Below are 101,229 nucleotides of genomic sequence, written 5' to 3'. Positions count from 1 at the left end.
AATAGTAGTAGTAGTAGTAGTAGTAGTAGTAGTAGTAGTAGGGTCTAAAAAGGGCGCGTCAGCTACTTGGCTATGTGCGCCCTTATCTAAAATTCTTAATATAACAAAGAAATAAAGAATATAATAATCAGAGTGCTAAAGAACTAAAAAGCGTTGTCACGGTAAAACGAGGCACACAAAAGCAGTATACATAAGGTGATTTCTACAGCATCATAAAAGGGAGCAATTCTACCACCCTTGGTGGTATTCAGAACGAACTAATAAAACAATAACACTAACGCCACCAGAGATAAATTCTGTATCATATTAAAAAAAATCAAATTTAATAAAAGATTCGGATGTATAAAGTCCGAAATGCCAACAATGTAAAATCAAATATAATACAACAAATATATCCTCCAGATGTAAAGAGTCCGGAGGATAAGTAAAACGGATGAATAAAAAACTAAATCACCTTATCCAAACCTGTATTCGATAAAAATCACAGAACTGCATTTGTACAATTAAAATCATTTCCAGGAGCGTCACGTAGTGTTGGCCGAATTCCATATTACCGGCGGACACAGTCATATTATCTACAACGCAATAAAAAATGTTCCACCGTAAGTGGAACATGGTATATATCACACTCCGGCTGAGGTTCGCCACGTAGGAGATATCCATGTGTCAGACGGCAATGACCAATCCTCAACCGGGTGAGTAAAACATCCTCGTGTCGTGACGCTCTTGTGGACGAATCCCAAACTCGAACAGTATTCTTTATATTACGTAATTTGTTTCCCTCTTGTGCAGACCATTCTCCTTCCCATTGCCACCATATTTTATATTTCAAGTAGTTTCGAATGTCCTGCCACCTCTCCCGCCAATATACCAGAGAGCCATTCAGTGCACCAGCTCTGGCTGCAGCATCCACGGCCTCATTTCCTGGAATCCCTACATTACAAGGAATCCACACTACTCCAGTCTCATAATCAGAGCTAAGGAGAGTGTAGAACAGCTCCTGAGTACTTAAGACTAGCGGATCATCAAAATTAAAAGACTGCAAGGTCTGGATGGCACTTAAGGAGTCGGAACAGATAAGGAATCTGCCCCGAGGTTGCCTAATTAAAAACAATAAACCTCTGTAGAAAGCAAAGAATGCAGCAGTAAAAACACTGCTATATTGGCTTAGTGTGTATTTAAATATCTCTCCATTTGTAACGAAGGAACAACCAACACAATCATTTATCCGGGATCCGTCAGTAAATACTAATGAATAATTTGGGTATCATGATAAAAGTTCACTAAAACGAAGTCTATAAAAAAAAAAGATGGTGTAAAATTCTTAAAACATCGGCTCAGACTTACATCTAACCTGGGACGTCGCATAATCCACGGTGGAGTTGTGGTATACTCCAGTGTGCGAACTGATGCTAGATCAATATCGAGCTCAGAGAGGAGTTCACGGAATCGGACACCTGCTGGACGAAGTCTCCGTGGATTTTCACTGTATCGGCGGTAGAGAGACGAATGATGGAAAGAGTCGTAAGAATTGTGCTCAGGCTGCGAGCGGAGCTTAACCGCGTATGAGCACAACAGGACATTACGACGCCGATACAGTGATGGTTCCCCCGCTTCACAATATAGGCTCTCTATCCGGCTCGTTCGGAAGGCCCGTGTAGCGAGTCGTATCCCATGATGATGGATAGCGTCGAAGAGACGTAGCTTCGAATTATTTGCTGAGCCATAAATAAAACACCCATAATCCAGCTTTGAACGGATATGGGCACGATAAAGACGTAAAAGCACTTTGCGGTCTGCACCCCAGCGAACCCCTGACAAAAGGCGTAAAATATTTAGGGACTTTTCACAACGCCTTCTTAAATGGCGTATATGTGCTTCCCACGTTAATTTTTATTCAAAGATAAGGCCCAAAAATCTTGCAGTGCCTGTATATTGCAACTCCACTCCATTAAGGCGCAGTTCAGGATGTAGATGTAGTCCACGTTGGTTGTAAAAGTGGACACACTGCGTCTTCTGAATGGAGAATTTAAAGCCATTGCGAAGAGCCCATTCTGATAGTACGTTGATGACCAGTTGCAACTGTCAACCGATGGATGGAAGATATCGGGAGCTGTAAAATAGACTGAAGTCATCAACCTACAAGAGAGAAGATACTCGGCCACCCACACAGTGGGCAATACCATTGATTGCAATGCAGAAAAGAAGAACGCTTAATACAGACCCCTGTGGAACGCCATTTTCTTGGAGATGTTCGTTAGAAAGTGTGGTGCCTACTCGAAATCAGAAAGACCACTCTGCCATGAGCTTCGCAATTTATGTTGGTAGACTGCTACGAAGTCTCCAATCACGCAGAGTTTGCAGAATTCCGTAAAGTCATGTGGTATCGTAAGCCTTTTCTAGATCAAAGAAGACCGCTACAAGATGTTCCTTCTTGAGGAAAGCATCTCTAATGGCGGTCTCTACCCGAACAAGATGATCTGCAGCTGATCGATGCTTACGAAAACCACATTAGGTATTAGATAATCGATTTTCTGATTGGAGTACATACATCAGGCGTTTGCTTATCATTCTTTCCATAACCTTACAAACACAGCTGGTAAGAGGAATTGGTCTGTAGCTTCCAGACAAAGAAGGATCCTTTCGTTATTTCTGGACGGGGATAACTATTGCGGAACGCCAAGAAGATGGAAATATTCCCTCAGTCCAGATTCTTGTGTACATAGTCAACAGGAAGGATTTACCAGCTGGTGGTAGATGTCGAAGCATGCGGTTATGGATATTATCAGAGTCAGTGGAGGTGTCAGGGGATATGTCTAGTACCGCCTCCAGGTCCTCGGATGTGAACGGTGTATTGTAATGTTCTGTGTTATCAGATATGAATTTCAGGTTTCGCATTTCTGCAGCACCTTTGATTTTTGAAAATTCCGGGTCATCATTTCTGGAGCTGCTTATCTGTGCAAATGTGTTCGCAAATATTTCAACAATTTCTACAGGACTGGTGATCATGACGCATTGTTCAGAAGGCCCGGAATTACAGAACTACGTTTCCCCATTATTCGACGGCATTTGTCCCATACGATGTTAGCTGGGACGTTCTTTTTCAATTAATTGGCGTAGTTTGTCAAGGACGTCTTCTTAGCATCGCACACAGTGCGACGAGCCTTGGCTCGAAGACGTTTAAACTGGAAAAAATATTCTTGGGTCGGATGGCGCTCAAATTGACATAAGGCACGTTTGCGGTCTCGGATTATGTCTCTGCAGACATCTGTCCACCAAGGGACAGAGAAGCGTTTTGGCCAGCAGGACGACCGGGGGATCGATAACTCTGCTGATTGAATTACCACATTTGTAAAGTGATCTACTATGGAGTCCACACTTTCATGCCCTACATCTTCGAACGATATGGACTGTAAGAAATGGACCCAGTCCACCTTTTAATAAATCAGTTTGGAGAGCGAGATTCCGCAGGACGTAGAGCGGAAAGACGCAATCGGATAGGGTAGTGATCACTACCATGTAGGTCATGTACGACAGACCATTCCAAATGCGTGGACAAAACTGGGCTACAAATGGAGATATCTATCACAGAGAAAGTACCGTACGTCAAAGATAGATGGGTTGCTTCCCCAGAATTCAGAGTATCAGGATTAAAACGGGTACATACCTCTGCTATTTTATTTCCTCTGTCATCATCAGAATTGGAGCTCCAAGATTGGTGGGATGCATTCAAATCCCCTACTAACAGATATGGAGCAGGTACCTGCATCAGAATATCTTCTATTTCATTTACTGTGAAAGGTGTATTAGGGGTTATATACACACAAATTATAGAAAACTCAATGTTTGTTAAATTTATTGTGGCAGCTATGCACTGGTGAAGAATGGTAACATTGATGACAGAGGAAAAGTTACTTTGGTTGAGTAGAAGAGCACAACCTCCGTTGGTATGGATACCGGCAAGATGGTCATACCAGTGAACATAGTATCCCGAGATATTCAGGGAGTTTTCAGGCCGGAAGTGTGTCTCCTGAAGACATAAAATAGCAGGGTTCTCTTAATAGATTAACAGTTGTAGTTCTGCGTATCTGCTGCGTACACCGTTCACGTTGCATTGTATAATATCTATCATCTTGAGGAGATATTTCATAATGGTGGCTTTACTGTAGATTTTCTTTTCTGCTCTTTCCTATGGCTTTGTGCCTTAGACTGCGACAGCTTAATTTTCGATTGTGGTGTCTCGCTTTCAGCACGTCGCCCTCCAGATCCAGATCTCGATCGAGTACGAGATCGAGAGCGGGTTCTAGATTTCACATCCCGACGAGGATTGCGACGTCGTGACGTTATCACAGGCGCGGAATATGTCTGGGATGTCACAGCGACTATCTTTTTTGGCTAATAGGGCCTGATTTCAAAACCACAGCTGTCGTCGGTCCGAGTAGTCAGTCTGAGTGCCCGCGTCAGCAAATGTCTGGGTTGCGGTCTCTGTTCGCTTCCCAAGTAAATCTTCAAGAGGTTGCGTTTGATTTCCCATATTTATACAATCCGTTGCCATTGCAATACTGAAGAATACGATATTTCTCGGCGTTTCTTTTCGTCTTCAAGTTTACGTTTACGTGCCTCGAAGAAGGTAATATTGTATTTTACCCGGAGTTCTTGAATTGCCTTCTGTGTGATATATTTCGGGCAGTCTTTGGAATTTGAGCCATGGTCCCCATCACAGTTCACACAGTGTACGGAGTTGGGACATGGGGAATCCCAATGGTCGCCACTGCCGCACTTCGCACATATGATGTTGTTCGCGCACCGTTTGCTGCGTATGTCCGAACCTTTGGCACCCAAAGCACCGCATTCGGTTCGGCACATACGCTCGGACAGGGACACGCTCATACCCAACAAATACATACTCCGGTAGGACAGATGTTTCAAAGGTCAAGAACACAGTGCTGAGGGGATACGTCCGTCCGTCCCGCTTACGTAACAAACGATAAGCTTTGGACACGGACTGTTCCGCGAGCTCTTGTTGTAACTCGTCGTTAGACAAGCCGTCCAGAGCATCTGTGTGTACCACTCCCCGCGTGGTATTCAGCGAGGAGTGTCTTTCTACCTTAATAGGGTAAGACCCCAGCAATTTCGCTTTCAGCAGCGTTTCACAATGCTTCGGACACAATGTCCCAACGAGTAAGCTGCCGTTACGAAGTCTAGTTGCGTTCTTGACTTTCCACAAGACTGTCGAGTGCGCGTCTCACATAGAAGGGGCTAATATTCTTCATTGTCGTTTCTTTTCCCACTAGTGTGATACTAACGAATTTCGGAGGTGGCATTTTTACGTTTATCTTTGCATTGTCTGTATCCATAGCAGTATTTGTTTCTTGACAACAATTCGTATTATCCCTCTGATCTTGTTTTCTTTGCTTCGGAGAGGATGAGCGCGTAGAAGCCATTTTGAAACTGGCTTCCCCTACGGAACCGTCGGCGTCAACCTGCCACCGGGGGGGGGGGCGGAAGAAAAAGACACCAAAAAAGTCTTCTCGGTCTGTGCCGGCCGTGGGGACCCTCACATAGCCCGATCCCAAGCAACCCACTTCACGCAAGTTACCCTTCAAACTGGTCATTACACAAATAATGGCAAGTCTTACACCAGAGGGGTGTCGCAGTTTTATGTCCCTACCACGGGAATAACCGCCCGTGGCTCCCCACTCTACACCGAACACAACCGCCAGACTACTTCGGCTAACTCCGACTGACCCTCCCAAAGCCAGAGCAATCCGAGATTGCACGCTACTTCAGGGGACTTGTGGTTGATTACACTGCGACACCCATACGTCAGCGGTAACAAGTCGGAGCGATATAACCGCCCCGGGGAGCAGAGTCGGTCACCGGGACGTTTAAGTCGCTCCGGGCCCACATTGGGGCTCTACGTGAGTGTAAATGACTACTGGTCCGCGCTCCGCACCTAGACTTGCATATAGGGGCAGTATGAAATGTCCACTATTGCTACGATGCTGGGCACCCTGTCGGATCACACCATTCGGAAGTCGCGCTCGAAACCGTGGGACTGGACCACGGAGATAGGAAAGATCCCCGCTGGTGAGACGGGAGTTGTAAACCTAAGAAGCTTAACCTAATAATAGATATAAGAATTAGAAGAGGATGAAGAATGAAGCCTCATCAAGGAATTTTAACAAATCCCGTCATGGTAACGGACGCGGCAAAAACTTACAGCGGGGATGGAGAGGTGAAAATGGCTGTGATGATGTGGTGGGCGTTCCGCATGCAATGGTGCCTGGCAAGGAGGAATACAGCGATGAAAAAGATGACAGAATGAAAAGGGCTGCGTGGTGATAAGGCGATTAATGTCCGAAAAGAAAAGCACGAGAGCCACCATTGCATCAACCGGTCACCAACTTAGCGGTACCCACCTCGACCGGGCTTATAATCAAAGATGAGTCCCAAAAATTTCGCAGTGTCTCTATATCGTAAATCCACTCCGTCAAGACGTAGATCTGCGTGGGGATGTAATCCACGTTGATTAGAGAAATGAATGCACTGCGTCTTCAGAGTGGAGAAATTGAAACCATTGGGACGGGGCCAATCTGATAATACGTTGATGGCAAGTTGTATTTCTCGTCCGATAGATGGCAGATATCTCGAACTATAATACAAACTAAAATCATCCACGTATAGAAAAGCCGATACTTGGTGGCCTATGCTGTCGGCTATTCTATTAATCGCAATGGAAAATAGAAGCACACTCTATACAGACTCCTGCGGAACGCCATTTTCTTGGAGATGAGCAGTAGAAAGAGAGGTACCTATGCGTACTCGGAAATAACGCTCCGCCATAAAGTTGGCAATAAAAGATGGCAGACTTCCAGGAAGACCCCAGTTGTGGAGAGTTCGAAGGATTCCATACCGCCAAGTGGTTCGTAGGCCTTCTCCGGGTCAAAGAAGACAGCAACTAGATGTTCCTCCTTCAGGAAAGCATCCCTAATGGCACCTTCCAGCCGGGCTAGATGGTCTATAGCTGATCTGTGCATACGAAAACCACATTGAATCATGGATAATCGGTTTTCCGATTCGAGTACCCACAGAAGGCGTTTACTGATCATTTTCTCCATAACCTTACACACGCAACTCGTTAGACAAATAGGTCGGTAATAAATAGGAAACGATGGGTCCTTCCCCGTCATATTATTAGAGGTAAGACACATATTTTGTTCTTGTGCAACCCTTTTGTATGTTAAACATACTGGGTCATAATGTGCTGAGCTACTGACAGGGGCAAAAGATGTAGCTAGTAGCTCAACTATTTCTTCGGGATCTGTAGTTATATCTCCGTTATTAAGAACGCCCGGAATAGCAGAACTACATTTCCTCATTACGCGACGGGTTTTGTCCCAGACTACCTTAGCTGGGACATTCTTCGTTAAAGATGATACATATTTTTTTCAGGACGCCTTTTTCGCGTCAGAAATAATACGTGCTCGAACACGAAGATGATTATACTAGACAAAATTATCTTGGGTTGGATGACGATCGAAGAGGCGAAGGGTACGTTTCCGTTCGCGGATAGCTTCCTTGCACGCTTCTGTCCACCAAGGCACAGGAATGCGTCTTGTTCTCCAGGATGACCGGGGGATGTTCAATTCGGCAGCCTCAATCACCATCTTTGAGAATTAATCAACCATAGAATCCACAGTGTCATATTCACGTTCAGTGAATCTCAAAGATTTCGAAAATTTAACCCAGTCCGCCTTTTTTTATAACCCAGTTAGAAGAACGAGACTCCGCAAGACGTATTGCGGAAAGACGCACTCGAAGAGGGAAGTGGTCGTACCATGAAGATCATGGATGACCGACCATTCCAATTGCGGACAAAAATGGGCTACAAATGGAGAGGTATATCATGGAGTATGTACCGTAAGCCATTGATAGATGGGTGGCCTCGCCTGTGTTAAGGACAATAAGATTCAGGCGGGAACAGACTTCTACTATTTTTCGTCCTCTGTTATCATCTGTATTCGAGCCCCAGTTATGGTGAGAAGCATTGAAATCTCCGAGAAGAAGAAATGGGGCGGGCAGTTGTGCGGCAATAATCTGCAAATCTTGTTCTGTGAATGGTAAATCGGGAGGAAAGTATAGAGAAGACACTGTAAAGGAGATAGATGGTAAGGTTACTCTGACAGCTGTAAATTGGTGGTGGCTACGAATATCAATTGCAGAGGAATGTATATTGTCTCTAGTCAGGATAGCACACCCACCATTAGCTCGTACACCGGCTAAATGATCATACCGGTAGACTTTGTAGTGCCGAAGACTCGGAGAATGTTCGGGCAGGTGTTTCCTGTAGACAGACAACTGAAGGTTGTTCATGATAGACCAGTTGCTGTAGTTGTGCATAACGGCTGCGAACACCGTTCACGTTCCATTGTATTATATCTTTGGACATAACAGATTCATGGAGATTTCACAGGGGCTCGGTTCTTCTTTCTTCTTTTACGCCACTCGGTTTTTCAGATTGTTTACTGATTGGTTGTGGCGATTCGCTCTCCGTACGGCGGTCTCCGGATCGAGATTAGTCCTCCGATCGGGTTGTGCGACGTCGAGGCCTCCTCTCATGTTTCCAGTCGCTTGTACTCGCCGTCTCCGTAAGAGGCTGATGGAAATACGGCCGGATGGTAAGGCCACAGCTATCATGTCTCTGTCAGGGTGGCGCAATCGACAAATGTTTGTGTCGAGGATTCGACTTATCCAGAAACTGTAGCGGCTGTGAGAGGTGGCGTTTGTGTCGATGCATCAGTACCCTGGATTGATTTATTAGCGACTGACGCAAACGTTGGTTTGTTATTGTTCGTTTTGTCATACTAATATTTCTTCCACGCCTCGAAAAACGTAAGATTTTGTTCCACACGAAGTTCCTGTTATGTCTTTCTCCTCAGTGTATCTCGGGCAGATTTTCGAGTTTGATGCTTGGTCCTCGTCACAATTGACACAATGTTCGGCGTGAGAACATGGGGAATCACCATGATCAGACTCGCCACACTTTGGACAAACGGTGGTATTTGACAACACTTTTGCGTATGTCCGAAACGCTAGCAGCGGAACGACCGCATAGGGTTCAGCACATACGCACGGACAGAAACACGTTCATACCCGAAGTAGATAAACTCTGTGAGAGAGGGTATTTCGAAGGTCAAGAAAATTGTACGCAGAGGAAACGTCTATCCATCCTTCTTACCAGTTAGTCGGTAAGCTTTGGAATCAGACTGTTCCGCTAAATCTAGTTGAGTTTCTTCATCAGATAAACCGTCTAGAGCTTCCGTACCAATGACTCCTCGTGTGCTGTTGAGTGAAGAATGACGTTCAACATTAATAGGGTACGATCCTAACAAGTTCGCCTCTAATAGAGTTTCACTCTGTTTCGGATTTAATGTTTCTATGCGCAGAGTTCCATTTCTGAGGCGAGTTGCATTCTTGACCTTTCCTACCAACTGATCGAGGGCGCGCTTGATGTACAGCGGGCAGATGTTTTCCATCGTCTCTTGGGAGCTGTCAACAATCTTGTTGATATATCTCGTAGGCGGCACAATCTTTACTGAGGCGGGATTAATCATAATGGCATCGGCCGCTCTCCATTTCTTTGTATTATTAGTTTGTTGAGTTGAAGGAAGGTTGGAGGCCAGGACATTTTGAACTGGCTCCCCCTACGGAACTATCGGCGTCAGCGAAAGAAAAAGACACCTAAATATTCTTCGCGGTCTGTGCCGGCCGTGGGGACCCGCGCACAGCCCGATCCCAAGCAACCCACTTCACGCAAGTTACCCTTCAAACTGAACATTACATACCTAACGGCAAGTTCTGCACCAGAGATGTGTCACAGTTTTATGCCCCTACCACGGGAATAACCGCCCGTGGCTCCCCACTCTACACTGAAAACAATCGCCAGACTACTCGGCTAACTCCGACCCGCCTCCCAAAGCCAGAGCAATCCGCGATCGCACACAGCTTCAGGGAACTTGTGGTTGATTACACTGCGACACCCATCAGTCAGCGGTAACTCGTCGGAGCGATATATTCGTCCCTGCGAGCAGAGTCGGTCACCGGGACGATTAAATCGCCCCGGACCCCCATGGGGGCTCTACGTGATTGTACTTGACCTCTGGTCCAGGTTCGGAACCTAAACTTGCATATAGGGGCAGTATGAATGTCCACCATTTATTCGTTGCTGGGTGCTCTGCCGGGCCATACAAGTTGGAAGTCGCGCTCGAAACCGTGGGAGAGGACCACGGAGATAGGAAAGATCCCCGCTGGTGAGACGGAGTTATAAGCCTAAGAACTTTAACTAGTAATGAATATAATGAACTAGAAGAGGAAGAACAATGTAGCCTCATCAGGCATTAACAATTCCCGTCTTGGAGGCGGACGTGGCGAAAACAAACAGCGGGGATGGAGAGGTGAGAATGGCTGTGATGATGTGGTGGGCGTTCCGCATGCAATGGTGACCGGCGGAGAGAAATAGTGATGAAAAAGAGGAGAGAACGAAAAGGGGATGGTTGGTGATAAGACGAAAAATGGCCGAAAAGAAGAGCACGAGAGCCACCATTGCACCCCTCGGTCACCGACTTGGAGGAACCCACCTCGAACTTTTGTGTGTTTTTGTTTTGTTTTTTATCACCCAAAATGTTCCATTACGCAGAGTAATACTACATGCCTTGATTTTCTTGTTAGGTATTTGTAAATATTTCTTTTAATAATATGCTATGTGATAATAATAGTCGAACAGCTGGATAATACGCACGGTAGAGCAATGATGGTCACTATTAACCGGGCCGTACCGAGCCGTGTGAAACAAAAGACAATCGAAAATGTTGTAGTAAAATTCGCGGCTATATTCTTAAATAAATTACTCCATTAGTCAAATGCAAGGTTTATATACTACAACAGCGGTATTTTGAATGCTTTAAAAGAAAATGCAAATGTGGTAAGATCTTCAAGTAGGTTATCACAAGGAAATGAAGAGGAAAAAGTGTGTGCTTCACGGAATATTCAAATGACGGGAAAATGGACACTTAACAAGACATAATGAAAAATTTCCAGAAGGAAATCACAGAAAGGTACAATTCTTGCGTCGGATCTTACAACAGTTTAACAAAAGGCAATGATGGTAAGCCCAACAGAAAATTTTTCATAATATTATTCACTGATACTCAAATGAGTGAAAAATTTATTCAGGAAGTGTGTCTTCTTAAAAGTTGTGCCAAATGCAAACAATGTGGAAACCAAATGAAACTCAACACGAAGTGTGATAAGTGTCGATGTCACAAAAAGAATTGGAATACGCAGTTTAGTTCAAGATACGACTCATTGTTGAACAACAGCAACTTAACATATGAAGAAATCATATTCTTATATGAAATTCTCAATAATACGTCCAGGAATAACATAAAACAAGAGTACAATTTTGATTACTAAACTCCTAGTAATTTGAGATCGCTTATAAGATCGTCTTAATTTTCTAGTAGAAATGTCTTCCGCACAAATTGGTGATCCAGAGAAAGTCATTGAAGTAGGAGAGAGTAAATTTGGTAAACAGATTATGAGTAACACTTTCCACACACTTAGCTTTTGAATGGCTTTCGCGTGTGTGAAAACGCATGTTGATTTCAATCTCCCAATTGTGAGAAAGACTTTCAGCATACCTGGCATTTCAATGGTTTTTCGTGTGAATGCGTACATGTTTATTTAAATATCCCGAATCCGAGAAACTCTTTCCACACACCAGGCATTTGAATGGCGTTTTGCCAGTGTGAATGCGAAGATGTTTATTTAAATATCCAGATTCTGAGAAACTCTTCTCACACACCTGGCATTTGAATGGTCTTTCGCCTGTGTGAATGCGTACATGTTTATGCAAGTCTCCCAATTGTGAGAAACACTTTCCACACACCTCGCATTTGAATGGTCTTTCGCCGTTGTGAAATCGTATATGAATCTTTACTTCACCAAGTCGTGAAAAACACTTGCCACATATCTCGCATTTGAATGGCCTTTCGCCTGTGTGAATGCGACAATGCTCGTTTAAATGCGAGGTTGATGAGAAACACTTTCCACACACCTCGCATTTGAATGGTCTTTCGCCCGTGTGAATGCGTACATGTCTCTTCAGGTCTGCCGAATTAGAGAAAGACTTTCCACACAAATCGCATTTAAATGGCCTAAATGTGTCCGTGTGAATCTGTGCATGTCTGTTTATGTTATACGCTGTAGAGAAACATTTTCCACACACCTGGCATTTGTATGGCCTTTCGCCTGTGTGAATGCGAGCATGTCTCTTTAAATTCGAAGATGCTGAGAAACACTTTCCACAGACATCGCATTTTTCGACTGTGTGAATTTGAAAATCCTGTTTCAAAGAATGCGGGGTTACAAAAACCTCGATGCATTTATTACTCGTGATAGCATTACGGCTTACACCGCTAATGTTTGAACAGTCTGGTCTGTCGCTACATCTCTGTGTCAAATTCTCTTCTTCACGATCAATGCTGGTGCGCTCTCGTAACACAGTCTCCTCAACATGATCCACAATACTGAAATGAATATAAAAACTAATAAGTCTGCACTATAATCAATGTAGTGAGATGGAAATATATTAATCATTACATTCAGACATATATCAGATAATAATAATAATAATAATCATAATATTATTATTATTATTACAGGCGAACACGTTTATTGTTGCGTCTCTGTTTTTAGACCCCTTTTGGGGTATTTTGTGGCGATGATTAAGAAAGTGACTCTGGATAGACTATACCGCACAAGTTTCTTTAAATTCTGATTTGGTAGATGATCCACAATTATCAACTTTTAATCATGGATTTAGCAAGCTACATAATTTTGGATATCACAATTGCTTTTCGGAGTTTGTTTTTCTGTTTCCTAGTTTGTGTTTTGTGTGCGTACAAGTTATAGTTATGATCGTATAGGTGGTTTCTATAATTTTAGTCTAACTTGTATCTTTTAATTTTTGGAGGTCGAGCATCATAAAGGAATGGGCAAATCACAAGGTCGAGTTTGAATGATACTGACGTGTTTACTATATTACATTTTTGGGAGTACACACTACAAGTTAGCAGAAAACTTATTTCCGAGTTTGTGAAAGGAATACATGTGTCTAGATTGGAGATCGAGATCAGACTGGGCTCCTGATATGATAAGGAAATATTCTACGCAGAGTTTGCGCCAGTGGACAAATAGAAAATGGAAAGAGGATTACCAAGGGTTATTTCCTTATTATTAATATCATAGGCGTCTATTGAAGTAATCGTGATAAGATGTCACATCCTGATCTAGCTTCAGCTATGAGATCTCTGCCGCACTTGGATCTGTAGGCTTACCTATTCCACTCTTGCATGAGCTATCAGAGATCGCACTAGATGAATCTTTTATGTCTCTATGTGTGAAATACCACAAGGAAAAGAAAGTGGGAACAGTGACAATGGTTTTCAAACTTCACATTTTCAATTCTTTGACCAGAAGCAGTTTAGCAATTGTAACATAATCTTTTCAAGATAATTTATTAATATATCAAAAGACAACTTCTCAAAGTTTGGTGAACAATGTAAGTTCAATTTACTAAAGAAGATGAAATAGATAATAAATAAAACAAATTACTGTTAACTGCCACAGTAAAAATAAAACGGTATAGCAGAATTGGGAATGAAATGGAAGCATTATATGATTAATAGAAATAAATTTCACACTTCGGGCTCAATAGAATAAAGGACCATAAAAAATAAAAAAATAAATTTTGCTGAGAATCTAAAGTAGTCTCTACGAAATAAATGTTGTAGCTTCCAAACAGTTTCCAAAAGCAATTGGAACTTCGCACTATTCTGTGTTTCCATTCAGTTCAAGACGAAGTCCCAATCTTCTTTTTCATTTAAGACATTGTTCTCCGTTTCATAATAAAAAAAGCTATACAAGATAAATTTGCCTGAATTTCATAATATGAAAATCTGAAAAGGAACACAACTCAATAATGGAGTGCTTCAGCTAGCTGTTGCTGCAAAAGTAACGCAATCTGTAATTACAGAAGTACAGATCTGCAAAACTTGTCACAACTTTCGCAGCAGTTGAATTGCACAGCACGAAAAACAGCCAACTAGCACAATGCAGAGGGATTGCAGCCGCAGTATAAATGTTGCCAATCTAAAAAGTTTGAATTATGGTTTATTTAACGACGCTCGTGATTGCAGAGGTTGTATCGGCATCGCCTGTGTGCCGGAATTCTGCCCAGCAGGAGTTCTTTCACATGGCAGTAAGTCTATTGACGTCAGCCTCTCCCATTTAAGCACGCTTAAATGTCATCGACCTGGGGCGAGACCGAATCCGCAACCTCGAGCATTGAAGATCAACGCTATTCCGACTACGTTACCCAGTCTGACTGTTGCCAATCTAAGTAGTGGCATGTTCGTATCCTAAAGGAGATCACGGTTCTCAAAGGACAGCAGAATACTAAACCAGCAGGAATATGTAGTAGGAGCTGTAGTGTTAACTTGTCATGGTAATGATAATTTTAGTGAATCTTATGTCATTTCAGTACCAAGATAAACTGAGGAGTTAAAAAGAATAACCACACAAATAGAGTACGTAGAAAGAAGACTCATACATTACAACATTTATTTCATACGTCATCTTTGCATGAAGTTCTGAAAGAATAGAAGAAGCAAAACCAACACAATAATCTGTACTTACCTCTCAATCAACATTCCATTCTCTTCTGAAGATATTTCTTCTATCTGTGCCTGCTGAACTCCGTCCACATCCAACAAATCTTCCTGAAAAGTGAGTAAGTAATGAAGGGAGCTTTAACTGACCATATTGGTCATTGGTTTCCTATATCACACCTCACTATTCAAACCCAGTGATTCCAATCTAATTTTTCGATAGGGCTAAAGTACAAAGACTTTCACAAAAAAGTATTTATGTAGTACATACATCCTTCCTTCAAATAAGGCTATTTGCTTTTAGTGTTATGCGTGGGAATCAAGTTTCAACCTCGACAATATGTCATGTCATGTATAAATGATCTGCAAAAAAAGGTAACAAGAAATTGCAACATTTGATGTAAAGAAGCAGTAAAATGGTTATATATTGGAATATTAATATATTTCGCTGTTAAAAGTTTTATTGACTCGACATGCAGACTTCCTAACAGAACATAAGAGCAGAAAATAAAGGTTTTGTTACCACACTTCCTAATTAATTTGCAATTCAGATTGTTGCTGCGGTTTCAGAAGATTTATAACGTCAAATGAATAGAGCCATGGAACGTGGAATTTGTAATTGTGTAAGTTTGTAAAACAATTGACGAGACTGGTTTCGTGAAAGACAGGGAAGACTACTGAAATCGAATTCTGTAAGCATCAGTATAAATGTCGATTTTGTAACTGTAAGTAGAGAACATTATAAAAATGTGGATATGGTAGACGCAATGTCAAACAAGATGCAACATCACATTAACATTATTATTATTATTATTATTATCATCAACATCGTCATTCGGTCTTGAGCCATCATGCTGTTCGGTTGTGTGTGCGTTTAGTTCCCAGAACTTACAGCATACAGCAGTTGTATCGAAGTATAAGTGGATATGGCGCCTAGTAAAGACGTCTGTCTTTTGTGCAACTTGCCTTTCTTTGGAAGGTAAACATTTCTGAAATGTGTTTGACAGTGCAGTCTTCATTATCATTCACAATGCTTGGATATTGGAGAAGCTGAGTATGACATCTTCATGCAAAGTGGCAGTTCAACCTGTAAGTGCCAGAAGTGTGTAAGTACTCGGAAATCAACGCAGGGGGACAACACGTCAGTGCGTCCTATTACTCCAGGAAAGAAGAAGGTGATCTCACCTACACGTGAGCTTGTTTACAGTAATTTTACTCCTTTTTCTAAAGATGGTCTTGCAGTTCAGATTGAAACAGTCAGACTAAATAGTGTTTTTTTATTGGGCATGGTTAGTGACATTTTGATCTATGTCAAGAATTTACAGAAAGACTTTAATGAAATGAAAAATGAAATTTTTGCCCTAAAAGAACAAATGGCAGAATTGTTATCAAAGGGCTGCTGCCCCCCTAAATCCTTTCATAATATTTCTTCTGAGGGTCAACAATCTGCACAAGCTAATGACCTCAAGAAGTCTTACAGCAAGATTGTTTCGGAAAACTTAGCTGCTGACAATTCAAATACTTTACATTCTGCAGTCTCAGTGACAGGTAAACCAGTACATGTGAGTCCTATTACAGTGAAACATAATGCAAATCAGGAAATGAATGAGCCCAATGCTATTAATGTTCACACAACGAAGTCTTTCAATTAATATCTAGAAAGAAATTAAAAAAAAAAAAGAGAACACAAAGTTGGAACCTCTTCTACTAGCAACATTGAAATGGGCCCTGAGCGAATCTGAACTAAATCTCTCTTTGTTTCGAGATTCAGTTCCAAAGTTAGCACTAACAATATTGTCGACTCTCTTAAAAAACAATTAGAACTTAGGTCACTCTTGGTAACTAAACTTAAAACCAAATTTCAAAAGTATTCTTCATTCCATGTAGCTGTGGATGAAAGGGATTTTGATTTGATAAATAATCCTGAAATTCGGCCTGCTGGTTGCACTTTTTTTTTTTTTTTGGGAAACTCAAACCTGAACAGCATTTCTCGCATTCTACGAATTCAGATTCAGTTGATTCTCAGGGAAATGCCTCTTAGTCTTATCTGCTATCACTCAACTATTAATGTGCAATTCCATTAATCATCTTGAGATTTTTCATCAAAATGTTCGTGGACTTAATACGAAATGTGATGAAATTTTCCAAAATATAGCGAGTAAGAATGATATCATTATCTGTCTCACTGAAACATGGTTATCCCAATATGTTGTTAATACAAATTTGTTTCCTAATAATTATACTGTTTCGTGCTGACAGGTTGTTTGAAGATACCAACAAAGTAAAAGGTGGGGGTGTCTTAACTGCTATTAGCAACATTTTACACGTCGGAGATATGATTTAGAATTCATTAATGAATGCCTTAGGATCGAAATTAAAATGTCAGATGGTTGTAATCTGCTAACTGGTAATCATTACTTTCCTTCTGATACAGATCACAAACATTTAAGGTCTTATCTAAATTTTATTGAAAAAAATCTTGATACCCACAACATTAGAATCGTTTTTCTCGGGGATTTCAATTCTCCTGGCGCCAATTGGTCATCTGATTGCACACTTAATGATATTCATTACTACGCAAAAATTAAGTCTCAGGATTTATTTTCCTCATCTTGTCTTCTAGGACTAAACCAAATTAATGTAACGAGAAATAGTAAAACCCTTATTGATCTTGTTTTTACAAATGTCCATAACTGTTCAGTTAATCTTGCTAATCATTCACTAGTTTCGGAAGATGTTCATCACCCATCTATTTGTATTGATATGGGAGTTAACTCACCATCACCATTACAGAAACAAAATCAGTCTTATTTAAATTATTCTCAAGGTGATTATCACTGTCTTTATTCCATTCTACACAATTATGATTGGAATTGTATATTTTACTACTGATGTCAATGTTGCTACTAACTCTCTGTCAAAAATCGTTAATGATGCTATATCTAAAGCTGTCCCTGTCACCTTTGTGAAAAAGTCGCACTACTCTAAATGGTTTTCAAACAGCCTACCAGCCTATGTCTACTCATTAAGAAAACGAATAAAGCACATAGAAATTAAAAAAATATATATATCCGATCACCACTATCAAATTTTCTCTTACTATAGAAAACAAGTCAAGGCTTTGATTAAGTCTGATAAATTTAAATGATTAAAATCCATTGATGATTGTTTAAAAAAAAAAGAGCCTAATAAATTTTGGAAATATGTAGAATCTTTTCGGACATCGAAAAACATACCTAATGAATTTATTATTAATGGGGTTCACATTGCTGATCAAAAAATCATTGCAAATCCATTTGCTAGTCCATTTAAATCAATTCAGATCAACCATAACTCTAATTTTCTCACTTTTTATTCTAACTTTAATAACTTTTACCCCTTCCTATAATCACTTGTGATGATGTCAGGAAGGCCATAAGAAATGTTAAGCCGAATAAATCTATGGGTACGGAAGGCATCTCTAATTTTATTATTAAAGGATGCTCTGAAATTTTCGTACCTGTTTTAACCTACATTTTCAATTTGAGTTTAAAAAAATATAGCCTATATCCTTCTCTTTGGAAGGAAGCATCTATTATTCCCATATTTAAGAGTAGTAATAAAGCTCTTTTACGTAATTATAGACCTATTTCCATAATTGATAGCTTCTCAAAAATTTTTGAAAAATAATTCAGAAACATATTTCTTTTCACGTGAAAAACAAAATCAATTCGTCCGAACATGGTTTTACAAAAGGAAAATCTACGACTACTAATTAAGTATCTTATCTCAATTATATTATGCCTATAGTTGAAACTCAGGGTCAAATTGATTCCATTTATTTTGACTTCAGCAAAGCATTTGAGTTGTTCCCCATAATATGTTACTGAGTAAATTAAATTCTTTTGGTCTTACCACTAATTACCTGGGCTGGTTTGAAAATTATTTAAAAAATAGACAATCCTGTGTTAGACTTAGAAATTCTAATTCTGATCCTTATACTACTTTATGCGGAGTTCCACAGGGTTCCACTTTGGGGCCTCTACTATTTTTATTATTTATAGATGATAACTGTAAAAGAATAAGTTCTAACTGCCTTTTATTTGCCGATGACCTTAAAATATTTCACAAAATTAATAGTCTGGCAGACTGTATAACTTTGCAAAATGATATAAATGCTATTGAGCTATGGTCTGCTTATAATGGAATGAAAATTAATGAACTGTAAACTTCTGTCATTTCCTTCTCTAGAAAAACCACTTCTCTTAAATTTAATTACACTTTTAATAATATCAACATAATAAAGAAAGACTGTATTAGAGCCTGGGAGTTCTACTCGATACCAAATTACATTTTCATAATCAAGTCCAATATATTTATAATCATTCCATTAGAATGCTCGGACTTATAGGTCTATAACTTATTCTTTTTCTACTCTAGCTACTCTAGTAATTCTATACTATACATTAATCAGATCTAAACTAGAATATGCATCTGTCGCCTGGAATTCTATTACTTCTACTGATTCGGTTAAATTAGAAATCATCCAACGAAAATTTATGTCCCTATGTGCTTTTAGGTTTTTACCAAATTCATCTGTTTTCAATTATGAGCGTGCTTGTAAATATTTTAACTTTTCTAGCCTTTATGCTAGACGTCTTGAACTTGACTACTTATTATTTTGTAAGGCCTTAAAGGGTGATATTGATTGTGAATCCTTCATAAGCAATATCTATCTTCGGGCTCCTTCGAATGGTTTAAGATTTCAAAAAGTTTTTTTTATACCTATAAGCCTAAATCTCTCTCTCCAGTTGTCAGATCGTGAAAGCTGCTAATTTACATTATATTTATTCAGATCCGTTTAATGTATAATTTGTTGTTTGGCTATTCTTATATTAAGCATATTCATTTCAACTTAATTTGTTTGTGTTGTTTTTAGCTTTTCTGTATCATGTATTTTTGTATAGTTATCTATTCATTTTGTCATTATTGTTTGTCTCTAATTTTAATAATTATTTGAATGCACTATTTTTGTTATCTATTCATTTTGCCATTATTGTTTATTTGTATTTCTCTCAACTTGTAACAATTTTGTATGCACTGTTTTTGTTATTCCTTGTACACTGTAAATCTTGTGCCAACTTTTATCTTATCCTGAACTGTTATTGGCCCCAGGCTGTTGTACAGCACAAATATTGGTAAATAACTTAAATTATTATTATTATTATTATTATTATTATTATTATTATTATTATTATGCATCTTAATATTTTGTTATTTTTTTTTATAAACTTACTTCTTAACAAACTTAGAGGACTCCCAAATCTTTCGTGGGTTTTGTATAAGCCTTTACATTTGTTTGAACGCATCATTCAATGTCTAGCATACTAATTGCTAGATCAAAAACAACAAAATAACAAATTTCGTAAATTTAAAAAGAAATCTGTTCCTAGGTGCAGTTCTTTCCATGCTTTTGAAATAATTCTCTGTTCCATGCCAGAAATATAATTGCGAATTATTATTTTATTCCAAATCTAAAATGAAAACTGACCAATTTGCGAACGTAATGGATAATGAGAAAGCAGTTAAACAATTCGACACTACTAAAAAGTTTGATATACTTAAAAAATGCACTACTGGCATAATACTGCCAGTGAACCACTTACATTAACTTCAGATTTCAGAGTGGAGTCTTCAATCTTTCTCTCAACTTCAGATTTCACCATAGGAAAGCTATTAGGCACTGGTGTGGTGTCTTCAACATTTATCTCTGATTTGATAAAATAACTCTGGTCCACGCATTCTGGCTTCATGCTGGACATTTCCAGATACGATAAATTCTCCTCCTACAGAACAAAAATATGACTTCATGTGAAATAGTCGCCAATCTGGTTCTGCGTGGCAGTCATAATATGCACGTCAATAACTGACGCAGATTTCGAATGAATGTACAGTAGAACCCCAATTAACCGTCACCCTATTAACCGATCGTCGGATTATCCAACTGTCCTCTCGAATTTTTTTTATTGTAGGCAGAAAAATGTGTGAAGTACAATACATTACATTAGTACGTACTTTTACTAGAAAGAGTTTTTTCCAGCTTTACCGTTACACAGTATGTAGCAGGAATGCTGCCACTATCCGCAATAGACACAGTTACTAGTGGAAGGGGATGTTTTTCCCAGCTTGTACAATAACCACTACCGGCTTTCAGAGGAATGACCCACAGAACTTCCACACAATTACAGCCAATGCACCATTCAGTCATTGTTCTACTGTCGTGTGGCCGAACTGTTTACCTACTATGCAAAATATCTTCTACGGGCGTAAAAAGAAAACGTATTGCGTTAAGTATCGAAAAAAAGTTCAAATAATCGAGCGGTTCAGGATAGAGAAACTGTGGCTCGTCTCGTATCAGAATACGAGATTGGCGTAACAACTGTGTGCGATCTAACAAAAACAAGGATAAAGTGCTACAATTTGCGTCTTCTTCAGGCAGTATTACTGGATTAAAAATTCGAAAACTATGAAAGATTCCATGTTCAAAACCTTAGATGAAGTTCTGTCTAGCTGGTTCCAACAAAAGAGAGCTGAAAGTGTTCCAATTAATGGGACAATTTTAATGAAGCAGGCGCAAATTTTCATGAGGAATTGGGTCTAAGTCAACCATTCGTGGCATCGAATGGATGGTTGCCAAGATTTAAATCTCGCCATGGAATACATGAACTTTCTCTAGTGGGAGAAAAACTTAGTGCCGATACAGATGCTACAGAACAGTTTAAGAATGAGTTCAAATGTGTATTGATAGGTACAAATTTGTGCCCGACCAAATTCATAACGCAGATGAGACTGCACTGTACTGGAAATGTCTTCCAAGCAAAACACTTGAAGCTTCATTAGAAAAGACTGCTTCCAGATATAAGTCAAGTAAGGAACGAGTGACGCTAATGTGTTGCGCAAATGCAAGTGGAGAACATAAAATTATAGGCAAGGCAAAACATCCACGATCATTCAAAGGTATGGATATTAAACATTTTATTATCACAGTAAATCGGCATAGATGACACGTGACATTTTAGTTCGTGGTTTCATTCCAAGTTTGTGCTCGAGGTTAGTGCCTTTCTGAAATCTGTAGGATTGCCCATAAAAGCGGTTCTTCTCATTAATAATGTTCCCTCCCATCCCAATGAGACACAACTCAAATCTCGTGATGGGAACATTTTTGCTTTCTTTCTGCCACCTAATATCAGGTCACTTCTCCAGCCTATGGATTAGGGGGTAATTGTTACAATGAAGCGACATTATAGAAGGGAGTTGTTGAGTATACTGCTTGCAGAAAAACAGACAATGACAGATTTCTGGAAGAAAGTCTTCAATATAAAGGAGGGAATATATCTAGCAGCTAAGGCGTGGGGCATGATATCAAATCAGAACATAATTTGGTCATGGAGAAAATTGAATAACAATGCTGAAGAGTTGGTAGGTGAAAATCTCGCATCCAACGATGAAGAAACCGACATTCAGATAAGTTCGCAATCCCTTTGTGAGATGATCGGACACATTAACGAATTTCGTGATGTGGATGAATTTCTTTTATTGGGTTATTTTACGACGCTGTATCAACATCTAGGTTATTTAGCGTCTGAATGAAATGAAGGTGATAATGCCGGTGAAATGAGTCAGGGGTCCAGCACCGAAATTTACCCAGCATTTGCTCGTATTGGGTTGAGGGAAAACCCCGGAAAAAACCTCAACCAGGTAAATTGCCCCAACCGGGATTCGAACCCGGGCCACCTGGTTTCGCGGCCAGATGCGCTGACCGTTACTCCACAGGTGTGGGGTATGTGGATGAAGAAAACATGCAGCAGTGGCTCAATGTTGGAACTGCGTTGCCAGGATATGAACTAAAAAGTGACGACGACATCGTTTCCAGTGATGGTAACCAGTGCGACAACGTGGAAAATAACTCCGATTCTGATCAGGAAGAAGAGCTAGCAGAGGAAGGTGACAGAACAAGACGTGTGCCACTACAAGTAGAGCTTCAATCAACAAAAACTTTACTGGAATTTTTGGAGCATGAAGATGATACTCAATTTCCTGATATTCTTGCCATCAGAAAATTAAGAATGGACATAAGGACAAAGTTAAATAAATCTAAATTCAAAAGAAAAGTAACTAACTTCTTCTCAGCACAGAGGTTATGAGAATCTGTAGATTGTGTAAATAAATCCAATTTTCTTGCGTTTTTAGTTGCATATTACTGTACTTCTTTGTGTTTATTAGCTATAAACAGCATGATATTGTATAGTGTAGTGTGTTGTATGAAGATGCCAGTGGTTGCAGTACAGCAGAGGCTTCAAATGACAAAATTATAAATATTTTACACTTGATTTATGAACATTTTTTATAGTACGGATTATACAATTTTTTCGATTAACCATTCAGTCCATTCCCTTCATTACCACGGATAATCGAGGTTCTACTTTGCTTTAAGCTTTTCCATATTTAATTAAAGTCACAGTTTTACTCGTCAATAAGTGGTAGTACAGTCTAATATCATACAGTCACGAAGCTTGATGTGAATTTTTGCATTTCTCGCGAAACAAGCAGTTAGCAACTGAGAGTACTAGGAACAATAGATTGTGCGATAGTAGCGATTCTAATGGCTAGCAACCAAAGTTCAACTGTCATTGGATGCATATGCCCTACATAAGTATCTAAATTATCTCATTATAATATTATTATTATTATTATTATTATTATTATTATTATAACTATTTCTTACCAATGTTTATTATTGTCACACTAACATTACTTATATAATTTTCATTATTTACTTTCATGTTGTTTTATGGTCTAGATGTAATAACTATGTAAGCAATTGTATTCAATTAGAATTAGTCTGGCTGAATGGGAGAGAAGGCCTACTGGCCTTAGCTCTGCCAGATTAAATAAATAAATAATAATAATAATAATTATTATTATTATTATTACATATTGAACTTCGTTTTCTTAGTAGGTTATTTTACGACGCTTTATCAACATCTTAGGTTATTCAGCGTCTGAATGAGATGAAGGTGATAATGGCGGTGAAATGAGTCTGGGGTCCAGCACCGATAGTTACCCAGCATTTGCTCATATTGGATTGAGGGAAAACCTCGGAAAAAATCTCAACCTGGTAATTTGCCCCAAGCGGGCCACTGGGCCACCTGGTTTCGCGGCCAGGTGTGCTAACCGTTACTCCACAGGTGTGGACTAGAGCTTCGTGACTGAATGTACTAGACTGTGGTGGTAGTATGTATTCCATAAATACTAATCCAGTGAGAAAATGTTACTGTTGTAGGACATCAGAAAGCTCCTGGCTTGAATAATATTGTCTTAGAAATTATAATTCAGAACAAAATATTATGGGACACAGAGGAAAACGTCTCTCACATGATATCAAAGGTTCATCTAAGTTTTATATAAAGGTACCAAACAGAACCACAGTGGAGCTGTTCAGTACGGTTTTGGAACCAGACTGCATCAATAAGTGTGGCTCTGCATTATTCAATCATGATGCAGGGCGAACAGCAACCACACAGACTAGCTGATCATGTGAAAATTTCTTTCCATAGGGAGAGTAGAACCAAAACACATTTAATAATGACAGACCAATTCATGACGCAATATATCACAAAGCAATAGCAAAGGACATTAATTTATTCTACTGAATGCAAAGTGTGAAGTGAATGCTTTTGTCCACTGTTCGACAAGCACACAAAGCAAATATATAGTAAGTATTTTATGTTTACCACCGATAAAGCCTTATTGTCTTCCATTCTGTGTGTGTTATCATGCGGTACTAATAGCAAAGGATCATCCTCAGTCTCCATCTTGATCAAATCCATCACGACTGAAAGAGAAGGTTATGTTATTGTCAATGATTACAGAAACCGAATTGCTGAGAAACAATTACTACAAGTTACAACGATCAAATTCGAATCCCACTTCCTCGTACACATTTTCACACAAGAACTGCTCTATAAATAAATAATATAACTCGTAGATGTCAGCTTTAGTCCCACCATCAAACAGATATTATTTTAATCTCATATCGACATTGAAACAATGTTCGACTTTTCTTGCAAGAATAAACGACGATACATAACTTATATATTAGGTGTAACTCTTCCGTAAGGCATGATTTCAACGTCAGTGGAAAGAATTATGTAGTTATATTCTGGATGAAACTTGCGCAGAGGAAGTTATGGTGATTTCGGAAATGAATATCGTCGAATTTATAACGAATATTTTTTTAGACGCTCTTGATATTATATGCAAGGCACAACAAAAGACTAAAACTAATCACATATGTCACAGATTCGTATTATATGCAGTGTGTATAAGCGGAGTACGAAAGGAACTATCTCAGTGCTAGTGTAACCAAAACTATAATTTCTATAAAAATAGAAATTTTCAAGAAGACTGTAGTCGAAACAGACTCTTACATAAATATGCGCATTTAATCTTATTACAGGTATTATAAAATTGAGGATTATATTAACCAACAAAAGATAACAGTAAGATTCACACTGCAAGCCTCCTTTCTCAATCATCAGGGATGTCGATAGTTATTTATCGATTTGTGCATAATTAACTATAAAAGTCGTTGCCTTACATTTGCCGCTTTTGTATTCACAATAGGAAATACGTGAAAATGTGGGGTTTACACTTTCATAAGAAATTACAATATAATTTTGTATAGCTTCTTCCTTTTACCTTCTTTTCCCTAATTCACTCTTTTTTCGCTCCAGTTTCAAAATCTGTTACATATATTTCATGTTCTGTTACATGTATTTCATGTTAATTTGCCTATGTGCAGCTGCGGGGATTCGGCCCAAGAACTTTTCAATTTATAGTCAGACGCTTTACCACTACGCCATGAAGCACTTTGGAAAACTCTTCTGAAAATAATTCACTTAATACTACTTGCTGTTTATAAATGACGCCAGTCATATGTATGTCTATTATCAGGCAGTACATCTCACTTGTCGATATGTGTCAGAGGAAGAACAAATATTTCTATGGATCTAAAGTCTGATTAGTGTAATATGTAGCTAATCGGAGATGTACGCAATGGAAGAAGAAGGGAACTGGCCACTCATTATCTCCTGACCTAGTTGCCTCACAAGTGATGCCTTGTTGATTGTTTCACCCAGCCTTCATCACTTGTGAGGTTCAGACCTGACTTCAGACAGTTGACAACAAAGAATTTTGTATAATAAAAAAAACAGCATTAAAACAAATGAAATAGATGGGTCATTCTCTGAATAAAGTATTATTTATTGTCACTGTCTGGTAAATATGACAGGAAAAATATAATGTTGACGTTTTAAATTAATGATTAAATTAAGTCACTAAGAAGCGAGGGATTATGGAAAATGTTAATTAATATATCTTCATTTACAGTATATTTAGGCTATCCAAATAGTAATAATGTCCCCTCTGTGGACTGTAGCTACACCCGATTTGTAACAATCTGGGCATTGCTGACTGTAAAATCTTATTTAAAAATGCAGTTTCAGCAAATAATAATAATAATAATAATAATAATAATAATAATAATAATAATAATAATAATAATAATAATAATAATACAAAGTATCAGAAATCCATATCCAAGAAAGACTTCGGCCTTTCAAAAATTGAACAGTGTTAATGAATTTCAAAATTTGTCCCTAGGAAACTGAATCTCCCTATATGACAACTATAAAAGTGCGATAAAATGTTCATAGAGTGCAGCAGCTCTCAGTGTGTGTGTCTGGAATTAATGAGAAAGGAAGAAATAATGTGTAACAGCCAAAGCTTGTCTTCACCAGTGTATCTTGTGTTGTGGATGTTACATATCAATTATCATTTTGAGTTTCGCAAATTTCTTCCTGTTATTATCACAATAATTAAAATAGGAATTACTCATTATGGGCCGTATTCATAGACATTCTTAGCGGGGGGTTCCAGTGGATGATCAGCGAACTAACATTTTTCGTATTCATAAAGCAGTGTTATCGATAAGATATGATATGAATCCTGTACAAGTAACCATCCGATAGCCCGGGCTAGTTTAGCATGCTCTTAGTGCAGGTTAGCGAAATGTCTATGAATAGCAAATGTTTTAATCGAATTCTGCGTGTAATTCAAATGTATGAGAGCTACCAATGTTGTAACCTCAAAACTGAAACAATGAAAAAATGAAATGCCTAATTTTGTCTGGTATGTGGACATCCCCTAAGCTGGTCCACGGAGGATAATACTGTACACGGAGGGTAAACAAGTTTGAAATTAATTTAAATTTGTGCTTAGAATTATGTAATAGCCTAAATATTTTATCTATCCTTTTTATTTTTTCTTGCTTTGTACAGAACAACTTCACTAAGAAAAAAGAAAAAGCCTACACAGTCGGATGCTCAAATTCAGAAGAAAAGAGAACAGAAAACACTTAGTATGAGATGCTCTAGACAGAGGATACGTGAAAATCCTATCCTTTATGAAGAGGCTAAAAGAAACGAGAGAATGCTATAATCAAAGAAAGATTTCTGGAAAGATAAAGACTACTCACAAAATGAACGACCGTGAAAAGAAAGCAGTAAGGAAAGTTTGGAAAGAGAAGGCAAAAAGATATGGTAAGAAGAAAAGAGAACAGGAGAATGTGGAATAATATGTAGACGAAAATACACCACCAGGTTCGCCTTCCTTAGTAAGGACTAACAGTAAAGAGGCACCACGAAAAAGTGGGACTGAGAGAGGGAAGAGAAAGGTCAGAACAAATAGAATCAAGCTACAGTAAAAGATAAAGGAATTTGAGGAGATACATAGAAGAACTAACGCAACACTAGAAAATTATAAAAAGAGATTAAGTCGGTTAAAGAAAAGTAAGCAAGTCCTACAGGAAAGCCCAAGGAGGAAAGTCCGCCGACTGCTCCACAGTCAAGAAATAAACAGTGAACATCTACCATACAGACAATTGTTGTTTGCAGAAGTTATTGTCAAGCAAATACAGAAGAATTTTAATAAACATAAATCACGCAAAGTTAAGACGACTATAGTTAAACTCTTGAGTTGAAAAAGAGTTAAAAATTACCGTTACTGCAATAATTCTACTTTGCTTTATGTACTATTGACTACCATTTCTCTTTCCATAATTCATATGATGTCAGTAATTTTGTCGAATTTACTACTTCTTCACTACTTCTGGGTTTCTTCCTCCATCTCACAGAAACATTTCCCCTTAACAATATTAAACAGATCTCCACGACTGTACAACTTCAACAGCAGTGAAGACAGATATCCTCCGTTGACACACATGTTCACTCCGTGGACAACTAAAAAGATAAAATGCCTAATATTTAAGTAAGAAATTTAAAAAAATCTTGGTCAGTTATCTGGAGGGCTTAAGTTACATTAATAAAGACGTCTGACCAGTCAGCTTAACATTTTTGTACATTTATCATAAATCTCATTTTGTTCTTCAATTCTGTACCTTTTTCAGAGAATGACCCAGATAGGAGTAACAAGTGATATTTTCAGCGAAGTTACCTAAGGTAGTGGAAAAGTAAAATTTAAATATATAATTCAAAGTAATTTATCCATTTCCAAAATAAGAGTCTGTCGTAAAGTAATAAAATAGTTACTATCACATTTTACATTACTTCATCCACAGATGAAAGCTATCATTTAAACAGTGCCTATAACAGCAATTCATGATCATTACAACACTAGGTGAAACAAAAGTACTCCAGAAAACTCAGACAGCAATATGTATAACATGAGTACAAAACGGGGATATGACTGAACGGCGTATTATTGTTAACTGCCCACTTGTATGGTATTTAGCTGGAAGGGAAAATTGAACGGCTCAGTGCCAGAGTTGCCTAACCCATAATTACACCCAAAAAAGTTATTGAAGTCTAAACTTAGACATCGTTTTTTTAAGATTATATGCTATCAATTGGAAATTATTTCTCATTTACTATAATGTAATGTTTATCTAGTACACCTACTTTGGCGAACATGCAAATGATAATTTACAGTCATTTTATGCAGAAATCTGCGGCTAAAAAATTTGTGGTTTAGACAACTCTATCACTGAGCCACTCAATTGTGTTTTCACAATACATGCTATTATAATTCTACCACTGTCCACTTCTCGTGACATTTCACTGCAATGTCGACGAAAAATATGCAGCAGTGTACAGTACTTGGCCACATTAATAGAATCACTCCTGAATTTTAAAACAATTTATTTATGTCGCACACCGTGCAAGACATGATTTTTTCCCTTAAATATGTTACTTGCAATCACTGATTATGCCAGCAGCATATGTTGACAATATGAAAACAATGTTTTTCATTTCTAGGGAATTACTTAACTGTATTAGACTGTTTGTATTAGATTACATTATCTTTCACAAATTAACTGACTTAGTCAGATATTATCTTTCACAAATTAACAGACTTAATGAGATATTGTACTAGTTTGAAGTAATAAAGTATCTTACTGATTTAGTTTATTACGTATTCCACACTAGCCTTTTTGGAGTTATTTTGTCAGTGCTTGTAATGGGAAAAATAAGCATCTCACGACTTGGAAGAAGTCTGGGGTTGCAGCTTCAATACAGAAAACAGAATTTCTCACAAAGGGAAATTACGAGGATACTTAGCATTTCTCAGAACTCTTGTCTATCGCATTAAGAACAAAATGAAAATGGCAGAAGATTTATCTTCTCGCCACATAGAAAATGCTATTCTAAAAGAAAAACATCACCAAGAGGTAAAAGGAAAATTCTCAATATCTGCGGGAAGTAAATGAGTATACACATCTGTTGACAGCTAAGATAGAATGTGAAGAACTGGTCATTTCTGAAACAGAGCAAAGATTGTGTGAGCAAGTCTACAAGTTGAGCCGTCTATGCTCAGCTAGTAGAACATCTTGCTACAGTACCGGACTTTTCGCCGTTCGCTATCTTAATATCAGCGCCACCTATTCTTTGTGCATTTTCCTTACAGTCCTTCCTATTCATCAGCAGGAATTCTGGATACTACGGAAAGGTGGAACAGAACTTTCTTGCGAAGTGCCATGAGGTATGCTGATCACTCAGAAAACTTGGGCCGTATAGGCGACATCGACTGCTTGGAGCACTCAGAAAACTCGGGCATTATAGGAAACGTTAAATTGTCTGATACATTCAGAAGACTCGGTTGGTATAGGTAACAACGTTGACTGTTTGGATAGACTTAGAAAGCGTCATCGATAGAAGTATTGTTATTAGTTGAATACACTTAGAGAGTTCCAGCCTGATATCTGTGGCCGGGAGGAAAAAGGTCTTAAGTTAATTTTTTGTGAAAATGGGATTTTTATATATTCTGAAAGCGGAAACAATTCTCTACAATCTGGTAAAACGGCTAAAGTCAAATAAGACTCGTGACTGGATTTACAGAGAGTTACCAAATGTCCCAAGTACTTTTTGAATCGGGCAAACACAGAATAAAGGACTTATGAATATTTAATACTTTATTCCTTACAAACCATCACATGTTTTCTTTCCATGCTTCCCTATTAAAAAGGCCTAACTTGTATTTTAGCAATTTTATCACATACTAATGCCCTTTCCTTTTAAAACTTTTAAGCACCAGGTAAAGAGTCCTATATTGTTTAAGACCCATTTTGCATTCCTAATAATTTTCATTTCTCATTTTTTTGACATGAAAAAGGTCTTATGTTTAATAGTCCCTTCTACTCAGTTTGGCGTCTAGTCTCAAAAGGGCTTAAGTGCGGCTATTTTTGGAAATAATTAAGAAAATTAATTCAGCAACATTACCTATTTTAGAAGAATTATAAACAAATAATATCCAGGAAAAACCTCTTAATTAAAAATACTCTATAATTGACACCAATTTCAATCTTCCTACTGCTCTCCTGAAAAATATAAAATTTTTACTTAAGATCTTTCTCCTCCCAGCCACAGATATATAAGCTTTGCTAATTAAGAGATTCAGTGGATTTGAAAGTCAGGTTTGCTTATGATAAGGTTATTATTGATGTTTGAAATAGTGTAGATATATTGTGTGTTAAGACTGACTTTCAATCATTACTAGGTTCCCGAGACGTATTAATGTGAGCAACTACAGTTACATTACTTGTCGTGGAATTATGTGTATAGTATACTAAGAACCATGGCGTCGGTATATTTGTATTATGGAATAGTTTGAGATTGTTTTCACTGCTCACAGGGATTTACGTCGCGAGCGACGATATGCGAACTGTTGGGTAGAATTGGATATAGTTGGAACGTCCGAGACATTAACTATCGGGATATGAGAGATTCTACATCGTAATAGAAGCATGCTTAGCTTTGCAATAGTTAAATGGGGTTACATTGCTTAGTGTATTCGTATACAAGTATTACTTTCCCTCTCTCTGTATCGAATATTGATTTTGTGAAGTTTGTACAGGTGTGTGCGCATTATATGAATGGCTATATTGAATGTGTAAGATTCTCTGCCGTGATAATAACGAAGTGTGTGTGTGTATATATATATATATATATATACAGAGCGATCGCCTACGGGTGAGGCCAGGAAAGTGGCATGTACTGATACGCCGCTTTGTACGCGCAGTTGTTGAGACACGCTCGACAATCAAGGACATCAAGGTCGACAAGTTATCAGTTGTGAGCCAGATGTTGCAGTACTTAACACGTACAGTGCAGTTTCTTGACACAGTTGCATAAATATTCAGCATGTGTGTAAAATTTGTTAACAATGCAAAACGCAAAATGCACGATTGAACAAAGAGTTTTTATGTATGATGCATATGTGAAAACAGAGTCATGTAGAGAGGTGCGTAGGCAATTTGAAGTAAAAATTTTCGTGTGCTCAATTCAGGGTAGAGAAACTGTTGTTAACAAATGAAGGACAACAGGGTCGATAAATGCTACAATTCCTAAGCGAAAACGAAGAGTATTGATGGGAGAAAAAAAATTGATGAAATCAGTGCATCATTTACACGCTCTCCTAATAAATCTCTAATACGTGTTTCACAGGAAGTTAGTGTTTCAAAAACATCAGTCTTTACTGCTGCTAAACTTTTAAAATTAAAACCCTATAGAGTATAGTATAGAAAGCGGAAGCTTACGGATAGACGATTCCCGCAAGCGACACCGCAGACAGGCCGTTTCCTGGCCCCACCCATAGGCGAACGTTCTGTGTATATATATGTCATTGTATGGATTAGGGTTGGTTCTCTGCAAATATGTATTGTGGTACGATACTATACGATAACTCAATGATTAAGACTGTATGGACGTTTATAAACGCCATGGAAATAAAATCGATGAGATATAGTAAAAGCTATATGTAGGACTGTAAGGTATACACTTTAGTTTAAAGACTGTTTTGTATGATCCTATTACGGTATATGTTATTCTATCGGAAGAGAATGTTATGATAGAATCAGATTGTATGAACACCATTGGTAGGAGAGGTAGCCATTATGTACAGATTTGAATTCTTATTAATGTACTTTCATATTTTCATTGCATCACACGTATCTCGTTAATGACACATCAATTCATTTGTACATTGTTATGTTGTTTATTGTTCAATTATACTGTTACGTTATTATACATTTGGTATTTGTCATTACTGCTTCCACTGCATTAACCAACCACTCAGTGCGCCTTCGATATATGATTCAGTGGGAATAACACATAACCCATTTCAAAGTGCTGCATGCATACTAAAAATTATTTCTGATGAATGCAATGATGAAAATGGACAAAGCAGCACAGACATTTCACGTACTAAACATTGTGAATATTCTGATATCGTATGTCTAAATTCCATCTAACTGTAAACATTGCTAAATTTCAAGTTTGTACAACTCATACTGTATGTTTATATCTTCCTCACGTATGTTCGTACGAGTCAATCTTCAAGTGCATGATTTATAAAGAAACATTTCCCCATCAAAAACAAGAGACACTGGATTCTGAATGCATGGTGAAGCAACCAACAGCGGTCATGAGATGGTCAGTAATATCAGAAAAAGTGTAGATCGCATGTACGTTGTTCAGGAAACAATAAAACAGTGACCAGTATGTCACTGTGTTGGAGACAACACTAACTCCACAATGAAAAGAGTGGCTCAGAAATGGAGAGGAATATGTATTTATGTATGCACGATGTAACACTTTGTCACAGTGATTAAAAAGTGAAAAGCTTTTTGTCAGAAAACCATACCTCGTGTGTTTGTCTCGGAAATTCTCTGGACTTAAACCTCATCGAGAATTTGGAGTTGCTGAAAAGGGAAGTGGCTATACATACAGATTATAACAACCAAAGTACTACTAACTGAAAGCCTACTTCAGGTTTGGAATAACAATAACAGAATCCAGCAGGTTCTATAATCCAGCATTGAGATTATCTATACCATGCAAAGTTGAGGATGTTATTAGAGTAAGAAGAGGGCTCATAAATTATTATAAGTCTTCTGCAGGGGTGGGTCAAGCAATGGGCTGGGGTAGACAGGGGAGGAGCAATGACACTAAACAAAAGTATGATCAGTTGCTTAGTAGAAATTGACCTTACGTGAGATGCCACCGATACTTTTTAAACTTAAATATAGCAGAGGATGGATGAACAAGAGAGATCATTCTCAATTTATAATTGAAATTAGATCAAAAATAGCGAATGAGTCAGTACCCACTAGCATATGCTTCCACCTATCGGAATAAAATAACAGTAGTATGCCTAACTTTCAATCTACGATTGTTTTACGCTCATTTTTTGTAAGTTTTTCCACGTTAGGAATAATAATCAGAAGGTTTTAAAGTTCATTAAGTAAACCAAAAGCAGTACTTTTAACCTACCACAACGTATACACTTCCAGGTAATTTCGTACTTCAGCTCCCAAATTATTTTAGATTTAGATATAGAGACGCGTTCGCATGTTCTCTACGATCTAATGAGCAGTGGCACTATCAAGGAAGCAGTGGATAGATATACATTGTCCGCAAAAGAGAATAAATTAAGTTTCACATCAACGGACGTGAAAACGTCACCAAACATCGTAAGATGGAGATTAAATTAAGTTTCATTCATAATGAATGCTATTACAATGACACTTTGACAGTAATGCTTGTACTTGCGAATTATAGTCGCGATGTTCCAAACTGACATTTCAACTTGCGTTTTACATGCATCCATAGATTTTAAATATTTTGAGTGTGGATTTGTGGATCGTTTGGCTTCACAAAATTATGTTCATGTTTGATACGTACATCAATGAGTGTACATTGTTTTGTAAATCCTGTCCACATTTACCCACCAGAAACTATGTGAGTTCCAGGCAAATTGTACCGCATTATGAGGGCTTGCAATGAGAGCCTATCGATCTGAAACGTCTACCAAAAAATACTTTCCCTCTCCTGGTCTCCAAACATGACCTAGTGCCTTTCCCTCCATTCACCCCACCCCCCCGCTTAACGCTGGTGGCCATAGTTTTATTATTCTATTTGTTCGTCTTGAATACCACCTAGGGTCGTAGAATTGCTCACTTTTTATGATTCTGTACAAATCACCTCGTTTTACCGTGACAACGCTTTTTAGTTCTTTTAGCACTTTGATTATTATATAACTTATGTCTTTGTTTTATTAAAAATTTTAGATAACGGCGCAAATAGCCATAGTAGCTGACGCGCCCTTCTTAAACCCTATTACTACCACTCCATTCACCCCTGTGATATTTCCTATGCAAGTAGGCCTACCTGCTCTCCAAAATTTCCACTACAACTTGATCACCATTTTCGTCAAACCACCAATCTCACTGCGATTTCTCTTCTAGCAGATGAGCATCATGCAATACAGATGGGAAAAAATAGCTGGAACAGTTTTTTTTTTAACTGTTTCACAATTGAAACTGTTTCGTGAAATAACCTGTTCCAACTGTTCCAAAGAGTGTTACACTAGTCCAGTGATCACTTCAACGTTCAACATGGTTCCAAGAGATAAAGAGTTAAATTTCTAAACAGTTTCCTTCCTCTTTGCTATCTGCAAATGCCACGTGTAACATGTTTCTCGCGTCAGGATCATCAAGTACTCTGAGATTACCAAGAGCAGGTTGTGAGATTGTAAACTGCGCATCCTCCGCATGCGCGGCCCTCTCATGCACTGCCAGTGATATGCTTACCGGTATTTACTTCATGCGAGTAAACGGAAGCTTGTTATTCGAATATTTACATGTGAATATACAAATTGGATTGGTTTACATTTGTTTAGCTTGCTTTGTCTTTCGAAACTCCATATGTGCAACGTAAATATTGCGTACCTACCTCTAAAGACAATTAAACGGAAGCTTATTATTCGAATATTTACGTATGAATATACAAATGTGCCACGTAAATATTGCGGATCCTTACCGGGATTCACTTTGTGCGAGAAAACGGAATTTTGCCATTCGAATTCTGTTTATGTACTTTTTGTATCTTTACATGTGAATATACAAATTAATGGGCCACGTAAATGTTGCGTACCTGCCTGTAAAGGCAATTATTTAACTGGTTCGAAAGTGAGTGTATTTTTATTCCCCAAGGATGAAGATTTACGCCGGAAATACATCAGGGTGATGCATCGGGATAATTTTGTCAGTCAATGTATTTTTATTCCCTAAGGATGAAGATTTACGCTGGAAATATATCAGGAAGATGCATCGGGATAATTTTAGTCTCACATGTGAGGTAAGTATTTTGTAGAATTTGAATAAGAGGTTATGTAACATCATCTCATATGTAGCCTATGTTGTAAAACTTAACTTGGGAAACAAAAACTAATGAGTATTAATTTGTTTCGCAGGTATGCGAGCTACATTTTGAAACCCAGAATATTGAAAGAGAAGCATCAGCGTGTGATTCGAAGACTGGGGGATTATGAACAACAAATGTAACGTCCCCGTCTTAAGAAAGTTAAGTTGCAATTTGTAAAGGAAAATTAGTTAGGCTACATAAGCTGTAATAGCTTCCTATACACTACTGTAATTTGTTAATACAGTACTCCGACTTGTTCACATCCTGAAAGACTCAGAATTATTATTTTGCTCCAGGTTTGAGGTTATGACCCCAACACCAATAAGACACATTGTTTTCTTTTATTGTTTATTTTGCTTCCATTCTATAAAATATAATTAAATAAGAATTGCATAAAATCTTCACCATAATCTGAAATAGTTTTCATATGTAAAATTTATTTCAGATACGTGCCTTCAAAACTTCCTGACTGTCCTTCATATCTTTGTGAAGCATCATCATCCACGGAGAATCCTATTGATCGTAGGGAACGTCTACACTACAATCGCCTTAAAGGTTCAATGGAAGAGAGTTTATCTGTGTATAATAAACAAATGGAAATGATATTTAATTCTTTAGATGAACTTACTTCTAAATCGAAATTGGACAGTGATTGGGTACTAATGACGAAAGATACCTCTGTGTGTTTGTTGTTAATTTGTGAAGTTCCTTACCCAGAATACTGTAGCCTATTATGTAGTTATTCGTAGTGATTAGTGATAGTGCATGTGAAAGATACAAGTAAGAATGATAGACAACGCAACTAACACTATACAGAATGAAATTAGTGTTAGATTTAAAAATTGAGAACATGCAGTACTGACAAACTGGAATTGATTCAACACTTGCTCAACAGCGTGTGTAAAGATCTGCCAGGAAAAGAGATAATTAGTTTGCTAGATCAACAAGTTTCTCTGTTAATTTTGTAAGAAATCCAGCATGAGGTATTCAAGGAAGTTAATAGTTGTCTGGTTGCTGGTACAATCTGTGTCCATAGGCTACATTGTTACAGATAGATAAGAAGCAATATTTGCCTTTTGAAATTACTTTAAGTAGGATCTGGAATAATTTTTCCACAGATACAGTAATAGATCAATAGTCTTCAACTTTCTTAAAATACTTGTCCAAGAAAGTATCATTTCTAAAAGAGGAAGATAAAAATGTCTTGCTGCTCGTGGATGAAATCCATTTAATAGCTCAGTTTGATTACAAGAGTGGGAATATAATAGTTGTCAGGCAGAAGGAAATTCACAGTTTTTATGATACGAAGTTTGGACGCAAGTTATTTAGATGTAGCAAATAATAATCTTGCATGTTGCAACCATAAAAGCCGAACATTTGTATTTGTTTGGAAGCAGTATTATTTTAAAGCTGGAGAAGATAGATTTCCAGGTTTTTGACATTGTCTCAGTTAACAATGTTATAAACAGAGATACTGTTTCATTATTTAGTAATGCCCCAATAGCAATCGCACAAAGCGACGACCCCTGTACTCTATTTTTGGCAGCGTAGGCCTACTTATTTTAAAGTGAGTTATGTCAGAAATAACTGGCTGAACCAAACAGATCAGGTTATTAGATTTAAATGTTTCTGTGATGATATAGCTGCAGAGAAGGAGAGGCTTCGTTTGCTGCTCTTAAAGTCCTTCATGCTCCTGAAGACAATTTATTGAAATATGGTAAAACTCTGATGTGTTGAATTGTTAGTCGTTATTCAGCAGTGTTTTCCATTAAATCATTGAAATGTGCATAATACTAAAATGTTACAGTGGCTATTAAAACACTTAAAAAGTTAAAAGTTTCAGGGCTTTAAGTACTGTCCTATCCTCAGTAGCTATTGAGTCAGCCAGCTAAAAACACGTACCAGGAACCAATACACTAAATTCTCAGAATGTTACAGAATTTAAGACTCGCTTTTCTGTGTGGTTGAGCAAAGGAATGACAGGTTTCAGTATGCAGGCAGTCGTCATTCTATCACACAACAGTTGTCTTGCTGGACTTATTTTCATTGGATCAATATAATGCATAGGAACTATATTTTAACTTGTTGGGTGCAAACAGATGACCTTGAAGACAGATGTGGTAACTACCATCAAATGAGTGCTGGGAATTACCACATATCTGTCAGACAGGTTTATGAAACAGAAGCAAAATTAAGAGTACAAATTTATTTGCAGTTAATTATGAGATCGAACAAAGTAGGAAATATCTTAATTTCACAAAATGAAATCTATGTAGCTAAATGATTCAATGTGGAAGGTGGTAAATGATGTACCTCATGAATTTAATGTTGCAGTAATGTAGGGTGACATAAATGATTTAGATGAGAGTACTTTTCCTGTATTGAGTCATTCCATGCCAAATCACTCAGCCCACAACCTTACATCCTCTGATCTTCATCAAATTCGACATATTTGCAGACCTTGTTAAAGTAAATATTCATATAAAATTTTAGGTTCATATCTTATATACTTTAAGGAATACAGGACTTCAAAGAATTTGAAAAGTAAAGGATTTTCTAGCATATGACTCTATTTATTGGCATAACTCAAATAATAGGCCTAATTAATTTACAGACATGGGAAAGGCCATAATCGAAAGCTAATGAAAAAACCTTTAAAATGATATATATATATATATATATATATATATATATATATATAATTATGTTTGTAATCTTTTAGTTTGCAAGGTACAGAATTATGGCTTCATTCATCAGGCGTACTAGGAGCAAGTCCTGATAGACATAATGATATTGAGGGGAAAAACATGTACCGGTACACGTGAAATAAAATGCCCCTATAAATACAGAAACACAACATTCACTCAGGCATTGAAAGGGGTAAATGATTATATATTGTTTGTGGATGATGATGCTTTTTTTTTTAATATGGACCATGATTACTATCATAAAATCCAAGGTCAGTTTTATATGACAGGTTGTGATCTAGGATATTTGGCAGTATGTACTCCACAGCAGCCTGTTGTGTATTCTGTTGAGAAGGACTCTTCATGGGGAAAAAAAAAAAAAAAACATGCAAATATTGCAGTCATTCTTCATTCATAAATTCGTGCCATGGTTGCACGAACATAAGAAGTAATAATGTAAATAGGCTTACATTAATACGCTTAGCAAAAAATTGTGAACAAGTTTTCAAGTCATTGTAGATTTCCGGATCTGTGAAAGTAAAACCAAATTAGGAAAGAAGCTACACATTTCATTTCACCGGAAACAACACATCCAGGTGTAGACAAATCTCTGGCGTCAGGTTGCCATATCACCTAAAAATCTTTATATTGTGCCTGAAATTTTTTTATCGAATTCTAGCTTTTTTAAGATTTCAGTTTCATTTATATTGTTTCGACCAATATATAATGTTCACAAAAGCAGTCGTAGGAAGAAGTTTAAGTGTGTAATATGTTTTATTAATTAATTATAATATTGTTGAATGTATTTGTAGTAAATATAGGGGCTTTTTATTTCAAGTGTACATGATTTTCCCTCAACATCAGTAAGTCCATCAGGACTTGCTCCTAGTATGCCTGATGAATGAAGCCATAAACCTGTTTCTTGAATAAATGAGTAAAATGTAAAGCCTTAAAATGTTGAAGTTTTGTGTATCTCTGTAATGTCAAACATAATTCTTAACAACACAGGTGAACTACCAAAATCAAATTGAAAATTGCTGTCAAGGCATTAACAACATGCTTACCTCCACTGTTCTATAGTGGTGCTCTTATCTAATGTGCTGTTTGACCACTCTATTTTGACAGCTTCACACCTATATGGCACTCCAAAAAATCCTTAACATCATAAAAGAAGGTTTCTAATACCAAATGTTGCAAGATGATTTTAAATGTGTTAAAATGTACAATATAATATGTATCTGTTGCGGCAATTTATTGAAAGTAGCAACTGCTATGGAGCTAAAACAGTTGTTTGATTTGCTCAGTCTAACATTTGGTTCAGAAAGATAATAATTTTATTTCGTGCTGTAACTGTGAAATTTAGATCCATTAATATAATTGTTGAGGTTTTTGTTAACGCCTAATAAGCAGGGTAGTATCCACAGATATACAACAGTTAAACTTTTTTCCCCTGATGAACAAAGGTCTACAATGTTTATTATAAGGAAAGCCTGTATACTTTTTTTTTTTTTTTTTTTTGAAAATGAGAAATTTGGATACATAGCACTGCTATTCTCCCATATTCAAATACATAATATATTATACAATAGAGAAGTGGATAATATGACTTTTGGAGATATGTTTGGGGTAACTTATAAGAGTTTTTAAATGTCTTAATAAATAAATGAATCTTGGGAGTTTAACATACTGTATGTGGAATTTATATGGTATTACCATGTCAATTTGGTGTCCAGTATAATCCCTAATGATGTTACTAGTGTGTTAGTGTCCTATAGTAATATTCTCTTAATGAGAACAATATATTCTGTGATTGGTTTAAACTTAGACAGAAACCACTTCGCTCCTTCACTATAAGTATGCATCTTCCATTGCTCCAATTAACATATATGATTTGATGAATAAAGAATCATACCATCTGCAAGTAACATTGAATTAGTACTTACATTATCATGGTCAAGAACAAGAAAGGATCTAAATTGACTCCTGAGGCACACCACTTGTAATGCTTACAGTTTTAGAATATGCATCATTGTAGAAAACTCTTTCAAGTCGTCCTGATAGGTAAGAGCTTATTAATGTATATTCTAATCCGATGATACCATATAAATGAGTTTTAAAATAATCCCAACAGATATGCTATCAAAAGCTTGAGATAAGTCGCACAGAATGGCATAGAAGTTTTCATGAGCCTCAAAACCAAAAGAAACAAGTGTGTCTCATGTACGGTACATACGCAATGTGTAAAATAATAAAAAAATAATTATTGAAATTTCGATAATAAATAGCTGCTTTGAGAATAATAGGTTAATTGAATTTTCATTATACTTTCGATTATTTTTTAAAATGTTGGAATTATGGAAATTGGATTCTAGTGATTACCAATATAATTCCTGTGTTTATCATAGTTTATTTCATCAATACATACAAAGTCTTAGAAACAAGTCGAACTATTAATATTTTTAGAAATGGAACTGTTAAAACTATATATATATATATTAATATGCATCACTGAACATCATGTGAAAAGTCAGGAATTAATGGCACACTCATTGGAAGAATACAAACTAGGAGATAGCTATCGTAGACAAAATCTGCAGAAGGGATATGTGTATACATATGTTAGAAATGATATAAATTTTAATAATATCAGCCTTTCAAAATTTTGTAGAGAAAAAGATTTTTAACTCTGTGCTGGAGAATTAGAATTAAAATCTGGTAACCTCACAGTCATTGGTTTATACAGGTCATCCTTTGGAGGTTCGAAACATTTTCACTACATATGCACTACAACACATACACGAAAAAAAAACCATAAATACATGTTTTATGAGATTTAAATATTGACTATCTCACTGAGAAGACTAGAATTTAATACACTGCCAGCAACCTTCACTTTGGTATATATGGTAAACATTTCAACTAGAATACAAAGGAAATCCATTAGAGCAATTTATAATACAATAATTACAGGAAAGGATAAATTAGAGAGTTACCGGAGAGTTCCCATTATAAAATGGTATTTCACACCATGATGCCCAATTAATAATAACCTAGTTGCATCAAAATACTAGCCTAAAGTTATGTTAAGAGTCATGAGTGAAGAATTTTTAAACACATTGAATATAAGTTAAAAAATGAAACCTGGCAATCAGATGGTATGAACAGTAAATTCAGCGTGTTCCAGTGTACATTCCTATATATCTTTGAGTCCAGTTTTTCTCTTAATTATACAAATATTCTAAAATACAGATATAAAAACAAAAGATCACACAGGGCATAAAAAGCCTCATGTAAATTAAATAGACTCTATAAGATTGTATTTAAAGTTGAAAAAGTAATGTCCCCAAATTAATAGCTAACTCTAAAAATTATTCTATAATATTACACAAAGTAATTTTAAGAGCCAAAGAGCTACATGTTAACAAAATTATTTAAAACTCTGATAATTAAATTAAAACAACTTGAAATTTAATAAAAAATAAACCTGAAAGTTCAGAAGTAAGAAAACAAGGCACATTCTTGTAACAAATAATACAAAAACACTAGATATAACAGAAATCGAAAACATATTCAATAAATACTTTCTTTCAGCAAACAACACAATGAAGCAATTGATTTTTAAAAGTGTCTCTTCATGCATCTTTCCCAAATAGGGCCTATTCATATTTTTCCATCAAATCCACGAGAAATAATTACACTTATAAAGCAATTGAAATATATATCAGTTTCATTCCATTTTGTTTTATGGAATAATGTTTTGGGGAAATTCTGCAGATAGTAAAAATAATATTGTTACTAAAAAAAAAAGAGCAATTAGAATAACAGTTGGAGCAAAGTCTTGACAATCGTGTAAACCAAATTTTTTTAATTACAAATTCTGACTTTAAGAAATCAGTACATGTCTTGGGATCCTGTACTTTTGGCAACTCTCTTCGAAACCATAGACACCACACCATCCGATAAAAATGTGCTAAAGCACTACAGAGTAATGGATACACAACATATAAAGAAGTCCACGGATTAGCTGAAAACAGCAGTGTATGTCGAATCAACATTATTGCTTTTAACCTGGTAATACCAAAGGCTATATAACAGACCCAACTATCAGGTTTGAGTCTCACAGGAGCCAACCTGATGAGGATGACACAGGAAAAAAGAACCATCTATGAGCCGACAATATGTACTATAAAAATCCCGTCCACACCTGTGGAGTAACGGTCAGCGCGTCTGGTGGCCCGGGTTCGAATCCCGGTCAGGGCAAGTTATCAGGTTGAGGTTTTTTCCGGGGTTTTCTCTCAACCCAATACGAGCAAATGCTTGGTAACTTTCGGTGCTGGATCCCGGACTCATTTCACCAGCACTATCACCTTCATTTCATTCAGACACTAAATAATCTAGATGTTTATACAGCTTCGTAAAATAACCCAATAAAATAAATATAAAAATGCTTATCATTTTAGCAGTATTTATTGGTGCAAGAGGAACCATCACCACTTGTCTCCTTTCTTGCTCCAAACAGTTTGAAATACTAACTACCATCATTAAAGATATAGCTCTTTAGTCATTGATATACAGCCTACGCCATTAACATTATTCTATGTCCTGAGCTATCTTTCTAGTATCACTTTCTTACTCTTTTACCAAGTTACATCTTAAATTTATCACTATATTACAAAATTTCAGATTTCTTATCACCAGGTCCCGGGTAATTATGTAATTACATGTTTCTTCTATTAACATTAAGATACAAAATTTGTGATATATTGGAGTTTCATGCCAATTAGAGCCTAGTAACGTAAACTTGAAAGTACATATATTTACATATTTTGCTTTTAAGTACATATTTATTAATATTTCCATGCTTAGTTGCAATTTTATTCATTTTATAACATGCCTGTATATCCTAGAACTGTATGACCTTGCACGACACAGCCAAAAAAGTTTTGTCTTGAATCTCACTGCCTGTCTGTCGGTCACGTGATGTGCACCTTGTCACTGCGTGTCCAAGCCATGCCATGTCATCAAGTGAATGTTTATAAATTGTGAAAATGAAAAACGAAAACCATTTTGTTCATCTCCAATGATTGGTACCTTCATAATGCTCATATAACTTGTTCTTGAGAGTATATATATAGTCCACACCTGTGGAGTAACGGTCAGCGCGTCTGGCCGCGAAACCAGGTGGCCCGGGTTCGAATCCCAGTCGGGGCAAGTTACATGGTTGAGGTTTTTTCCGGGGTTTCCCTCAACCCAATACCAGCAAATGCTGGGTAACTTTCGGTGCTGGACCTCGGACTCATTTCACTGGCATTATCACTTTCATATCATTCAGACGCTAAATAACCTAGATGTTGATACAGCGTCGTAAAATAACACAATAAAATAAATAAATAAAATAAAAAAAAATATATATATATATTTTGTATCCGGATTTCAGAAGATATAATTTTCCAGTCCACACCTGTGGAGTAATGGTTAGCGCATCTGGCCGTGAAACCAGGTGGCCCGGGTTCTATTCCCAGTCAGGACAAATTACCTGGTTGAAGTTTTTTCTGGGGTTTCCCTCAACCCAATATGAGCAAATACTGGGTAACTTTCGGTGCTGGACCCTGGACTGATTTCACTGGCATTATCACCTTCATCTCAATCAGACGCTAAGTAACCTAAGATATTGATAAAGCGTCATAAAATAAGCTACTAAAATAAAAAAATATATATATAATTTCCGTTCAGTTCTGCAACCCCTTTTTGTGAATGGGAATTATCACAGATTTAGTCCAGTTTTCCGGAATGTCTTGTCCTTTCCAAAGCAGATTTAAGAATCTCAAAAATCTTATTAAAAATTCAGACTAGCATACTTGAATAATGCTAAATTTATTGAAGCTTCTCCTGGAGTTCTGTGAACCTTCAATTTATCTAGAGCGTATTCCAATTCATAAAAAGAAATATGTTCCTCTACTGCATTATCAGAAAAAGGGAGTTCAAGAGGTTGTTTTGTGTGAGACCATAACTGTTGAAAGTATTGTAACCAGTTTTCTTGGAGATGATATTTACTGCAAGGTTATCTTTGACTTAATTATTTAATTTTTTAAGAATTTTAAAAGTTTGTGGCTGTGGACGAGTAATATCATTTTCTAAAAATGCACAAACGCATCCCAATTCTGTCTGTTTCTCTTCCTAACCTCTCTTATTGCTATGGTTCGCTTTGTATGGTAATCAATTTTATCTTCTTCAGACTTAGTGGAAAGGTATTTATTATAAGCTTGTCTTTTATCCTGTGTTTAAAATTTAGTCATACATAAAGTATAAATACCAATAGAATTAATGATTTACAACCACAATAATCAAATTGATTATGCTATCAAAAGGGAGTATGTTACATGACAATGAAAACATTCAATAGTCTTCCAAAGGACATCAAAATTAAACAACTTGAAATGTAATAAGAAAGAAGACCTGAAAGTTTAGAAGTAACGTAGCAGCATCTAGCTTAGTTAGATTAACTATTGTCTTAACTTTCATACAGGTGTTCAACTTCCTTCAGAAGGAGAATTTCGAAAATTTGTAAGTGCAACACAAACTTGCCACACTGCTTGAATACTGGAACTGTGATTTAGGTATGAAATTGGTGATTTGATAACCTTTCACCCTTCATATTGCTTGCTTAACGTGAATCCAGTTCTAGCAATTTTTTTTTTCAACTTGCATGGGTGTAAACTGTGGTGTAGAAAGGAAAGGTGGTATGTTCACTTGTACTCCAGCAGGAACCAGGATACTGTTATGGGTAAAGCATGGAGGGCACTTCACTTTATTATGAGAATCTTGAGAAAGGCTAGCCCCAAATCGAGGGAAATAGCATATCTAAGTTAGAGCGACCGTTAATGGAATACGGAACTACATGTTGGGATCCCTATAGAATATATCAGGTAAATTCCTTAGAAAGAATCCAGTATAGGGCAGCTAAATTTGTTAAAGGTAAAAGAGAAGATGGAAACGATACGATAAAAGAACTTAAATGGGAAACTTTGGAAAACAGACGTAGGAAAACTAGAATAACATCATTGTATAGAGCATATCTAGGTCAGAGAGCATGGGTAGACATAATGGCTTGGTTAGAAAAGCCAATGTACTATGGTAGTCATTGTGCCACTACAGTGAGTGAGATGAGTAAAGTGAAAGACTATTGAAACTTATGTAGGGCCTATACATAATTATGTAGATTGTATTGTAAAATTAGGTATTTTATTTATGTTTTATTATTAATTGTAATAACTGTGTTAAATTGTATTGTGTATTCTTATTGTAGTGTGTATATAATTGTATTGTGTATACCGCTGCCACTGTGTGCTTGCCCACTTGCAGTGTAAATTAATACATCACTGATAAGGAACCCTTTATCTGCTGAAATAAGGTCTCCTAGTACAAGAGCATTGAGTATTCCACAGTTAACTACAATCTATTTATCTGATGTAAATCCAGGGTATAGGCTACTAGCATATATTACTACTCCATTGGGAGCAACATCAATCAATCCTTTCATGGCGTTGCGGTGCTTATAAGCACTATATGTTGCCCTCTGATGGCTCAACTTGTTTGGAACAGCATGATAAATTTTGGTGCAATCTAGAACAATTGTGCAGTTTTCTAGAATTTTGAAACACACTGGCAGACAATACTGATTTTTTTCTCTCGATGGAATTCTGTCTAATAAACCTTTGTACAGCAATTTGTGGAGAATGTTTACCCAAATTAATACTACATTGTCACTGTAGTTTGACTTACACCAAACCTATGACTTACATCTTTGTGGTGCAAGTTCAGCCGAAGCTTTATTAAGGTTAGCATTAGTTGATTTCGTGTATCTAGAGGCTGAACTGACTATCCTACATAATAATTTATATCTCACTCACTACACAAGCTTAAAATTGTGGTACATTAAAAATCTCCGTGTTAGGGAGATCTGTATACAAATTTACTAAGTCATTTCTATTTTCAATTAAACAAAATCTAAATGCCTGCTGTTTTGCAACATCCAAGTCGTCCCTCAAATCTGATACTTCATGCTTCAGAAGTTCTATCTCTAGACTGCAGCTATCATTTCCTGAAAGGAATCTGCATTTTCTGGAAGTTCCACATTTTCACCTTCAACAGGGCTACCAGTATAATCTAGGCCTACTTTCATCCTGACAAATAAACCAAAAGCAGTTATTATATTGCTATGAAAAATAAAGTAGTTACATAAATTTATTGTTTTTTTTTTTTTTTTTTTTTTTTCCCCAGAAAAGCTGCACCATAGGGGGCACAATTTCTTTTGCCGAATTGGGCTCTGAAGATGTACTGTCCGTTACTCAGGAGAAGACGAGCGGAAAGAATGTGACCTTCTTGACTATCGCTGTTGATTATTATAAACATCGCTCAGATAAGCATCCCAGTAGCCAGGTTATTACTCGTGCAAGAAACATGAGTAACAATGCGTATGGGAATTAAACCTAAGTTGAACAGAAGGAGACCTAATGTTTCCTCTTACTGCACTACAATTATTGCTCGTGTTGTCTTACGTTATCTGTTCACATCCCTTCCTCCTCAGTCTGCTCTCGTCTTCTCCTGAGTCACCGACAGTACTTAGATGGTTTTAATTTGAAGCCACAAATAGGTTTACTTTAAACATAAAAATCATGTGATATATGAGTGATAACATTAATATGTCAACTCGAGTGGTAAACATAGAAACTACAGTGGGAGTGTTAGTTATTTATTAAATGTGTTCTTAAATGTCTCAAGTGTATTATTCAATAAGAGAATTTGGAAAAGTACAATAGCGTGCAAATTAATCCGAACAACGTAATTACTTATGCAAAAATACTCAGTAATTTATGTGGCCTCCCTCGTTCCTAATAACAGCTCTGAGACGATTTGGCATGGATTCCACTAATTTCCCACAAATATTCTTTATTTCTTCATCGCGAAACCATACATCAATGAGGGCAGAAATCATCTTCTCCTTTGTAGAACAATCCATTTTTTGCATTCTTCTTTTGCAAATTGACCACAAGTTGTCAATGGCGTTGATGTCGGGTGAGTTGCCTGGCCAGGGGAGTACCTGAATATTATTCTTGTTGAAGAATTCTGTAGTTTTTCGAGACGTATGGCATGGTGCCAGGTCTTGTTGGAACACACCTCTGCCATCCAGAAATGATTTTTGCAGCTGGGGTACGATTCTAGTTTCCAATAAGTGAATATATTTGTCAGAATTCATCATTCCCTTGATGGGTATTAATGCTCCAGGCCCTTCATGTGTAAAACAACCCCAAAACATTACTTTAGGGGGGTATTTGGGTGGTTGTTGGAGATGAGCTGCTGTTACTTTTTCGGATCCTTTCCGTACGTAAGAAACACAGTGGCCGTGGACCTCGAAATGAGACTCATCGGAAAAAAGTACATTCTTCCAGTCATTCACTGTCCAGTGTTGATGTAATTTTGCCCACATTAACAGTTTTTTGCACATAACAGGGGTTAGCAGTTGCTTCTTAATAGGCTTACGAGCCCTTCGTCCAGCTTCCAAAAGCCTACCCTGCACTGTTGTGACGTGAATATTCGCCCCAGTGGTAGCCATTAACTCGCGGGTTAAGTCGACAGCAGTTAGTCTAGGATTTAATTTACTTTTCCTGACAATTAAACGGTCATCTGCAGGTGAAGTCTTCCTTTTCTGGCCACAGTTTCCTTTTTTCTGGGGTGTGATGGATCCAGTCTCCCTGTATCGTTTTATGATTGAATTAACAGTAGCCAAACCGATGTGACATTCTGCAGCAATTTGCCTCTGTGTCATAGAAGAATGCTCTGCTAATGTTATAATTTTAGACCGTTTTCGTGGAGTTGTATCCATTTGTGAAGACGACAGAATGTACAAGGATTGCAGTATTAAGTCTTCAACACAACTGAAATGCTTATAAGTACAAAACGACAGGCAAAATGTCACATATTAAAAAAAAAACAATAACAACAGACCTTCAACAATGGAATTACACGTACTAGAGATGTCAATTAAAGCGGTATGAGCAGCTGTGAGGCCAATAATGACAGAAAATGTAAAAATATGTAGTGTTCGGATTAATTTGCACGCTACTGTATGTCATGAACAAGCATATCATAAATCAAAAGTTGCGAAATTAAATATTGTATTGAAATCGTAGTGCAACTGGCATTTTACAAACAGAGATTTCACTGGGTAAATATTTCATTTTATACAATTAACTTTTGACTTTTATAATTGACTTTATTGTCAAACACCTGGCATTAGAAAACAACAACATAATTTCAAATCTATTATTTTCTGATATTAGATGTATAACATTAAATTTATAATTTACAATAATTAATTTCTGGGTTCCATTTCATGAATACCATATTGAACATATATTTTGTATTTTGTTAAAATATATTATACTAGGCATTTGCACTTAGCTGTTACTTTAGTTCTTCAGGAACACAGTAAAATAATAGGTCTAATAACCACCAGTATAAAATTCAGAGATATCAGTACATATCAAATAATACGTCAGTACATAACACACCACTTTTTTCACCATACTCATTTAATATTAAGTATAAAATGAGTTTAGTTTTTTGTATATGAAAGCTAAAACCTTCTCTGACTGGATTTTTTGAAAATCATTTTAGGGCTGAACTTTTAAAGAAATTGAGAAAAGAACATAGTCAACTGTAAAACGAGTTTATATTTATGTTAGTATGTAACGAAAAATACTACATTCAATACATGGTGCATTTAAGTCCACCGACAAACTTCTGGAAGTGATTCCTGGCTAAAAATGGAGCACAAAAGTTCATATCACCTTGTGTCCGCAAATGGATAGTTTCCACGATAGATGACACTGAAGAACGACATCAAACAAAGAGCCCTGGCACACAGTACATGATGCAATGCACGTGTACATACGTCCAAATGGCTCCAAATGTTGTGTGAAGTGGGTGGTGCTGTCTGTCAGGGTACATGGCTCGGTACATCCGTGCTGCCTCTCGACCCTTTCCACCTGCTTAGCCATACATGAACAGCATCTCGGCTTGTTTCTGGAATGAATACCGGACCATTGTGCTTCTACGTTGCTTAAATCACTATCTGCAACACAAGAAACGCATACTTCAAGTTATGAGAGAATGTCGTCAGTGCCAACTATCGTGGAAACTATGTATTTCCAGATCCTTTACAGATGTGCTCAAATTTAATTTATTAAATGTATCCTATATTTTAAACAAGATTTTTATAGAAAAAAATAGAAAAATGTTTTCTGAATGTCAGTATATAACGAATGGAATCCATAGTTTTTTTAGTAGGTTATTTTACAACGCTTTATCGACATCTTAGGTTATTTTTTAGCTTTTGGATGAGGTGAAGGTGATAATATCGGTGAAATGAGTCCGGGGTCCAGCACCGAAAGTTACTCAGCATTTGCTCATATTGGGTTGAGGGAAAAGTCCGGAAAAAATCTCACCCAGGTAACATGCCCCAACCAGGAATCGAACCTGGGCCACCTGGTTTCGCGGCCAGACGAGCTAACCGTTACTCCACAGGTGTGAACTGGAATCCCTAGTATATTCTAATGCACTGCTGTAGCCATTCCCTCCTCCCTATTTGTTACTAACTGCTAACATAACAGGCAATATGTTAAGGACGAATTACAAGGAAAATGGTCAGTTTGCCTAGTATTGCGTCCTAGACCTCTCAAATGTTTGTAACAAGCAAGAGGGAGAATGGAGCTGCAACAGTACATTAATATACAGGTAAATAGGCCTATCAAACGATTTTAATGTTGAAAGTATTTGTGACTGAAACTAAAAACCATGTGTTTCTCACTATATATATCTCACAGAAACTAGTGAAGCAAAGGGAATTTGTGTCTTCTTTGGTGTACTTTTTCTGGATAATTGCGTACCGGTATTTGGTTTGTTTAAATATAAAACTTACTTTAGTTTTTTCTCGGGAGATTGAAAAGTAAATTGCTTTTTCCCATTGCATGGGAAAACTGTAGGGCCATTTTCTCTTTTGTCATTTTGAAAATGACAATTACACATGAGAGAGCATTTGGAGGGCTCTCTATCCTTCCTCCTCTGAAAAGTAATACATATTAAGGAAATAACTTCAGAATTTAATTAATTTATACATTATTTTGTAAACGATGGCAGATCATCAAGGGTACATACCATATAGTTCACACACATAAGGTGTATCTATTTGATTATGTAATAAGTCAATTCCATACATTTGAAAATGGCACATAACTGCCGAAAACGTTAATGTTTAATCCAAATGTAAACTAGATAAGTATAGACGGTTAGCCCAATTTAATATTATTACATTACAACTTGCTTATCGGAGAATCATACAAAATGAAAATATTTCAGATTATGGTGAAGATTTTATGCAATTCTTATTTAATTATATTTTATAGAATGGAAGCAAAATAAACAATAAAAGAAAACAATGTGTCTTATTGGTGCTGGGATCATAACCTCAAACCTGGAGAAAAATAATTCTGAGTCTTTCAGGATGTGAACAAGTCGCAGTACTGTTTCAACAAATTACACTAGTGTATAGGAAGCTATTACAGCTTATGTAACCTAACTAATTTTCCTTTACAAATTGCAACTTACCTTTCTTATGACAGGGACGCTACATTTGGTGTTCATAATCTCCCATTCTTCTAATCACACACTGATGCTTCTCTTTCAATATTCTGGGTTTCAAAATGTCGCTCGCATACCTGCGAAACAAATTAATACTCATTAGTTTTCGTTTCCCAAGTTAAGTTTTACAACATAGGCTACATATGAGATGATGTTACATAACCTCTTATTCAAATTCTACAAAATACTTACCTCACATTTGAGACTAAAATTATCCCGATGCATCTCCCTGATATATTTCCAGCGTAAATCTTCAACCTTAGAGAATAAAAATACATTGACTGACAAAATTATCCCGATGCATCACCCTGATGTATTTCCGGCGTAAATCTTCATCCTTAGGGAATAAAAATACACTCACTTTCGAACCAGTTAAATAATTGCCTTTACAGGCAGATACGTAACATTTACGTGGCCCATTATTTTGTATATTCACATGTAAAGATACAAAAAGTACATAAACAGAATTCGAATGGCAAAATTCCGTTTCCTCGCACAAAGTGAATCCCGGTAAGGATCCGCAATATTTACGTGGCATATTTGTATATTCATACGTAAATATTCGAATAATAAGCTTCCGTTTAATTGTCTTTAGAGGTAGGTACGCAATATTTACGTTGTACATATGGAGTTCCGAAAGACAAAGCAAGCTAAACAAATGTAAACCAATCCAATTTGTATTTCACATGTAAATATTCGAATAACAAGCTTCCGTTTACTCCAACGAGTTAGAAAGAGAAGACTATCTTTCTCTTTCTAACTCGTTGGTTTAATCGCATAGAGTAATTACCGGTAACGATATCACTGGCAGTGCATGTGAGGGCGCGCATGCGCAGGATGCGCAGTTTACAATCTCACAACCTGCTCTTGGTAATCTCAGAGTACTTGATGATCCTGACGCGAGAAACCATAGACTTACTAAATAACCGCTAGACCGCTCACTGGCGCTAGTGTTATGCTCCCAAATTCAACAGCCGACGGGCGGCCATTTGTTAGGTTGAGCTGAATAAGTACAGGTTCGTTCGTGTGCTGTTTTTTTAATTGCAGCAATGAACACGGATGTGAAGATAAAGAAGGAAGGAATGTTACATTTCACTTATTAGTTAATCTTTAATTTCTACTACGATTTTTGCCCCTAATTATGTTACAGAAAACAAACTATTATACTTATATGACTGTTTGTGCTTCAGGTTTCCTCTGAGTAGAGATTCCCTTAACCGAAAGTGGATAGGTGCAATCCGAAGAGAAAATTTCTACCCTACAATGAGTCACTCAGTTTGTTCAACTCATTTGGAAGATAGTTGTTACCTTGAAACTACGTTATTACCATGTACATTGCTATTGTTCTTCATCCACTTCATATCCTTCATTTTCTTCAAACAGTTGATGTTTCAGTGCATACATGAATAATTATTCGCTGAATTTGAAGGTACAGAAACTGTATAAATTAGAAAACGTTAATTATTTAATTTGAGTGCTTGAAAGTGACTTAGTTACGGATTAATGAAGCAGTTTCTTATACAGCTGCTGCTCCTGCTACTACTACTACTGCCACTACTACCACCACCACTACCACTGCTACCACTACCACTACTACTGCTGCTGCTGCTTCTTTTAATTTCATACAGCAGTTTAACCTACGGCAAAAAGTAAACATTAATTCTTGTATTAACCGTGGTTATGAATATTCACATTCAGCGTTCCTACGAAAATGATGAAAGCCTGACAGCCTAATTGAATCCCCATAAAGCGAGTCGAGATTGATAAAAAAAATCCCGATTTGAGCGATAACAGCCTACAACGTTATTTAAACAAGTTAGTCTACATTTTCTATTATCCCATATTTTTATTTATTCAAATTTAGCATTGTAAGCATAGAGGTAACCCGCGGAAATTTAGTAAGTCTGTGAGGTAACCCAGCTGATTGCCGTAAGGCAACTCTACTCGCAAGATAATAGTTCCGCTAGTTCTACCTCTTTGTTGATTAATCCTTTTCGGTACTTATAGTTACATTTACTTACTGCTCTCGCAATTAATCACTATTGTATATTTTAGGTGCGTTGAGTGGCAAAAAAATAGCGTTTTGATATGGTATTTTAAACTAATAACAGACACATACAATTCCTGCGTTGTATAGTTTAGTGCACTATGTTTAAACATGGATTCATCGTTAGATATACTCTTGCAATACCGGTTCCGATAAAGAAAAGTTAATTTAGTAGCGAAAGGTTAAAACATACGCGTGGTTAATAAAAGAGAAAACGATTAGCCTGTAGTATTCACTCTATTGTGTCCTTCGTATTTTAGCGTTTCTCAAGGAGGCGAGTATTACATTATAAGCACGCGAACACTACTTTGCAGAAAACAACTATAAAGTGATGATCAGTCTAATGTCTTAAGTCAGCTTCTGATATCCCGATTTCTCTCGCAGAAAACGTAGCAACTCTGCTGATAGCAGAAACACGGTATTAAAGGTAAATCGGAAAGGAAGTTTTGTTCTTGTAAATAAAACCATTTAGCTTTCGGGTACGCAATACAACGCGTATTCAAATAGCGGTTTCGAAATCCCGCGCGTTTTCTACCAACAAATGGCGGCTTTCAGCTGCTTCAATTTGGGAACATGTTTCTCACTTCTCCGCTACGGCGTGGTAGGGGCTCGATAACCGCCGAGAAACATGTCGTATCTCTGGAGCAGTGAACTCTGCGAAGTCTCCACATTCACGGCATCATTGATCTCTATTGTTTGTTTGAGTCCAAGCTGAGGCAATAATGATTTCACATTAGGTGGCGGACAGTTCCATAATTGTTTCGTAGGATTGCAATAATATTGGTGCACAGGTAAGTTGTAATTTTTACCTCTAACGTGTATAAAAAAACATAAACTTCATACTGCAATATAATATTAGTATAATATTATTGAAGAAAATATTGGACATAATACTGCCGACATTAACACATATCGTCCCTCCTCTGGCAAACTAGCGAAAGTGACATATAAACGCTAATCACTTTCGCTAGTTTGCCAGAGGGGGGACGTATATGAGCGGCCGGGTAGCTCAGTTGGTAGAGCAGCTGGCAGGTGGTGGCAGGAATTTTTCTCGTCGCCAAAATTTCAGAACGGCCCCGTGGTTCACTCAGCCTCCTATAAAATTGAGTACCGGGTCTTTCCCGGGGGTAAAAGGCGGCCAGAGCGTGGTGCCGACCACACCACCTCATTCTAGTGCCGAGGTCAAGGAAAGCATGGGGCTCTACCTCCATGCCCCCCCAAGTGCCTTCATGGCATGTTACGGGGATACCGTTACCGTTTATTAACACATATATTCAACGGATCACTCATAACTTCTACCTACCCGAACCTCTAGAAGAAAGCCTTTATCCGTCCGATACCCAAAATTAAAACTCCATTATGTGCAAATGATTTCTGTCCAATTAGTATCCTACCTCCTCTATCAAAAGTTCTGGAACGTATTGTTCACAAACAATTAATGAACTATCTAACCGAACATGCCTTTCTGGACGAATACCAATCCGGGTTCAGTAATGGATATAGTACTACTACAGCACTACTAAAAGCGAATGAGAATATACGTGAAGCCACGGATGAACGTAAATTAACATTACGACATTACTTTACTTCAGTATGGCATTTGATATAGTTGACACGACCCTCTATTATGTAAATTAAGACTTCTGAATCTTTCTGAAAGTTCTGTTACTTGGTTTGAATCCTACCTTCGCGAACGTCAACAATACGTCATTTTATGCGATTATTCTTCAAAATGGTGTGTCGTGAAACCTGGAATTCAACAAGGATCAGTTCTCTGACCTTTACTCTTCATGATCTATATTAATGACGTGACTAATATGATAAAACACTGCAGATACCATTTGTATGCTGACGACTTGCAAATTTATTTGCATTTCCACCCTGACGAGACTAGTGACGCAGTAAACAAAATAAACGGAGACTTGAATTCGATTTCACTGTGGGCACACAAATTTGGATTAAGGTTAAATCCAGAGAAATCGCAAGCAATCGTAATGGGACATAATCGTCTACAAAGCACTCTTGATAGTAGTACTATACCACATATAATATTGAATGGGATTATTGTTAAATACAGTGAAACAGTTAAAAATCTTGGCATTTCTATGGATAGCGATCTAAATTGGAACACTCGAATAACACACCTTTGCAAAAAAATATTTCTCAACTTCACTCTTTGTTCCATATGAAAGAATTTCTACCACTTAGTCTAAAAAGGAATTTTATTCAGACGCTTGTAATGTCCCATTTTGATTATTGCGATTCCTTGCTGAGAGACTACAACGTGTTCATAATGAGTGCATACGATTCATCTGCAATACTCGTAAATTTGACCATATAACACCTTCCCTCCAGTTACTTTCATGGGTGCGTCTGAAGGAACGAATAACAATACATTCACTATCTCTTCTGTTTAGAATCATGCATACTTCTACTCCGAATTATCTGTTATCGCGCTTTCAATTTCTTACAACTCTTCGAAACCGACATCAAACACTTCTTTCTATCCCTCATCATAGAACGTCTTTATACTCATCTTCCTGTACTGTAGAAATACTTCGCCTCTGGAATTCGTTACCTAATGACGTCAGGGACTGCCGGACTTCATCACAATTCAAAATTAAATTGGAAAATTTTGTCTTAGTTAATGCCTTTAGGTATTGCTAGAAGTATTGATTTGTGTTTTTTTTTTTTTTTTATTTTTTAATCTAGATTAAAATTCCAAGTTTCTTGTTTATGTTAGTTAATTAGTTAGGATACAATTAATTATGATACATAATTACTCATTTAAAGTTTGTATGACTGCAACCTGTGTATATTTTTGTGTGGCTTTACTTTGCTTATTGTGTTTTTGTCTCTCTCCCTTTATTTCTTGTGTAGCTTTATTTTGTATATAGTGTATTTTTTTCTGTTTATTTCTATTATTGTATTTGTATTCCTGGTGTTGTGGAAGAGAAGGCCTGATGGCCTTGACTACACCAGAATAGATAAATAAATAACTGTCGTTTTGTTTCTGTTACATCTCTTTGCCATTACTGCTGTTTCGTGGTACGTTTTAGTTTGTGGAACTATAAATAAAAGAAAAGAAATTGGCCACCTATTCCGTTATCTCCATGCTTAGTTGCCTCATGAGTGATGAAATTCCAACCTGTCTTCGGACAGTTGACTATTTTGTGATCAAAACTACTTCCGACTAGACAGCTTACAGGGGGAGCAATGTTATCATGTTCTCCATTTTACTTGTAAGCAAGCGTGCTGGCAATAGAGTGCAGTAACGAACAGCTGATATGAACGACTACATTGCTAACCAATTTGTTGAATACTATGCATTAAAATTAGTGTATATTATTATTTTATTGGTATATTATTATTATTATTATTATAATTATTATTATTATATGTAGCAGCAGTAGTAGTAGTAGTAGTACTGGTGGTAATATTCTTTAATGTAAAGTAATATTGTTAGGAAATAATTAAAAGAACTATAAACTATAAAACAAGTTTAAATTTAATACCATACCATTACTTTTATGAGTGTCAGTAATATAGTTAGAAAAGCATCTTGCTGCAAAACATTTAAATTTGTTACATTTTTCTCCACTTTTCCCCGGAGATTCAAGTCTTGACTATCTTGCGTCATCTACATCTACACGGCCTTTTCTTTTCCAATGTCGATAACTGTGCTCATTTTAATTTTAACATAAGCAGCAATTCTCATTACGACTTGCGCCAAAGGTAATGGAGGCTCGCCATTATCTTTATCCCTCTCAAAATATTCTCTTACGATACACACCATCTCTCGCAATTGACTCTTCAAAGGGAGACCTTGTACAATATTCTTTGTTCCTCGCCTGCCTTTTCTTCCTTCCGACATCGCAAGTCACCTGTTTAGAACTCTCGCAGAAACTAGAAAATACACAGTAGTCACACACTCCATCAATGACAACACATGTAATATAATTTAAACACTATCATTATCGATACACTAAAACAATAATAAAACCAAAGAATATTTGTAATTCACACAACGCACGCGGTAACCAGCCAACTCAGTCATCCCGAGCAACTTGTAAACATAGACACGGTAACACCGTCCAGTTACCATGGTTACGCGTCTCTCGTCACTGGTTGATTTAAATGATTGCCATGGTAACTTGCTACAGTCACCATTTGTCAGAAAGTAGTTGTGGACATTTTACTGCGGAATCCCAGCCAAACAGTCACTCAGCTGAGTGCGTCCCTTGTATAATGGCAGTTTACTTGAACATAAACGTCAACATATATGCCTAACTTGGAGTCAAGCCACAAAGGGAAACATTGAATGACGAGGATTCGATCCGGTGCTGTGGATTGAATTCGGCGTAGCTCAGTGGTCAGAGCGCTTGTTACGTAGAATCAAGGACATGGGTTCGATCCCCAGCGCCGGAGCGAATTTTTCTCCTCAAATATTAATTGTCAACATTACAGATATTATTCTGTAGAACAAAAAAAAAAACTTTAATAAAACCTATTAACAAGAAGCCAAGTCTGAATGATTCTCAGTTACTGACCAAGTACTAGTAAATTTTCGTGTTAATTTAATTTTATGTCGACATTCCCTAATACTAGCAGGTATCGAATTCCAGGGTCTTGGCAGGGCTGCTGTGAAATAAGTTGAGTATGGGGAAGTGTCATTTGAATCAGATTGTAGAACTTGTAATGAAACTTTCTCAATAACTCAGTTTTTTATAAATTACTGTCAGTTACATAACCTCTTCTTTCAGTTGCGATGGATTTAATCAAGGTGGAACCTGAGCTTGATCCGTTGGACTTACAAGCACATGATAACACATACGAAACAGAAGAGAATAAGGCTTCATCAGAGGTAAAGTGAAAAGTCTCCATGTTTCAGTTGTTTTAACCACTCTACTGCCAATGTCCTTAAGGTCTTCTTCCCCTTATGCTTTCAGTTTTCTTATTCAATTTATTGCCATGCAGAACAAGATTGATGGCTATAACAAAAGAAATCAATTTTAAAACAGCTAAATAAAATCGTTCATTATGTCTTTATGTTCTGTAGCAAAGGAATTTATCGCATCTGAAAATAACGGGCATGAAGACAGAATGCGTGGACCACAGTTATGATGTAAAAACGGAGATAAAAGTTGAAGAAGAGACTCCACTGCCTACTCTCTTTTCAGTCGTGAAATCTGAAATTTATGTAAGTTGTTCACTATCAGTATAGAGATATACACATAGTACATTTTTAATTATGTCAAAACCATTAACAGTGTGCAGTATTCTTCTCTCCAATAATGTCTGAACTTCGACACCTTTCATTTTTAGTTCTTAAATGGAATAATAATTCGCAAATATGTATTTCTGGTAGTTAACAGAGAATTTTCTGGAATGTGTGGAGAAAGTTCTTGTACCTAGAAACAGGTTTTATTTTAACTTTACAACATTTTTCTTTTTTTGTATTGGTCTAGCTATTACTATTTGTATTTGTATAGAAGTCATTACAACCTTACTCAAAAACCAGATTGTAGTAGTCATTAGGTTTGAAAAGTTATATCTCTAACATAGCAAACTGATGACGCAGATGGTAATCTCTTCTTTATTTACTCACTTTTTCAGGATGATTCTTTCGATCTGGGCACTGTTCAGCAGGAACAGAAAGTGCAAGTATCTTCAGAGGAGGATGAAGTGTTTCGTGACTGGTGAGTGTAGTGTGCTGTGTATATTCAAATGTACCATCCAATGCTTTCTCCCATCGTACACACTTTTCTTTCTCCCATCTGAATCGCGTATTGTTAGGATAAATAATGTTTAGGTGAGGGGTTTGGACTTTTTCCATTGCTGGTTGTCACAGTAAAAAATTAAGAGACATCATTTCCAAAGGTGGTTCTCCCTTCGTCTTCAGGTGGAAGGAAGGAGAGAAAGAAAAAACCTAATGTTGGGTCCACACCTGTGGAGTAACGGTCAGCGCGTCTGGCCGCGAAACCAGGTGGCCCGGGTTCGATTCCCGGTCGGGGCAAGTTACCTGGTTGAGGTTTTTTCCGAGGTTTTCCCTCAACCCAATATGAGCAAATGCTGGGTAACTTTCGGTGCTGGACCCCAGACTCATTTCACCGGCATTATCACCTTCATCCCATTCAGACGCTAAATAACCAAAGATGTTGATAAAGCGTCGTAAAATAACCTACTGTTGGGATCGTTACATACAGCTATTCTGTATGACTGATCGTTGATTCTAATTATGAAACACCCGAAGTCATTAGCAGTATGTTGACACTAAACCAAACGGAATAAAGAAGACGGGCGTGAAGAGGCTAAAAAATTGATGAAAGACACAAAAGGAGGGGGTGGTGAACTAAATAATGAACAAGTGTTAAGATACCGTGATAGAAAATAAAAGAGATAATAAAGAGAAAAAACTGGTAACAAAGGACATGATAAAAAACTACTACTGCCACCTAGCGGTAGCAGACATTACTACTAACTACTAACTCCTTCCACCTGAAGACGAAACGTTGTGTCTTAATTTTTGATTGCGACAACCAGCAATGGAAAAAGTCCAAACCCCTCACCTAAACATTAATGATCCACCATTGCTTTCCAACCCCTCATTTAGATCAACACAGGATAAATAATATTTCCATCTTATTGTCCTAGACCTTATATGTACGTGCATGGATTCTTTTTCCTTAATTTCAATACCATATCTTCCCACTCAGTTATGACTACTGAGCAATATTTTGTCAAATTCATAGTGCAGGAAAGAGAACTTGAGACTACTAGAGTCCACACCTGTGGAGTAATGGTCAGCGCGTCTGGCCGCAAAACCAGGTGGCCCGGGTTCGAATCCCGGTCGGGGCAAGTTACCTGGTTGAGGTTTTTTCCGGGGTTTTCCCTCAACCCAATATGAGCAAATGCTGGGTAACTTTCGGTGTTGGACCCCGGACTCATTTCACCGGCATTATTACCTTCATTTCATTCAGACGCTAAATAACCTAGATGTTGATACAGCGTCGTAAAATAACCCAAAAAAATGAAAAAAATGAGACTACTAGAAAGGAGAAGTCTTTTATAACAATTAAAACATGTCAAACATGTACCTGGTCATCTTATAATTTCGAGGCACACATCGATTATTTTGTCGATTATTTTGTTGTAATAAAATCTTACAAACAGTACATACTCGAATGAATTTTTGCTAATAATACAGTATGAATCTAATGAAACTTCCTCACCTGTACACCATGTCCCTACACAGTATTCCTATACGGTTAGACACCTAAAAATACAATTTAACGCACCTAAAAATACTGATGTATGGACCTAATCTGTGTTTATATCCATTTAAACAGCTTCCAAACGTCTAGATTTAAAGTTCCTAATTATGTCAGGTGAAGAATACAATGCATGCAGTTCTGCATTGTGTAACTTTCACCGAGAGTAAAGAAATAATTAACAGATAGTTTACACATGTTTAACATAACATTTTCACATGAAGTCATTCACATGGGAGCTAACTCACATCCCTGGCTCCACCTGCGAAACCATTAAATACATATGTAAGTGGATTTGACATTGGTTGAAGTATTGTATATAAAAATAGATCTGTGATCTTTATTTGTAATTAAATAATATAACTGATTTGGAATAGTGCCGAATATGGGAATGTGTATGGCGGCTTATCACAAGTAAACTTCTAATTTATTATGGGAAAATATATCTGTTTTAATCCATATTCTGTTGTGATATATTCTCCAGACCTTCCTATTGCGTTAAGAATCTTTAGTCTATCTGCCAACCAAATCCTATACTAGGTAGATCTACCCTAATAGAGTGTAAGGAACATAAATCGATTGTCCATTTCCATCTCTTTGTAATAGTAATGCACCATTTTACGATCTCCTTGATACGTTATCCCCGTTCATTGGAAAAAGTTCATTATCGACCCCACCTCCAATTCAAGTTTTTCTTGTCATGCATAATAAATTTTTTAAGAGCTTCATATATATTATTTCCTTCTCACTCTTAGAAAAACACTAAATTCGCTACTAAGGCTTCTAATATATATAACAGATGTGCTTGCAGACTAGAATGGTCGCATTCTAGACTCCATTTAAAGTTCAATCTGGTATATAGTCACGAAGCTCAATACGTAGTAAATATGCATCCATAGATAGTTGCTAACCACTAGGATCGCTACTATCACCTCATTACAGACAATGCAAAATAGTACCAGCACAGTCTATTGTTCCTAGCACCCTCACAACTCAAGCTTCGTGACTGTATATACTAGATAGTGGTTTTATCCTGCACCAGATAAGAAGGGCTTCAGATGTGCATTTGTTTCCTGAATAGAATGATGTTTAGATTGTGTGAAATAACAGTTGGCAGTTACACTGTCTCCTGGCATGCCATATTTGAATATGTTTAATGTGGCTCAACTAGTGTTAAATTAACAGCATGTTTATTTCTAACGTTTTGTTAATGTATTTTCCATTTCTTCAACATCATTTTGTTTAAAACAACCAACACTTAACTACAACAATCGTTAACACTATTTTAACCACTCAATAGCAGTTGGTAATGATTTTGCACATGTAAGACAATTTTTTATTGGCTGATATTATTCTTTAAATTCTATATTGTAGAGTAAGTAATGAAAAATGTATAAAATCATAATCTGGTACAGTAGGTCATGGTCGATAAAGAAGAAGACAAATGAAAGTTGTAGGTGACTACTATTGAATAATAATATTATTACAAACTAAGTTTTAGTACTAATGCTAACATGACTTCTCAAACAATAAATTTTTGTTGAAACCTTTTTAATATAATACTCGCAGTGTATTTTGAAATCACTATTAACATTGACTATCTTTAGTTGTAAAGAATCAAGAGTAATTAGTAGATGCTGAATTGAAGTGGTCTATTTCTGTTCGTGGTATATTCAAGTCTGATTTAAATTTCTTGTTAAATTTTGAGGCCTATTTGTTTTGAAAATCTATATTGTCACGAACTGAGTATCATGCATAGTATATAAATCGCTATTCCTAATCACCTTAATGTTGAGATCCCACATTTTCCATATATTCAATAATACCTCAGTAACACAACAAGCAGCCAATATGATAATCAGTTCGCTTTTGAAGATTACCTTCTTTATATTAGCTTTCCAAAGTGTCTTTTAAATGTTATGTTATCAGTCATTCATGAAATATTCCTTAAAGAGAGACATAAAATAGGCTAATATTTTCACAACTTCTGTTTGAACAGCTGTGCTGTCATCTGCCATATTTAACTATCTGTCAAATGAATTAACTGCCTAAAATCCTACATTTAAATTTAACAAACATTTAACAGTCTGTTAAACCAAACTAGTGTTGAAGACATGAAAAAACTATATTTAACAAACTGTTTAGAGTTTAACATTCGTTAATTACTCTAACATTACTTGGAGTAACCGACCATAAGTGGTAGTAAGTAGTGGAGCTGAAGGTTTCTTAAATACACCATGCTTACTGGAATTCGTCTGTGAAGAGTTGCCCACTATTCTATACACACACATCAAATATTCTGCTTTTACACTGGCTGGGTTAATAATTTTGAATGATGTCAAGGTTGAATCCATCCAGTACAGTATTCAAGTTGTTCAAAGTACGGTAATCTTAAATAAAACAAGAGTGGTGTAAGATACAGTGCGTGTACTCGTGACGAAACAATGAAATATAACGAATGTAAACTACTCGAATTAACGTGGATGACGAAATTACGTATAAGCTGTAGTTTTCCGTTACTTATTCTTGGTAACACTGCCTGAGCTGCTGTGCTCGGAAATGAGAGATTTCATTTGCCAGTCTAATACAGTCCAGGATAGGGTTACCGCTTGTCCTCGTTTCTCGCGGACTGTCCACGAATTTTTCTTTGTGTCCCCAGCAAGCAATTCATTCTGAATATCCCAGGATTTATCACTTTTTTCCAGAATCACCGAATTTTCAGTATTAATTATTCATATGGTATATTGGTCCTTGCATATAGCTGTAATAGAGTTTGCTAATATAAATTTTAAATTTATTTATTTTATACACTAGGTTTAGACTTTATTAGGCATTGCGGCCCGAAAGAACAGATGCTCGTAGTCGGGCGCAGTTCAGTCTACTTATATAAAATTGAAGAGTGTTAATTCAGCACAATAATTTTAATATATAGTAAAATACAGACCATGTAATGTCATGTACAAATATAGAAAATACAAAGTACACGAGGTTTAGATTACAATTTAAGCCCAATTAGCTTAAAAGTAACAAAAACCAATTAAATAATTAATCTAATTTCTTTCCTAAATCTATGTGTGTTCAGTGTACTCAGTTCAGGGTAAGCTGTAGTTAACACATATATTCTGGGTCCACAATTTCTGCAGTGTTTTAATCCAGCAGTTGTAAATTTGTTCTAGATTTGATACACCAAATTCCTGAAAAATTAATTTCGCTGGGTAATCAAAAGATTTATATAGACAAATTTTGATAATTCCTTTTTGAAGCAAATTTAAAGGACGGAGAGTCGATTTTGCTGCATTTTCATAATGCCTTAATCTAAACTCAAATTGAGGACATAACTGCAGTAGAGGTTTCCTACAAGTTCTATATATGTTCATCTTCAAGTTTGACATCGAAATAAACACAGATATTCAGTATTGACAAACTGGGAATTAGGTTTCCTACTTGGTTTTAGTGTGTACTGGTCACAAATATAGCAAAATTCGTCACGATAATTCAGGCACGACTGGCGCGAAGTAGCCCTTCCTTTGGTATGCTTAATTTGCAAGCATGACACGATATGAGTGGGAATATAATTATACAGATCTCTTGTAAGTTTGTAACTATGATATAATTAAGAACTTACATTTCAGAATCCAATGTTTCGAATGTAAAATTATTGTTATACGTTGCAAGCACGTAAACACTCACAATACTTACAAACTTGTTCACACGCAAAAACAGAAACTAGGTAACAGGACAATACTTTTCAATGGGTAACTGCCTATAAAGATGAATCCAAGTTTTATTTGGTCTGCCGAACCGTGATAACCACCTATAAGGTATTACGTTAATGTAACAAATCAGAACTGTCAGATAGTGTATTATTTTATTATTTTATTAATTCACCATTCCAATGCCATTTTTTGATTCAGCACCCCAAGTAACTGCAACGGATCTAAAAAGAATGGCAACGTCAAGAAAATGTATGCACCTTTCAGAGAACATTTTGTAGCATTTTCAGGGTGACTTTAGCACAGGCTTCAATAATACGGTTCTTCAAATGTTCCACATTCTCAATTTTCTCTTCATTTACCAAGCTCTTTATCTAACGCCGAAAGAAAAAATCACGGGTGTTAAATTTGGAGACCTGGTCAGTTATATTACTGGCCCACGCCAACCAATCCAGTGTCCAAGAAACTGTTCGTCCAATCTGCTGCAACTTTTCTGTGGCTTAACCCACCAGAATGAAGGATTATACCAATTCTTGTCTCTTTCGATAATGCCATCACGAAAATCAGGAAATTTGTTGTAAGAAAGCTTCAATTAATCACAACACTGCATTGAAACTGTCACATGTTAACCAAACAGTAAATCAGGAAAATTTAATTACCAGAATTGCATAAAAAATACCTTTTCCAAAGCCTCCTTAGTACTATACCTTGTTACAAAATATCTGTAGATGCAGTAACTAATGTTTGTGTCATTATGATAGTTATCTTTAAATAACTTGAAAACGAATAGATTTACCTCAACACGGATTGCACCATTTTTTTTATTTTCAGAAAATTTCACATGATTTTGAATACCTACATGACCCCCTTTACATTTACAATTTCGAAGTTGCATCCAAAATGACGGCTTTTGAAATAGCTGAAGGCTAGAATCGAATGTGTTACTGGTAGAGCATTTGGTCTTACAAATACTGGTGACACCTATAGTAATCGAAAGCCAAGCATATGGAAGATATTTATATGGTTCCAGGCTTTTGATTCAGCCTGTGTATGAGTGAGTAAGTGAGTGAAAGAGAGAGAGAGAGTGAGTGAGTGAGTGAGAGTGTGTGTGTGTTTTTATTTATATCACCACATTGATAATTGTTGAGTGATGTATATATTCATTTCAGCATTGTGGATAATGTTGAGAAGAGAGTGTCACAAGAACGTGCCTGCATTGATCGTGAAGAAGGCAAATTGACACAGTGTGGCAGAAACAGACCAGACTGTTCAAACATTAGCAGCGTAAGCCATAATTCTATAATGTGTAATATATGCAATGAGGTTTTTTCAACACAGGAATCCCAGAAAGTTAATTTTCGTATACACGCAATGAAGAAATCGTTGACATGCGATATCTGTGGAAAGTGTTTCTCAGACTCGGAAAAGTTAACCAAACATGAACGCATTCACAGAGGCAAAAAGTCATTCATATGCGAGGTCTGCGGAAAGTGTTTCTCAGCAACGTCAAATTTAAACATTCATGCTCGCATACACACGGGCGAAAAGCCATTCAAATGCGAAGTGTGCGGAAAGTGTTTTACAGAATCTGGACACTTACGGGAACATTTGCGTATTCACACATTCGAAAAACCATTTAAATGCGAGGTGTGTGGAAAGTGTTTCTCTCAATTGGGACATTTAAAGCGGCATGCACGCATTCACACAGGTGAAAAACCCTTCAAATGCGATGTGTGTGGAAACTGCTTTGCAGACACTTCATTACTAAGCAGACATGTGCGCACACACACTGGGGAAAAGCCATTCAATTGCGAGGTGTGTGGAAAGTGTTTCGTTGCGTCGGGAGATTTAAACAAACATGCACGCATACACACTGGCGAAAGGCCATTCCTATGCAGTGAGTGTGGAAAGTGTTTCTCACAATTGCGATATTTAAAGAAACATATACTACTTCACTCAGGCGAAAGGCCATTCAAATGCGAGGTCTGTGGAAACTGTTTCTCAGATTTGGCAAATTTCAACAAACATGTTCGGCTTCACACAGGAGAAAGGCCATTTCATTGCTTGGTGTGTGGTAAGACTTTCTCAGCGTCGCGATATTTAAGTAGACATTCACGCATACACACAGGCAAAAGGCTATACAATTGCGAAGTGTGTGGAAAGTGTTTTTCAGCATCGGGAGCTTTAAGTAGACATGTACGCATTCACATGTGCTAAACACATTGAAATCCTATGTTTGTGGAAATTTTTTCTGAAGTGATATATCTCGACAATGAAGCGAGATATAATTTGAATGCGATGTGTGAGAATAGAGATCCGACATCTTTATTTGTAAAAAAAATCTCAGTTCCTTCACACGGGAGAAATGTCGTTCAAATGTGAAATTCTCAACAGACAACTCAATTTCAGAACACACACACTCTTTGACTCCTCATTACACTATACATAAACACAGCCCCACAGGAAACAAAACAAAAGACGCCAAGATCAGCAACAACCATTTCTGATGATGGCCAATAGCAGGCTGAAACATGTTAATAAGGTAACATAAAATTTAACACGTGAAAGACATATAATACGTTTTCCATAGTGATATAGTGTTAAAAGTTGTGTAATCAAGATGTATAATTATATTTCCTCGTTTCGAAAATGTAAGAATTCACAGTCTCATATGTACAGCTGCCATAAGATGAATAAATGTGTTTTTTTTTTTGTTCCTACTGAAAATTTTTGTATTTTGCACATAGGAGTTATTGCAGGAACAACGACGATATATAACGTTTTCAAAATTCGCGAATTATTCCAATCTATACTATAAAATACCATAGTTCTCCGCAGTAGCAGATTTTTTCTGTTTCCTGTACGAAAAATATCTTGCAATATTACTCGCAAGTTATAACTGTGTGGAAAGGTAGTACTAGGATAACGTAACATGCTCACACACTGAATGTCAATGTCAAAAACAAGGTAATGTCAACATTGGTGACTTTACAGGTACACGATTAACAACGAAAAATGTATTCATATGCTGAGCAATACATTTGAAAATCGACATTAAGCATCGCCTTCGAATAAAGTAACACTGTCTTCATCTATACGTAAGAACCTTATTCACTTACTAATGGCTTTTAAGGAACCTGCATTGCCGCCCTCACATAAGCCCGCCATCGATTCCTATCCTTTGTAAGATTAATCCAGTCTGTACCATCATATCCCATCTCCCTCAAAGTCATTTTAATATTATTCTCCCATCTACGTCTCGGCCTTTCCAAAGGTCTTTTTCCCTCCAGCCTCCCAACTAACACTATATGAATTTCTGGATTCATCCATATGTACTACATGCCCTGACCATGTGAAATGTGTCAATTTAATGTTCCTAATTAGATCAGTTGAAGAATACAATGCGTGCAGTTCTGCGCTGTGTAAATTTCTCCATTCTCCTGTAACTTCATCTCTCTTAGCCCCAAACATTTTCCTAAGCACCTTATTCTCAAACTCCCTTAACCTATGTTCCTCTCTCAAAGTGAGAGTCCAAGTTTCACAACCATACAGAACTACCGGTAATATAACTGTTTTATAAATTCTAATTTCCAAGTTGTTTGAGAGCAGACTGGATGATAAAAGCTTCTCAACCAAATAATAACACGCATTTCCCATATTTATTCTGCGTTTAATTTCCTCCTGGGTGTCATTTATATTTGTTACTGTTGCTCCGAGATATTTGAATTTTTCCACCTCTTCGAAGGATAAATCTCCAATTTTTCTATTTCCATTTCGTACACTAATCTGGTCACGAGACATAACCATATACTTTGTCTTTTCGGGATTTACTTTCAAACCTATCGCTTTACTTGCTTCAAGTAAACTTTCCGTGTTTTCCATAATCATTTGAGGATTTTCCCCAAACATATTTACGTCAATCGCATAGACAAAAAGCTGCTGTAACCAGTTCAATTCCAAACCCTCTCTGCTATCCTGAACTTTCCTAATGGCATATTCTAGAGCGAAGTTAAAAAGCAAAGGTGATAGTGCATCCCCTTGCTTCAGACCTCAGTGAATTGGAAAAGCATCAGATAGAAACTGGTCTATACATACTAAACGTGTAAATTATGTAATTCTGTAAACCTGATTTAGAATGGTGAGAACATAGCTATTTTTACAGAATAAAATGGTAATACATCTATAATCACTCGCAACCTTAGCTATATTCTTAAGATCTTTTGTATCCGGAACTGTTTAAGAAATGTAATTCTAAAATTATTATCTTTCTTCGTGGATAGAAACTATATATGTTTTAGAAGAGTCCTAGATCCATGTTAGGTACCACTTAGTAACCTTCGTCTGCCACATACTGTATAATGTTACAACAATATAGAAATAAATTGCGCACAATATGCATTGATTTATATGTCCTTTACAAGTTCACTGATGGAGCATGTTACAACAATATAGAAACACCATAATAAATAAACTAAAAGTTCAAACAGAAATACGTTCACATACCAAAAGGCATTACTTCTGGCATGTGGACGATTTGGTAATGGTTACGACAATAGTAAAGTATTCACAATATTAAAACAGATTTAAAGTGGGGAAAAAAATACATCTTTTAAACATAATATGATAGTAATGAAATGAGTATAGAAGAGAAAGTCTCCTTAGAGTATTTTAATAATTTATTATGAATTTAAATGTTTCTTTGTATAATATGAGTAAGTGTTGAACACTGTTTAGAGAACATAACGGAAATGGTATAAAATAACTGAGGCAGACATGTAAATGTAACATCACTCTTGAGGCACTGAAAATAAAAATGCTGCACAATATTGCTATAGAATAAAGACGAAATAATGAACTGAACAAATTACAGAGACAATCCCGAATGAGACAGCTGTCCTGAAAGATTAAGTCTACACGTAAATCCAAATGACTTTTCAACAAACAACAGATTAAAAAATATTTGAATAAATATCACAGCAACACAAGTAGAAAAAAACGCTGAAACGGTTCGGCAGTGTGATAACAATAGTCCATATGCGATTTGAAACAAGATAGCAGTCCAAGGCAAGTTGAAGGAAGATATTTAGAACACAAAAATCTTCAATATAATGAATAAAGCCACAGAAATGGAGGAAGATATCTGAGAAAATAGGAAATGACTGACAGTTCAACTTTTCTTTCAACTTTAACCATTCAAGCCGGAGTGCTGCATTGGAGTTAAATCGCTCGCTTGAACTCGATCGAGTGTCGCACCCTCAAATGAAATAAGATCGGTCGTGATATGCTCGTAATAAATAGAAGCATAGTACAAGGTCATCTCACCGACATGTCTTATCTTGTATGGAAGGCGACAGATAAGATACACATATGTTTTGCTCACACGGTAAAAATAAGGCTTTATTTTCTGCGTTTATGACAAATGTTTAATGGAACAGTCAATGGAACATACCAAAACAGTAACATGAAGTTATTAATAAAATAGTATGAAAAACTTCGATATACAGTTGTTATTGCTAATTAATAATTATTCACTGTTTGATTTACCACATATATAATATGTTAGGTTCATACATAGTGTTCTGCCTATATACTGCGACAATGTAGAAACGTTTTACAAAATATTATTGATATAGCAGTAGTCTAGATTAATAAATAACAATATTAGTACAGAGATAACGTCACAGAAAATACAATAAAATGAATAATCATGCTGCACAGCTATTACAGACGCAAAGACTGATTCACTAATTATTATTATTATTATTATTATTATTATTATTATTATTATTAGTCGACCTGGTTGGCTAGTTGGTACAGCACTGGCCTTCTATGCCCAAGGTTGCGGGTTCGATCCCGAGCCAGGTCGATGGCATTTAAGTGTGTTTAAATGCGACAGGCTCTTGTCAGTAGATTTACTGGCATGTAAAAGAACTCCTGTGGGACAAAATTCTGGCACATCCGGCGACGCTGATATAACCTCTGCAGTTGCGAGCGTCGTTAAATAAAACATAACATTTAACATTTTAACATTATTATTATTATTATTATTATTATTATTATTATTACTACTACTAGAAAACTTGATATGGTTCTTGTATTATCGTGATTGTGTTCTCTGTTTATAATTACATTTACATCCAATAACATCTATCAGATGTGGCAAAAATATAATCACTCGAGTGTGGAAAAAAAAAAAAAAAAAAAAAAAAAACATTTACCTACAATATTTATATTACATTTTAAAGCAAATTTTGTAGTTGTACTATGGAGAGGTTAGTTAAACACTGCCAAGTTTTGAAATGATAAACATCTATGATGTTACTACACAGTTCATCACTGTAACAAGAATGATTGTCTAACGCTCGGCTTATACCGTTCGAGGATTTATCGTTCGCGACAATTTTACCCATTATGCATATACGCTACTTATCGGATTATGCTATGAACTACTTGGCGCTTGAGCAAAAACGTCCGATGCAGACCTCTGATTCAAACAATGCATGCAAGAGTGAATGAAACGCATTCAATGGGGATATTCTGAACTAGCACCAACAGATAGCGCAAGTGTATTTTGAGGGATGGACTTTGTGTGTGAATTTATTTTACAATATACAAACATTGATTATAAATGTAGTGTATTAGTATAATAAATACTCTTAAAAACAACACAAAACGCAAAATTTTTGTTGTGTTCCTATATCTAAAAGCCAGGGAAAGCTTTTTGCCTTCAATTAGGTCCAGAAAGATTCTGCAGAGCCATAGTGGGCCAAACGCCATTTATTAAAAACGGAGAAAGCAAGGGTTAAAGTTAAGTGAATACCATAGTTTAATGAAGATTGACATATTTTGTTTTAATGTGTATACTTTATATGACTTACTATATGTTTCGATTGAATTATGGTAATAACTTCATTTTAACCGTTGTTTTCTACGGTTTTAGTAAATGGCGCTTGGACCACTATGGTTCTGAACCCTTCATATATGCTTCCAAACTTAAAAAAATATAACTAATTAAAGTGCGCCTAGTAAACAAAAAGAACTATTTCAAATATGGAATTGCTGGCTACAGTTTCATTTTGGAAGAGAGCAAAAAAACATTTTTTAATAAAAACATATGCAACCTCGACAGCAAGCTATGTTAGCTTAGACTGTATGCAGTACTTGTAGGAGTCCCCGAAGTTTACAATTGCATTTTACAATGGAACGATATTTGGCCTACAGTAAACTCTCGATGAAGTGGGCTGTTTATTATCTAGGTTGGACGATCCTTAGTGAAAAAAATATATATATAAGCCTATAAATAATATAGTCCATGTAAATTATTGAAACCATGTTTTAACTTCAAATTTTCAAAATCATAATACATAGTATTCAAAAGTGCATGTCCTTAACCTACAAAACGCATGAATAATCGTGATACTATTCCGGTCATATTATTATATCATGCTATTAAAAATTGCATTTGTTCTTTCTACAATTAGGGAAAAATATACGAGGAATTCAAGCCCAATAGTCACTTCCCTGTTATATATCCTGTTTATCGCGTATGGTACCTACTTACAATACTTATGGTTATAGAGGCAATATTCACCTTCGACAAAGATCCTTCTTTTTTTTTTATTCATGCACCTCGTTCTCAAAGTTCTCGTTTAGGTTCATAAACATTCAATTTACTCATATCTATATTCTGCATACCTCAGATTTCCCCATCCATGTCTTAAGGGGAATCGCTCAGTATTATACAAGTTTGTGGTATTATTTATTGTAAATTAAATTAGATTATGAGGCAACAAAATATTGTAATATATTAAATTATACTAGTTTATACAAAATAATTAAAAATATAATTTTGACACGCACAAAAATACCAACAAACTGGAGAACGTAATATGACATAATATAGTCCTACAACATGTTGTGCCGCATGGAACGCTCCTGCCATTTAACAGTAAAACTTCGCATAAGATATCCCTACTGTGCATGCTCTTTTTTTTCACTAGAAATGAAAGTGCATGCAGCAACTGAAAGTTACTTGTCGCTGATGGGGATCTTGTGCGTATTTCGTCCAAAAATAGCATGTAGCGAGCAGCTGAATGTTTTGGTGAACGAGAATAAACTGAAAATTCTTTTCTTTGGCGATAGTGAATTTTTAAGCTGAAAATGGCGGCAAACATGATTAGCTTTACTGAAGATTATAGCAAAAGTGTGTGCCTATGGAGAGTGTAACCACAATTTTGCGAATCAAGTAGGCCTACGTACTGGATTGATATTCACTATTTATTATGTAATATATATAGGCCTATGTAGTGAAGATGACGTTCAGCACAGCTCACCATCTAGACACTAAATCTACATGCATCTTAAGTGAACTTCGTTTTCAACTTGATTATTTCAATATTTTCCCCAGATTGAATGTGTAAATGCATGGAAAATTGAACTGTGTAGATGTACCTTAAAGGAATACTCACACGTTGACACGTTTGCAGTGCTGTAGTACTAAAAACTGTAACTTGCATACAGTGAAGTGTGAAAAATAGTGCAATTTGAAAACTGTCGGATACCAAACCAGCATTACTATCAACAGCATTATTTTAAATAGGAGAAGTGCCAAAGTACCTTAGGGAACTACTTCTATTGATTATTTTTCTGATGTTCTTATTAAACAAAATGCAAAATAAATTTCTATATTTCATAGGACAGAAAAATAAATAAATGGTCTATCTGAATCATGATAGTTCTGAAATTTGTAAGTAGTGATTGCCACAACAAAGAATATGATATGTATATTAAATTTTCAATAGAATTCACTACTGCAATGAAATGTTAGCCGACTCTGAAAAAAAAGAAAGATCAAACTGTTTGTGCTCAATATACTAGAGGGCTCTAAATCTAAGTGAATTTATCCAACACTAAAAAAAAGGTACATATAAAATTATTCTTCGCCTTTATTATTGTTGTCCAATGAGATCGTGGCATAACTCTGTTCTTAATTTTTAATTCAGTCTGTGACATACCACAGCAAAAGTATGACGTGTCCATACTTTAAGTGACACCAAGGTAGCTGAAGGAATTTAGAATGAATAATAATGAACAGACATAGCATCCGGGGAAAGGAGTTGGCCACCCTATCCCCAATATCTCCTGCCCTAGTTGCCTCATAAGTGGTGCCTTCTTGGTATCACTTTTGAGGTTCAAACCTGTCTTCGGACAGTTGAGTAAACAACAACATAGCATCTTTAGGACCGATTGCAACACGGAGTATATACTGAGGCTTCATTGCTAGTGGCAGAAGAAACATAAAAATTCAAGGAGTATTGTTTACTGCTGAATGTGTGTTGACCTTGTAGTTCAGAATCAGGCAGGAATCTTCGAGTTTTAATACTATACAATTATCTTGGTCGTCTAATGAACATAAACACTGCTTGCGAGGAATGATGGGTTACATAAGAACATTTACAGAAAATTAAATAAATAATATATTTCGGAATATGTATTATGTCTTTCTCGTGTTAGATTCTATCGTACCTGGTTAACAGTTCTCAAGAAGGTCCATAATAGGCCGAAACATGTTAACCAGGTACGATAGAATTTAACACGAGAAAGACATATAATACATAAGTATTCCGAAGTGATATAGTGTTAAAAGTTGTGTAATCAAGATGTATAAATAATATATTACAAAGTCCACGCCTGTGGAGTAACGGTTAGCACGTCTAGCCGCGAAATCAGGTGGCCTGGGTTCGATTCCCGGTCGGGACAAGTTACCTGGTTGAGGTTTTTTCCGGGGTTTTCTCTCAACCCAATATGAGCAAATGCTGGGTAACTTACGGTGTTGGACCCCGGACTCATTTCACCGGCATTATCACCTTCATCTCATTCAGACGCTAAATAACCAAAGCTGTTGATAAAGCGTCGTAAAATAACCTACTAAAAAATATATATTACAAATGAAAACAAACTAAATACCGTACATCTGTCTTATTTAATGCAATGTGCTATTGTAACATATTTTAAAATAATTTGCCTTAATGTTACATAGATTGGCAACTTTTTATTTGTGTATTTTTTAATAAAGACTTTAAGGTTGAGATTCTATAGTTTAAAGAACGGGATGCCAGTCTATACCATAATCTCACACAAATCCAGTTAGAATTGTGATTATTTGAAATGGAATTACCTGTTGGCAGATCTTCACTTTCGTCTTTCGATTCAAGTTTTCTATTTTCTGTGTTTCTTCTAGCATTACAATGTCTCTATCCTGCATGTTTACACTACACAGTTTACAAGCAGTACAGTATATTCCCCATTCACTTCAAAACACTCGCCTCCAAATTCTGTCACAAATTGATGCTTCTTAGATCCCTTTTTCTCCGTCATGATATACTACAGATGCACTATTTAGGCAGATAAGTAGCGTACTGATGGGTAGTTACAAACTATATGTGTGTCGTGGTGAAGAAACAGTTGTTTATTTCATAGTGTTCCTCCCTACATAGTCTGTTATGTATATGTGCCGCTCTTGCAGCTATACTCAAGCTTATGCTCCAGCATTCAGTTGACTTACATGCATAGTGTTCCCCTCAATTGGACCCCAAGATCCTATGTCTGATAATGAAGTAGCAGTTCTATAGTCCCGTCGTTCTTATTTCCAACAGCCAATCATGTTGCAGGTCGGCTACATTTAAACGTCTACGTCTTGTGATTCGCTGATGATGACGTTATACATTTCCTAAGGCTCGATAAATACTTAATATAATCGCCCGCCATTTTGACTCTTTCGTTGGCGTTCGCAGAAAGCACACGAGGACGTCATTTGCCGCTCAAATATTTTATATCATAGGAGCTACGACATGATAATGTCTAACGGTGTGGCAAATAGATTCCTCGTCTGGTAGCTCGGCAACGAAAGAACAAAAATGGCGAACGATACTACCTACCTAGACTTTATAGAGCCTTCACTTCCTAAGACGTAAGCAAACAGGAGGAGTCACGCCGGGAATAACAGCGTCGCGACTATAGTAGGTATATTATTATTATTATTATTATTATTATTATTATTATTATTATTATTATTATTATTATTATTATAGTCAAAGTGATCATAATATTAGTTAATCTTACGTCATTTCAAAATCTAAATATAAGTAAACTGTCCATTTGAATAACCATATATCAATATATTAGAGAGGAAATAATTATTATATATATTAAAAATTATGTCCTACATCATCAAACAAATGAAGTTATAAGGGGATGGAAGACAAAATAAGCAAATTACACTCACCTCTTAGTCAACACTTCATTCTCCTCTGAATTTACTTTCTGTTCCTGCTGAACTCTGTCCAGATCTAACGAATCTTCCTGAAAAGGGGAGTAAATAATAAAAGTAGCTTTAGTTGACCATATATTGCGTTGGTTTCCTAAGTCAGTTATTTCACTTTCAATTGTGAAATGTCCAATCGTAAGTTTAAGCAAGTTTTTAATGTCTTTTGTTCAATATCGAACTAGTTGCCCAAACCGCTTTCGATACATATCCTTTATATATCATTCTATAAATCCATGTTTCTGCCTGTAATAGAACGCATAGGAATCAAGACTCAGTATTAAAAATATGCACATGAGGCTTATAAAGGTATGTGAAATTATCTAACGAGAATTTTCTGAAATATTTGAGGTAAATGAACAGGAGAAGCAAATAGTTTAAAACAATAATACGTTCCATCCGTCCGTTGTTAAAAACATTATTTTCTCAAAATGCCAACTCTTCAATATGATATGTTACGTTTTTGTCTGATAAGATGTTTTAAAATTATCAGAATTGCAGTATTAGTACCTGTTCTTGTAATTTGCGAACTTTTTTATCTTCTCGAACACTGAAAAACTGGGGTGCGTGAAACACACGGATATTTTTCAAGGATTGATCTATGTTTTGTTCTGATGCTAACATAAAATACAGTACAGGTAAGTTTTCACAATTTTATTCCAATTCTGTAACAAAAAATGTTCATAATATTATCACATTTATTTTATAGATGCTGTACAACTATTACGTTTCCTTCCCATTTTCAAACTTCAAATTACAGCAAATTCACGCTACAAGTATTTAAAAGGAACCGGAACTGAACAAGCAACTACGATACTTATACCAGTATCCATTCATCTTAAAGGACAGGTAACAGCGTTAACCTGAACTGGGGATTTACTGTAAGCCTGGAACAATATAATGGGATGCGAGACTCGATCTTGACAAAAGAACCATTTACCATAAACCAGAAATAATATGATAGAATGTCAGACTCCGCCTTGACGAAAGGAAAATACCAGTACCAATTGCACAAAAAGTAAAAATAAATTAATGTGGTGAATGCACTCTTGAAAGCATAATCCTTACCGAATTACTCTTAAAGTTGATGCGAAAAATACGCGGAACAAATATATTTTTCAAAATAATTGTTAAAAAATGAGGGTGTGCAAAATATACGAGGAAATATTAGTAGTAGTAGGTTTGCAGTAGTACAGTATGGCCCTGAATAAAGTATACTGAAACTAAAGAACATGAAATTTAATTGAGAAACATAGAGTATCAACAAGCAATATACAGTATACATGTAAAAATTGTTGAATAATCATTTAACGATAATTTTCGGGTTTACAATTAAACGATTTCTGTGTTCATCTCCAACGAAATACGGCCCAATGAGAGCATGCCCTGACATTGCACATCAAAGTTAGACTTGGTCACTGTAATAAGAATGTGTAACACACTCGGTTGGCCTTGCGAACCCAAGAAATCGTGTAGTTTGCTTATTAATGTATCCATTCAACATAACATAACATTCATCTGATAACCAGATGCTGGAAAGAAAATCTTTTCTTTTTGATACACATTTTCAAGAACCTGAGAACAAAACAGACGCCTTTGATTTAAATCACATGCTTGCAGATGGTGACTAACATGTATGTGGTACGAAAATACATCATATTCACGGATCATTCGTTGAACTGACGTTCTCTTCAGATTTAATTCCTCTCCTTCTTAGGAGAATTCACAATTTTGTCAAACACCGTACCCATATGTTCATTGTTTGTAGCTGTTTTTCTCTTCCTATGCGCTGACTAAAAAATTGAGCGAGTCTGCCTGAATTTATGCACAGGAGTAATACTGCCTCTTTTGATGGTGAATTTTTATGAACTTGTCTGCATGAAGTTCACATACCCACATACCACTTTCACACTACCTCCACCACCTCGACCAACTGTGTATGAACGAAAATACTAAGACTTTTTTTTTTCTTGGATACTATCATTTTTATTGCGTTGCTTTCACAACCTTCTTTAGCAACAATTGATCTAACAATTAACAATGCTATCAATAATTTTTCTCACTGGGCAGCAAGTGCAACATAATCAAACTTTGGTATAGTTTATTCTGGGCCATATTATATTAATTAACAAAGACTTGTATTAGGAGTATCAGTAGCAGTCGTACTAACTTACTTACTTACAACTGGTTTTTAAGGAACCAGGAGATTCATTGCCACCCTCACTTAAATCCGCCATTGGTCCCTACGCTGAGCAAAATTAATCCAATCTCTATAATCATATCCCACCTCCCTCAAATACATTTTAATATTATCCTCCCATCTATGCCTCAGCTTCCCCAAAGGTTTTTTCCCTCCGGTCTCCCAACCAACACTCCACATGCATTTCTGGATTCGCCCATATGTGCTACATGCCCTGCCCATCTCAAACATCTGGATTTAATGTTCCTAATTATGTCAGGTGAAGAATACAATGCGTGCAGTTCTGCATTGTGTAACTTTCTCCATTCTCCTCTAACTTCATCCCTTTTAGCTCCATATATTTTCCTAAGCACCTTATTCTCAAGCCTCTGCTCTTCTCTCAAAGTGAGAGTCCAAGTTTCACAACCATACAGAACAACAGGAATATAACTGTTTTATAAATTCTAATTTTCAGCTTTTTTACAGCAGATTGGATGACAAAAACTTCCCTACCGAATAATAACAGACATTTCCCACATTATTCAGCATTTAATTTCATCCCGAGTGTCATTTATATTTGTTACTATTGCTTCGAGATATCTGAATTTTTCACCTCTTCAAAGAAGAAATTTCCACTTTACAAATATCCATTTCCTACTATGTTCCGGTCACGATACATAATCATGCACTTTGTCTTTTCGGGCTTTACTTCCAAAACTATCGCTTTACTTGCTTCAAGTAAAATTTTCGTGTGAATTTGTTTGTGCCTACTCCTTTGAGGATTTTCTTCTAACATATTCACGTCATCTGTGTAAACAAGCAGCTGATGTAACCCAATCAATTCCAAACCCTCTCTGCTATCCTGGACTTCCCTAATGGCATTTTGTAGAGCAAAGTTAAAAAGTAAAGGTGATAGTGCATCTCCTTGCTTTAGCCGCAGTGAACTGGAAAAGCATCAGACAGAAACTGGCCTATATGAACTCTACTGTAGGCTACGTTAAAGTGATAGTAGTTTTTGTATTTAGAAAATACTGAAATAGATTGTCAATATATCTGTATAGTGAAACACTCACCTCAACTTCACACTTCACAGTAGGAAAGCTAATAGGCACTGGACTCTCTTCAACTTTTATCTCTGATTTGAGATCATAGCTGTGGTCCACGCATTCCATCTTGATTCCAGTCACTTGCAGATCTAATAAATTCCGTTCCTACAGAACATAAAGATGTCATAAATGAATATGTTAGTTTAGCTATTTTGAAGTTCATTTCATGTGTAATAGCCATCACTCTGGCCCTGGATGACAGTCCATGGCTATTACTTTCAACACAGGCGACAAATTAGAAAAAAAATTGAGGGTACAGTCGAAACCAGACCTTAAAAGTAAAGGCAACGAATGCTAATAAAACAGGTGTGCCTTCTTAAATAATTCACATACTGCTATATGCGTAAAAGACACCAAATTATACGATACAAGACTAATATCTGTGCATTTCGAAGTGGTGGTTCAAGGTCAAGCAATGGATTGCATCTGCCACGTGTACTTACCCCAATCCTGGACCATTCTCCTCAACTAAAGTCAGCCGGAATTACCAGTGCTTCTATTCACAATTTTCAGTTCAATGACTCGTGCGTGTTTTGTATTTTTGTACGTTTGTACGTGACCTTAATCCGCCAGTTCGAAATGCACAGATATAGTGCAAATGTAGACAGGGAAAGGAGCAGGGGCATTCCACAGTAACCTTGTTCTCCTTGTGCCCACTTTGTTCTCCTTGTGCCCACCTTATTCTTATACCCACCTCGTTCTACTTGTACTCATATTTGTCTCCTAGTTTCCACCTTGTACTCTTTGTACTCACCTTATTCTTCTTGTATCCACTTTGTTCTCCTTATACCCACCTCATTCTACTTGTACTCATATTTGTCTCCTAGTTTCCACCTTGTACTCTTTATACCCACCTTATTCTTCTTGTATCCACGTTGTTCTCCTTATGCCCTCCTCGTTCTACTTGTACTCATATTTGTCTCCTAGTTTCCATCTTGTACTCTTTGTACCCACCTTATTCTTCTTGTATCCACTTTGTTCTCCTTATACCCACCTCGTTCTACTTGTACTCATATTTGTCTCCTAGTTTCCACCTTGTACTCTTTATACCCACCTTATTCTTCTTGTATCCACTTTGTTCTCCTTATACCCACCTCGTTCTACTTGTACTCATATTCGTCTGCTAGTTTCCACCTTGTACTCTTTGTACCCACCTTATTCTTCTTGTATCCACTTTGTTCTCCTTATACCCACCTCGTTCTACTTGTACTCATATTTGTCTCCTAGTTTCCACCTTGTACTCTTTATACCCACCTTATGCTTCTTGTATCCACTTTGTTCTCCTTATCCCCTCCTCGTTCTACTTGTACTCATATTTGTCTCCTAGTTTCCACCTTGTACTCTTTGTACCCACCTTATTCTTCTTGTATCCACTTTGTTCTCCTTATACCCACCTCGTTCTACTTGTACTCATATTCGTCTGCTGGTTTCCACCTTGTACTCTTTGTACCCACCTTATTCTTCTTGTATCCACTTTGTTCTCCTTATACCCACCTCGTTCTACTTGTACTCATATTCGTCTGCTGGTTTCCACCTTGTACTCTTTGTACCCACCTTATTCTTCTTGTATCCACTTTGTTCTCCTTATACCCACCTCGTTCTGCTTGTATCCATATTTGTCTCCTAGTATCCACCTTGTACCCACCTTATATTTTGACCATCCCTACAAATGTTTGTTTAATTTGTTCATTCATCGATATATGGTACCTATAAATTTTACACGGAGCACGATTAGTAATTGTTATCATAATCAGGAGGTCTAGGGTTCGAAGCTAGGGACCGACTATCCTGACTTGCGCCTTCAGTGGTTTCCCAATGCCTTAGGCGCACTAGTTTAAGGTCATAGCGCGACTCCCGCCGAAGCCTAATTAACCCCACACACTCACTCCCCAAATATCATGCTGTCATTACCCGCGATGGGCCTGCCACCTATCCATCGAAGTAACGCACTCAAAATAATTGTGGGAAAAGACGTTGAGTCGAGTACGTGCTTCTGACCTTGATATCCCTGTTGTAAGTTTATAACCCAAGAAGTATGCTATAGGCTAGCTTATAATATATACTAATACATCCTATAGACGTGCTGATATGCATTTCATTTAGGCTATGGAAGAACAAAAGGAAAGTTGCAAGGTTCAATGAGTTAAAATATAATTTACGATACCAACTAACTTATCTTATGTTTATGAAAAATCACCAACGTTTGCAAGAACAAGTTGTCTGCAAGAAACTTCAAAAGGATTGCCTTCAGTTTGATTCTAGCTGGTTACACAGAGTAACATTTCGTATCTAGGCTTATAACTAGCAAATGGCACGTTTCCGGACATAGGTTCCTATATGACAATTATCCATAATTGTCTCCTCTATCATCCCTAAAAGTATGTAACATAGTCACTGAATCACCCTGCATATATATTGAAACAAACAATTAGGCCTTGGCGTATTTATTTGTTTATTCTTTAATTTATTCCTTCATTCATCTAATCGTTTATTATTTTACAATTCCATTCATTCATTCATTCATTCATAAATTCATTCATTCATTTATCCATCAATTTAGCCTACTTACTCATTTGTTCCTTCATTCTATAATTATTTGGAATAATTTCAAGGAAAAAATTGTCCTGGGGCCGTGTATCGATCCCGATCCCGGGACCTTTGGCTGAGCGCGCCAACGCTCTACCGACTCAGGTACCCAGGAACTTCACCCGACACCGTCTCAATTTTTCCCATCATATCCACACACCTCGAGTGGGCTGACAAGACGCCAGAAACCAAACATCGAGTGCACACAAAATATGTGACTTGAAATTGTGGTTTTCTGTTAACGTACCTACAGTAACGTAGGGTAGCTCAGTCGGTAGAACGTTGATGCAATCAGCCAAAGGTTCCGGGATCGATACCCTGCCCCGGAACAATTCTTTCCTTGAAACTATTCAAGTCTACGTCACAGGGCGCTTTAGCTGAAAGCGAGATTTGCACTATAAATATTTTTTTCAATCGTCCACTCATAGGCTCACTATAGGACTGACACTTTCTTTCATTACATTAATGCAATTCTTAACTTTCTCATTCGTAGATTTATCGCAACATTCATTCAATTGTTCACTCATTTTCTCTTTAGTTCATTATTCCATACAATCACTGCTTTTGGTTTCTTCATTCTTTCAGTCCCTCTCTCGTTCGCTCTTTCATACGTTTATTCATTCATTTGTCATTGATACACTCATTCGTTCTTACTGATTGTTTTTATCACCACGGAAAAAAGCTGTTCCTCCCATGCTTCTGAAAATTTACGTTTTTCGTAGCCCTGTTTCTTTGCTGTTTTAAAAAAGACATCGAAGCACAGTATCCTATCTGTACACACTTACAGGAGCCTATTACAAGCGTAGGCCTACGTGCGCTGCTGGCAACTGTCTGCTTTCTTGTAATGAAGTGAAGGGGTAAGTAGAGGGTGAGTACCTATGATGCCAGATTAGACTTGAATAGATGCTAGGGGCAAGTAAATCACAGCGGCATACTTGTGTAGAATAGGCTTTTCGTACATTGCATTTCCATATGGCCAACAGACACTCAAATAGTGGAGGAAACTAACTGCTTCATTTGGTTAGTCATTTTCTGCAGAGGGGAACATGCAGCATGTGTTTATTTTTAAATAAATCACTCAGCCCTTACTTAGGGTAAGAAATTCCGTCTAGTAATAACCCCCTTTCTTTCTTTTGAAAATGAGGACCAGCCAGTACAGTATTGGCACACATCTCTGCTGACTATGTTAGCTAGACTTGCACATTGTGTGATCACTATAGGATGCCACTTTCAGGCAGTGCAGTCTATATTATATTCCCATGCTCGTTATGGACAGCAGCGAAGCACTGAGTGGTAAGAAAGCGGATCAACTTGGCAGTTATAACGCATTATTCACACAAACAGTCTGCAATGTTTACAATTGTTATTTATTCTTTCGAATATCAGGCCTAGCTTACAAGATATCACAGCTTACAGCTATAGGTCTATAGACATGAAGACAAACAGTTGGATGGACGAGAAAGGCAGACAGCTAATTAAGAAAAACAGATCTTTTATCACACAGTGAGTGGATTGTTGTGCAACCTCTCTGGACACGATAACAAGCTCTTGACTTGTGGTACTTGTGTACCAGTCACGTGATTTATCTTTACTGATATCTTATTAATATTTATTTTAAAATAAGTCATTACATTATCTTATCGTTAGGCTTATATTGCAACTTTATTTATTCATAACTCTTTCTCCTATTTGCTGTCTTCAAGCACCACTTATATGATCCACTCTTCCTTGCTTGTGTAAGCTGTCTCCAAAGAGTTTGTAATATATAACTAGAGACACCAACGGCGCTAGTTTCGCGTACAAAATTGAACCGCTGTTCGGCCGCCATTAAAGGGAGTTGATGCTTCGCCGGGAGTGCGAGCAGTTCGTGCTTATTGAGGAGTACGAATAAATATAAGTACACTTGAAGGGAAATAATAAGAAAATGGTGAAATACTGCGCCGCAAATAATTGTTCGAACATAGCTACTATTGTAGGATGCCCAGGAAAGCATGCATATCTTAATATTTGAAAGAATGTTCCAAATGCAGTTCCTCCTTTGAATATGTTTACAGAATGTCGGAATATTTCTTGGATAAAGTTTTTCCAGAAACAAATTAATCAGGTTTACAAGGTTGGTTTCAACAGTGTCTGTAACGGTTAGGTGCCATCATATTACAGTGGATTATAATAGCAGAGTGCATAAGAAAATCCTCAGACTATATCTGTCTAAAACTGTTCTGTTTCACAATAAATGAATTAATAATGTAATTTCCGTATTGTACAGTATGTGCTCCTAGTTTTTGGTTGTATTAAATGCAAAGAAATTAGTGAAAATATAGCTGATGGCCTAGTTAGGCCTATTATTACCACTACTACTAGGTTTACTATGACTACTACTACTAGGCCTACTATTACCACTACTACTAGGTCTATTATTACCACTACTACTAACTAGATCTCACTACTACTAGGCCTACTAATACCTATTATTCCACTACTACTAGGCCTACCATTACCACAAAAACTAGGCCTACTATTACCACTACTACTAGGTCTATTATTACCACTACTACTAACTAGATCTCACTACTACTAGGCCTACTAATACCACAAAAACTAGGCCTATTATTACCACTACTACTAGGCCTACCATTACCACAAAAACTAGGCATACTATTACCACTAATACTAGACCTACTATTACCACTAATACTAGGCCTACTATTACCACTACTACTAGGCCTATTATTACCACTACTACTAGGTCTACTATTACCACTACTAGGCCTACTATTGCCATTACTACTAGGCCTATTACCACAAAAGCTAGACCTACTACTACTGCACCTACTATTACCATTACTACTAGGCCTACTATTACCACTACTACTAGGACTACTATTATCACTACTCCTAGGCCTATTATTACCACTACTACTAGGCCTACTATTACCACTAGTACTAGGCCTACTATTACCACTACTACTAGACCTATTATTACCACTACTACTAGGCCTACCATTACCACAAAAACTAGGCCTACTATTACCACTAATACTAGGCCTACTATTACCACTACCGGTACTACTAGGTCTATTATTACCACTACTACTAGGCCTACTATTACCACTACTACTAGGCCTACTATTACCACTACTTCTAGGCCTACTATTACCGCTACTAATTGTATTAAAAAGTCTGTACTGACCTCTAACTTGGTGGTCATCAACTACACAATGAATAGATTGTTTTATGATAAAATTTATTCTCATTATATTTTAAATCTGTTTCCAGAATTTTTATGATCTCATATTTCACCACTAAATATTTTCTAAGCAACATGTACCTTCCTCTTCCTTTGCATGAAAGGACTGAAATAAAGATCACTTGAAATATTACAGTAAATATCCATTATTATGTCCTTAAAACAATACTAGTAATACTGAAAATTAATGCTGACATTGCCATTATTCACTATTTCACATACTTATCCCGAGTGTATACGGGTGATTTAATTTATTTTTTAGAATATCGCCAAAGATGAACCATTATAATACTTTAATAAATATAGCGCTCCTCTGCCATTCATATTTCATCACGACTCATCCTTTGTAAAAGATGTTTAATACAGTGTCTATCACCAGGCTACATCAATGTATTGTGGTACTGTTTTCGAATTTTGCGCCGCAAACACTCCCTTTAATGGTGGATGCTAGCCGATTCAATTTGTGACATTTTTCTTGCCTGCCACTCACGGGTATGTGTCTCTAGTAAGTATTACAAACTCTTTGGCTGTCTCACAGCTTTATCTGGCTATTTGTTATTCGGTAGATAAGGCACTACATAATTCCTCAAAAGCAGGGCTGTATCACTACTCATTCACGTTTTCAACCAAGGGTTTTTTGATTCGAACTTCTTCACTTTTCTCTCCGTGTACAAACTCTGTGGACGATTGTGTTCGGGATTGACAAGAATTGTGTCATTGTTGGTAACACCTTTCTTCGTTTCGCTGAGTGTTAACATAACTTCATTTTCAATTCACAAGGTAAGTTCCGGCTGTGTAACAACAGCTTCTTCTTCATAATCATATATTTTAACGACATAGAAATTGATCATATAGAGTGGCAGGTTGGAATTCTTACTATTCACATTATGTTGGTAGCACTGGTTATTGATAAATCCAACTTACACTCAGTAGCGGCTTCATCGTAAGGTCACATGGTCACGTGCCCTCCCAATTGTAAATGAAATTGTATAGGCCTAGATTTTATTTAGCTTTGCATTCTTTATTGCTGTCCATTCAGGACTGGCACTTGTAGCAATGTGGCAACAAGGACTGGCCACATTTTCACTGCAAACTTCTCTTGTCAAGCTGTTTTTTTCTTCAATGAATACCCGTACTTCTGTTGGTGTGGGAGGTGGGTAGCAAGGAGAGAAATTTCCTAGTCTTCGCCCAGAGAAGTTTTGTGACGCAAGACATGAGAAACTAAAGGTCCAAAAAATAACACCATTTTTCATTCACTGGCGCCACTGTATTAGGCTACACTGTATCAAAATGAATTGTTTCGAATACTGTCAACCTATTATGTAACCCCCACCCTCCGACAGACTGCGCAATTTCACAGAGGAGTATTTCAACAACATTTGTGATCGAATTTGCCCGTTCACACCTGGTCATAAACAAGGGCATTCAAGTCTTGCAAGATTTTTAAGTAAGATCTTATAAAGTAGTTTCGTTTACTGCGCTCCAAATTTTTCCCATAACGTAAACTGGGATAAACTTTGATCGCTGGGGTAAAGTTAACCATTAAAAATATAAGGATTTGAGGCACATCGGATGTAGAGAAGATGTCTTTACAATTTCTTTTTTCCCCTCATTTCCTACGTAATTTTTATTATTACGTTCAGGCTTATAGTGCTAATATCAGACGCGCTGACCGTTACTCCACAGGTGTGGACTGTATGTATGTATGTATGTATGTATGTATGTATGTATGTATGTATGTATGTATGTATGTATGTATGTATGTATGCACTCTTTATCAATATACACGCTTTGATCGATATTTGCCAAAGTATGCATATTTAACTTTCATAACAGCATATTTCATACGGCATGTATGATATTAAAATGGCCGTCAATTGCCTCTTATTGACGTCATCCAATCACCGCTTCTTCCGTTGTAGATGCGGCCATATTTTTACTGAAATATTAAAAAATAACATTAAACTAAAATTACGTAAATTAGGGGTTGATATTGGTACAGTAAGTTATATATCCTGCAACAATTGTATGCATTCTCCTATTGAAACAATAGTTCGAAGGTAAACTTTATTTCGGAGTATGTATGATATGAACTTTCTTGTGTTAAATTTTAACGTACCTTGTTAAAATGTTTCGACCTGTTTTGGGTCATCTTCGGAACTGGTCGTTGTTGGTCTTGGCGCCTCTTGTTTCCTGTGTGGATGCGTTCGTAGTGTAGAGTCAAAGAGTGTATGTATTTTAAAATTGAGTTGTGTGTTGAGAATATCGTTGGGGTGTGTTTTCGTGTGTCTGTATATTTCATATTGTTCTAGTGTGTTGAGTTTCTGGCTTTTTGGTTGGATGTGCAGTATTTCCATGTCTGTGTTGATGTCTCTGTAGGTGTGGTTGGCATCTGTGATGTGTTCTGCATTTGTGGAGGTGTTTTGTAATTTTGTTATGGCTGTGATGTGATCTTTGTAACGTGTTTACAAATTACAAAAAACCTCCACATATGCAGAACACATCACAAATGCCAACCACACCTACAGAGACATCAACACAGACATGGAAATACTGCACATCCAACCAAAAAGCCAGAAACTCAACACACTAGAACAATATGAAATATACACACACACGAAAACACACCCCAACGATATTCTCAACATATAACTCAATTTTAAAACACATAGGCCTACACTCTTTGACTCTACACTACGAACTAACCCACACAGGAAACAAGAGGCGCCAAGAACACCAACGACCAGTTCCGAAGATGACCCAAAATAGGTCGAAAACATGTTAACAAGGTACGTTAAAATGTAACACAAGAAAGTTCATATCATACATATTCCGAAGTGATACAGTGTTAAAAGTTGTGTAATCAAGATGTATAAGCATACTTTATTATCCTTCTTACTTACATTTTGTACAGTTACCGTATCTCTTTACCACAGTGACGTGTTACAAGCCAAGTCTGTTGTGTGCTCAGTCAAACGCCACAAATCTGCCTCTCATTTCCTCAGATTCACGATTAGGCCTAGACGTAATCATTCCAAATTTGGTAGTTTCCTCATTTCAGATAATATTTAAAGATTTTTGAGTTCATTAAAGATAGCATGGTTACTTTATTTTCCCCCGAGATTTATATTCTGTCAACCAATGCTATCAGTAATTTGTTGGAAGACCGTTGCACACTTTCAGTAACATAGAAGAGGAAACAGTCTGGATATGTACACGAAATAAGCTATACTGTATCTCTCAAAATGTAATTAGTAACATATTTCAGTTCACTTGTAAACTGTTCAGTTTGAGTATATGTGTGATATTACTCGTGTACAAGTTCCCATAAAAACTATTTGTGTAATGCTTTGAATTCTGATTCTAGTTTCCTGGATTCATCGGTTTCGTTGTCTTGGCAGCTTCAGAATTTCCCTGTGCACTTCCTTTCTAGTCTTGTAACTCTCCACGTTTCCTTGCAGAGTAAGTATAAATATTGGTGCGAAGTCTTATTTTAAGGTATTGTGAGGATTTTCTTTAATATACAGATACAATTATAAACGTAATTCATGCCCTAAGTGTGATCAAACAAAATTAGACGTAGTCTGTATATTCATTTGTCATAATAGTTACAGTTCCACTATATTAATTATTTTGTAGTTATTTTTCTAATTTGTAGATATATAATAGTGTTTGCATTTCAATAACGGATTTTAGTTTTCTTATATCATAATTCTTGCAATGAAAGACAAATCGATTGGATTTTGCTGATTTTGTCGCAGTTGTTGCCTGATTCTTCTTGAATTAAGGCATTTAATATATTAGACATAATATTTCGACGACTATTATTATTATTATTATTATTATTATTATTATTATTATTATTATTATTATTACACGGTAGCTCAGTTGGTAGAGCAGCTGGCTACGGACTGAAAGGTCCGGGGTTCGATCCCAGGTGGTGACAGGATTTTTTCTCGTTGCCAAACTTTCAGAACGGCCCCGAGGTTCACTCAGCCTCCTATAAAATTGAGTACCGGGGCTTTCCCGGGGGTAAAAGGCGGTCAGAGCGTGGTGCCGACAACACCACCTCATTCTAGTGCCGAGGTCATGGAAAGCATGGAGCTCTACCTCCATGCCCCCCAAGTGCCTTCATGGCATGTTACGGGGATACCTTTACCTTTTACATACATCAAATTGAAATTGTTGACTAATGATATGTAGACATTCCAACTATTTATTAATAAACGATTGTTGAAGTTTATTTATGCCCTTCCTAGTGATAGTTTGTAATAAATTAATTGAGGAGCATTTTTCCAAAACTCAACATCTTCAAAATCTAAAATTTTCAGGAAACACATTTTATTGTTTATATTCTTCCTTTAACATTTAAACAAAAATTAAAATATACGCATGATTTAAATCTTCCAAGTTGAATTATGATAATTACATCTTATATCAACTACTTACTTCAAGAGCTCGGAAAATAGCATTGAATTTGGTGAGTTTTTATCAAAACTAAACATCTTCAAATTGAAATATACAACTTTATGAAAAAATATACCTAACTTTTGTAATAAATAATTTTTCTTCTGTTTTATTGAGAACACAAGACATCCCATTAATACAAAGGTTCTTCTGGGTATTCTGCTTCATTTTTTCCTTGGTTCGATTTAAGGAAATCTTGTAATACTTGTGAGTAGAATGTTTTTGCTTCTTCGGTTGATGTATCGAAATATTTAATTAGTTTTTTCACATCATCCTTATTCTTCGTATTCACGTGATTTTTAGGCTTGACTGGAAGATATTTGTCCATTTCCTTCAAATTACTGATGACACTTTTTAGTAATTCAACCGTAGACGTTCTTTACTTTACAGTCGACCCCCCTATCTCCCATTCTTCTGATATGTGATTTGCTTCACTTCTGTCATCTTAAATGGCAGCTTCCGTTTAAGAATTTTATTTGCACTTGATTTCTGATCCTAAACTTACCAATCTTTACCCAGAATGATGCACCGTCCCTGTTGATTCAATATTTCATGGTACTGCGATAACACTGTGATTTCTTCTTTTCTTCTCAATGACACGAAATACCCTATAGGGTGGTAGGAAGCTGGGCCCTCTAACAGGAAAGTAATGTTTCATTTTAGTGAATACGTTGGAAGAGTCACAAAATCTCAATAGCATACTCATCATTATTGAATATTTGTTTTGTGATAGGCATGAATCTGAAAAAAGTCTCAATGTATATGTCACAGTAGATTTTTCCAGTTTCTCTTCTAGTTTCTTAATATAGTCCAGAACTGCAGAAGCAACTTCATTAGCACCTCGTGCCATTTCTGTTTCAAGCCATGTGTAATGGCGGATATCACCTCCTTCATTGACTTCCATAACAGTATCGTAAAGCCAGACTTGCGAGAGTAAAATATATCCCCCCCCCCCCTGATAATTTCGGTAGAGGCTTATTCTGTTGACAATCAAAGCACACGGTGATAGTGTTATTTTCTTTGCTCTTGAGAGTTTCAAAAAAATTTTCAGCCCTCTTTTTGTGTAATCTGTAGTCAGTTCTCAAGTCATTTTTTTCTTTTAGGTCATAGAAATTTATTATTTTAACAAGAAGCCCTGCACATTTAGAAGAAGTGTCAGAGCGCGGATTTACAAAACCCAGATTGAAGCAATTGTAAAAATAGACTTATATTTGGATAGGGAGCATCTTAAAAGCTCGTTTTTCATGCGATATTGACAGAATCTCTCCCAAAGTTTCTTAATACTTAGTTCTGGAGGCAAGTATGATCTAGAGCATTTCTTACGAGCATAATAGCTCTCTTTACATCGATAATTAAGTATGTCCCTCTTTATAGCACTTGTCATTTCTTCATCCCGCTCATTAATCCTCCTTCCACGTCTATTTTCATTTAGCATTTCACCTCTTAGATATTTTTCACCTATTCGTCTCAACATGTCGCCTGACTGACATTCCTGTAATTTTTCTAAATGAGGGTGCACACACTTGGACTTCTTCCCCATTCTCCTTTGGAACAAAATAAATTAGTGAAATATCTCTCCCATACTTAGCCTGTTTATCATGTTTTTTTTTCTCTGGTTTGTTTACACGAATGAATTTTAAACCAATTTTAATTTCTGTATTATTTTGCCCTTACCATTATCATACAGCTTTGAATGTAATTTCAGCGTATCATTTCTGGATAGATTTGTTGCTTCACATTTACTTTTCTTTATGCCTTTCGCTCTCATCAAACCATGAAAACAATCTATATCTGAATTTTTCCTTTGAAATTATTCAAATCAACTTTACAGGGAGTTATACCTGAAAGCTTGATTTGCGCAATCTACATCAGGCTCACCTGCTGCTTCCTGAGTATATTTTAGACTCTTATTCTTGCTTGAATTATTTCCATCATTTCGCCTTTCTATTCTTGAATAGGAGACGAATACTTACTACTGCTTGCAATACTGTTTCTGTACTAAAATGAGCAGACAAACAGTACTGCAGTCCAGAATGTTCAGAGTCAACAGGGGAAATAATAAAGGCAAGTGAGAGATATTTCAGCTGAGCAATGTAGCCAATCTTTAAAACTTAATACCGTAATAAAATTTGAAGGAGAAAAAATACAAATCCTTGTTCTACTTTTTTTGTATCCAATGGAAACACTGTTTTAAAATAAAGTTGAGTTTTGAAAAAACTCGCTGTCACAAGATGATGAGTTTTGCAAAAACCCTCAATATTTAATGCCTTATTAATGTATGAAATGTTGAGATTTGACTAATTCTGTGTAGCGCAATCGATTCGTCTACCTTCAAACTATATGAAATTATATATAACTCATTTTTCAAAATTTTGAAGTTGTTGAGTTTTGGAAAAACGCTTCTCAAAATGATCTTTCGAGAACTATTCTGCATAAAAAGTCGGTATGTTAAAATCTATTAAATATACTGAAGTCGGCACGATTTTTAGTTCATATAAGAGCTTGTCAATGACATCCGATTTTCTTCGAGTCATTGTAAAAGTATAATTTGCAGAATATGTTTTACAAATGATGTCTATCAATTCTTACCCTTCCCATTATTGCATTTATAACGATAGAGTTATAAATTCCTAACAGTGAGTAGTTTCAATACTAATGTAGTAAAGTCACAAGAATTATTTCCTTCATGTGAAATATTTCGCGAGAATAAAATAAAGTTCTTATAGTGACAGCTAAAATGCCGTGTCCATACTAGTTAAGTTTTAAAATGGAGCATGATTATGTCCAGATAAAGGTTTGTTTAATAATGTAATTGAGAAAAAAATTAAAGAAACATTTGATATTATCAAAACTTCTTCATTTATGTCTGAGTTTATATTTCCTTAAATATGATTACATAATTACTCTAGTCCAGGAAGTCAGTCAGGTCTGTTACACCATTCTGTTCCTATGGATATACAGTTGAAAAAGAAATCCCACAGATGTCAGCACAAGCCAAGATGATGCACAAAGACCCATTTTGATTGTATTGTTATGTTCACCATTTTGATTTGGCGAGTTTGTGTGTCATACTCTTGCTTTGTGTTTTAATCTAAGTTTGCATTTTACTCTGTCAGATCTGTTTGTGTTGTGTTTTCCACAAATAACATATAAAGTCAAGATCAAGAGGACATAATAGTACACGTGTCCAGTAGTTAAGTTGCTATTTTGAAGATTTTTAAGCAAAAAAATTTTAGGTTAGCACATGCTTGTATGCTTTGTCAAGTCTGTTACCTGTCAGATCTGTTACTCCATGTCATGTCTCCTACATCATTCAAAACAGTGCTGTAAAGCAAGGTGAGTGTACAGTAGCTGATTACTATGGCAGAGACATTGCACTATATTAATACATGCAGAATATGCACTAAATAGTACTTTAATTTTGACGTTCTCAATCGTCCATTTGTTATACAAATTTTGTAAATGACCCAAAATGCAGCTGATTTCATCAGTGCGTTTAACAATTTTCTTTCAATTCGTCAATGCTAGTGAACTCATCCAGTATCAAAACAAGTGTATATGAAGAATTGCAGATGTCAGGTTTGTGATTGCTTGCCCTGCGCAGCACTTGGCGGACGACAGGGGCGCGATAATAAGTTAACAGAAAGTCAACAATGTTGGCACATTTTATAATGCCTAACATGCTTACCAAAAGATCACCTAGGCTTAATCTGATTAAGTGGAGAAAATGGAGGCCATATTAAAACATATGATTTCTTTATGATTTTAGGTGATTTCACGTTATGTGACACGGATTTTGAAATACCATTTTGGACAATCCAAATTAGCTTTTTGATGTTAGTATAACACATATGTCAAACTCGTGCACCGAAAGTATGAAGAGTTGCTTGTGTACCTGTGCACAGTGATGAAGGCAGGTCGTACGTCTCAGCATTAGTTACTCTGTGTTGTTTACCCTGGACAGCTGTGTTAACTGTGCAATGGCGTTTAGTTGCATTGACTCAACCAAGATGTCTAAATAAAGGGTAGGCTGGGCTCGTGAACGTAAGCAGAGCTGTTGTATTAGTAACAGAAGCGGCTGGTAATGTGCATATACTTTGCACCTCTATTTTTGTACATACTTATTGCTATAAAAACTTCATCATCATCCTCGTCTTTCTCAGTAGGCCTATTGGTCCGTGAAATGTATACAATAGAAATTACTGCTACGTTGTCACTTTGGAACACAATAGTAATTATTAACCCAGATAAGACGGAATTATTTTTTGTTAAAAAGAATACGATTTTTTTTGTATGAATTATTTAATTGTAATTGATATAACATAACAAAGCTGTTTTTAAATTTTTTATGTTGATAGTTTCCGAGATTTTCAGTGTCCTATATATAGGACGTCAGTCATATCCCCATGCAAAAACATTATATGACATAAGTCGGTTTAGCACTAATATATATAAATTGTTTAGCTTAACAATACATCAAATTAACACAAAATTATATTATCACTCACACACAATAAGATTATTGTATTTTTCTAGAATGTTTATGGTGTGTGATACGTGATAAAACATTTTACATGTACACCAACATCACACTTCTTACATATTATTGTTGTCTTTGTGTGACACTGTCTGCATCGAGTTTGTTTTTCTTGAGATACCACAAAATGATTACTTCCATCAAACCTTGAATCTTTTTGCTCAATCTTAGATGAGATGGTCTACCGCAGTGGTCGTCAGCATTTGCTGAAATGGGTAAAGGGTAAGTGCAGCAGGATTAGGTAGAGAGCATACTCGCCAGCAGCCACAAATATACCTGCAGGTAAGAGATGATAGCCCGAGAGTGCAGTGAGTTGACGATTGCTGGTCTTCCGCTTGACTGTACATGTCGAGCAGTGAATTCGAGAACAGATAAGACAAGACGTTTGCGAAATACAAGATGATCGAGTTTTTCGTTAGAGTTTATCTTGTATAGCTGCCATGCATTTTGTTCTGCTACGTCAATGCAGACTAAAGTACAATTTCTTGCTTCTAATAGATGTTTTGTACAGATTGATGTTTTGGTCCACCCATATTTTTGTTGTACTAATATATTATATTAGGCTATTTCACTGATATTTTCTTCTTCAAATTTCTAGAATACAGTATTTTGAAACTGTGTGCACGGAAATTGAAAAATATAGTATTTCCCTGCTGTATGTCAACTTCTTCCCAATTGAAATTTATTATTCTTTCTCTTCATCTGTATATCAGTTGCTGAATCACTAGTATTTCTACTGCCATTCTCACCATCGCCTTTACTATGTTCATCATCACCATTATGACTTTCGTCATCATAATCATCCATTCCCTCTCCTTGTGTGTTGAGGGTAACTTCCGTCTCAGCTCGCAACTGACTACCAGGCATATTGTCAATTGTAGGGTTATTTTCAACACCAGAATCCTCATCAGTTACGTTACCACACGCTTTTTTGGTGATAAAATGGTGATGGAAATGTTGCACTTAGGTATAGCAACTTGGTCGTCCTGAATCATTTGTAAGGCTTCATTTTGTGAAAATCCCCTATAATAACATGAGTACCATCAGTCTCACGAAATGTCCCCTCTTATGACTGACGTACTACATGTAGTACGCCTAACTTTCCCATGATATGGCATAACACTAAATAAAAAATTGAATCTAATTATGAATTATTATATACGAAGTACATCATACGAGTATGCCCTATCAATATCAAAAGCATTATACCTATAGCATGTGATATATACCGACTTCGAGAACAACATGTTCTGCTCCACAGCCATGACTCACACAAATATGTTAACAACAATGACTATGACAGACTGAACATAATAAAAAAAATTGGAGGCAATTTATAACACATACGAATAATGGTACCATGATTGCCGACTATGAAAATCTTACACAATAATGTTAAAAAAATAAAACGCCCGGTGTCCCATATATAGGACGTCAGTCTTATCTGGGTTAAGTAGTTTATATGCTTATTACAATAATGTTTAAGTAAACATAAAACCAGTATTAAATTTGGCCAAGATTGTTATTATAGCATCAAAAATATTTTCTCCACATGTGAGATCTTTTGAGTGAAACATCGAGGAGACCATCAAAAACATTAAAATGAATGTCCACACCCCTAATAAATATCGCTAGTTGTGCAGTGTCTCTCCTATCAGCACCCTCGTCTAGGGTTAAAAAGAATAGGAAATAAAATGCTTAACTTTATGTTAAACTTGCTGTTTGAAAATTGTCACCTATTTCAAGTATTCGTTGTACAACAGTGTTGTGAGACAAGCTTATAGATTTGAACGTGGATATCAGTTCAGGACACATTTCCTCCACAGCTGCTAATATTCAATATATAAGAAAATTCTCCCTCAGTGAATGGTTTTGACGAAGATGCAGTAAGTTCACATGTCTTACAACTCGCACGATCAGCGGCTTTTGTAGCATAAGGTGAAGGATTATTCTCAAATTTTGACTTATATTCGTCAGTGACTTTCTCTCGAGCTGTTCCTGATAATTTACCACGCCCGTAGGCTTCTGCATGTGAATGAGTAAAATGTCGTTTAATATTATAATGTTTTATGCACTCTAGTTCCATAGAGCAAATCAAGCACCGCTATTTCCCATTATGTAATGCACAGAAATAGTGGTCTTCTCACCCGAGATTGAATACACATTACATGCCATCATAACTAACACACTTCTAGTAACATTCCTCAAGTTTAGTATAATTTCGTTTGCATGTATTGCTGGCCCTGTTCCTGGTGTCGATAGCCATCTAGTGGAAGTGGATCGTAATTCCATGAAGAAAATATGGCGACTTTATATCTAGTTTGTTGAGTCTATGTCTTGTGATATATTAAATGTGTTAATGTAGTAATAATTCTATATATATATGTAGTAGAATAAGAATTGAAATGTGTTGTGGTTGTGAAAAAAGTATTGAAAATTAGCAGTGATAAAAGTGTGCAATATTCGTTCAGTGGCTGGTGGATACTCTATATTGATCTTTCTGCGTTGGTTTCCCCAAAAAAGCTAAACCACACCAAAGAAGGCACAATTTTTTTCCTTCATTAGCTTCTGTGAGATGTTTATATAGTGATAAACACGTGGTTTTAGTTTGCAGCCACAAATAGACTACTTTCAACATAAAATTCATTTCATACTTAGGCCTATTTGCAGTGGTGATATTCGGTCGGTTCGCACCGGTTCGAACGAACTGGTTGTTAAATTATTTCTAGGTAATATTTGCAATTACTATGGACATATACCGTATATGTTTAACATAAGCACACATGAGAGAACTGGTTGTTAAACTTTTTGATATCACCACTGCCTATCTGTATATTGTAATGCACTGTTTTAGCCCCCCCCCTCCCATATTATAATTACCAATATAATATGCGAGGGTTCCAGGACGAATTACTGGAAAGTGGTCATTTTTCGTATTGTATTGTATTTTCGTATTGTTGTATCCTAGACCTCTCGAATGTTACATTTATAAGAAACAGGAGGGGAAAAGCTGGAACAGTGCATTACAATATACAGGCAGATGTTGAAAGTATTTGTGGCTGCAAACTAAAACGTGCTTATTAACATATACATCTCACAGAATTTTATTTTAGTAGGTTATGTTACGACGCTTTATCAACATCTTAGGCAATTTAGCGTCTGAATGAGATGAAGGTGATAATGCCGGTGAAATGAGTCCGGGTTCCAACACTGAAAGTTATCCAGGATTTGCTCATATTGGGTTGAGGGAAAACCTCGGAAAAACCTCAACCAGGTAACTTGCCCCGACCGGGAATCGAACCCGGACCACCTGGTTTCGCGGCTAGACGCGCTAACCGTTACTCCACAGGTGTGGACCATCTCACAGAATCCAATGAAGAAAGTAAAAATTGTAACTTATTTGGCGTAAATTTCAAACGTTAAAAATGACCGAATTTTATATATAACGCCATGGAAAACAACACAGATTTAGTAAATGGCGCCTACCAATATTATATAATTTGCATAATGTAACTTCCCAATATTCTCAGATAAAACATATATTTTACTAACACATAATAAATAGAAACAACATAAAATTACACTGTACTTCAATTTGCCAGCTTTTTCTGCATTGCATTCGCAGCACTGCAGAATATAATTTCTTCTTTATTTTTTTTTCTCGTACAGAGGAGGGTCCCGAAATCTTGCATTGCAGCCTGAGGTTTATTGTGCTTATCATTTCTATTGTGAGAATGATTGAGTAGCCGAATGGTTGTGCTCATGTATTTGTACAGCACACTGCACCATGAAATGAACCCAGGCTATGTTATGGATGACGAAGATGACATCGTAAGCATTTGCTTATTACGTTGTTGAGTTTGGAGTTTATTGTTTTAGTATTATTTTTGATACTGTATATTTATTGAAATGGATTTAATTATGAATTATTTTTAGTATAGTTTTTTTTAACATCTTCTGTTTGTGAAGGTGCTTTGGGTTTGTCTATCCTGGTTTCTATAATTCGTAGATATGGTGAATTACTAAGAATTGATTGTCCGGTGTTGGATTATACAATTAACGTCAGTTTTCTGTTATTTAGTTTCCAGAGAGGAATATCCAATGAATCTAGAAAATCGCACAATTCTTTGAAAAAGTGTGATGATTTTCTGTGACTTGCTGCAGTTTGTCTTAACAATACGGACTGTGCTGATGATTTCTTTTCAACGTCATTCTCTGTAACAAGTTTGCTATTTGCAGCTAGGATGAGGAGTGTGGAAATAAAAGTCATCATGGAATGGAGAATATTGTTATCTGTACAGAATTTAGTGTCACATCTGACTGAATCCTGGAAAATCCTAAAAATTTATTAATGTTATGTATTGTATTTGTAAAGTGAGGAACAGGTCATTGGTTTGTGTAGCTTTCTCTCTCTAAAGCCTTGGGACTCTTCAAGGAATCAAGCTTACTGTTCGTTCTTGAATTGCTCTTCCATGAAAAATATATTCCATCCTACCTTTGCTGTAAATGAGGATGGCAAGTGAACTACTAAATAAAATAAAATTCAATTATATTAAAGTTAATTCAAAACAAAAATCCAAATTAATATCAAAAGTCGCAAAAATGGCCAAGAATGTACTACCAAAATTGAAAAAATGAACCTAAAAACGAAACAAATCCAAAAATGACGAAATTGATCTTAAAAACTGTGAGTCTTACAACAAGAAATCAGTCATTAGGATTTATGTATTTATTAACAATGTCTGCAACTTCTTAGATTAAAAGTAACATGCCAGGAATGTCAGGCCGTGCTGATTATTGTATTGTTCTAACACTGCTGAGATTCCAAAATGTGTAAATGAGCAACTGTTGTTTCCCGTGATCATGAACTTGGAAATTTGTTGCAACTCTCTATAATTATATCAAGTTTGTACTGAATTGCAAACAAAAGAAAATCAGTAATAAATGTTACAGTAACTAGATGCGATTTATCTAAAAGTGGAAACGTATCTAATCTGCCCCACTTGTACGAAATTCTGAGGTTAACTCTTGACACTGGTCAGTCAGTGAAGCTGTATTATTATTCTGATAATATTTTGAAACAAATTTTTACGGACTCGGTAAAATATTTGAGCAAAGCGAAGTACTTGGACAGAAATGACCTTGAAAGCTGCGTTGTCACTCATTCATTACAGTTTCTATAAGATCATTGGAGTACGTGTTAACAGAAGAAGGTCAGTACTGACTTGTGAGTAGTATTTGTAGGTTTCACTGTTTTCTTGCTTTCTGGTGTGCAGGATGGCAAAACCCAACCCACTTCCTGACCTCAAGCAGCGAGTGAAGACCCTGGAGGGACAGGTTCGACTGCTGCTTCCTCTCATAGAGGAGGTCAGGGTCCTCAAGGAGAGGATGGACTCGCGGTTCCTGCATGGCCTAGAATTAAGGAAGGAAGAGGAAAAAGTAGGGAGTAACAATAACACTGAGGAGCTGAAGGAGAAATTGAAGCTGAGAGAGAGGGAATTAAGAGAAACACAAGCTGAACTGAAAAAGCTCAAAGAAGAATCGGAAAGGGTAAGAGTTCCACTGTTGCTATATTTACAGTTACTGCTGAACGCCTTAGATTGGCTCACAGTAAGGCTGTATTCCACAGAACTATTTGCTCATACCAGGCATTCAGAAAGTGGATGATGAGGGAAATTGAAAAATATTTAAGCAAATTTGTAGGCATGTACAAAATGCGAAGATAGAATTGGAAATGTCGTGTTGTTTAGTAGGCCTACAATACACTCAGTAGTTGGTTGTGTGTTATTCTGTTTCTCATCGTACTGCCACCTTACTGACTGGGCTACGTCTGAACCTGATTCCTTTGTCGTTACAGGAGAAAGCAGAACTGAGGCAGTTGTGGCTCCAGCAGGAAGAAGTAAGTGATGAGCTGTTACCATAGTTACAGATACAGTAATTGGGCAGTTGAGGGTACATTAAAGGTTGGAGCAGTAAGCACAACAAACTTTAAAATAGGCAGACATGCAGGCGCTAAAGTGTGTTCAAATGAGCACTTAACTGAATGATAAATATGGGTACTCCATAACATATCACAATATAGTGACTGTAACCGTACTGGCAATATCTGAAAGACGAAAATGGCGATTATTAAGTGAGAGGAGGCCGAACCCAATGAGGAGGTTTGAGTGGGTTAGATGAGGGGATAGCTAAAGTGTGATTTATATGGCGCTGCTTGTACTTGCTTTGAACAAGCTTCCTTATTCGCCGGTCAATTTGCTGGCAAAATTTTCTAATGAAGCTGCTTATTTATTTCACTAATTTGAATTCCCATTGACTAAAATACACTAAATGACAAGTTGAACGTGTCCAACATTAATGCTCAGTCAAAGCGATAAGATGGTTGATTTTACTAGCAGTTTCGAAAGAAATGGCATGTCAGGACTTCAGGGAATGAATCTCTGAACAACTGGTGAATACATCTGCCTTCAGTGCAGGCATGAGTGGTGATATAGGCAGCTGTCTACAAACCATATTTGATAAGACGCATGTGTGACATGATGTGTTGAGTCTTTGTCCTGTGTAATTGGGTCCTCCAATGCTAGTTCCTTAGAAAGCAAAGGTTATATCCCCCAAGCTTAAGATGGAAAGAAATAATTGACTACTACTAGAAAAGAAAAATATGTGATAACTGTTATTAAAATATTCCACTGTTATAAACAGTTAAGAAATAAAAAAGGAGATAAGACCGTGTGAATGTTTATGAGCTAGCGAATTTTTCAGCCAGATATTGATTCTGGAAAAGCATCAAGTTACCGACAGAAGAAGCTAGGAAGTAACATTAAAAGCAGCAACATGTAAATCATGCTTAAGTGACAGGAGTCCAAGGACAGTGCTTAGTTTAGAGTCGATTAGATGAGGAGAAAGCTAGTCATGAAAATGTGGATTATTTACAGGGTGGGCAGGTTTAGACCAGTGGTTCTCTAAGTATGGGTCGCGACGCCTTGGGTTGTCATGTAGATTAGGAGGCGCAGATGGATTAAAATAATATTAAAATGTAAAGTAAATGGGGGAAAAATGTAAGACTCGATATGAGAATACTATGAATAATGTTATGGAGAGGAACAGTTGTATATGTAATTGAGTTACATCACTTTACCGCAGTTTTATCTAGTTGTTTATCGAAGAAGCGGTGCTTTATGTTTCAGACACAATCTAACGCTTTTTCAAGAGAGAAAAAGTATAGGCCTAATTTCGATATAGGAGCAGTCCGTGATAAAATTAAGTTGGCTTTAATCAAACACGTCTTTCAATCTAAGTAGAATGTAATTTGCCGCATGTCAATGCGAGGCATGGTTCTTCAGTTACTGACTCCGCACAAATACTTATGACGTCACAGCCACTGAACTGGTGTGATTGCGTAATAGACCGAGAACATCGGCGAGTGCAGCGCAGCACTTTGTATTAAAATAAATAATCTTCTCTCGCCGCGCCGTAGTAAACGTGAACAGAATTTCGGACTTAGTTATGATTGTGTGAAGTCATGTTTTGCTTTTCATTTAATCATAAAACCAGCACCTACCAATGTTGTGGTTTAATGTAGACGTATTTTCTTTTATATCAACGATTTTGAACTACAGTAGACTAAACAGAAGAAATTGTATCGTAATACAGTTTAAAATGCCGTGGTGTTGTGATTTTTCGTGTTCAGAGGGAACAACAAAAACAGAACATGGAGGAGGGGTATCATTTCATGTACTTCCGAACAGAGAAAAGTTACTGCAAAGATTTAAAATATGGGTGAAGAAAATCAACAGAAAGGGTTTTACACCATCGA

General features: G+C 36.5%; 3 protein-coding genes and 1 long non-coding RNA gene across 8 annotated transcripts in view; 2 read left to right on the top strand and 2 right to left on the bottom strand.

Annotated features, from left to right (window-relative positions):
• Positions 1–11,032: 11,032 nt before the first annotated feature.
• On the bottom strand, positions 11,033–34,648 carry LOC138691492 (zinc finger protein 664-like). Of its 3 annotated transcripts, XM_069813466.1 has the most exons (6): positions 33,620–33,728; positions 27,832–28,072; positions 24,506–24,606; positions 20,378–20,557; positions 14,761–14,843; positions 11,033–12,590 (listed from the first exon to the last, which is right to left on the bottom strand). In XM_069813466.1, exons 3-6 carry the CDS (start codon positions 24,599–24,601, stop codon positions 11,711–11,713), a joined length of 1,239 nt encoding a protein of 412 aa, XP_069669567.1. In that variant the 5' UTR covers positions 24,602–24,606; positions 27,832–28,072; positions 33,620–33,728; the 3' UTR covers positions 11,033–11,710. The 3 variants fall into 3 exon arrangements, with proteins under 3 accessions (XP_069669567.1, XP_069669566.1, XP_069669565.1); XM_069813465.1 differs by lacking the exons at positions 27,832–28,072; positions 33,620–33,728 and adding an exon at positions 34,517–34,648; XM_069813464.1 differs by lacking the exon at positions 27,832–28,072 and having other exon boundaries at positions 33,620–33,739.
• Positions 34,649–48,269: 13,621 nt separating this feature from the next.
• LOC138691491 (uncharacterized) lies at positions 48,270–53,591 on the bottom strand. Its single transcript, XR_011329884.1, has 3 exons — positions 51,130–53,591; positions 50,905–51,014; positions 48,270–49,372 (listed from the first exon to the last, which is right to left on the bottom strand). It is a non-coding gene; the product is annotated as an uncharacterized lncRNA (long non-coding RNA).
• Positions 53,592–53,641: 50 nt separating this feature from the next.
• LOC138691490 (zinc finger protein 678-like) lies at positions 53,642–67,447 on the top strand. Its single transcript, XM_069813463.1, has 5 exons — positions 53,642–53,775; positions 57,748–57,848; positions 58,044–58,184; positions 58,601–58,683; positions 65,138–67,447. The coding sequence occupies exons 2-5, from the start codon at positions 57,753–57,755 to the stop codon at positions 66,183–66,185; spliced, it is 1,368 nt and encodes a 455-aa protein (XP_069669564.1). The 5' UTR covers positions 53,642–53,775; positions 57,748–57,752; the 3' UTR covers positions 66,186–67,447.
• A 17,509-nt stretch (positions 67,448–84,956) lies between these two features.
• LOC138691489 (26S proteasome non-ATPase regulatory subunit 10-like) overlaps positions 84,957–101,229 on the top strand; it is a 24,933-nt gene continuing 8,660 nt past the window's right edge. Inside the window, exons 1-4 of one of the 3 annotated variants that reach the window (XM_069813462.1) lie at positions 84,957–85,189; positions 87,777–87,871; positions 98,690–98,963; positions 99,271–99,312. In XM_069813462.1, the coding sequence (XP_069669563.1) occupies positions 98,691–98,963; positions 99,271–99,312 (315 nt within the window). In that variant the 5' untranslated portion in view covers positions 84,957–85,189; positions 87,777–87,871; position 98,690. The remainder of the gene's footprint in view (positions 85,190–87,776; positions 87,872–98,689; positions 98,964–99,270; positions 99,313–101,229) is intronic. The other 2 variants (XM_069813459.1, XM_069813460.1) reach the window with 2 other exon arrangements.

The sequence above is a fragment of the Periplaneta americana genome, chromosome 16, assembly GCF_040183065.1.
Source record: "Periplaneta americana isolate PAMFEO1 chromosome 16, P.americana_PAMFEO1_priV1, whole genome shotgun sequence".
Lineage (NCBI taxonomy): Eukaryota > Metazoa > Arthropoda > Insecta > Blattodea > Blattidae > Periplaneta > Periplaneta americana.
Note: the sequence above shows the minus strand (reverse complement) of the source record. Positions and strands in the feature narration are given on the sequence as shown.

Coding starts and splice junctions, on each gene's coding strand:
- LOC138691490 (XM_069813463.1), top strand. CDS start 57,753: ATGGATTTAATCAAGGTGGAACCTGAGCTTGATCCGTTGGACTTACAA. Junction 57,849..58,043: donor AGAATAAGGCTTCATCAGAG/GTAAAGTGAAAA, acceptor TATGTTCTGTAG/CAAAGGAATTTATCGCATCT. Junction 58,185..58,600: donor TCGTGAAATCTGAAATTTAT/GTAAGTTGTTCA, acceptor TCACTTTTTCAG/GATGATTCTTTCGATCTGGG.
- LOC138691492 (XM_069813465.1), bottom strand. CDS start 24,601: ATGGATTTGATCAAGATGGAGACTGAGGATGATCCTTTGCTATTAGTA. Junction 20,558..24,505: donor ACAATAAGGCTTTATCGGTG/GTAAACATAAAA, acceptor TTTGTTCTGTAG/GAGGAGAATTTATCGTATCT. Junction 14,844..20,377: donor CTCTGAAATCTGAAGTTAAT/GTAAGTGGTTCA, acceptor CTCACTTTTCAG/GAAGATTTGTTGGATGTGGA.